This window comes from Hakea prostrata, chromosome 8, assembly GCF_041222555.1.
Source record: "Hakea prostrata isolate BN-2017 chromosome 8, UWA_Hpros_2, whole genome shotgun sequence".
NCBI lineage: Eukaryota > Viridiplantae > Streptophyta > Magnoliopsida > Proteales > Proteaceae > Hakea > Hakea prostrata.
In genome coordinates, this window is record NC_142607.1 from 18,992,876 (window position 1) to 19,137,054 (window position 144,179).

General features: G+C 37.1%; 2 protein-coding genes across 2 annotated transcripts; both read right to left on the reverse strand.

Annotated features, from left to right (window-relative positions):
- Positions 1-33,371: 33,371 nt before the first annotated feature.
- On the reverse strand, positions 33,372-98,203 carry LOC149007380 (uncharacterized). The gene is made up of 15 exons (XM_089166212.1): positions 97,812-98,203; positions 97,631-97,708; positions 96,504-96,553; positions 96,334-96,387; positions 91,085-91,137; positions 81,251-81,323; positions 64,702-64,763; positions 63,527-63,595; positions 63,058-63,163; positions 51,143-51,213; positions 40,331-40,431; positions 38,744-38,839; positions 37,900-37,967; positions 34,230-34,275; positions 33,372-33,713 (listed from the first exon to the last, which is right to left on the reverse strand). Exons 1-15 carry the CDS (start codon positions 98,013-98,015, stop codon positions 33,633-33,635), a joined length of 1,212 nt encoding a protein of 403 aa, XP_089022338.1. The 5' UTR covers positions 98,016-98,203; the 3' UTR covers positions 33,372-33,632.
- An 11,680-nt stretch (positions 98,204-109,883) lies between these two features.
- Positions 109,884-110,318, reverse strand: LOC149007381 (uncharacterized). Its single transcript, XM_089167045.1, has one exon. The coding sequence runs from the start codon at positions 110,316-110,318 to the stop codon at positions 109,884-109,886; it is 435 nt and encodes a 144-aa protein (XP_089023171.1).
- Between the last annotated feature and the right edge of the window lie 33,861 nt (positions 110,319-144,179).

A 144,179-nucleotide genomic window follows, 5' to 3' on the forward strand; every position in this document is an offset into this window, starting at 1 on the left:
CAGATACGGCCGATCACCTTATCTTCTTCTTTGCTGTTGTTCTCTCTAGCTAGCTACATGTTTAGAACTAATTACCCAACTCTAATCAAGCTTAACTAGTCGCTAACATGATCTAAATCCAATAACCACTTCATTTCCTTCTTCTTGTCTTCCGGGTTCGATTGTTTGAACCAGATATCTTCAGAACCGGCCGACCAGCAACCAGAAAGGTTCTTTCAGCTTTTTAGCATTTCTCGTCTTCACCAAATTGAATTCTACTTGATGCTCTTCATATTGATGCCAAGTTCCCTATGTGGGCTCACCTGCATATACAGAATTTGATTCTTGATCTATGTAGACCGAGCTTGAGCAATCTAGAATTAGTTCTTAATTAATGGCTTCTGCAATTGAAAATCTGTGTGGTGATCATCGAGTTCTCTCACTGAAGATGAAGATCAATCGTCGGAGAGAGAATGAGAACGCCAGCAGAGTAACATAGAGACGCAACGTTGGAGAATATAAACTCTGGTTCTCTGTTGCTTCACCATCTTTACACATCTCTTCCTGAAACTTGTTTTCCTGCAACAACTCTTACGCCGAGTATTCTGCGAAGTTGAATTACTTGATGAAGAAGCTGGAAAGCTGTATCTGTAAGCAACGGTTATGGCCATTCTAGAAATCTTGAAAGATATTCTTTTCTAGCCAAGAAGAAGAAGAAGGAGAATGGATAGAATTGAAGTGAGATGAACAGAAGAGAAAGAAAGACCCAGCCATCAGTCAATTGGAAAGGATTGGTTTATATAAGCTCAAGGAGCTTTGGGCAAGGTGGGTCCCATTTTTAAACAAATAATGTCTCGTCCCATGAAAGGGCATTTTGCGTAAATAACAAGTTTACTTCTTTTGTCGATAAATAATTTTGCAGGTGTTAATCAACATTTGTTCACCACACGTGGTATTTTTAAGATCCAACGTATGTAATTACTAGGGCGAGAAAGATCTCAATGGTTGGAACTAAAATGCTACATATAGCAACTTTAGAGCCTTGTGGGAAACACCCACGCAGTTGCAGCAAGAAAAAAATTTAATGTTAATTAATGGTGAGGTGGAGACCTATGCAAGCTTTAGCCTTGTGCACTACCAGCACAAACATTGGTCTCATCAGAAAAGCCTCATCGGAGGCATAGTATAGTCCACAGAAGTCGGTAGTACTCATGCCCAACCCAAAAAACACACAACTGATATGAAGTTTATCAAACCACTTGGGAGTGAGCTTGAAACCACTAAAACACCACCCCGATGGATAAATAAAACCAAGTCGAAGAATTAGAATAGAAACAAAATTTATTGGTATTTTACCTGAACGTAACAAAAAAAATTGTGAAGGGTAAGTTGGTAACTTAAATTTGAAAGATTTATAATAAATAATGAATAATGGAAGCCGTTGTGTCTTCTTAAAGTTTTTGTACGTATGGGGGTGGGTACATAGTCAAGGAAAGCCACGCGGCTGCCTTATCCCTTGGCTCTATTCCCACGTTTTTTTTTAATTGGCGCCGACCTTCTCGAAACTCATTCGTCTCTCGCAATAATTAATTCTCGGCGATAAATATATTCTACTTTTTCCCATTAATGCTGCACTACATGACCCACAACCAATACGAGATTCAACCAACGAGAAATTAATTTCATCTCGTGAGAAATCTCATACGTCACTAACCATAATATATCATGCAAACACAATTCTGCCTAATTGCGTTTATCTTATTGATAAAATGGGTTTTGTTTTATTTTATTCAATCTTCCACCATAGGAATGAACCGGATTCATATATTGGTTTTTTGGGTTTGACGGCTTATTGATTGAACCAAGACGAGCTCGGCTCAAGTTATGTACGAGCCTAGTTGGCTTATCGGGCGAAGAAAGCTAGACCTAGTACGACATGTTAAGTAAACAGGCCAAGCCAATCCTGGTTTAACTCAATCGTCCTCAGTCAGTTCTATCTAAGATTCATATCATCTCCTGTAGGAAGCCTAGTGTCCCCAAAGAGTGCATCCTGTTGTTGGAGTCAATCTAAGTTTAACTCAGTCGAGCTCTGTTAGTTCTATTTAGGATCAATCTCATATCCAGGAAGCCAAGTGTCCTTCGAGAATCCATCATTTGTTGAACTATGCTACACACATCTAGATAATAAATTAGACAGATACCAGCATATCAAGATATATACAATACAACCCAATGCAACAATATTCTCTAGATGTTGAAATCCTAAAAACGAACCAAATCCATTTGAGTGATCATTGATGTATGAAAACAATGCTAAGTTTGTCTAATGAGATTCTTCTTCTTCAAAGTCACAATCATCACTGCATCACAAAGCGTCATAGCTTTGCCTCCTAGTATTAAAAGTATCTAGATGGTGTGAGCTTGAGCTGACTCAGATCCAGATATCCATGACCAACCCAACTTATTTAAATAATCACACCTGTGGGTCTTCTAAATACCAATGCTTACTTATCAAATGTAATGGTGGTCCCTTGTATAGAGCAAGCAAAATATAAACTGAATACAATTAATAAAGAATAAAACCATTATTTTAAAAAATTATGACTAATAAATAATAACATGGGTGAATTCTACACATTGAAACCATTCAATTGTTTCTTTTACCAAAAAAATTAATTTCGGTTTTTTTATTTTTTTTATTTTTAGGTGGGGGGATATTGGATGATTTTTAGGGTGTTAGGGCTTGTTTGATAATGAGACAGTAAACTATTTTCAATATTTATCATTCTCTGAATAGGAAAAAAGACCAAAATTCATTTGGCAATTTGAGTCATTTTATTTTTTTCCAGAATCAAGCTGGTCTAATTTTCATGTTTTAGAAAATCTTTTGTAAAATAACTTTGAATTGTTTAGTTGTTTTTCAAAACAAAAAATAATTAAGTCTCAAAATCATAAAACAAAAAAGAAAAAGAAAAACATGACTCAACTCACGATCACGGGAAAAAAAACTCAAAGTAAACCTACCTCTCTCTCTCTCTCTCTCTCTCTCTCTCTCTAAGTGTGGGAACCACGCCAGGAGGCACACAACTAGTTAATGTTCTTTCTGCATAAAACGTATCGAAATTATAAAAATTATTTGAATTATGATTGGAGGATATTATTTTGGCCTCTCCACTGTCATACTCTCGTTGTCACAATAGTCTAATTATTTATTTATCCCTTTATTCTATTTTCACAATGATTTGTATATCAAGGAATGATTAAAACAATTATTTTGATTATGTTGCATATACTTAATTAACACAAAACTACATAAATTTCAATATAAACTATTCATTAGTGCTTTTTTTTTTGTGAATATAAAAATAAAAATTATTGTATATAACCAAACTAATAAATTATGTTGCCGCATATGACTTTTGACAATAAACAACAAAACTAGAATTCAAGTAGTACTCGAACTCAAAGAAGTAAAAACAAAACAATACTCTTTCATTTGAAAATGTCTTTGACCATTAGAGGTTTTTGGTGCTTTTCTTTTTCACAATATTAGTCGTGTTTTGAAAATCCGGGATCCTCTACTAACCCTTCGTGGCTTCTTCTTCACTATACATTTCGAAGGAAGGTTAACTTTTAAATATTGATAGTGAACTTTCTTTTAAATATATAATTACCTATTAGAATAAGATTAACCAACACTAACAAGATAGATCTCCCTTAAATATATGATGGTAAAAAGACAAAGAAAAGATTATTCTCTATCATCCAACCAAGAACTTGAGTAAAATAATCAATGTTAAGGAGTCAGTGTAGAGGGCAGTTTTGGTTTGTCTTGTAATAGTTTTAGAATGTTCTTTCTCTCTCTCTCAGCTAAGAGAATAAATTTAAGTTTAGACACTAGAGTGGAGATCAATAAGCCAATCTGTTAAGGTTAAGTTGCTCTTTTCAGTTTTTAAGTTAGAGATAAGAGAGATAAAGATGGCACAAGATGATTGAATATTGAGAGCAATGATAGACAATGACAAGAGTAGTTGATTTACACGAACGGTGGAACTGACTTTAAGGGTGTTTGGTTTGACTTAGCCAATCTTAATTCTCACTAATTAACTTCAATTGGGATTTAAGATATGACTAGCAGCTATAAGACTATAGCATGATGTCAGTGGAGTGCCACTGTCTCTTGGGTTATTGACAAATGGAGACTTTACCCCACACACAGTTCAATTTGGAGATTTAGGGTTTTCTTTTTGGTTTGATTTTTTTGATTGGATTGAATTTTTATTTTATTCAGTTTGGTTCTTATACATTGGATTTATGTAAGGATCAATTAACATAAATAGATTCATTGTGTGGCACAAGTAAGGATGTAGATGGATCGAATTCGGCTCGAAATATGGTAATGTCTGGAATCTGAATCGATAATTAAACATATTATCCGAATTCGAATCCAATATCTATCGGATATGTATATTTATAACCGAATTTGAATTTGTTTAGTTAATTGGATTTTCTGATAATGTCCTATCTGAATTCAAAGTAATCGGATGGATAAAAATATTCGAATGTAGTTTAAATATCCAACATCTGATAAGAGTAACTATTGGTAGTTTAATGTAATTAGTTACTATTGATGCGTCACAGTTATATCTCTGATCCCGACTAAACCTCCTCTCGTTCTCGGAACGATGAGCCCTGCAAGAAATGTTAGACGCGGGCCGGCTCGTACTCTGGGCAGCCGCCTCCAATGGCTTAGTCAGACAATGAACAGATTAAGATCTCGTGCAAGGGCTACACAAGGCTATGTTCAGAATGTATTGGATGCTTACTGAAGGGGCGTGTCCTTGCTTTTATATTGTAAGTATTACCTTTTCTGTATTTGGCAAGTTTACCCAATGAGGGCTGTTGTTTCTCTTAAGATTATGCTTCCTTGTCGTTGGTCCCACTCAATTGGCTGCTGAGTTGACCTTCCATCTTGAGAGTGGTTGCCATATAAGTCTAGCGTGCGTTACGCTTTAGCCCAACCGGTCGGCATAATTCCCAACCAGTTTATCTCGAGCAGCCTTACACTCTCCTTAAGCCAGTTGGGTATAAATCCTCCCGTGTCAACTATTAACGAATGTTAATGAAAGGATAATGATATATTCTCCAAAATTAAACTTCTAATCGGATACGGATAGTGTCTGGCAAATATCTAATAAAATCGGATAATATCCGACTTAAAATTGTTATATCCGAATTCGAAAAAATCGGATTTAGATGCTCTTAAACAGATACGACTATGAATCAAATTCGGATTTTCAACTATCCGTTTACATCCCTAGTCACAAGCAACACCAACTAGAATGCAACATTCTAGTAGGATTCGAAAAAACAATCTTCTCTTCCCCAAACTTGAACGAAATTAAACACATCTTTAAGCATGAATGCACAATGGAAAGCGATCAATTTGAAAGTTTGTTCATTCGCATAATTATTAATTGAAGAACAAGCTTGTTTTTGCTTATCAAACAGCTAGAGGTTCTTTAGCAAAAAGGTTTAGATTACACTGAAACTCAAAATTAAATGAGAGGACAACACTAGTATTATAACTCATTTAGCAACCAAATAGCAGGTTTACTTCATGCTTGGAGTTTGGGATTAGACAACATTATCATTGAATCAAATTGCCTGTAGTTCATCCATTAACAGAATTAAGGTTCTGCTGATCTGTTTGAGCTGGATTTTATCATATTTGATATTTTACAGTTGCAGTATGCCTTTTCTTCATACTCATTTCTTTCATATTCTAATCTGTAACTCCAATATATTTTTAGTGTCATTGCTTGTAATGCTTTTTTTAGGCAATAAATTTACTTTCCATTAATAAATTTCTACCTGCTGTGCATATGATGTTTCCATCTTTTTTGTTTTCTGTTTTGGGTGTGTGTGTTATCTTATTCATGAGAAAAATTATTACACTAATGATCTCTTTAAAGTTTATTTTTTTAATTCTTTTTAAGGATTGATTAATGCAAAAGTGTGTAAGTTCATTCATTATAATCTATTGTTAATTAGCGCATGCTTGCACATGATTAAACAAATCTTAATTTCTAGCTTGATTAGCAAATGGTTGCACATGATTAAGGAAATCTTAAATTCTTGTTTATATATAAGCAAAGCTTATAAAGCTGCGTTAGCCGCATGACCCTTCACAAATAAAGACAAAGTTGGCCGTAGGTAGCGGCTGAAGAAGTTAAAAGAAAAAAAAAAAATCAAAATCAAAATCAAAATCCAATCAAACTATTCTTTCTATTTGAACTTTTTTCATTATCATAAGAGAAAGGCTCTCCATAGAGAATTTTAGGGTAAAAATGCTTAGAAAAGTTATTCCCCAAATTTTCTTTGTATGAAATTTTCATCGGCTTTGCCCTTCTGTTATAAGGGAAAGGTTCTTACGAATGTCTATGTAAGCTAGACATGTACGAAAGCATAAATTTTGAGGCTTAATTCCAAAAAAAATAAAAAATAAAAATAAAAAAAATGTATTGAGCCTTTAAAGTAGATGTGGACTTTATATTTTTTTCTTTTCAAACTCTTGTATGATATGAAATGTTTATGGGTGAAGACCTTTATGGAATTTATTGATCTAAAAAAACTTTTGATAAAGTTCTTAGAGTATTAATTTGGCAAGTACTAGAGAAAAGAAGTGTTGCAAGTAAATATATAAACATAGTTAAGGATATTTATGATGGTTTGGTGACAAGTGTAAGAACAGTAGGGAGACAAAGTAATAAATTATAAATTACAGTTGAACTACATCAAGGATCAACTTTAAACCCATATCTATTTGCACTTGTAACGGATGAATTAATCAAAAACAGTCAAGATGAGGTCCCCTAGTGTATGTTTTTTGTTGATGATATTATTTTGATAGATGAAACTCAAATGAGGATTAATACTAAATTAGAATCATGGAGGGTAGCTTTGGAATCAAGAGGCTTTAAACTAAGTAGAACGAAGACAGAATATCTAGTTTGTAACTTTAGTCATAATCAGACAAACGATGAGGTGGTGATATTTGACGATAAAGGAATTCTTCAGAGTGATTATTTTAGGTACCTATGTTCAATTATAAATAAAAGAGATGATATAAAGGATGATGTTTCCTAAAGTATTAAAATGGGTAGATGAAGTGAGAGCTGCGTCCGGGATCTTATGTGATCGGTATATTCCAAATGAACCCATAACACTATCAAACTTTAAGTACAATTGTTTAAATCTTGCTTAAGATCACAAATAAACTTCTTCAGTGTACACACAAGGTGATCAAAAACACGAACCACAAAACCCTCAGACTAAACGATACAGACTTCCCTATCAAGGTTTTTATATTCAGAAAGATAGTCTTTACATCCATCCAGTATAACTTTGTAAAAGTACTTAAAAGAGACATGTGAGAAAATCTCATTAGTCAACTTCCTCTTTCTGAGTAAATTTCTTAGCTACAAGTTTTGCTTTAAATCTCTCAATATTTCCTTAGAAATCCTTGTTGGTTTTATACACCCACTAATGGGATTATAACCTTTGGGCAACTTAACAAGTTTTCCTAAAAATCATTGTCTCATCAATTATATAATAATACTCATTGCATCCAACTACAAATCTAATTAATGATTAAAGACAACTTCCTAATAAGTAACTGGGTTACCATAATGTCAACATTATAGTCATATTCACAAAAAATAGACCAAGTAGTTTGGGAATAACCTATTATTCTTGGCTACATCAAACTCCAGAAACCTAACTATCTAAGAATCCACAATCCTGGTGTCTCGATAAAGAAGGAAAAAATAGGAATTGGATAAGAAACATAATAGCAATAAATACCTCTAAGTTTCAACTTTTGCAATACTGGATTATATAACCTTAGCTTTGCAGAACAACTCCAAACTTTAAGATCTTTCAAGTTAGACTTATGAATAATTCGCAATGGAAAAGGATTTAAAGGAACAGATTTGAAAGGGACACGATCAATGATATAAATGGTTGTTATCAAAGCTCCACCCTATAAAGATTCAAGTAAATTAGTTCTATTAATCATACTCATCACCATATCCATAAGTGTCACATCCACCCAGCCGGTACCCTACCTAGCATACTCGGGTATGTGATCCACAGTCCCAAGGATCAAGTATCGAGCAACCATGCCTCCCACATACACGATAACACAATCATGAACAATAATAATCAAGGTTAAAGCATATAATAAAATGAAATCATGAATAAGATAAGAACAAGATAATCAAAGTGTGGAATAAAAGATACCAATGTAGCATATAATTCAAAAGAGAGAGAGTGAGTGGAAATCACTCCCTCGTAACAGCCAGAATGTAGATAATCAAAGTTAAGGTTTACAGATCCAAAATTTAAAAGAGTATAACAATATAAAAGTTTAAACTGAGATCTCCTCTATCTTATACAAGATGTCTTCATAATCATAAACATAGGAGACCAAACACGGCCTTTCCCACACTAAAGTTTAGCTAATCCGGGTACGGAGTGTAACCACCCTCGGGATCTTCACCGTGATCTTCATAGTAGCCAAGACCTTCAGAGTAATATCAGGTATCCGGGTCCATCTCGACGAAGGAGCCATCAGATTCTTCAGCACTTGTAGAGAAATCTAACAAAACAATTGCATAGAAAGGAATGAGTTCGAGAGAACTAAGCAAAGCAGTTATTCCATAAGTCATATGATATAAACATAACATGATGCAAGATGATATGAAACAGATGATGCAAATATGATTCTAACTCTATACATATGCTAGTCTCTATGGTAGACATGCTTTAAGTCATAGCACTATACTTCTCTGGGTGGGTCTCAAATCACTTTTCCCTTAACCATCTCGGTATCTTGGGTTCTCCGGTGATAATTGGGTCCTGCATCCCTCGGGGCAATCCATGGCTGGGGTTTAAGTCACCACTCTTCACATCATCATTGTTATAAGTATTGGCGCATGTCACGATAAAGCCTAGCCCAATGCAAGTCATCTACTCAGTCGTATCAAGTCAGATTTGAATACTTCCCCTATGGCTACAACCAACGTGGTTCAGTATCCTTCACACTAAAGTCTCATATTCTATGGCTACAACCAACTCGGACTATGGACTCATCAACCCTATTGGTCATCCACAAATAGTAAACGGGAAGCTCTTACGTCCACTCACGGGTTGGTTACCGATCTTGTGCGCCCGTGGGCCCAAGTCTAGCTATTTGCAACCCTACCATTAAATGGCCTCAACGAATATCTGTAATGTGATCCATGTCCTCTCACGGGTTGGTTACCGATCTTGAGCGCCCATAAACCCACATTACTACCACGAGTCGTTCGGTCTCAATACCCTTCCGATTCAGGTTTGATACAACAAGGATGTCCTAGTCAACACATCTAGACAAGTCCTATATATGACATCCAATAATCCAAGAAAGTGTCAATGGGCATCTTCGGATAACATCTCATACTATTCCCTCTAATGTCCAAGGACAGAAATGTCGGAAGGACATTCCCCAATCCCAAATCATACTTAATCAATCACATGCTCAATTCCATCATATCATACATGATTGATATTTCATCATATAAAAAGAGATATAATGTAACACGATCAATCAAATATGTTGTTATCAAAATAAGTAAGCATGGTAATCCAAAATGATATATAATATGATACTACTGTCATGCAGTGTATACAACAGTCACATGATGTTTAAAATACTTCAAGGAATGTAAATCTACCACATTTTCAACATAGCGGCAAGATTCACACAAATCATTTGATTATGACAATAACCGTCATTACCTTAATCAAATCAAAACTAATACCAAGGATCACTTAGAATAGTCCCCAAATCAGTGCTTGCACCCTAGACAACATATGTACAACATTAGAGAAAGAAACAATCAAATCGGAGGTCAAACGGATCAAATCGAGCAAATACAAGGTTGCTGTACACATCTGGTCGACTGACTGGTAGACTGACTCAGTCGACCAAGTGAATAGTAACAGGGCTGAATAGTGATTTTTTGTCGGAAACCCATCTTTCGGAGCTTGGATCACTCTGAAATATGGGGGGGGGGGGGATTCTTAGTAACAGTATAAGAACACTATCTAACAAGTAATTAACATAATTTAATGGTCTAATTAGGAATCCCCAAATTGAAACCCTAAGTTCTAAAGACAAGAATCGTAGCATCAATTGAAATCAAATGCAATTGCAATGGAAATTAGGGAATTAGCTAGGGGAATTGATATGCAATGGATTAGGATCATATGGTAGCATAGAAATCAGACTTAGCATGCTTCATACATCAATTTAGGACAACAATACAAGATGCTAAGAAGAAAATCATAGAAATGCGTATGCAAGGATCAAAATGAGAGCATAGCATAGGTAGAAATGGAATAAGCTTATGTATTAGCAAGGTATGAACACTTGAAGTGGTGGTTGCAAGGTTGCAGCTGTAAAATCCGGCCTTATCCTAACCCTGACCCGGCCCGAATTTTGTACTATTGTAGGTCCGAAGACCCGGAGTGGAGGTAGAAGAGACTTGTGGACCCTCATAGTTGAAGATTCGGTGCTTGATCCAGAGCCTATGGACATTGACAATGCTGTCCCTTACTTGAGCACATTGTCAGTGTTTAGTGAAAATTTGTGCATCGAAGAAGATTGAATTAGTTGAAGCACCTAATGAACTCCCGTGCTCAATCTGAAGGTATTTCCTGAAACTAGACTTGTTGATTGACTTGTAGGAGAAAACCCAACTCAATTCGAATCAGTCTGGCCTTCCAAATCCATACTCTAAGGTTCTGCTGTCAGCCTTGGTCGACTGACCAGTCGACCAGCAGTTGTTAACTTCGAAAAATAACAAAAATCTTGACCATTTTGACCCTACCTTTTTGGAACTCGTGAATGAAGGTCTACCCTAATCATTGGCACTCCAGAGACGAGGAGTGACATTCCCTAGGCCATCTATTGGTGTTTGTGAAGATTATTGGCTCTAATCATTGACATTCCATCTCAATCACTTCTTCAAGGTATGGATTCTCTTCTTTTCTTTCTAATCTACTCAATCCCCTATTAATTTCTACTCTTGGGACCATGGCTGAAGTGCTACCTTGCAAACACTTGGCCATGAGCTTCCCCTTTCATTTTCATCAATCTCACTTCATTCTTGCTATGATATACTTCCGTTATGATTACTTACATTGCAATTCCATGATTTCTTTCATTTCAACCTATTCTTTAATTCAAATTGATATGTAAATGTATGCTAGGTCTGAATTACTAGGGATTCATGATTCTAAGTTAGTTCTTATCTTTCCTTTAATTGACTCCCCATCATTTCTTACAATTACAATCAATTCCAATTCAATTCTTGATGTCTAACATATGGAACATAGGGTTTTAATTTGGGTATTCATATTTGGACTGTTGGATCATGATAAAATTTAGTGTGTAGTGTCCTCATATTGCCATGATCGTTCCCTCCAAGTTTCATATCGATCGGAGCACCGGAAGATCAGTTTCGGGCCAAATCTCCAATTCGCAGTTCTTGTTTGCTCTGGTCGGCCGCTTGGTCGTGACGATCGATCGACCAGCCCGTCGACCAAGATATGACAGCAACTCTGTCCTTGGCTGATTTGCTTCGTTTGACCTCCGATTTGATTGTTTTCTTCTCTAATGTTGCTTATGTATTGTCTAGGGTACAAACACTGACTTTTGGGCTATTCTTGGTGATCCTTGGTATTATTTCTGACTCGATTAAGGTAAGGATGGTTGTTACCCCAAGTACGCTGATTATGCGAATCTACTTCTACTTTGGAAACTTAGTAGATATACTTCATTAGTGTATTCCTTAGCCCTGTATGCACTTTATATCAGTAATACTATGTTACATGTCATTTGAAATATCATGCTTAATTATTCTTTATGATTACATATATGACTGATCATGTTATATTATGTCTTGGCTTATATAATGAATTATTGATCATGTATGATATGATGAGATTGAGCTTGTGAATGACTAAGTATGACTTGGGATTGGGAAGTGTCCTACGACAGTTCTGTCCTTGGACATCGGAGGGAAAAGTATGGGATGTTCTCTGAAGGTGTCCACCGACGCTTTCCCGGATCATTGGATGACATACATAGAATTGTCTAGATGTATGGCTAGGACTATCCTTGTTGTATCAGACCCGAATCGGAAGGGTATTGAGACTGAACAACCTGTGGTAATAGTGTGATTTGATGGGCGCTCAAGACTGGTAACCACCCCGTGAGAGGACATAGATCATGCTATGGATACCCGTTAGGGGCCATTTATTGGTAGGGTTGCAAATAGCTAGACTTGGGCTCACGGGTAGCCTGAGACCGGGAGTCATATCTGTGAGGGGACGTGAGAGCTTCCCGTTTACTATTTGTGGATGACCAATAGGGTTGATGAGTCCGTAGTCCGAGTTGGTTGTAGCCATAGGATATGCTGACTCTAGTGTGAAGGATACGAACCGAGTTGGTTGGTGCCATAGGGGAAGTATCCGGATCTGACTTGATACGACTGAGTAGATGACTTGCATTGGGCTAGGCTTTGCCGTGACATGCGCCAATACTTATACCAATGGTGATGTGAGAGAGTGGTGACCTAATCCCCAACCATGGTTTCTGATGAGGACTTTACCCAATTACCCCGGCAGATATCATGTATGATTGAAGGGGAGTGACAGACGACCTAAAGAAGTATGGTGCTATGACTTAAAGCATGTCTACCTTAGAGACTAGCATACTCAAAGTTAGAATCATATTGCATTATTGTTTCATATCATCTTGCATCATATTGTGACGTGTATCGTATGATTTGTGTATTATGGAACAACTCGCCTTGCTGAGTTCTTTGAACTCATTTCCTTTGTGCAATTGTTTTTGTTAGACTTATCTGCAGGTACTGAAGACCTTGATGGCTCCTACTTCGAGGCGGAGCAAGATCCCTCATACTACGGTGAAGATCCTAGCTATTACGAAGGTTACAGTGAAGGTGCCGAGGGTGATTACCCTCCGTACCAGGATTAGCCCGACCTTGTTATGGGAGAGGCCGTGCTTGGTTTCTTTTGTGTATACATACGAGGACACCTTATACAAGATGGAGGAGACCCTAGCTTAGGCCCTTTCTGTCATTCTTGAACTTGGTTATGTTATGCTAACTTTTATGGATTTACTCCTTGATACTGGGTTTGTAACTTAACTTAATTAACCACTTTCCACTGCTACTGAGGGAGTGACTTTTGATTGCTCTCTCTCTTTTGAGAATTATCTTTATATATACTTGATACCTTAAAATTTTTCGCACTCTGATTTGGTTATGTATTTCTTATCCATTTTGATCTAGTTATTACTTGCTTAAAACATTGATTATATTGCTCGTGATTATGTTATCATGTATGTGGGAGGCATGGCCGCTCGATCCTTGATCCTCGGGCTGTGGATCACATTCCCGGCTATGCCAAATAGGGTACCGGCTAGGTGGATGTGACAGTAGAACCAACTCCAAGGTTACAACAGCAAGAAGAAGAAGAGAATAGAGTAGAATAAAGGATGAGAGAGAGAAATCATACCTTAGAGAGGAATTTGAGAGAAGAGGCAAGGATTCTTGAAGAGGATCTTCACCAAACCCAAGAAAGTGCTTTGGGAAGCTCCTTCCTCGTTCTCTGGAGTCCAAATGATTAGGGTAGGGTTCTATTCATGAGGTCCCAATAAGGAGGCTTAAAATAATCAAGAAATTTGTAATTTCGTATTTAATAACCAGTTGGTCGACCAAGTAGTGACAGCAACTTCAAACAGGGAATTGGAAGGCCAGATGGGGTCAAATTCGATTGGGCTTTCTCCTACAAGTCAATCAAAAAGTCTAGATAAAAGAATTACCTTTGAATCGAGTCCGGAAGTGCATTAGATACTTCAAATAATTCACCCCTCTTCTAGGTGTAGTTTCTCACCGAACACTGACAGTGTATCCAAGTAAGGGGCATCATTGTCAATATCCATAGGCTCGGAATCATACACCAAGTCTTCAACTACGAGGGCCCACAAGTCTCTTCTTCCTCCACTCCGGGTCTTCGGACCTACAAACATCAAAGGTTCCGGGTCAGGGTCAGGGTTAGGATAGGGCTTGATTTCACAATAAGGGTGTGATAAAGTCTTTTGGCTATTTTGCTTAAGATTTTCAAGCAAGTAAACTGACCAACTATACTCGAATCCTCCAAGTATTTGGCAAATGGGCCCTTAAGCTGCCCAGCATCCTCTTGTCTACCATAATACTCTCCACCTCGGTCAAATTTAACAATTTCAATGACTTTTCCTAACTATTTCTTAACTTCAGCCTTAAAAATCTTGAATTTCGCAAGAGATTCAGACTCTTCATTAGTTGAATATATAAACCTTATATGGAGTAGTCTTTTATAAATATGATGGATTAATGATTTCTATACAATGTGATTGAATAGGAACCACTAATGTCTTTTGAATGACCTCCAAAAGGTCAAAACTACAAACTATAGATTTCTTTTGGTCTTGGTCAACTTACCCCTACAGTAGTTTACACAAGTATTTAGGTCACCTTCAAGGTAGGGAGGATGCTTGAATTTATCAACATTCCCACTCTTTCCTTAGATGTGTGGCCAAACTTTTTATGCCACAATGTGTAATCCTGTTTGTGAAATCCCCCATAATCCTAACCCGAAAGTCTATGTTGTAGGTCCAAGAACCCACAGTGCTAGTAGAAAGCAATTGTGAGTTATTCAGATAGAGACCATTGGGTCGGAGTTTGAACCAATGGAAGTGGATAGTAATGATGTGGGGATTGGAGTATTGTTGGATTTTGGAAGGAGATTTGACTTAGAAGTTAACAGATTTGGAAGTTGGATCAAGAGTTCATTAATGACATGTTTGGAAGGTCCCAAAGATCAGGTAAAACCCTACTCCAATGAAGTTTCAGGGGTGGGTTGATTGGCCTGGTCGTCCCAGTCGACCAGCCTAGGCGACCCACTTGGCACAATGAAAAAAGGGCATTTTTGGTATTTTGATTTTTGGACTCCTTTAAATATGTTTTTCAACACTAAACTTGTCATTATGCTCTGTAGCTATTAGAGGACGTCAGAAGGAGTTAGGGAGTGCTTTGTGAGGGTGAAGGGCAATGTGGAGATCATCAATAAGGCTTTTCGTGTAGCGTTTGCGATATTCTAAGGTTAGCACTCTTCCCTGTCGACCTAGTAATTGTTCGTGCTTGTTTTCTGCACTACTAATAGACCTTGTAAAGGGTTTCTTAGTACTTGTAAATTGATGAGCACATTTATGTGTCAAAGCTTAGGGCATAAAACATACATTTTACACACTTAGAGTGGAGCTACCTTGGGTTTTATGTTGATTTTGCAGATTTTAGAATTTTTCAAGATTTAAGCAAATATTTGGAGTTTTGGGTATGAAACATGCAATTTTACACGTTAAGAGGTCTGTTCAAATTCTCAAGTGCAAAAATGGGCTTGATCTGGAGCATGATGGGCTAGAGATGTGATTATAGGCCAACTCCAAAATATTTTAAAAATAAAGAAGAACATGGAGAAAAAAAGTCCTTGCATACTTCAATATTTTATTTTCTATTTGGGACTTGATCAAAGAAAGAAAAAGAGGAAAAAGAATCATATTCAGAGAAGGAAGAGGGAAAAATCCCATTTTTCAATATCTCTGTTCAGTTTTGATCAACCCTTCATCGAATGGTTATTCGGTGTCCAATAGAGCTGATTTTTGGAGGAGAGCTTCACGACTTTTTGATCCTCAAATCCAAAGGTGGAATTGTACATTTGATCTCTTTAAGTCAATCCGATTAGTTTGCCAAAACCCTCCTTGGTTGAGTCTGATAAGAACTCTGAGTTTGATTCAAACTCTGTCAAGAATCATATCCCATGTAAACTCTATAAAAGGAAAGCATACTCCAGCAAAGAAAAACATGTTTTAGAGCTTAGGAGAAGCACACTTTCTTTGCTCTTTAGTTTATTTAGGCTTTCTCTAGTTTTCTTTATTGATTGTGAGATTCTAATTTCTAGATTGAATGTTTAGATTTAATTTTTCTATGTAATGCAATTTCAAGTTCAAGTTTTAAGTTTGAGGATTTGTTTTTCTCTGGGTCTAGCAATTGTATAGATCTAGCTCATTCTAGATCTGGTTGTTAGGGTTGTTGAGATTTGAATTGTTCGTTCAAGTCTTTTGTATTATTTGAAGTTCAAAGATGCAAGTAAGTAACCTTCTTCAATAATCTTTTCTCCCCCCTCCATTCTCGCTTTTATCTACCCGTCCATATTCTTAATTTAGGATTTACTTTCAGCATTTATTTATTACTTTTCCTTCCCCTTGGGTCCTTGATCAAAGATGCCTATACTCATGCCTCTCTTTAGTTGATGTTTCTCTTTTCCTTTTATTACTTTGTTATTTATTTTTTGTAATTTATTTTTCTCGCATTTATCTATTATTCTCCCTTCCCCCTGGGTTCTTGATCAGAGATGCCTACAGTCGTGCCTCTCTTTAGTTAAGATTTCCATTTTCCTTTTATTGCTTTGTTATTTCCTTTCTGCAATTTTTTTTGCCTTTTATTTATGAGTTGGTTATATTTGTATTATATTTAGTCTCAATTTGATCGCATTAGATGTATGAATTAGGACCGCTCGTTTAGTTTAATTAATTAGTTAACAAATTTGAATCATTGCACTCTCGCATTATCATTAAGAAGTTAAATTCTAAAGTAGCATATCTCCTTGAGATCGACCCGTTAGCTACACGATACCGTACACTTGCGGTTATTTCTATTTTACAAACAAAAATCTTATTCCTTTGTTCCTAGTATTTTGAGTGAATCCCCACTCACTCTATGTCATCCATTTTCTTTCTTGATCGATTTTAGAAAAAACCTATTATCGATTTATTAGGTTTTTTGTTCCTCTTGAATTTTTGAATGCCTATTAAAGTTAGACCATGTTCTCTGTTGATTTTAACATTTTCTATATGCTTTAGAAGTAGTTTAGAACCCAATCCCACAACTATCTAATGATCGAGAATGATTCTGTCTGTACTTGAGCATGGGTTGATTGGCCTAATCTCCTGGGGCAACCCAAGCTAGGTATTGTTCAACCAACCACCCCCTGGTCGATTGGCTAGGTCTCCCCAAGAGACCCACCTTGTTACTATTCAATCATCCCACCTCCAACAGTGTTAGTTTTTTTTTTTATCCTAAATCCAACTTGGGACTTTTAGGGTTATTTCTAACTTTTTGCCAACATGTAAATAGGACTATTTTGGGAAGTGTGAAATTGTTCTACAACTCTCTTTGGAAGGTGCAAACTTAATCATAAGGTAAGGATGTTCACATGCATATAATCATCATTAAATTCTCGAAAAATGTAGAACTTGCGTATGGATTTGTATGTTACTCTCTAAGGACTTTATCTTTATCTTAATGCTATGAAATTACAGAATGCAATTGTTTGATTATAATGTACATGAGTTGGATAGTCTTATGTGAATTTGGACTTGAACTGGGGTTGTGGCTCTACTATTACCCTTGGAACAAGCTCACAAGCTCAAATGCCATTGAAGTATCATAAGTGCACTATAATTTGCATTCATGGTACAAACTAGGGATGTAATAGGATCGGATTATGGCGGGTTTCTAAAAACCTGACCCTAAATATGAATCCTAGCGTCACCCTAATCTTGTTAGGCTGAGCCAGGTTAAACACTTCTCCTTGGACCATAACCCTAACCACAAAATAGCAAGTAATCCATCTTCCAAATTGTTGCTCTATGTTTACCAAAAATATCCTACATGGCGATAATACTAGATCGAGACAAGGCTGGGATGACCTAGAAGGTCAAACATTCAACCTGGACTAGCTTGACTCTAGCCTAAGCTAAAGTCACTTTTAAGAGCAAAATTTTAAGCCCAAGACCTAAGAGTGTCAGTCCGGTACCAAAATTGATCGTATAAAATCATGTTGTACCAAACCGTCTCTAAGAATAGTACAACACGGTTTTACTAAAAGGGCTTCTAATTCGGTATGGTACGCTATTGGTTTTCGGAGCCATACCAACAGTATATATGAACATATAGTTTTCATACTGTTTTGGTACCGCTTACATATCAAAACATACCGTACCATATTCATGTCACTTTTGTATCATTTTCATACAAAAGCCGTATCGTTCCATTTTCATATGAAAACCTTACGGTATGGGTAAATGGTTTTGGTTTTAGGCGCCAAGTTTCTATATCGTACCAAATTATCAATACCCTACTGTTTTCCACCATTACCAAACCCTAAACTCAAGATGAACCGGTGGTCCAACCCAAACTTGCACTCCTAATAATCAAACTGTGCTTGGTGGTTGATTCATCATTATCTGGTGATCGGTCTGGTCTGGTTGGTTCACTACAGGTGATCTTCAAATCTGAAATGATGTCGCTTTTACAATGGTGGTTGCTAATGGGTCATCTTCATTATGTCTTCTGTTAAGAGAGCACACGTCGTGTGGGCTTGTCTTGCCGTCCTTCCATTATTTCTTATCTGTTTCACTTTAACAACCAAATTGGAGAGACAGTTAATGCAAAATGGATTAATTTGGAGAAACACAAAACAACTATAAAAAGAAGTCAATTTAAAAATTCTTTTGTGTTAGGCGACAAGAGTTGTTGATTAAGACAACGGTAGAACTGATTTTGAGGGCATTAGGTTTTGACTTTTTAAGGGAATTTAAGCTTTCAGATATGATTTGTAGTTTGTGCTTTATAATGATTCCTTCCACCACACGTTCTGATGAAATTATTAAGTTCAAATAGTGGGTTTGATGCCTTTGGTGCCATGGTGAAATGTCCTTTCTAAAGGTTTAAACAAATCTCGATTAGAATTTGAAATCATTGAAGATCTTGGAGTTGGCTTATGTGGAATTATTTCTTACAAAAGGTTAGATTAACTATATGGATTTGTTTTCCTCAAATTAAGCATGCTCCTAAGCATAGAAGTTAGTGCGATTAAGGATCTTGGAATTAGTGTATGTTACATCCGAAATTGATTCTCTAGATGAAGTAAGGATTGGCCCTGAAAATCGAACTTGCACCTGTTTGATGAGACAAGTGGCAAGAGAATTGCCCGTATTGATTGGGTAACAATCTCTAATAATCAAATCAATAAGTGAAAGCAGCACCTTCCTTTAGCAATAGGGTACAAAGGGTCCTGAAGTAGAGAATTGCAGATGTAAAGAAGACAGAAAAGTTGAACCGGTTTACCATACATGTTTTTACTGACTTCTGTGCCAAAATAGGCAAATGGCACATAATAAGTGTACCAGAATCATTACCATAAAACCCGTTAGTATATTTAAGTGGGTAGAATTCAGATATAATTAACTTGTGGATGGACATCAGTTGGATCTTCTACGATTCTCTACATGTTTACACACTCCTGTCCCAGTTGGAGTAAGTCTCGGCCTGATACTCAATTTCCTTAACCGGGTTGTACTCTTTTTAGTAGGTGCATAATCCATACTAGCTTGTCTCGAGAATCTTGCCTTCATGGACATGGTTCCCCAAACATTTCTTATTATGGCATTGGTGTTCTCAAGCTCTCATCTTTCATTCCTCTCCTGCTTGGGGGCATCGATTATTCATGCTGGTTAATTTCGAATCTCATACTTGCTATCCCTTCCCCAAGGACATAGAGTCAAGCCCCTTAGTCGATCGATTCAATTTATTTATTCTTAATTGATTCAATTTAGACCACCTGTTCAAGACCGAGCCAGTATTTTGCACAACACAGTAGAAATGTTGTCAATTAGCATTGAAAAGATGGATCTCTAGCTATGAGTCCTAAAATTTTGGTGTTTTAACATATTAGATTCAATTATTTATTTATTTATTTATTGGGTCGGGGTGTTGAGTTGGAATGATGTGGTGTATGAAAGAAATATGAATTTTTGTCTATTTCCGTTAGAATCTCCTGTGATTTTTTTTTGTTGGGGGGTAGGGTTAAAGGTTAAAACGCTTAGCTGAGGTACATATGCATATGCTGAAGAAATTCATCTCGTAGGATATTAACCCATGTTTTAGGGCAGCTAAATTTGACCCTACCTAGATTAGTACATAACCAAAATAGATCAGGAATGATAACAGGGCCAAGGTTCAGAAGGTGTTGGACACCATCTCTCCCAATCCACAGCAGAACACAGGTATGTAATTTGGAGGTTCAGCTGAGCAGCCATTTCTCATCCTTCCTAGTTATTGCTATCAGTAGCACCTCTAGTTGAGCATGCTTCTTATTAGTAACCCCAAAAGTGATATTGGTAAGATGTTGTTCATGAGTACAGAAACCAAACGCCCAAGCACCTAATCTGTCTTGTGCATGTTCACCTGCAACCACACAACATAACTTCATTTAAAAGAGAAGGAGAAACGGGGAAACGGGGAAATCCAAAAAGAAAGGAAAAAAGGAGTGGGTGGGGGGGGGGGGAGAAACAAAAAAAAAAAAAAATAAAAAAAAAAAAATTTTTGGTGGGGGGTGGGGGTTTCTTTATAAAAAAAAAAAAAAAAATAAAAAAAAAAAAAAAAAAAAAAAAAAAAAAAAAAAAAAAGAATTGATTGGGGGGGAAAGCCTCCTCAATCAAAGGGGAGGGGAGATTAAAAAAATTAAAAGGGGGTGGGTTGGGGTGTGGTTAGAGAAAAAGTTAAAAAAATTTAAAATTTTTTTTTTATAAAAATGTTTAAGAAAAAAAGGGTGTTTTTTTTTAAAAAAATTTAAAATTTTTTTGGCCCGCAACTCTATAAGGAGACTAGCAGAGAGGGGGAGTTAGAATTTGACTTATTGTAAAACTCTTACTCCTTTCTATTTAAAGATAATGAAACCTCACCCCATAAGTAAGTTGATTGGGGTTTTCCTGCCGTGGATGTAGGCTTCACAATGAATGCTGAACCACGTTAATTCTTGAGTTCTTGTGTAATTGTTTATGATAAATTCAACTTGGTATCAGAGCAAGGTTCGATAGATTGTTGTCGAGTTGTGTGGAGATCTATAATCATGAGAAAATATGTGGCAGGAGAACAATGAAGTTTTTTGATTGATTGGTCAAAGGTACGATTTTAAATACTAGAATCGTGCGTTTCTTTTATTTAGTTTCCTTTCTTTTCTTTTCTTTGTGCTTTGTTAGATCGGATAAAAAAAAAAACGATCTGGTTTAGGTCGTTGATCCAGTTTTTTATCGTTAAAAAAAAAAAAAAAAAAAAAAAAGATTCGTTGAAATCGTTGGAAAAAAAAAAAAAAAAAAAGGAAAAGAAGAAGGAGGCCGGAAGAAGAGACGCCCATTTTTTTTTTTTTTTATCTTTCTTTTTAGATTTTTTTTAAAAGAAGGTTGTGTGAGTGGAAGGAACGTGTGAAGAAGTGAAGAAAAAAAAAAAAAAAAAAAAAAAGAAAGAAAGATATTTTGTTTTATTCTGGTACCGTACAAGTTATTTCCACAGGATTTTGTGTGAAAGTGTTTTGTACGGGGTTAAGTGGTTTTAAGGTTTTTGGGCGTTCCAGACTCAGTGGAAGTATCGGATCAAGGAGATTTTGCTCTATTGGTATATGATATTATGGGTTCGTACGGAGATCTTCCCATGGCAAGTTCTTTAGCAATACAACACTCTCTTGGAAAAATTATATCTTTACTGCAGAACTTCAGTCAGTCTCATGGTACTCCTCTTGCTCTCTCTACTTTTCAGAATTCATTTATAGTAGATTCGGGTGCAACCGACAACATGTGTCGATCTACCACTTTTTTATCTGATTTGAGCACTGATAAGTTACAAACTTATCCTCCTATTACTGTTGCCAATGGTACTACTGTCCCAATCCAAGGTCAAGGGACATTGAACTTATTTTCAACCAAGACTGATTCATTATTTGTGCCATCGTTATCTGTGAATTTGTTATCGGTTAGTAAAATTACTCAGAGTTTAAATTGTAATGTGATTTTTTCAAAGGACAAAGTAGTGTTCCAAGACAATTTAACAGGGACAATGATTGGTGAAGGTAGACTGCAAAATGGACTCTATATGTTAGATCCTACAACTACTGCATTGACTTCTATGAGTAATCATGAGAAATCTCAACTTTGGCATTGGCGTATGGGTCACCCTTCTGATAGGATTTTACGATCTTTAAATCCTGATTTATTTTTTAATTCTACTTGGTTGTGATGCCCCGCCATTTTTCCAAGCAACACAGATTGCCGTTTCCACATAGTACTCATGTTTCAAATGCATTATTTGATCTAGTGCATTCTGATGTTTGGCATTCTCCTATAGACTCTAGAGATGGATTCAGATATTTTGTTTCATTTGTTGATGATAAATCTCGGGCTACATGGTTGTATTTATTGTCCTCCAAGAATGAAGTACTACAGATGTTTCAAGAATTTTGTCAGATGGTTTTGACTCAGTATCAGACTCGCATTAAAGTTTTGCGAACAGATAATGGGACAGAATACACCAATAGGCTCTTTCAATCATATCTCAAAAGTTTAGGAATCTTACATCAAACTTCATGCGCAGGCACTCCTCAACAAAATGGCATTGCTGAGCGCAAAAACAGGCATTTACTTGAGGTGACTCGATCTTTGTTATTTCATGGGAATCTTCCCAAGACTTATTGGTCGGACTTGTCGACAAGACGAGTTGTTATTTAATCAACCGTCTACCCAGTACAGTTTTGAACTTTAAGATACCTTTAGAGATTCTATATGATCGTCCTATCATGATGTCTCATCTTCGAGTTTTTGGTTGCATTGTTTATGTTCATGCCCAGGATGGTGGTAAACTTGATCATCGTGCTCGCAAATGTGTGTTTTTGGGATATTCATCTACTAAAAAGGGTTACAAGTGCTTTGACCCATCTACTGGTAAACTTTTTATTTCACGGGATGTGTCTTTTGATGAAACTCAAATGTTCTTCTCTAGCAGGAATCAAACTCAAGGGGAGCTAGATTACAGTGAATTTGTTCCTGTCCCATTACCAATTATTCCAGACAACATGTCTGTAAGGGGTGATGCTAATGAAGACAATGTTATGGGCGACACTACTGAAGATAACACTATTATAGGTGATGTCACTGAAGATACTGACGAGAATCAACATGGTGAAGCAACTACAAATGTACCTATTGTAGAAAATGATACAGTTGAAATTATTGCGCAACTACCAATTCGCAGATCTACTCGAGTCTCTCAGCCTTCAGTAAGATTGCGCGAGTTTACCACTTATCATACAGTTAAGTTTCCAATCCAATCTCATTTAAGTTATGATAATATCTCCCCTCAATATTTTGCATATCTTTCGGCCATTGAAGACTATAAGGAGCCGACCAATTTTATTGAAGCTAAAAATTCATCTAAATGGGTGAAAGCTATGAATGAGGAACTAGAAGCTCTTCATAAAAATAAAACATGGGATATAGTGCAACTCCCAAGTGGCAAACATCCAGTTGGATGTCGTTGGGTCTATAAGACCAAGTTCAAGAGTGATGGGACTCTAGAGAGATATAAGGCAAGGCTTGTTGCCAAAGGATATACTCAAACATATGGAGTTGATTATAGAGAGACATTTGCTCCTGTAGTTAAAATGAATACTGTAAGAGTGTTGATGTCAGTTGCCGTTAATTGTGGATGGCCACTTTTGCAAATGGATGTGAAAAATGCATTTTTACAGGGAGACTTACAAGAAGAAGTTTATATGGAAATTCCTCCAGGCCACCCATTAGAAAAACAAGATGGACTTGCTTGTAAATTAAAAAAAGCAATATATGGCCTAAAGCAATCACCACGAGCATGGTATGAAAAGTTAAGTACAGCTCTTATTAAATTTGGATTTACTAGAAGTGGATCAGATTCCTCCATGTTTGTGAAGAAAACCTCTACTGGCATAACAGTAATTTTGGTATACGTGGATGACATTGTAATCACTGGAGATGATCATGAAGGAATCAATACCCTCAAAGAATATTTGAAGAAGACCTTTGACATCAAGGACTTGGGACAACTACGGTACTTTCTTGGAATTGAAGTTGCTAGGTCTAGTAAAGGATTATTCATCTCTCAACGGAAATATGTTCTTGACTTGTTGAAGGAAACTGGCAAATTGGGTGTGAAACCAGCCAACACACCTATGGATTACACTTGTAAGGTTACTAATGATGATTCTCAATTGCAGGATAATAATTGTTTTCAAAGGTTGGTTGGAAAATTGATTTACTTGACCATTACTAGACCTGACATTGCATATGCAGTGAGCTATGTAAGTCAGTTTATGCATAATCCTACCAAATGGCACATGGAATTGGTTAATCATATATTACGTTATCTGAAGTCTTCTCCAGGAAGGGGCATTTGCATGAAGAATAATGGACACACAAACATTGAAGGATATGCCGATGCAGATTGGGCTGGCAATCCTACTGATCGAAGATCAACTACTGGCTTTTGTGTATTCGTAGGAGAAAATTTAGTTTCTTGGAGAAATAAAAAAACAAAATGTTGTCGCTCGTTCTAGTGCAGAAGCAGAGTATAGAGCAATGGCGTCTGCCACTAGTGAATTAGTCTGGATTGGTGCCCTACTTCAAGAATTGGGGGTGAGAGGTTCTAAAAAACCCATGAAGTTGTTCTGCGACAATCAAGCGGCTACACACATTGCCTCTAATCCGGTGTTTCATGAAAGAACTAAACACATTGAAGTTGATTGTCATTTTGTTCGTGAGAAGGTTCAGGATGGAACTATAGAAACCCCTTATGTAAGAAGTGAAAATCAGCTTGCAGATGTATTCACCAAAGCCTTGTCAAAGGGATTGTTTCAAATTGCATTGAGCAAGTTGACCTCAAATGATGTTTTCGATCCAACTTGAGGGGGAGTGTTATGAATGTAACTTGCTAGTCTCCCAACTCTATAAGGAGACTAGCAGAGAGGGGGAGTTAGAATTTGACTTATTGTAAAACTCTTACTCCTTTCTATTTAAAGATAATGAAACCTCACCCCAGAAGTAAGTTGATTGGGGTTTTCCTGCCGTGGATGTAGGCTTCACAATGAATGCTGAACCACGTTAATTCTTGAGTTCTTGTGTAATTGTTTATGATAAATTCAACAACATGGGGGCAAAAAGGAGGGAATAACTAAGGGGGGGGTTCGGGGGGGCCCCCAAAAAAAAGGGGCCACAGGAAAAGGGGGGGGGGGGGGGGGGCGGGCGGGGGGGGGGGGGGGGGGGGGGGGGGGGGGGGGGGTGGGACGACGCGTGGGGGGGGGGGGGGGGTATGGGGGGGGGGGGGGAAGCCCCCCCCAGGGAAGAAGGGGGGGGGGCGAGGGGGGGGGGGGGGGGGGGGGGAGGGGAAAGAAAAATATGGGGGGGGGGAGAGAAGAGAAAAAAATATCCTGCCACCATTCTTTATTAGTCCCGGTGAGATTTTTATGGGATTTAGAGCCAACCAATCCAAAGTTCATGCCAAAAACAAAGGGAAGAACCTTCTCTAATTTTGCACGAAACTCATCATAATTAAGGGTGTAAAATGGACAATCCAATCTGTTTTTAAATTTGCATCCGCATTCGTTTAGGGGTATTCGAATTCGTATGCAAATATGGTATGTTGCTTTCTTACAAATTATCAGATTTTTTTTATTTTTTATTTTTTATTTTACAATGGAGCTTTATTAAGCCGGGAGATGTCAGCAAGAGTTGAACCCACAACCTCTTCACTAAGAGGTATTAGTTTCACCACTAGAACAGCTTTATGTTGACTCTAATTAAGTTACTTATTTAGATTTTTTTTTTTTTTTACTTTTATAAATTTTTTACCTGTGATATGTGACTATTTTCTTAGATTTTTTACTAAAATAACTATCAAAGTTGTTAAATTTTTAAATTTCAAATCTACTACTCACAAATAAAATTACAAAGATGTAAACAGGTAGTCGAAAACTTGTATTCAATCTATATTCATGTCCATTTAGAATAATCTACTTAAGAAAATAATCATCCGATTATTATCTGAATCCGATTGAATCCATTCGAAAATCGATAGGCTATTATCCGATTACGTCTGAATATAATAGGATGTGGATATGGTATTACCACTATCCGATCCGAATCCGATCCATTTACACCCCTAATTATAACATATCTCAACAAAGTCAAACTCTAAAACATTGTCTAAGTTTGAGATGATTGTCAAAAGTAGAAGTTTCAGGGAAATACTTGGCGTTCAAAACTCGAGCCCATATAGAGACTGTGGTTAAGAGATAAGGCGCCATCAAGTTTTCATGAGAAGCACATTATTTTGAGTTTGAGCCGTTCGAAAACCTAAACCCCCTTCCGATTTCGGCTTACAAACCTTATCCCATCCAATTAAGTGTATAGCATGTTGTTGTCCAACCTTATCATTTCAGAATTGGCTATAAATAGATTATAGTTTAGAGCAGACCTGTTTAGGTAAGGATAAACAACCCAAACAAAAGTTAGGGATAGATAACAAAACAGATTGAATCAGAGTCCGAATCTGCTAGCCGTCAGGGGAGCACTCTGTGCTTCCCAACAGCTTTAAAACCACAAAATATAGTGGGGCTCACAAGCAAAGTTTAAAGTATCAGTATCGGTAAGGTGATTTTAAGAGATGTATCGTCCTGTATAAAGTATTGTATCACTTTGGCTAATGTATTTTAACGTAATTCAATAGAGAGACATTGAAATGTATCGTATCGCTTGGGTCAAATATGGATACGTATCGGCTAAAAATCGTATGGTATCGTGAGATATTTTAAACCTTGCCCACAGGTGGAAAAAAAGAAAAACATTTTGAAAAAAAAAGATCTCATTTTTTCACCAGTGGACCCCACTGTATTTTGTGGTTTTAAAACTGTTGGGGGCCCGGCGGGGAATTCATTGAAACAACACTTGTCACCTTGCAAAACTCAAACTCTTAGCTTTCCATTGGGCTAGCTTTGCTTGTAACTTGTCTATGAGAAAAGTAAAGTCTTTTACCTTTGATCTTGAAAACTTTAAATTTATTCCTAGATACTTACAATATTTCTCCCTCGTTTTCGAGATGCCAATCTTTTTCCGTAGCTCCTTGCAAGAGCTAAGACTAACGTTCCGGCTAGAGAAAATGCTACTCTTTTGAAAATTGATTTCTTATCTGAATAGAGCAGAGAAAATATCCAAAGTTGCTCTAATGATGGAAAAGTTTTCCTCTAAAATTTTGCAAAAAAATGAGTGCATAATCGGCAAAGAAAAGATGGGTAATTTCTAGGGAACCTCTCGCCACACGTATACTTTAAGAGCCTTGAAGTCATTATAGACACCCGGGATACACGAAAGTGTTCCATTACGCAAAGAAAGCTCAGGGGACACCCTTGCCTTAAACCTCTACTAGGCCTAAAGTAGCCAAAAAATAAGAGGTTGAAATCAAATTTGAAACACAAAAAATCCAACCAGGGGGAAGCCCACTAAGTTTCAAAATATATAAAAGAAAAAGTCATTCAATTTTATTACAAGCCTTAGATAAATCAAACTTTATTGCCACAAAACCAACCTTGCCTTTTCTTTTCTTTCAAAGAAAATGAAAATTTTCTTGTGCAATAATAACATTATCATGAATCTGTTTACCAAGAACAAAGGCTCCTTGAAGGGGAAAAATAAAATCATTTAACAAGGGTTTGATTCTACGAGCAAAAATCTTTGCAACAAGTTTATAACCCATATTGCAAAGGCTAATGGGGTGGAGGTTAGAAACCAAATTGTTACCCACTCCCAATCCCTTACCGGGCTCAGCCCAGCTTGGGTTGCTAGACTATTAAGCCATTGTGAGGTATGTTTGGCTTGAAATTAGTAATTTGCATGGTATTTAACAGTTCCAATATTAATGTTGAAGGAAGCGAAGTTCTCAAACAAGGGCCAATATGGAAAATTGGAATGGGAGACCATATTAATGTTTGGATAGATCCATGGATTCCTACACTTAGAAAGTTTAGAGTCTCTTCTACAAAGCCAAATGACTATGGGATATCAAGAGTGGCAAATTTAATAAATCAACAATCAAGAACTTGGAACACCACAGAAATCATTCGATGGTTTTCTCCTGAAGAGGCTAATGCAATTCTAAACATTAAGCTGGCGTTGTTCCCTACTGAAGATGCTCTAGTCTGGGGTTGTGGCAGAGATAGCAGATTCTCAGTGAAAAGTGCATATAAAGTATTGGCACTTCAGCAGGAGGAGGAAGAAAAGCATAGTCCATCTACATCTAAAACTCATAGCTGGAATGAGTTGAAGGAAGAGCACTGGAAAGAGATATGGAAATGCAAAACATGGCCAAAAATCAGGAATTTCCTATGGAGAGCGTGCAACGAATGTCGTGCAACGAATGTCTTGCAACCACATCTAACTTAATCTCCAAGAAGATTGGGGCCGATGCACTTTGTGGAGAATGTGGTTTGGAAGAGGAAACAACTCCCCATGTTTTATTACATTGCCAAGAGTGCATGTGTAACAACCCCCGTATTTCTAACCTGAGATCCGTATTGCAGGTCTGAAAACCTGAAGGTCTAGTCGGGTAAATTTGTTGAGTGTCCGGATAGAAGTCCATGATCCATACCCTGAACCCATGGATCTGGATTCTCTGTCTGAAGAGCCTGCCTTGCTTGGTAGTTGAACTTCTGGAAGTCAAGTGATGTCCGGAGATGTCCGGAATGAGGGTAAGATCTCCCCCATCTCTTCTTTAGGGCTAAGTTGTACTTGGACATCAACCCCCTAGCAAAAGCACCCTTGTATGGCAAAATACATGGGGGCGGTTGCTAGTGGCGGTCGATTAAACCCAGCGACCGCCTGGTTCTGTTTTCGAGGTTTTGCCCTATTTTGCCCCTGACTTCTATAAATAGGTAACCCTCGTCTAATTTACGAATATTTTATTCGTGGTTACCATTTTTGGAGGTTAGACAGCTACGGAGAAGTGCCGAAAGCAGATCTGAAGTGCTGGTAGTGATCTGGAGATCAATCTTTCCCTGTTTCGGTTATTCTGGAGTGAGGTAATGGATTCACCCTTCATCCTTTATCTCCCTTGTCTTTCAATTTCGTGTTAACCCATCCCCTCATCATGGTGGTTACCCTTTTGATCAATCGCAACTCTCTTTCCAATCTTCTTGATGCGATTCATCCGAAAACGAAACCCTGCTTACGTAAAAAGGATAGATCCAGTCAAGGGGAGAGTTCTAGGTAACCCAATTATGATGATTATTAGGTTTCCTTTCACCCATTGGCTATATGAGTGTAAGATTTGAGATTTAGACTATGATCACTCGAAATCCAGATTGAAAACGGATGATCAGAAGCCTGAGTTTCGGATCTGAAACTTATTGTTTTTGGGGCGATCACTAGTGGCGGTTGCTCAACCTAAGCGACCGGCTGGTACACAGTGACCAATTGGCTTTTGGTTTTGATCCAATTTGATTCAATTGACTTATACATTATTATAACCCTGTATATAGGTGTTCTCTATTTGAAGAGAAAGTCATATAATAGTTTACGGATTTCTTTTTACGGACGAATTACTTATATGCAGGTAAGGGCATACAACCCTATCTTTATGAATAGACTTAAACATGCTAGTCCAATGTATGTTAGTATTAGCCTTTCATTTTATATGCTACTGTAATAATGTTTTACATACTGATCTTGTTATATTACTGCTGTTTATCTTGTTTATATATATACTTTGTTGGTTATGAATGTGATATATTGATGATGGTTAGTATGTGGTTCTGATGGATGAGGTATTCATTTGGGATATCTTAACTTGGGATATCAGAAGGTTGTGGAATGGGACACATGCCTGCTAATGTCTCCAACACTGTCATAACTATTGGATGACATTGTTAGGTAGAGTCTAGAGATTGCATGGCTAGGTACCCCACATGCTACTACTATTTCGGTAGGGGGAGGATTGAAATCGGATGACCCGTGATGACAGTGATGTGATGTAGGTCCACTGTTAGTCATATAAATGGTATGGTTGCATATGTTAGGGTTGGGCTCATGGACGTCCAAGGAACTGACCGGGTGTCGTGAGGAGTCATGAGAGCATTCCGCCCCAACAATACGTGGATGACCATAGGGTTATGGAATGAAGTCCAATAGCGGTAGCCAGTCCGTGAGGATTCTCATTCCTAGGTTGCGAAGGATACTGAACCGAGTTGGTTGGTGCCATAGGGGATGTATCTGGACTTTATGTAGACATGTTACCTATATGACCTTGCATTGGATTAGAAACCCCAACATGCGCCAGTACTCATTACCAATGGTCGTGGTGAGAGAGTGTTGACTTAACCACAGCCATGGTTTGAGAGCCAGGTGTGGACCTTCCATTTTACCCAAGATCCCTACAGAGGTAACCAGTCCTTGCCGGATCAGAGTGACTAGACTTACCCAGAGGAGGGCTGGTGTATATCTTAAAGCATGTCAGCTGTTAGAGACTTGCATAGTTAGAATCATAGTATCATTCATACTTTGAACTCATTCATATCATTTATGCATTTCTGATTTGTTGGATATTTGGATGGGAGTTGTAATTGTTCTTACTGAGTTCTCTAGAACTCACCCATTTATTTATATATGTTGTATTAGTCTGTGCAGATGGAGGAAATGTGTCGGAAGATGGATTGGTTTCTTATGAAGGAACCTTCCCGTATGAAGAAGATGTGGCACCGACAATGGGAAATGGAGATAGCCTGTGCGGGAGCTCCTGCGAGTGCATGGAATGCGCTTATCGCACCCATTGATGGACAGAGACGACAAGTTGCCATACAGTTCGCTCAACGAATGGAGAAAAACTGGAGGACCCCTTTTCTAGAGATTCATGAAAAACATTACTTAGCCTTAGAAAAGGAAACTGGAAATAAAATAATTTAACTCTTTTGATTGCTTCCGCTAAACTCGTATTCATTTTGATTTATTATTCTTTCATTGATTATTTTTATTGGAGTATTTGGACTCCTGTAATCCTTTTATTCATTAATTGAACTATTATTGCTCTTGATTGTCTTTATTTGTATTTATTATTGTTGATAGACTAAAACCGTGAATCCTGTAACGGATCACTCCCACGGGTTGTCGGGCGGGTAACCGAGACCGGGGGGTGGGGTGTGACAGTATGGTTTGGGTCCCCTCTCTCTTGGAGAATCTCAGATGACAAATGTAGATCCCTCCAAGAATGGTTATCCATATGGAAGGAATTCAGCATGTTAACTCCACAAGACGCAGAACGGATGAAGAGCCTTTGTTCCTTTGTAGTGTGGTGGATCTGGAAAGCTAGGAATGATCGGCTGATGGGGGAATAGAACTGGAAACGTCAAAAAGTGGTGGAGAGGGTAGTCACCTCATTGCAAGAATTCTGGGACAATAAAAAACCAGCCAAGCAGATTATAGACAGGGGGGAGGAAAATGAAGCAAACATTCGGCTGATGTGGGAACCCCCTCCAAGAGGTTTTGTGAAAGTAAATACAGATGCATCATGGATTGCAAGGACAAAGAAGGGGGGGTGCCGGCATTGCTATTCGCGACGTCGAGGGTACACTTCTGAGTGCCTCATCATTACTTGGGACCTATAACTCTGTTGAAGAAGGAGAAATTCTTGCTTTCAGAGCAGGATTATTGGAAGCGCTTGCAAGTGGATACGAGTCAATCCTAATTGAGTCAGATTGCAAACAGATAATCATGTACTTGGAAGGTGACATGCAACCTCCGATGGTAGTGGAGCCAGTGATTCAAGATATCCATTATTTAATGGATAATTTCATACATTGTATCCCTGCCTTTATACCTAGGAGTTTTAATGTTATAGCATCTCCTAGCCAGGAAGGCCCTTTCGGTTTTGGGCCCGAAAGAATGGCCGTCTTCCACCCCTTGCCCGCTTTCAATAAATCAGTTGACTACCAAAAAAAAAAAAAAGTTCCAATATTTGGGTTAGCTTAGGTGTACCCTCTGGTGGCCAGGTAGTAATCTCTTGTGTGATTTTTGGAAGACGATACGTGGCATTTCCAAATTTAACTCTAGATCAAACCATTGTTCTTTTAATTGCAATCATTGGATCAAGAATTGTCATGTATCGTCTTTGAAGAATTTTCAGGGAGATACCCACGTGACAACAAACGAAAATTCAATTGAGAAATTATAAATTGATAGTTCACATATTTTTTACTCATTAAAATTTTACTTCTTAGTCTTAATTAGTGATTTGTAGTTTCTACATATTATGATTTAAGGAAATATTATTATTTTTTTTTGGTACAAAGGTGCTTTTTATATATGGGGATAGGAAATATTATTTTGATAGTACAATCGTTTGTTTTGTTTTGATTGCTTCTCCCCAATCTTTTCAGGTTGTTTTTTGTATTTTTATTATTTGTTCACCCACTTGGTACTAGTTGTATTTTCTTCTGATGTTACTTTGGAGGTTTTCAATTTGATTGTTATATGTTGATGATTTGTGTCAACTTTTATATTTCTTTCAATTTTTTTTTATAAAAATAATTTAAGTTAATGAAATATAAGGAGAATAAAATATAAACATCAATGCCAAAGGCATTCTTAGAAAATTATAACACCTTCAACCGCTGGAAAACATGGCAATTTGAAAACACTTAATATTGGATTAAAAAATTAAAACTAAAAATTTAAAATAAAAATAAAAAAACAAAATTACATTTGGTAATGAGAGTAAGAAAGTGAGATTTTCTCCTTATTAGTATATAAAATACAAAAACAGAATGTCACAATAATTCAACCATACACCAGTTAAAAGGAATGAATTCTTCGTCCATTGCCTTGAATCATGCTAGATAGAAGATCTAAGCTAAGTATTTCTTTTTTCACTATCTATAGGGAAGTCATTTCAGGTCCAATTCTAACTTTTGATTCAAAACTTGAATCAAATCACTCCTTTGTACTAAAGCAACAACAAGACCTCCATCGAACACAATCATACCATCTCAAAAAAATTTCTCAATATTATCATGAACTGACGATACCCTCCAATCAACTTTAATATTAATAATTAGCTACTTTTTTCTCACTAGTTTAAAAGAATACACAAATTAGACAATCCTTAGAATGCACAGCTCCATTTATTCATCCTATTTTAACTCTTTGTGAAAATAACCTTAAATTTTTTTCTTTTGAATAGAATGAAAACGATCTTATGTTTCTATTAACAGTTAGAACTCACTAGGAAAATAGTGAAATTCTAATGAATGTTAGCTGTAAATGTATGGAAAATATATTATCTGTGAAGTTCTGTACATTCATGTATATTTCTCCAACGATATACACAGTTTTATTACCCATGCATCCGATGAAATTTTCTTATTCTATAAAAAATAAAAAGGAGATGATGTTCATCTATGCAAGCAAAAAATATGATAACAATATGGTATAGAATTTTTCAAAGGTAAACCTTTTTAAACTTACAACTGAATGATTTTCCTCTTCTTTGTAACAGTACTAATCCCAAACAGCTTTCTCATGCTTTCAAGTGGTAATATTTGTCAAGAAGCTTCTCTGAATACTCTCCAAAGGTAAGACTTCCATTTGGGGGGATCATCTGTCAAACAACACACGCCAATCTTTAATTGAGCATTATAGGCACTAATACATTATCATTTTTACCATCAGGATATTGAGAACCCAAGAAACTCATTTTGAGTCTGGCCAGTAGTCCACTTGATTAAAATTATCCCACATTTTGCTTTTCTGCAGAACTGCTGGCAACTCAAAATTTTAACTAAGCATTGATGTTGTGATCTGGAAAGTGATATCACACAAATTCATGGGATGTGGTAGTGGATGCTACAACAACAAGAAGAAGAAGCAGCCTTGTCCCAACTAAAAAGGGCTACAAGGATTCTAGCCTTCCAATCCAATTTGTTTGAGATCATTACTAGATATGAGGCCTAAGCTATGCTATCCTTTCTCACCAGTTCTCTCAAGATTATCTTATGTCTGCCCCTAGTTCTTCTAATTCCTTCATCTGAATTGCATCGTTCCTCCATATGGGGGCACTTACAGGCCTCCATTGACAATGGCCGTGAAAAGAAATTTATGGTTCAGTAAATCATACCTCCTGATGTAGATGCACGTCCCTGGGAAACTTGAGATTTTCATCCCTGAAAAGTGGAACAACAGGCAACCATCAAATTATAAACCTACCACCACTCTTACACTGGTTCTGGTTCATTAAAAACAATTATGTATAAAGATGCATGCGGTAAATGACATTTTCTAAGTCTAGATTCAAGTTTTTATAAGAGTACTGTTTTACTTCAATAACACCAACTATACAACATCACGTGGCACTGGAAAGACCCAATCCATGGGCACACAAGTGACCTATCATCCCAACAAGCCCAACCGTGACAGTCGCCTACTAGTCAAATCAACATTCCTTCTATTGAAGTGAGTCAGCAGCCTAACACTACCACCAAGAAGAATCAAGCTATAAAAAGCCTATAATTGATTGATCTCATCACCATTAATGCTCATCTCATGCCATCATAAATGCTAATCCTATGCAACCAATGCTGGATACATCATCTCCAATACTGACCCTATCAACAATTCACTTAACGTCAACAAAAAGGTTAGTATCACACCATCACCTCACTTAGCACAAGGAGAGGTAACTATAAATACCTACAAATGAATAAAGAGTATCTAAGGATGATCTGTGATATAGTAAAAATTACACTAACCAATGAGGAACAGAGTGCCCTACCATGGGATGTGGAGAACCTCAGCAAGAGTCTTGCCTGATGATAGAATTTAGGTGGCTGCACCATCAGAGTGGCCGCACCCAAAGAGAGAGTAATTCCCTTAAGGAAGCAAGACCATGTCAAGAGAAAAGATCATCCACTTCTCCTAGTAAGCAGAGGTGGACTCGATAACAGCCTAATCCCACTAATGGGATAGAAACCAACTCTCAAGAAGACAGATAAAAGACCCCCACACCATCACAAAAACATCAAACAAAGCCCCTTCCACAACGCATATGACTTCAATGCTAGGACTCTCCAGCCGCCAACCAAAAGTAAGCATAATAAAATTAGGCAAGGGGCCCAGGTACGGATTCATTCAGTCTTTAAGTCAGTTATCTTGGTTTATTGCTCTCTCCATTCCCTCTCTACAAATTCAACTGTTAAGCAGATCTGACAGAGGCATGGCGTTCCTCCTAGGGTTCGGTCTGGCTCTTTTTTTTATGCATGTATTACCTATTTGCAGATGTTCACATCACCAACCCAAATTTCCTTTTTTTTTCTTTTTTTGGTAAACACCAACCCAAATTTCAGCACAAAGATCTAGCTGTTATGATTGGATTTACAATGACAACTCAGCTTTATCTCAATTAAATGGGGTCCACTACATGGATCCTTGCCTTCTCATTAGTTCTATTCAAGGTCATACTAGATACAAGGCCTAAGCCATGCATGTCTTTTTTCATCACTTCTCCTAAGGTTATTAGGCTTTCCTCTAGCTCTTTTAGTTCCTTCCATTTGGATTAAATCAATACTCCATACAAGGGATTTTAAAGGCCTCCGTTGAACATAGCCATGCCACATAAAACGACTTACTCGTAGCTTATCATGTACTGGAGCTACTCCAATACCAATTCTAATATGATCATTCCTCACCTTACCCTTCCCAATTTTGCAACTCATCCATCTCAACATCCTCATTTTTACTACACTAATTCCATCTATATGATGCCTCTTACATGCCCAACCCTCTCAATGCTTCCAGAAACTTAAAATTTTCCTTTAAGTTATAAAGGAATACAACAATCACACAAAACCCTAAATATACTTCTCCAATTCATATGTCCAATTTTAGTATAACAATTTCATCGCTATAGTGAACTCTACAAGCTAGATGCTCCAAACAAAAGTTGGGAATGAATGACGGGTAAGCTGGATATATTACTAACAAGCACAGGATGCTGGTGCAAAGCAGAATGTGGAGTAAACGGTGACAGTTATAATAATAGCCTGGACCAATCAAAAATTTGCTGAATATTGCTAACTGAAGTAACAATAAGCACAGAAACAGATAAGCTTGAAGAAAGATAATGTTTGTTATCTTCTTATTATATTAACTTCTACAAAAAAAAAAATTAAAAAAATAATAATCAAAGTTTCTAGAAGCACTTAGAGGTGGACCAGGTTATTGTCTGGCTGCATACACTGGGTCATTGGCCATGCCGACGATTGCCCCACCAGGAAAGAAGCAAAAGCATTCAGGAGGTGTGTGGTGCATGTGTGTAAAACATATGAGAGATTGTTCACACTTCTTCACAAAGGAGTGGAGATTCTTGGACTACAAACACAGGAAGCATCTAGGATCATTGGTGAGTCAGTAGCTTTAAAGCTAGACTGTGATTGGATTATGATCATTGAAGTCAGCAACATTCAGTATCTCTTGTAAGGGAGCTAGGACTCAGAATCCTCTTCAGGCAGAGGAACCTGACATCGAGGTATGCATCCACAGGACCAATGCACCAATGTTTATAAATGCTTATTGTCTCAAAGAGCACGGAAGACCTTGGCCAACAGCTTTCCTTTTAGCAGAGTCATCAGGATCTCCACTGAGATAACGTCAGAGGAAAACATATTGTTTGTTTTTCATATTGTTTTCCTATGTTTTACTCTCTAATTCACCAAGAGAAAATTAATAGGAAAACCAATAAGCAGAAAATGGCACAAGGAAGAACAAAGTAGAGATTTAAAAATGAATATCTAGTAAATTTTGGTACTTGATTTTTTAACAAGGTTTAAAGCGTCAGCACCATGTATCATATGGGACGGGTTGATTTCAAGAGAACCTGTTGTATTGCATTGGAGAGATGCAAGATATGTTACATCTACATCGAAATGGTCAGGAAACATATGGAAATGCTTAGATGTATGCAAGCTAAGCTTTGAAGCATAAAATAGTCTAAATATCTAATATGTAAAGGAGAACAAAGTATGAAGAGACAAGTACATTCAATCGGCTGCACACAGAGGAAGTGGTTTCTCACATGCAATTGCACAAATTTTCTTTTGGTACTGATTCAGTTCCTTAAAAATAAGACATGTATATATTAGCACTGGGTACACATAATGATACTTTAAACCTTCCTCACATTTAAATTGACTCCATTTTTAAAAACTTTCCTACAGATGAAAAGGTTTGAACACAAATCAAACAAACAAACTGAAATATTAAAATATTGAGTGTCAACCAATAACCACATCAGTAGCATTGATGTATACATTTTACTAGCCTTCCCTACAAGTCCGAGCTTTTAAGTGAAATCGTAGCAAACCATGGTATCAAAACAGAGAGAGATCTAGTGTTTGACTCTTGGGAAATACAAAATTGTAGTTTTCCCCACTTCTTTTCCCTCAATGTCATGTGGACACATGAATGTATCACGTACAAAGACCAAAAAGCCTACACCTTTGGGTGGGGGGAGGGGGGAGGGGAGTGTTGCTCATACATTTACGCAACAAGTTTCAGCTTTTAAGTGAAATATTAGTTAACAAGCAGAAATGACACTTTAATAACCATGCAGCCAGGCAAATCAAACATCAATTTATGTAGGATCTTGCAAGGAATTATTTCAGTCTAGAGCAGATTCTTTTTTGATTCATTTCAGTCTAGAAATGAGAAAATTCTATCAAAGTATTTCCATGCAAAGAATCTACTTACATAAAAAAGCAGAAAAGAAAGGGACCTTAAAAGGATAAGCTTACCAGTCAGGTTGCATGAATAATGCAAAAGTTGAACGGTCCACGCCAAAAGCATTCTCCCCTTTCGGTGCCTAATTAAAAGTGCAGTAATTTCAGGATAGATTTTCTAGGAAAGTATGGCCATAAGGAATTAAGGACAAACAACAAAGAAGAAATTCTAGTTGAAATTATCTAGCATCAGCAGACAGTCTATGGTCCAATGCGGAGCTAATTATCTTCTTTTGTTCTTTTACTCTCTTTTATTCTAATGAATAAAAATAGAAGTTCTGGATAAGACTTAAGCCATCAAGTCAAAACAATAAAGATGATTTGAATATGTCATGATATGATGAAAAGATTTCAAGAGAGCACAATTCCACATTGTAAATGATTTTGTATTGATCAATGAATTAAACTCACCACCTGTGACCTACGGATGGACATACGGATAAACATAGATAAGATTAAAAATTTCTTGAAAAATAGGATAAACAAGAATTCCTCAAGATAAAATTTCCAGCAACTACTTATGGTTACAGGAATATCAAAACCACAAGCCAACGTTAACAAGTAAGAGAATAAACAAAAATCTTGAGAAAGTGAAAATAACAACTTATTAAAGTGAAATGGACTTTATAACTATGTTAAGTTGCTCATAAGTCACGCCTGATGAAAAAGGCGTGACTCATGAGTAAACAAGTAAAAGAGTAAGCAAAATCTTGAGAAAGCAATAAATGGAACAACTTATTGAACTGAAATGGACTTTATAACTATGTTGAGTTATTCATGAGTCACGCCTAATGAAAAAGGCATGCTTTTAAGCATACTACACATTTGATTAATAATCAAAATGCAAAAATGTTCTTACCCTTACACAATGTGGAGTTGCACAAAGACAACCGCTTGAGAGTATTTCAGTTGTTTCCCCAATTTGGTATGCTATTTCATCTTCTCCAAAGACAACCTGAGGCGTCAAAAATTAGTCTGAGCAACACAAAGTTCAAGCATCCACGTGTCAGGTTAGAAACTTCAAAGCATCCAGTTTGCTATTATTCATATAGATGGTGGAGGTTTTATTATTCATGTCTACTACATAAGGACACAAAATGTGTTAAGAAACTTAAAAAACAATCAGAGGCAAAGGAAATAAGGTATAGTGCTTATAAAACTTAATAAAATACAAGAATACTATGGCACCAAAAGATAATGTAATAGATATGCATACATGTGTGATTTGGTCTGAACATTTGGGTACTCATTTTCCAACAGTGCTACCAAATCCAAAGAAGCATCGAACAGATATGGATGATCACTCCTTCGAAATAAATTGCCTCCTATTTGTTCATACCAGACACATTATCATCCTTTGATTAGTGTTTCTTCCCCAACCTAGCTTTCGTTGTAACATACTTATATTGATGTTTTGCCCCTACACAAATTTAGATGCAGGAAAAAAATTGACATGACATTAAAGATAGGATCATAAAGACCAAAAGCCACGGATGGCTTCTTATTTTCAACAAATCACAAGATCAAGCGAGCATGGCTGCATTAAATTTCTTTCAGCCAATATTCATAACAACTGCCAGACAAGGAAAGTTAATAACCCATTATATCTTTTCTTTCAGCCTTCAGCAATCAAAAGAGGCATCCATGATAAGGTCAATGGTTTCTTTTTCAAGTGAAGACAAGGAACCTAATGGACAAACATCATTACAAATTCTTAACACTGGAGAGAAGTTCTAGGTAAGATACCAAATCAAGGAATTTATATGCATCTCATAAAGACCATACTTGATTCAAACGAAGGTCATTAGTATTTATAACAGCCAGGAATCCCCTTATAACATTACTCCTCAAAACAATTACTATTTTAATTAATTCCCTTTTTTTATCAAGTCAAGGCAGGAGCACTTTTTATACAATCAATCTGACCATCATCTGCCACAATAACATCCTAGTAGTTAGGGGTTGCAATCATTATCAAGAAAAATTACATGGGACCAAATCAGAGATTCTAGTTTGATATATATATATAACATTTAAAATTTGGACCTCTCTAGGAATCCCTTGACTCTTGTTAAGACAAGCTGATTTGTGTTATCTAGGAAAAGTAAATATTACATATATTTTTAGGTTTCTAAATGCTTTCCCTTTTTGTATGTTCAAAGAATGCTAACTATCCTAGTTGAAGTAATGGAAAAACTTCTCAGAAAATTATTAGAATAAGTAGCATAAAGTTTCACCAATTGTTACCCATAATCAGAAAACATCTTCCAATGCACATCTGGAGAACTAAAAACTATCAAAACAGCCATTACAAGATGGCAAAAGCAACAAAACCTATATGAGGAAATTATTGAAACCATAATATTATTCATTCATATTCACTATGAAAAAAACCTAGTTCATCAGCAAATCCTGGCATGTAAGACTCAAGAACAAGAAGTTATACTTTAACAATCTTTTCAGTCCGTGTTTTAATGTAAAGGCCAGCAGCACTATCAGGGCAAGGTATTTCCATGGCATCTCTAGTAAACATGCCACAGGTGAGACCTACAAAAGGAATTCAACTTGGTATTAGAAGTACAAAAAAGGATCATATGATAATCACAAGTACAGAGATTCTACTAAGAAAAGGGAAAAAGATTACCTCGTGTTCATATGGCTTGCAACTGTCACTCAAGAAATTTAGGACCGAATGGACAACATATTTTTCTAGAAATCCATTTTCTATCCCCTTTTTTATTGTACGGTTACTCTAGAATAGAATTTTTCTTTTCCAGCCTGAGTTGACTGACATTTTCTTGATTGTCAAGTCTTGGGTAATTTTTTACTTCAGAACTTTTTCAAGGAAAGCAACAATAAGTGAAAGGCTTATAGGACATCCCCATCAATTTGAATGAATAAATACTTCAGTATTTCTGAACTTTGTGTGGTGGTTTCAGAACTACCGCTGTTGATTCAGTAGTGCTTATAAGTTAATTTTGTTGGTATTAGGTGGAATCCAGAAGTGGGTCCTCTTTGGTAGATTCCTATCTTTGGGTTTGGATTACCACCCTGGTTTATCTTTCTATGTGGTCCTCTATCTGTCCAGCTACATGCAATATCTGAACACTTACATCCCTGTAGTTATAGTGCAATACTGATGTCAATATTTCAGTTCTGTTTTCTTTTTACAGGTTTCCCCTGAGACTACCACCTGGATCTGAAATGTACATGCTGATGTTTGTGTTTCGATGATCATACCTGTAACAACCCCTGTAATTCTAACCCGGCATCTGTATTTCAGGTCTGATAACCCGAAGGTCAAGCCGGAATAAGTTGTGGAGTATCCGGATAGAAGTCCATGATCCATACCCTAAATCCATAGATCTAGATTCTCTTGATGAAGAACCTGCCTTGCTGGGAAACAAATCCCTAATGGAAGTCAAGAGGTGTTTGAAGATGTCCGGAATGAAGGTAAGATCTCCCCCATGTGTTGTTTAGGGTTAGGTTGATGTATTGCAAAATACTAGGGGGCGGTTGCGTAAGGCGGTTGATTGGGCCAATCAGCCACCCCAAGCGACTGCCATGGTCTGCTTGCAGGAAATTGCCCTAATTTGCCCTTTGTCCTCTATAAATAGCAAACCCTATCCTTTTAACTCATTATTATATTCAGGATTGCTGTTGTGGATAGTTAGGAGGCAGAAGACACGTGCTGGAAGGTGAGAGAAGCGTGGATTACAATCTGGATCCTTTCCCCCGTCTATTTTGCGAATTTGATTGAAGTAAGTGAATCCCCTTCACTCCATTCTCTTCCCTCAACTTTGGAACGGTGTAGATCCATCTCCTTTATGTTGGGGTGACCTAATTGTGATTAGTTCTATTCCCTAATCAATGATTTTGAGAAGGTCCTGTCCGAAAATGAATCCCTGCATTCGAATAAATGATGGATCTAATCAAGGGAGATGAATTGGGTTATGGATCTATGTTAATTTTAGGTTATTGATTTGCACCTTTGTTATAGACTAATTAAGATTGAAAATCGAATTAAGATCATCCCAAAACCGGATTGAAATTGGATGTTCAAAAGTCTTAATTTCGGATCTGAAAGACTGTCTATAACAAGGGCGGTCGCTTGTGTGCTGAGTAGAGGCTTCAGCATGAGGCTGATGCTTGGTGGAGTACTACCCAACGAATTTGGAAGCTTTGCACCTGAATCTTACCTGGGTTATCATCAAAGAAGCCTTCTGCAAGAACTATTTTCCTGAGTCTGTGCAAGATGCAAAGGAATCTGAAGTCATGTCTCTCATTCAAGGATCTAGTATAGTCCTTAAGTATTAACATAAATTTAAAGAGTTGTTCTTCTTTGCCCCGGAAGCATCAAGAGGTGATCGTGAGAAGGCGAAGAAATTCTTCAAGGGTTTGTGACTGTCGCTGAAGACTTATCTTGCTATTCAGCCAATTGAGGGTTACGCTCAAATGGTTCAGAATGCTAAGAAAGTGAAGGATAATGATAGAGAAAATTATTATCTCCAGAGATCTGTAGCTAATCGGAACAACCTAGTGGATCGTAACTGAAGATTCTCTAGGCCTGCTCCTTATCTTGCATTTACTTTTCAGCTTAAAGGTGTTAGTTCTAGTTTTAGCTCTGGCTCGAGCTATGGTTCTAGCAGTGGACCGGTACGTTCTATGGTGGGAAATCAAGATACTGGACTTGTGTATGCTAATCCTCGTCCAGTGGTGATTAATCAGAGACCTGCAGTTCCTACCTCAGCAGCTCCTGTTGGCATTAAGGATGTGACTTGCTTTAACTGTGGAAAGGTGGGATATTATTCCCGTAATTGTACTCAAAGGACTTGTTATTAGTACTCCTACCAGATCTGTTGTAAGATTAGATGAAGTGGTTGAGTCTTGTCTGGTAGTTATAGCTGGTAGAATCTTGGAAGCTCGGCTAGTGAAGCTGGATATAAAAGACTTTGATGTGATACTCGGAATGGATTGGATGACAAGTATGAAGCAGTCATTCTTTGTTCTGAAAGGAAAGTGTTGTTTCATCCTAATGATGCTTGTCCTTTTGAATATCAAGGCAATCAAGGGAAGTCAAGTAAGAAGATTGTTGCTGTGACTGTGAAAGTCAGAAAGTGGACTAAGGATGTTGGACTCCTCTCCTCTTCTATAGATGTTTCAGAAGGTGCGAAGCAGTTGTCTGATATTGGGGTAGTCAAGGATTTTTCCAATGTTTTCCCTGATGATTCATCTGGTTTGCCTCTAGAGAGGAATTAAAGTTTTCCATTGATCAAATTCCAAGAGCAGCCCCTGTTTCGAAAGCACCATACCGAATGGCTCCGACTGAGTTGAATGAAACTTTAGACCCTGTTGAATGAATTGTTAGACAACGGGTTTATTCAACCCAGTGTTTCACCTTGAGGAGCCCCAGTTTTGTTCGTGAAGAAGGACGGTAGTATGCAGATGTGCATAGATTACCGAGAATTGAACAAGTTGACGATTAAGAATAAGTATCCTCTTCCTAGGATCGATGACTTGTTTGATCAGTTGAAAGGTGCCGCTGTTTTCTCGAAGATCGATCTGAGGTCTGGATATCATCAGCTAAGAGTAAAGTCTAGTGATGTCTGCAGAACTGCATTAGGACCAGATATGGGCATTAAGAATTCAAAGTCATGCCATTTGGTCTTACTAATGCTCCAGCAGCATTCATGGATATGATCAAGTATTTCAGGATGTCTTGGACAAATTTGTTATAGTATTCATCGATGACATTTTGATATATTCAAAGAGCGAGGAAGAGCATGTTGAGCATTTGGGTTTTGCCTTGCAGCGATTGAGAGAGAAGAAGTTGTATGCCAAATTCAGCAAATGTGACTTTTGGTTGTCTAAGGTTATCTTTTTGGGTCACATTGTTTCTGTTGATGGTATTAAAGTTGATCTTGTGAAGGTTAAAGCTGTGGTAAATTGGGATAGACCCAAGTCAGTCACCGAGATTCGAAGTTTTCTTGGTATGGCTGTTATTATAGGCGTTTTATTGAGAATTTCTCTAAACTATCAGCCCCTATGACGAATCTTACAAGGAAGGGAATCGCGTTTGAGTGTAATGAAGCCTGCAAAGAGAGTTTTCAAAAACTCAAGAAGAGGTTGACTAACGCTCCGGTGTTGACAATACCAGGATGACTCGGAGGTTTGACAGTGTATATCGATGCCTCTAAAGTTGGTTTGGGTTGTGTGCTAATGCAGTATGGGAAGGTAGTAGCTTATGCGTCTAGACAGTTGAAGAACTATGAGCATAACTATCCTACTCACGATTTGGAACTTGTTGCTGTGGTTTTTGCTCTGAAGATCTGGCGTCACTATTTGTATGGTGAGAAGATAGCAATTTTCACTGACCATAAAAATCTTGAGTATTTCTTTACCCAGAAGGAGTTGAATATGAGACAGCGAAGATGGCTAGAACTGGTGAAGGATTACGACTGTGATATTCAATATCATCTAGGGAAAGCTAATGTGGTTGTTGATGCTTTGAGTAGAAAGAGCAATCGGGAAAGTGTAGATCTGGCATCTCCGAGTATGCCTTTGTTGTTTTCTATTATCAGATTTGGGCTTGAAATTGTGTCAGAAGATTCCGATGTTGTTTTGTCAGCTATATTAGTTCAACCGAGTCTGAGAGACAGAAGTCTTGCTTTGCAGTCGACTGATCCGGAATTAAAGAAGAAGATTGATTTGATTACCTCAAAGACTAAGGAAGTGGTGGATTTCTCCCTAGCCTTTGATGGTGCTCTTGTTTTCAGGGAAAGAATTTGTGTTCCAGCGGTGGAAGACCTCATAATGAAATTTTGACTGATGCCCATCAGTCCATCTTCATTATTCATCCAGGAAGTGTAAAGATGTATCAGGATATGAAAGGATATTTCTGGTGGCCTGGCATGAAGGATGATGTGGAAGATTTCATTGCTAAGTGTGGAACTTGTCAACGGGTGAAAGCTGTTACACAGCCTTCGTTTGGTCTTTTACAACCTCTTCCTGTATCTAGTTGGAAGTGGAAGGACATTGCTATGGATTTTGTTACAGGTCTACCCCAAACTAGCAAAGGGAATGACTCAGTGTGGACGGTAGTGGATCGACTAACTAAATCGGCTCACTTCATTCTGATGAAGATCACCTATACTATGGACAAGTTGGCCAGGCTATATGTGGATAATGTGGTGAGACTGCATGGTGTACCGGTTAGCATTGTGTCGAATAGAGATCCGAGGTTCACCTCTCGTTTCTGGAATAGTTTGCAAAAAGCCCTAGGTAATCAGTTGAATTTGAGTACTGCTCATCATCCGCAAACCGATGGACAATCGGAAAGGACTATATAGATTCTGGAAGATATGCTTCGAGCGTGTGTCATTGATATGAGTGGTAACTGAGATGACCACTTAGCCTTGCTGGAGTTTGCATATAATAACAATTATCAATCGATGATTGGAATGGCCCCGTTTAAAGCTTTGTATGGGAAGACGTGTAGAACTCCTATGTATTGGGATGAAATTGGGGAAAGGTGTGTTCTTGGCCCTGATCTAATTGAAACCACATGTACTATGGTGGATATGATTAAAGAAAGGATCAAAACTGCTCAATCTCGACAAAAGTCTTATGCGAATAAAAGAAGGTCAAATCTGGAATTTTAAGTTGGTGAGTGAGCATTCTTGAAGGTTTCGCCTATGAAGGGTGTCATACGATTCAATATTAAAGGGAAGCTTAGCCCTAGGTACATTGGACCCTTTGAGATTACTGAGAAGGTTGGACCAGTAGCTTATAGGTTGGCTCTTCCTTTATCTCTAACTAGTGTGCATGATGTATTCCATGTATCTATGCTAAGGCAGTGCTTAGCAAGCTTTGAGTAGTTGCTCCAACATGAACCAGACGGTTTGAGTGCGGATTTGACCTATGATGAAGAACCGGCTGAAATTTTGGACTGAAAGGATAAGAAGTTGAGGAATCAGACTATACCTTTGGTGAAGATCAGATAGAAGAATCATTCATTTGAGGAAGCATCTTGGGAAAAAGAAGATGAGATGCGGACCAAATATCCCCATCTTTTCGGACTTAAAGGTACGTTGTAATTTCGGGGACAAAATTTCTTTTACGAGGGGAGGGATGTAACAACCCGCATAATTCTAACCCGGATTTCATATTGCAGGTCCGATAACCCGAAGGTCAAGCTGAAATAAGTTGTGGAGTATCCAGATAGAATTCCATGATCCATACCCAAAATACATGGATCTGGATTCTCTTGATGAAGAACCTGCCTTGTTGGGAAATTGGATCCCTAATGAAAGTCAAGAGGTGTTTGAAGATGTTTGGATGAAGGTAAGATCTCCCCCATGTGTTGTTTAGGGTTAGGTGAGAATCAACCCTTTGAGCAAAGCACCGATGTACTAAAAGTACTAGGGGGCGGTTGCTTAAGGCGGTTGATTGGGCTAATCAACTGCCCCAAGCAACCGCCATGGTCTGCTTGCGGGAAATTGCCCTAATTTGCTCTATGTCCTCTATAAATAGCAAACCCCGTCCTTTTAACTCATTATTATATTCGAGATTGCTGTTGTGGATGGTTAGGAGGCAGAAGACATGTGCTGGAAGGTGAGAGAAGTGTGGATTGCGATCTGGATCCTTTCCCCCGTCTGTTTTGTGAATCTAATTGAGGTAAGTGAATCCCCTTCAATCCATTCTCTTCCCTCAGCTTTGGAATGGTGTAGATCCATCTCCTTTAAGTTGGGGTGACCTAATTGTGATTAGTTATATTCCATAATCAATGATATTGAGAAGGTCATGTTTGAAAACGAATCCCTGCATTCGAATAAAGGATGGATCTAATCAAGGGAGATGAATTGGGTTATGGATTTATGTTAATTTTAGGTTATTGATTTACACATTTGTTATAGACTAATTAAGATTGAAATTTGGATTAAGATCATCTCAAAACCGGATTGAAATTGGATGATCAAAAGTTTGAATTTCGGATCTGGAAGACTGCCTGTAATAGGCGGTCGCTTGGGGCAGTTGCTTAACCCAACTGACCGACCCAAACGACCGGCTGAGTCACAGTGGTTGTATGAGATTTATGTTCGCTTTTATTTGACTCATGTCCTTAATGTATTCTTGTAACCCTATGTTTAGGTGTTCCTAAGTCTACTAGAAGTCTTGTAATTGTGTTTTGATTGCACTCTAGTAAGCCCTTACATAATTACAGGTAAGGACACACTATATTGTTTATATGTAATAACATGCTATATGATGAATCAGTTTATTCTTACATTATTTATTGATCATGTACCTTGTTGTTGTATAATTTATTGTTGTTTGTGATGTTTTTATATACTTTATCACTTTATGATATTGAACAACTAATTATGTTATGATGGTAAATGATGTGGCATAGTTGTGATGGAAAGGTATCCAATTGGGTATCCTTGCTTGAGATATCAGAGGATTGTGATATGGGACACATACTCACTAATGCCTCCAGCACTATCATGACTGCAGGATGACATTCCTAGGGAGTCTAAAATTGCATAGCTAGGTACCCTACATGCTATTACCCTTTTGGTAGGGGAATTGAAGCCGAATGACCCGTGACAATGGTGACATGACTCTGTTTCATCCTACAATGGTAACTAGTCCATGCGAAGACTCAGTGGTCCACTGTTGATCATGCAATGGTAGGGTTGCATATGTTAGGGTTGGACTTATGGACGTCCAAGGAGCAGCCCAGGTGTCGTGAGGAGTCATAAGAGCATTCCGCCTCAATAATATGTGGATAACCATAGGGTTAGGAAGTGGAGTCCAACAGCGGTAGCCAATCCGTGAGGGTTCTCATTCCTAGATTGCAAAGGACGCAAAACCGAGTTGGTTGGTGTCATAGGGGAAGTATCGGGACTTCATATAGTATGTTACCAGTATGACCTTACATTGGATTAAAAACCCCAACATGCGCCAGTACTCATGCCAATGGTCATGGTAAGAGAGTGTTGACTTAAACCCCAGCCATGGATGCCTGCTGAGGACTTAACCCCTTCACCCGAGATCCCAATATAAGTAACCAGTCCGTGAGGGATCAGAGTGACTAGACCTACCGAGAGTAGGGCTGGTGTTATATCTTAAAGCATATCAACTGTTTAGAGACTTGCATAATTAGATATTAGTAGCATTTATATTATAGCATATCATTCATTTCATATATGCATTGCTAATTGTGTTGACAAATGTATGAGAAATGTGTTATCCTTACTGAGTTCATCAGAACTCATTCCTTTCTTTGTATGTTATATTAAACTATACAAATGGTAGCACGTCGTCAAAAACCAGAGAAGTTCTATATGGGTCCAGCTACTTATTTGAAGAGGATGTGGCACTGTCAGTGGGAGACGGAGATGTCGTCTACGAAGCCTCCTGCGGATGCTTGAAGTGAGCTTATAGCACCCATTGATGGACGAAGAAGGCATATCGTCCGACATTTTGAGAAGTCTTTGGAGAAGCACTGGAGGACTCCCATTCTTATTAAATTAGAAGAGAATACCATAGTTTAGAGAAAGAAACTGGAAAGAAGATTATTTAGTTTATTTTTGCTTTCGTTGAACTCCTTAACTTTGGATTCATGATTCATGATTTCTTTCATTTGATCCCTTTATTTGATTGTTTCCTGTTAAGCCTTTTCGGCAACAATTCGGAATCCAGGATAGGATGGATTGTCCGAACTTCGCCGCTCAGCCCTCTAAGAGATCGACCTCTAATAGGGCTGCTGCGAGTTCCACAAGTTTAGGGAGTCTTACAACGTTCGTTTTGGAATTGGGCGCTACAGCTTGTTTAAGTCTCTCCTCCTATCTTCCCTATTGGAGTATTTGGACTCCTGTAATCCCTTTGATTAATTATTTGAACTTACTCTTGCTCTTGATTATATATTTCTTGCATTATTATTATTGATGGGTAAGACCATGGATCTTGTGACAGATCGCACCCACGGGTCATCGGGCGGGTAACTGAGACGAGCGGGTGGGGTGTGACAATACCAGTGCTATATGCTTTGTGTTCTAATTTTCAGGTAACTCCACTAATTCCAGATATATTTACTGATTTTATTCTTAAAGGCTCAACTTGACTTCTGGTTTTACTAATCAATTACTCAATTCAGTCAATTTACAATTTCCTAGTAATGCTATTACTAGGAAAACTACTAGTTCAATACATACCCCAACATACCATCTCTTGTAATTTTACATAGTTCTTTCTGCTCTGATCTGCTGAATCTATGGAGTTATTCCTATTTCTGTTCTCACAATTCCATACCCACATAGTGGTCCTGTTTGAGCAACATTCCAACTATATTTCCATAGTTCAAGACTTCAAGTTCAGTATTCACCATTCAGCAACTCAATAGAACTTTTCTCAAGTAATACATAAACACCAAGAAGTTACTTTGGGTCTGGCTCAGATCACTCCTCGCAGGCATTCAACTAGAATATTTATGTAGAACTTGGGCTGGACTGAACCAGCATCTAACAGACCAACTGGACCAGGTCAAATCAGCTCATCTAGAAAGACCAAAAATAGGTCAAACACTGTTTGTGTGAACAGTAAAATGGCCCTTTTTTTGGGCCTAGAAGGAATATTATTTGAAGATCTCGTGGGGCCAAGAGTAGACCATGTGAAGATCTTTTATGAACACTGAAGACTGAATACTTGGGAAAAACTTTATTAGATTTTATTTAGCTTCTATTTAGAGCTTCCTAAGTTTATAGAAGTTAGTTTCTATAGTATTCATGCATGTGGCTGATTTATAAAACCCAGATCTGATTTCTAATTTTAGTAAATAAATTTTCGTTATTGCTGAGAATATTAGCTGGCTCAGCAAAATCTAGTAGTTTCTATATCCTACATAACTTGGAGAGCAAATATTAGCACTATAAAAATGTAATAGGCTGTTCCCAGCCCATAGATTTTATGAAATTGATTAAAGAAGCTTTCGTATGCATTATTCTCTTGTCTCTTGCTTGATTGATAAGACAGGTCAGGACCATGTTGTTGAGAGCTAAATACCTAGGGGGAACCTAGCTGAGAGAGTTGGACCACCTTTATCCCTTTACTTTCTATTTTCCTTTTTTTTCTCTTCTTCCCTTGTTCAAGCCTGTGTTGAAGTTGCTGCTGTGTTAACCTATTGTTGTCCTACATTCAAATCCTCATCTAGTTAGTCTCTATCATATTTGGCTGCTTAAACTTCCAATTATGTCTTAGTTCTGATTTTTCAGATTTGTGGTTTAATTGGGGTTGAGTCATCCTTGAACTTAGCATTACAATAGCCAATTAGCAACCTGAAAAAATATATTCTAAGAATTCCAAGGCTATTTTGGTTGATTCCAAAATTTTCTAGTCCTGCATTTTGTTTTTTGGATTGTGGGATATTCTGGCACTAGTATTTTAGACTTACATCAGAAACTGTGAAATTCAACCTTCTTAAACTAATAAAGACAAAAAATTGGAAGAAAAGAAAAATATATTATTAAACCATAGTAGGTGACCACTTGAAGCAAATTAATTTTAAGAAGACTGCTTTAAGATTCCTAACAGAAAGCATATTAATTCTGTAATAAAATTAATATTAGTAAAAATAGTTATGTTGACACTAACATGCCTATGCTGGTAAACAGGTACGAGTTTTCACTCATAGACATAGCCAATCAGCAACTACGAAAATATATTCCAAAAGAGGCTAGATGCTGGGATTCTCACTATATGAATAAATTAGAAGTCATTACATAATTTAGAAGAAGATTCTATAAGTACTCTAAAAGAGATCACTTTACTAACCTAGAATCAATTTTTGTAACTTTTCTGAAACAATTCCTACTTTACTGCCATACATGGAAGAATTGGGAAGAATATAATGTACATCTATGAGACTTGTAAATTTTTGAACAATGATGTAATACAGAGAAGAAGAAGAATGGAGAACAACTGGTGCAGCCAAAAATGACAGAGGATTCAATTATCAAAGAGAATACTAGTTACATAACCACAGATTGGAGGAGAAGCCAGAATACCGAAAAGGCGATCTCAGAATTAGTGCCAGGCAATAACCTTAAGATTGTCTTTGGGTCTCAAGACATAATTCTAACAACAATAATGGGACAGTCCACATATATAAGGTAAGAAGTTATCAAGAAAACCTTATTATATTATAGCAGAAAAGAATTAACAAAAACAACTGTAGGAATTAAAAAAATTTGATCACCTGTAAGCGAGCCATGGTCTGTATGCCATCCACACCACGACGACATGGAGCCACTATCCTGGGTACAGTTTCTGTAAGATGGGCATCTACTTGTTAAATTGCTTTCATATAAAAGCTCAAACCAAAATTTCTAATTGCTCGAAAAAGGATACCCAACTGCATAATATTGTCAAAACTTCCTGATTTCAAATATTTCAACTGAAAGGAGTTTATGCAAATCACAATCTTGCCTTGAAAAAATATTAGGTACCCTTAATGATCTCCTGAAAATAGCATTGCAGGATATACAGTTTCAGGTTAACTAAGGAGCCCCCAGCCCCAACTCATCCAAGAAAAACTCCTTTGAAGAACACTTTTTTAGACAGGAAAAAAAAGGTAAAAGACCAGACCTCAGAAGCCTCAAAAGGAACCTGATAAAACCCTACTAATGCTTCCCAAAATCAATACAAAAATTACAAGAAATAACACTGATAAACTGGTTTTAATGGTGCCAGTCACCCCCACACCCATAAGGTGTCCCTCAACCTACGGCTGCCCAAGAAAACTCTCAAAACATTCCCTACCTCTCAACTCACTTGTCCCTCTATTTATTACTCCCAACTAACCCTAATTCTTTCTCCTCCACAAGGCCTCATCCTAGGGTCCTAACAACTACCGGCCTCTCGAAAATCACCTTGTCCTCAAGGTGAAAGAAAATTGAGGTTTGGTCGTCACACTGCACATGCTTTCCACATAAACACACTAGGTCAGCTTCTTGAATGATAGCCGTCATTGGCATCACATTCTCTGGGTAACCCCACAAATTTAAGTAGCCCATATGAAGGAAAAACCTTGAAAATTGGAGCTGATGGAAAGAACACACGAGGAGTAGTCATTCGACTGGTAAAATCCACGAAACAGGGGTTGTTGAAGTATATGCAAGTCTGGACTATTTTACTGTTCACGTGAACAGTAAAAACTGCATAGTTTCTATTTCTAATGTAGGAGTCTTTCTACATAAGTTTTGATAGTTTCTAAAAAGCATAGTTTCTATTTGGGTGGTAGTTTCTATTTTTATAACTTTCTATTTTAGGAGCTAGGAAGTTACTAAAGCTGTAATTTTTTGTTTCTTTTTTTCTAGAGGACAATTACTTGTCTCTCAAGTTGTATTAGATTCATTAGAAGCTATAAATAAAAGGGCTCTATAATTCTAGACTCTTCAAGCAAGAATCATAGACCTCTTCTACTGGTTCTTCATCTCTCTTCTCTTATTCTTCTTCTTCTCTCTTTTCTCTGTTCAAGTTCAACTACTGTTTTGATTATGTTACTATTCACGTGAACAGTAACATGAATAGTAAAATAGTCCAAACTTGCATATACTTCAACAGGGGTCTTTCACTCAACCATCAGACTCAGGGGAAATGGACCTAGTCCGTCCATAAGCCTCCAGCAAACCCTTGCGAACTACCAAGTTGGCCCCATGAGCGTCGTCCACTGCAATGGTCTGAAGAGCAAAATCTGAAGAGGACGATGACAGAATACCCTCGATCCCAAATTTCAGAGTTTTTGGTTTAAAAGCTTCTGCTGTGAGTCTCAGAGAAGTTGTCCGAGAACAGTAGGGGAATGTTCGGTCGAGCATCGCGGTCCTAGTATCCTGTCCCTTTGTGAATGAAATTAACCCCGTGAGAAACATCAGATCCTTGCGCTTCTGCCGCACGAGCAACCTCTTCAGTACAACCGCCCCAAACGTGCGATCAGTCCTTTATGCGAGAGCCCCAAAACAGATCTGCGACAAGACTGGAGAAATAGCATCAAAGCTTGGAGTGATACACTCGGTCTTGAAGATTCTGTCGCTGGCAACGAAACCCACACCCATCGCAATGCTGCAACTCCAATTTCGCTGCCTGTTTTCCCTCTCAATTCTGCAAGGTTGAAGACGATCACTTCCTCCTCTTGTGGTTCGGTCAGACCCTGGTTCAAGAAGTGCTTGGTTCGGACTGGTATGAGTCTGGTTTGTTGATTGTTTTAGATTATTTAAGCCCATAATGGAAATGAGAGGAAATGGGTTTTGGTGTAACGAAATGGGCCAGGCCCATGATAGATATTGAAATGGGTGGGGTCCAAACAATTAAACCCATGGGTGAAGAGAAATGGGTTGATCGTTGGTTTGATTGAAGGGATTGGGTTTTAGGTTATGAAACTATAATGGGCCCAAAATAATTCTTTTGAATGGGCTAGGCATAAACACTTAAAATCGTGGGTTAAGAAATATGGGTTGGATATTGCGTTAATGAAATACGATGGGTTTGGAGTTAATTGAATGGGTTGGGTCCATAGTGTTGCTTTGGAATCGGTTAAGCTTAACCTCTTAAAACTATGGGCTAAGAAAAATGGACTGGAAATTGGGCTAATGAAATAGGCTGGGCTTGGGGCTAATAAAATAGGTTGGGCCCAACGAGGTTTCTTTGGGAACCAAGCGGCCCAATCTTTACATTTGGTTCGTTTGGGCCCTATGTGGGAGGATAAGTGTACCTGAGTTGGGCCCAATTTAGAAGAACCTGGGCTCGTAATTGGTGAACCAACCCCAAAAAACCTTAACCTACATCGTCTTCTTCCTTTCCTGTGAACATAATTCTTCGCCGCCTACAACTTGCCACCGACTGTACCTGGCCTCCTTCGTTGCTTCTTCACTTCACCACATCTCGATTTTATCATAGAATATTTCTCCTCCACTCTAATCCGGTAGGTATCCTCACTCAATCCTATCTTTGTCTTTCTGCTCCACATTTGGTTAGGCGTGACTTCAGTAGCCGGTGATAAGCATGCATTTACCATTATTTATTTGATTTAATTTCCCATACTTATTTAATTGAAGAGAGCTAATTGAGTATTTTTGTGTATTTTTCAAGAATAAGGTGATTTTGGATATTAGAGATAATATGAAGTAAATTTGGCAAATATATTAGATATTGGTGGATTTTAAACCATGGCATTCAATCTTGCTGCCCAAGAAATCATGAAAAGTGAGATCTTAGCCTAATTGGAAAAAGGTGGAGGTCTAAGGAACAAAATTGGTAAAATAAATCTGAAAATCGGGTAAACAGACCTACCTTCAGTATTTTGGGCATATCTCTCTCATACGAGCTTGGATTGCAGTGATTCAAGATGTTATGGAACGATATTGAAAATATCTACAACTTTATAGTTTTGAGTTTTTCCAAAATCCGAAAGAATAAAGGTCAAGTCGACGGGTAAAGAGAAGGGATTCATTGTGTGCGGGATACATAAAAGAGAAGCCAGCCACATAGAAGAAAAGAAGACGGCGAATGCGGCTCTCATTGCTAAAAAAGAAGACCACACCTCTCTCTCTCTCTCCCCCTATGTTTCATCTTTCTTTTTCTTATGAACTTTGTGATAATGAGTAGCTAGTTCCTTTTCTTTGGGATGTAGATGAACCATGCTTATTTCATTAATTTGATTGTTCTATATCTTTTAGTTGATTGTGTTTGAGTTTGGCCAAAGATGTTCTATAGCTCAGCAAACTAACCGTGCCAAGCTTCCGCGATGGACGATAGTCTTGCAAAAATAGGGAATACCTAGGAAGACCATCCATAATTTGCTTTGAAGTGTAGAGTTATATCGGTTAGGGAAAAGCATTGGGGATTCGAAATCCCAAAGATCTTCACATATTCATAGTTAACATTTTTGCATTAATTAGTAGATTTAGTTAAATTTAGTTTTGTTGAATTCAATCTTAGTGACTTAGCCTTTTAGTTCCCCATAGTTCGACCTCGTACTTTCTGCTTGCTAGATTAGTATAGGATTTTATTTTTGATTGGTTAGCGACACGATCAAATTTTGAAGTCACTAAGATTGAATTCAACAAAACTAAATTTAAACTAAATCTACTAACTAATGCAAAAACGTTAACTATAAATATGTAAAGATCTTTAGGATTTCGAATCCCCAATGTATTTTCCTAACCGATATAACTCTATACTTCAAAGCAAATTAGGGATGGTCTTCGTAGATATGCCCTATCTTCGCAAGACTATTGTCCTTCGCGGAAGCTTGGCATGCTTAGTTTGCTAAGCTATAGAACATCTTTGGCCAAACTCAAACACAATCGACTAGAAGATATAGAACAATCAAATTAATGAAAAAAGCATGGTTCATCTACATCCCAAAGAAAAGGAACTAGCTACTCATTATCACAAAGTTCATAAAAATAAAGATGAAACATAGGGAGAGAGAGAGAGAGAGAGAGAGAGAGAGGTGGTCTTCTTCTTCAGCAATGAGAGAGATGAGAGCCGCGTTCGCTGTCTTCTTTTTTCTCAGTGGCTGGCTTCTCTTTTATGTCTCCCACACACAATGAATCATTTCTCTTTACCCGTCGATTTGAACTTTATTCTTTTGGATTTTGGAAAAACTCAAAACTGGAAAGTTGTAGATATTTTCAATATTCTTCCATAGCATCTTGAATCACCGAAATCCAAGCTCGTACGAGAGAGATATGCCCAAAATACTGAAGGTAGGTCTGTTTACCCGATTTTCAGATTTATTACCAATTTTGTTTCTTAGACCTCCACACGTTTCCAATTTGACTAAGATCTCACTTTTCATGATTTCTTGGGCAGCAAGATTGAATGCCATGATTTAAAATCCACCAATATTTAATATATTTGCCAACTTTACTCCATATTATCTCTAATATTCAAAATCACCTTATTCCTGAAAAATACACAAAAATACTCAATTGGCTCTCTTCAATTAAAATAAGTATGGGGAATTAAATCAAATAAATAATGGTAAATGCATGCTTATCAAATACCCCCACACTTGAGTGTTTGCTAGTCCTCGAGCAAAACGAAACAATAAATGCAATACGGGAAATAAATAAAGAAAAACCTCACTCACTTTCGTAGGAATCACGGTTGCACTTAGCATGTACAACAAGCCTTTAAACCCCTAGGTTACCCTAGTGGACGAGTTGTATCTCATGAGTGTTTGCAGAGAATATACACACAAAATTCTTAAGTGCTCTTCTAATTATTCTGGCAGTAATAATAGTAAAAAGATAGATTCCAAGACAAAGACACTCCACTAAAGATTGAAAGGGAATATAGGCACCCCCACACTTAAGCTCTTTACACCCTCTCTTGAGTCTAGCTCTAGGCAAACAATTCAATCAAGAAGTCTCTTCTTATCTTCAGTCGACCAGTTCACCCTCAGATAAGACTAAACTAGGTACCAAATAATACCAAGAACTCAAGATCTAAGCAATATTGACCTTCTTAGACATTTCACCTTTATAAGCACATTAATTCACTTCTTTCTTTAATGGTCACAGTTCTAGTCCGTGCAATGTCTTGCCTCTTAAGCTTTCTAGATGGCCTATGTAACGAGTGTTGGGTCAGCCGCTCTCAAGCCAGATGGCCTTAAGGGACTAGGTGTAGAATACCCCTCGAATTTACTTACTCAAGCCAACTAGGCTACAGGCCAAGACTGGACCAAAGACACCCCAACTGTTTGACACGAAGCACGATGTTGGTGACACCGAGACCCGGTTACTAAGAAGGAGGTCTAACCTTTAAACTTCAGCATATTTTTTTCCTTTTTTTTTCTTCTTTTTTTTTCACATTATTCTTCAATTCACTTTATATTTAAATAGTCTAAAATCGGTCTCAACTTGTCACCATAAGCATAAGGCAATATAAGACAACTAGATGGTCAAACCTTTTGGATTACCTGGAGTTCCTATTTTCCAATTCAACCTTAGTCTCAAAATGTAAAACCCATTACTATTCTCTCAAGAGGGTGCTCATTACATCAGATGGGATTTCTAAAACACTTAAACTCTCATTTTGTATCTAAGCAAGGAATTAAAACATTTATCTTACCAAAGCCAGAAAAAATTGGGCACTTTTTATTTTTGTGACAATGCTCTACCAACTATCAACAAGTCTTACTCGAGTTGACACCCTCCACACTTAAATTATGAAATGACCTCAGTGCATGCAAGATATATAAAAAAAATGATAGAAGCAAATAGAGGAAAGAGTTTACCCGATGTTTGAAATCATGATAGAGCACGCAACAGTAAAATCTAACAACAAACAAAGAAAAGAGAAGAAAAAGAACAAGAAATAACATCTAAAAGAATGGGTTGCCTCCCATAAAGCGCCAAAATTTGATCGTATCGCTAACCAATCAAAAATAAAATCCTATACTAATCTAGCAAGCAGAAAGTACGGGGTCAAACTATGGGGAACTAAAAGGCTAAGTTACTAAGATTGAATTTAACACAACTAAATTTAAACTAAATCTACTAATTAATGCAAAAACTTAAACTATGAATATGTGAAGATCTTTGGGATTTCGAATCCCCAATGCTTTTCCCTTACCGATATAACTCTACACTTCAAATCAAATTAGGGATGGTCTTCCTAGATATGCCCCATCTTCGCAAGACTATCGTCCTTCGCAGAAGCTTGGCACGCTTAGTTTGCTGAGCTATAGAACATCTTTGGCCAAACTCAAACACAATCAACTAAAAGATATAAAACAATCAAATTAATGAAATAAACATGGTTCATCTACATCCTAAAGAAAAGGAACTAGCTACTCATTATCATAAAGTTCATAAGAAAAATAAAGATGAAACATAGGGAGAGAGAGAGATGTGGTCTTCTTCTTCAGCAATGAGAGAGATGAGAGCCGCATTCGCCGTCTTCCTTTCTTTTCTGTGGCTAGCTTCTCTTTTATGTATCCCGCACACAATGGATCCCTTCTCTTTACCCGTCGATTTGACCTTTATTCTTTCGGATTTTGGAAAAACTCAAAACTGGAAAGTTGTAGATATTTTCAATATCGTTCCATAGCATCTTGAATCACTGCAATCCAAGCTCGTACGAGAGAGATATGCCCAAAATACTGAAGGTCGGTCTGTTTACCCGATTTTCAGATTTATTACCAATTTTGTTCCTTAGACCTCCACCTGTTTCCAATTAGGCTAAGATCTCACTTTTCATGATTTCTTGGGCAGCAAGATTGAATGCCATGATTTAAAATCCACCAATATCTAATATATTTGCCAACTTTACTCCATATTATCTCTAATATCCAAAATCACCTTATTCCTGAAAAATACACAAAAATACTCAATTAGCTCTCTTCAATTAAATAAGTATGGGGAATTAAATCAAATAAATAATGGTAAATGCATGCTTATCAGCTGGCAGTACTTCATCCTCCGTTCGATACTCCTTTCCAACCTTCTCTACAGCCCGATTTGGCGATTCATTTGCATTGATACTATACTCTGATCCAACCTGGTTGGTGTCTATTTCCATATTTGATCTCGATTGTCTCCCATCGCTAAACTCACATCTCAAGGCTTCTTTGAATCATGTCCAAGTAAATGCCATCCAATTCTTGCAATAGATCCAGTCGAGTGCCTCTCCTTCCAGATGTTGGATCGCCACCCCCAACCACTGCTCTTCCTCAATCTGGTTCTCCCAGCAGCACAAAAGAAGCTCAAGAATCCATCTCTGAACTCCTCCTTCACCAGAAAACGAAGGCAGTGCCATCACCTCCCTAGATCATGAATGCTCTGATGCCAGTTGATAAAACCTTACTAATACTTCCCAAAATCAATACAAAAATTACAAGAAATAACACTGATAAATTGGTTTTAATGGTGCCAGTCACCCCCACACCCATAGGTGTCCCTCAGCCTACGGCTGCCAAAGAAAACTCTCAAAACATTCCCTACCTCTCTACTCACTTGTCCCTCTATTTATTACTCCCAACTAACCCTAATTCTCTCTCTCTCTCTCTCTCTCTCCTCTACATGGCCTCATCCTAGGGTCCTAACAAAACCAATAGGCAAATTGTCAGAACTAAACTTATGGCAATGACAGCAACATAAACAAACTCGTAGTCTATAATCAAGAGGTAAAACTGACATAGCAAACTGATCAAATCCGTTTTGAGGTGAGATAATAAACCAACAGATCCTAGACATCTGACAAGTCAAAATGTCATCATATGGTCCTCGGAATTGCAAGCATAGAGCTCAGCCCATAAGACGCAAGTGGAAGTAATTTTACAATGACTCTTTAAACCACTGGCCCTCTGGCAGATACAACAGCATGACCATATGGAAAGTATTTACGGATATCATCCATAGTTCATACTAGAAATCTAGGACTGAAAGCAATAATTAAGTTTCCCGAGTTTTCAGTTAGAAAGAAAAAAGGGCATATTACTGGCTAAAAAGAAGCCCTAAAATAAAAAAATTCAGTAGCTTGAATATGTTTCAAGCCAAAGACCATGAAGCGAAATGCAACTTCGTGACACCTTTACATTTCAAATACATTAAAGGGGAATTTTCACTCCCTAGAAGTTAAGAACAACACAGACAATTATTTATTAGAAAACTAGCCATTTTCTGTAAGTTTCAAACAAGGTAAGAAATATCGCTAAAATTGGTGCGTCGCTGGCTACCGAAAAGCGCAAAACCCTGAAATATCAGCAAACTATTGCCGAAATTTCAAGGTATTTTGGTCTGGTGTCTTGACTTTCGGTCTTCACGAGGCTTCTTCTCCTGAGGTGGGAGCATATGTATTTGGCCTTTTGTGGTAAATGCGGTTGAAAATTTTAAATTAATCAATCCAAACGTGATACCCAAGTTCTCCAATATGCTGTTGGTACTTGGTTACCGTGCTCAGCAAAGTCTGGATCATCGCTAACAAATGCAAAGAAGAAGTTCGCCGGTTGACGGTCGAGTTAGTCAAAGAAGAGTTCACTTAGTGAAACAAAGCAAGACAAGGGAGGAGAAGAAGATAACGGGAAGCCGACAATCAGAAGTAGCAGCGGTTTAGGGCTTTGGTGCAATCAAAGCCATTTTCTTCTTCTTCTCTTCTTCTTGATCAGAAAAATTGAGAAATGAAAAGGGGTTTCTTCCTGTAATCTGCTTCGATCTTCTCGATCGGTTTAGGGCTTTGGTGCGATCAACACCATTTTCTTCTTCTTCTTCTTGATCAGAAAACTTGAGAAACAAAAAGGGGTTCTTCTGTAATCTATTAGTTAACAGAAATTAGGAGTTTCTTCCTACAGATTTCAAAGATGGAGATGAAGGTTCGAATGAAAGAAAGAGATATTTGACGAAGTTTCCCAAGTTTTGCTTATATTTCTCCGATTCGCTGGAAAATCAATTTTTGGTAAATATCATTTTCGCCCTCAATTTTAGTTCGCTACCTTCTGAACCGGGCGAATTTAACCTACTTTGGGACAAAATTCGCGGAAACTTCTTACCATGGTTTCAAAGACCTGTCATAAGAGAAATTACTTATTTAATCACCAGCAAGTTTGTGGAGCACGGAGAGCAGAAAAGAAGTTATATAAAATTTAATGATCTAAACCAAATTTTACAGTTAAGGTTTCTAGAACGGATTCCCTAAGGGCCTGTTTGGTTACGTGAATCCAGAGGATTTCATGGTTATTCTTGATCCTTCTATTGCACTACCTACCTTTTTGTTAATCTTGGTCAGATCAGATCCGAAAACGAAACCCTGCTTTCGTAAAAAGGGTTGATCTAATCAAGAGGGAGGTTTCTGGATAACCAATTTGATGTCTTTGTTTAGGTTTAGTATCACGTTATGGGAGTAATAGATTCGAGATTCGGATTATGATCATTCAAAATTTGGATTGAAAACGGATGATCAGAAGCCTGAGTTTCGGATTGAAACTCTCTGTTTTTGGGGCGGTCACTAGTGGCGGTTGCTTAACTTAAGCGACCGCCCGAGCGAACTGGCTGGTTTCCAGTGACCAAATGGCTTTTGGTTTTGACCCGATTTGATTCATTTGACTTATACCTTATTGTAACCCGGTGTATAGGTGTCCTCTGTTTGAAGAGAAAGTTTTATAACTGTTTACGTATTACTTTTTACGGACGAATTACTTATATGCAGGTAAGGGCATACAATCCTGTCTTTAGGAATTGACTTGAACATGCTAATCCAGTGTCTGTTATTATTAATCTTTCATTTTATATGCTGTTGTAACCATGTTTAATCTGCTGATCTTGTTTTATGACTGTTGTTTGTATTGTTTATACATGCACTTTGTTGATTATGAATGTGATATGATGTTGGTTGATAGTACGTGGTTCTGATGGAAGAGATATTCTAATTGGATATCCTAGCTTGGGATATCAGAAGGATGTGGTATGGGACACATGTCTGCTGATGTCTCCAGCACTATCATAACTATTGGATGACATTCTTAGGTAGAGTCTAGAGTTGCATGGCTAGGTACCCCACATGCTACTACCCTTTCTGTAGGGGAATTAAAACCGGATGACCCGTGATGATAGTGATGTGACGATGGTCCACTGTTAGTCATATAAATGGTAGGGTTGCATATGTTAGGGTTGGGCTCATGGACGTCCAAGGAACGGACCGGGTGTCGTGAGGAGTCATGAGAGCATTCCGCCCCAACAATATGTGGATGACCACAGGGTTATGGAATGAAGTCCAATAGTGGTAGTCAGTCCGTGAGGGTTATCATTCCTAGGTTGCGAAGGATACTGAACCGAGTTGGTTGGTGCTATAAGGGATGTATCTGGACTTCATGTAGTATGTTACCTTTATGACCTTGCATTGGATTAGAAACCCCGACATGCGCCAGTACTCATGCCAATGGTTGTGGTGAGAGAGTGTTGACTTAACCCCAGCCATGGTTTGAGAGCCAGGTGTGGACTTTCCATTTTACCCAGGATCCCTACAGAGGTAACCAATCCTTGCCAAATCAGAGTGACTAGACCTACCCAAAGGAGGGCTGGTGTATATCTTAAAGCATGTCAACTGTTAGAGACTTGCATAGTTAGATTTAGCAGCATCCATACTTTGCACTCATACTTATCATATATGCATTTCTGATTTGTTGGACATATGGATGGGAATTGTTATTGTTCTTACTGAGTTCTCCAGAACTCATTCCTTTATTTGTATAAGTTTTATTAGTCTGCACATATGGAGGAAATGTGTCGGAAGATGGATTGGTTTCCTATGAAGAAACCTTCCTGTATGAAGAAGATGGGGCACCGGCAATGGGAAATGGAGATAGCCTGTGCGGGAGCTCCTGCGAGTGCATGAAATGCGGTTATCGCACCCATTGATGGGCAGAGGAGACAAGTTGCCAGACAGTTTGCTCAACGAATGGAGAAAAAACTGGAGGACTCCTTTTTAGAAATTCATGAAAAACATTACTTAGCTTTAGAAAAAGAAATTGGAAAGAAAATAATTTAACTCTTTTTGAATTGCTTCCTCTGAACTCGTATTTTTCTAATTATTATTCTTTCATTGATTATTTTATTGGAGTATGTGGACTCCTGTAATCCTTTAATTCATTAATTGAACTATTCTTGCTTTTGATTGTCTTTATTTGTATTTATTATTGTTGATAAACTAAAACCGTGGATCATGTGACGGATCACTCCCACGGGTTGTCGGGCAGGTAACCGAGACCGGCGGGTGGGGTGTGACAACCCACTTCAATTGTGTGTGACATCCATGTTAACAATACATTTTAGAATTTTTGGAAACCTTTATCTTTTATCAGGGATACAATCCTTCTTTTTGCATTTTTTCCCATATCTTCTGTAAAATTTTGACTAGTAAACTATAGGAAGTAATACATAATCAGATTGGAACAGATTTTAATCAGACATCAAAATCCTTATTGGATCCAATTATCACTTATATAGGGATCGGTCCAGTTAGGCAGTTATCGGATTGGATCTGCATATTTCAGTATTGATTTTGAATCAGATCACGGGTGATCCAATCAAAGTCTAAACTGATACAAGTCTAAGCCATTGGTGAACTATGGATCAAGTTATGATAATAAGTATGAAGGAAGTTAACAATCACCTCTCTTCGGCAGGAAAATAATATAGCAGACGACCTTTATGACACCGAGAATGCAGAAGTATTTCCTCTAGCCCTTTGCCATCATACACTGCCCTCCTTCTGGATACTGATAATTGAACGTTCTGGTCAGTTAATAACTCAGAACTCCATTTTGAACAAAAAGAAACAGAACCAACACTAAAGACATACTTGTGTTTGCACTAGGGAAAAAAAAAAGTAGCTTTGAACTCCATTTTGAATGAAAAGAAACAGAACCAACACTAAAGACATACTAGCGTTTGCACTTGGGAAGGAAAAAGGAAAAAGGTTAGCTTCAGATAAAAACTTAAAGAAAATAACGAACTTACTTATGAATGCCCAGAGGCTTATTATTTCAGAGATTTTATCTTACTACTTAATAAGGAGTTTCAAAATTGGGAATAGTAAGATGTAGACGATACAACTACAAAAGTTACAAAATAGTTCATACCATATTGATCGCAATGAAATGCCAGCATCAACCCTACATCGAGCATCAGCTTCCCCAGAGATTTGAACGCTGCATCAATAAAAAGGTTAAATAACCAATATACATATATAAATTGTTTATTTCAAAGTACAATATTTTCCATGTATAGAATATGGAACACTGACAAAACAGTACATCTGAAAGGTAGCCTGGTTGATCAAAACAGTCAACTATCATGCTTCTCTCTGAAATTGACAAAAGTAATAAGCTCTCTCAACAATTGAAGAAGGAGAAAGCCTTTCCTATGGGTGTGGAAATGTAACTAAATAAGAAATACAGAATAGGGCCAAAAGTGTATATCAAGGTGCCTCTAGCTCCTTGTCAGACCATTGGCTTTACAAGGGCCTGTGGTACCCACCATCTTTGCTTGAAGCTCAGATCTTCTTCCTTCGCCCAAAGTTTTCATATCAATTAACCATATTTCAGTTTATCCCTTGCGAGCAGTGGATGTTCTAAACTAGCTAGATTAAAACATAGGCACATGATAAGCAGCATGGTGACGCACATTCCTGTGCATATTCTGATGCACAGACCATATGATATGATCAAATAGGGTCAAAGATTTTAACAGTATGAAATTCCATGTGAATAACCAGTGGTAATAAAAAAAGACAAAATTAGATATGCCAAGAAAGCATGACTAGGGATTTCATAGTTGTCATGGCAACTAGGCAACCTGGGTTTGGAAGGGCCTAGGCAACAAGATGCTTTTGTAGGTGTCTGGGCATGTAGGGTATGACTATATAATATAGCACTGAAATTTATTACAAATAGTGATAATAGAACTCATATGGAAGTGAGATGATATGATTATGCTAGTAATCACCTAATATGAGAAGAATCAGCATATAATCAACAATATATTCAGGATATAAGTATACTGATCAAAACAAAACAGCAAATAGATTTCACCACAAACTAAAGAAAGTGTCAACAAGATGTCTCATCTCCTTAGATCCAAGATAGAGCCTTGATGTCTAGGTGAACCCTTGAGGGGTTTTCATGGTAGTTCCACACATTGACTGGCTTTTATGGTCCACTTAGATCAACAAGGCAACGAAAAATACATTCTTGACATTTTCAGAACAAGGAATAACACAAGTTGAAATAAAGATCACCATGAGATGTTCACATACCCACTTCAAGTTCTGGCAAAGCATTTCCAGGCCATATATTTGGTCGACAATATGATGCGTAACTACATAAATAGCAATAACACAATTAAGAGAATTGTGTGCTTGTATTAGTTGTATACAAAGACCATTACTTTTAGCAAGTAAGAATATATTTAAGAGAAAATAGTTTACTTATTTTCCAAAGAAAAGCATAACAAGATGCAGAAAAGAAATGAAGTTCTTAACTGTGCACAATTGATAGTAATACCATAAGAGAGGGTGAAGTTGGCACACCAAGTTTGCACATTAAGCTCAAAGCCTTGCAGTTGATGTTGCTACCATACAGCCATCATTGCTGTTGTTGGTACTTGATACCATAATCAGTTTGCGAGTTTGGAATATTCAGTTCTAACAACGTGAGCTGGCTTCAGGGGAAAAGATGCATTGTTCTTACAGTTAAGTAAGGGAGAGGGGGTAAATTTTCTTGTGGCACGGTTATGATGACAAGGGGAAGCTCTCTTCTTCTTTTCTACTTTTGCCTCTTTCGACTTTATCGTTTTCTTTGTGTATTTTGCTATGATACAAGGTGCATGCAACAATTTCAACAGTGATAATGCATATTTATTTTGTTTCCCCTAATGCTTACAGCCTTTGAGCAATGGAGAAGGACTAAGCACTGACAGGGTGAAAGATTTTTGGGGGGGTGTCAGATTAGCTCTAGAAGCCATTTCATAGGCCTGCTTCTTCATGATTATATTTATATCATATCACAAGGTCCTAAGTCAAAGCTCCCATGACAAAGAATGTTTTCATCGCATGCATTCCTAATAGAAATATCTTGATTCAGCATATTTTCTAATCTCCATTTTTGTCCCTTCATCATTTTTTCTCTAAGGGATGTATGTTTCATTTACATGTCTCCTGTTTAAGTAAAAGTGGACCTCAGGACACATTAAATTTACTGTTCTTAGTCTGAGTTTTACCCTCAATTTTACCCTTATTTATTATTCCTATTTTTCTTGAGTCTTCTCTTTTAAGCCAAATTGTTTTTACAACTTCTGGTCTATTGACTTTATTTGATTTGGAGAAATTTAATGAAGCTATTACTCTTCTGGTTATAACTGTTGCTAGAAGTGACCCCACAATTTGGTGCAGTTACATAAATAGAACTTTGGGCTACCTACTGATTGAGATTGACCTTGCAATGAATGAACATAATCATTTGCTTTAATTTGGCTTTGCACGATTATGTTACACATTCTGGGATTCCCTAGCAGATAGATACAGGTAGGTTATCCAGACGGTACACCATCTTTAACAATGTGGAAGTATAAAAATGGTTGATGAAGATTTGGATTTTGTTTTAATTGCCATTGTCCTTAACCTTATACCTACTCTGTATACCATAAAGAAGTTCTACAAAAGTTCAGGGTTGTAATAACTGACTTTTATATTTATGTTTTAGGTAATCTACCAGAACATTACACTATAAACCACAAAGATATTGCCTTTACAAGATCTCTAAATGGTGTCAAGGAACCTTGACACTGATTACAGCCATACACCCATATGATCAAGAACAAGTAATGTTTCAGCCATCTAACTTTAAAGCATAGTTATATTAGGCATTGTATGCTAAAACCTCTATTTCAGAAAGAAAAAAATAAAAAAAATTCAAAGATATTACTCTTAAATAGAGTAATAGTTTATTTCACAAACAAATTTTTTGCGCCGTTGCCGGGGAGGTATTAGTCCATTTTATTTTTCTCATTCTTAGGTAAATCGAAGTGTTTAAAAAAATAAAAAAAAATTCAAAGATATTACTCTTAAATAGAGTAGAAACAAAAATGTATAGTAGTCCCCACTCTACTGCAGAATCCCTATGATTTGATTGTAGGTGGCTCCAAAGATTATACGTATTCTCTTGTTGTCAAACCTATAAAGCGCTCAGCTATACGACAACCTTATGGCTTTGGAATCATTGTTTCAATCTTTGTGGTGGGGAAATTCACTACTTTCCTTTTTGTTTTTATTATTTTCTTTTCTTTTAATCTTTAGTTACTTTATTTTAAAAAATTTAAAAACTCATTTTTTCATAAGAGCCTTTAATTGCATTAGGTGGTTAGTGCATGCGTGTTTAGACTCATGATTCCACAAATAGAATTGTCCAAATGTCTACCTCCACCAAAGAGTCTTAGAGATAGATTTTATCCAACTCGATCTGCACAACCCTCCTGTATACGTTTACTTGATGTGAGGGGTAATAATTTTGAACTTAAATCTCATTATCTATCTATGTTACCCCAATTTCATGGGTTATCTGATCAAGATACATATTTGTTCCTTAGGGAGTTTTAGGAGGTTTGTGTCCTTATGAAGGTACAACTCTCTGATGATGCCATAAAACTACGGTTTATTACATTTGCATTAAAATACCAAGCCAAAAAGTGGTTTTACAACTTACCACGTGATAGCATTACCACATAGGAACAATTCGCTGTCCTATTCTTGAAAAAAATTATTTTCTTTTTCCAAGACGAATAAAATAAGAAATGACAATCTTCAATTCCGTCAGAAACCCAATGAGTCCTTTGCTAAGGTAATGGAGAGGTTCCAAAGCCTTCTCCAAAAATGCCCTCACCATGGTATAGAATTATGGCATTTATGAGGGCATCAATTATCAAACAAAGCAACTTTTGGAATCTATGTGCCCCAAAGGATTTACATCGTTCACTGATGATTCCAAAGCTTGAGAATTTCTTTTAGACCTACCAAATAAAACTAGAGAATAAGAGTCAACCCAAGAATCTGAAAGGACTAGTAGGGGATATTTTGTTGATAGTCAAGTTCATAAGGATGCACAAATAGATAGTCTTTTGAAAAAGTTGGAGACTTTGGTAGTTAAAGTTGCACCACCACCACCAAGTCAAGCACATTTTATTAACAAATCTATTGCTATGTGTGCATGGTGTCTGTCTCCTACACATGTAATTGAGGAATGCCCTAGCTATTCTGGAGGCCAACATGAAAATGTCAGTGCGATGTTTCCAAACCCGTACAATCCTGGGTGGAAGAATCATCCTAATTTTTTATGATCTCAAGGGCAAAACCAAAATGGATTAAGCAATTATTCCACACAAAATCACTTTGGTGCCCCTCAAAAAACAAAGTGCACAATGTTCTCATAATCAAAATTTCCAGTTCCCTCAAGACCTTAATTTTTAGAATGCCAATTTAGCTAGGCCTGCCAATTCACCTATTGTGCCTCGTATGCCTCATATTGCACAAAATCAATCACCACCTGGTTTCAATAGAGGTAATAATCCAAAGTTTTCTCGTCTTTCTACCTTAGAGAAGAATATGGAAGTACTTTCCAGCACCATCATGACTTCTATGCATAATATGGAAATACAAATTTCCACTCTTGCAAGTGCTTTGTCTGAGCGAGAAAAATGTAAAATGCCTAGCCAGCCTGAGTTAAATCCTAGGACTCAGATTCAACAAAGATCACAAAATTTACCAAATCAAATCAACCAACTTGAAACAACCTCTTCTTCTTAGAGCCAATTACTTTTGCGTAATGCATTGAGAAGTGGAAAAGGGTATTTAACAAGTAAATCTCCTATTACTGACTAGAGCAAAATTAGTGACCATCGTGATGCGGAGAATGTTCAAGTATCTCCTAATGAGGGTTTGTCTGAAGAACCCTTAGAAGTTGAGGAGGAACCAATTACTTTAGAGGTACCTAAGTCTAATGAACCATTATCTGAAACCCTGAGAAAAGAACAAACTTCGAATGAGAGATCTTATGTACTTAAGGCCCCTTTTCCTAGCCGATTAACAAATAATAAAAGGAATGAAAATGTTGACAAAATTTTAGAAGTTTTCAAAAATGTGAGTGTCAACATTCCACTTTTAGATGCTATTTCTCAAATCCCTTCTTATGCTAAGGTTCTTAAAAACTTGTGTACACAAAAGAGAACCACGAATGTCCCAAAGAAGGCATTTCTAAAGGAAACTGTGAGTTCAATCCTCTCAGAACAAGTCCCAATTAAGTATAGAGATCCAGAAAGTCCAACAATTCCATGTGTTATTGGTGACAAAAAAAATTAGAGCATGCTTTACTAGACTTGGGCGCTAGTGTTAATTTATTGCCATATATTGTTTATAAACAATTGGGTCTTGGGGAACTCAAACCAACCTCGGTTACTCTCCAGTTGGCTGATAGATCTGTTAAAATACCTAATGGAATAATTGAAGATGTGTTAATTCGAGTAGGAGAATTTGTTTTTCCTGTTGATTTCATTGTCTTAGACACACATCAGTTACAAATCTTAAGGACCATTTTTATGTGATATTAGGGAGACCGTTTTTAGCTACAAGCAATGCCCTTATTAATTGTCGAAATGGTCTTTTGAGGTTATCATTTGGGAATACATCTGTTGAGTTCAATGTCTTTAGGTTGGGGAAACAACCAAACTTTTTTGAGAATATTAGTATGTTGCAAAGCATTTTTGATGATATTGATTTTTCCATTGAAAAAGGTTTTGACGATGATTTTTACACTTGTTTGGAAGAACTAGAGGATATAGGGAGTGATTTTTTTTTTCTGATATGGTGAGCTTGCAACAATTTAATGAACCACTTGGTAAGTTTTCTAGAAATCTTCTTGTCCCATCTGTGGTTGAGGCCCCCCAACTCGATTTGAAACCTTTGCCTTTGACTCTTCGATATGCTTTTCTAGGCCCCAATGAAACTCTTCCTGTAATCATTGCCTCTGATTTTACCAAAGACGAAGAGGATGAGCTTCTTAGTTTGCTTAAAGACAATCAAGAAGCCATAGGTTGGCAAATGGCCGACATTAAAGGAATTAGTCCCTCCGTAGTTCAACATCATATAAATTTGCTTGATGGATCCAAACCCTCTAGGGAGCCCCAAAGAAGGGCTAATCCTGTGATGAAAGAAGCCATGCATTTCAACCTCTCCCATTATCCATGCATTTCAACACTTATTTGTGAATGGCTTCTTTCATCACAGGATTAGCCCCCTCTCCCATTATCCATGCATTTCAACACTTCTTTGTGAATGGCTTCTTTCATCACAGGATTAGCCCTTCTTTGGGGCTCCCGAGAGGGTTTGGATCCATCAATCAAATTTATATGATGTTGAACTACGGAGGGACTAATTCCTTTAATGTCGGCCATTTGCCAACCTATGGCTTCTTGATTGTCTTTAAGCAAACTAAGAAGCTCATCCTCTTGGTCTTTGGTAAGATCAAAGGCAATGATTACAGGAAGAGTTTCATTGGGGCCTAGAAAAGCATACTGAAGAGTCGAAGGCAAATGTTTCAATTCGAGTTGGGGGGCCTCAACCATAGATGGGACAGGAAGATTTCTAGACAACATTACCAAGTGATTTATTATATTGTTGCAAACTCATCATATCAAGAAAAAAAATCACTCCCTATATCCTCTAGTTCTTCCAAACAAGTGTAAAATTCATTGTCAAAACCTTTTTCAATTGAAAAATCAATATCATCAAAAATGCTTTGCAACATACTAATATTATCAAAAAAGTTTGGTTGTTTCCCTAACCTAAAGACATTGAACTCAACAGATGTATTCCCAAATGATAACCTCAAAAGACCATTTCGACAATTAATAAGGGCATTGCTTGTAGCTAAAAAGGGTCTCCCTAATATCACATGAGTTTGGTCCTTAAGATTTGTAACTGGATGTGTGTCTAAGACAATGAAATCAACAGGAAAAACAAATTCTCCTACTCGAATTAACACATCTTCAATTATTCCATTGGGTATTTTAACAAATCTATCAACCAACTGGAGAGTAACCGAGGTTGGTTTGAGTTCCCCAACACCCAATTGTTTATAAACAATATATGGCAATAAATTAACACTAGCGCAGAAGTCTAGTAAAGCATGCTCTATTTTTTTATCACCAATAACACATGGAATTGTTGGACTTTCTGGATCTTTATACTTAATTAGGACTTGTTCTGAGAGGATTAAACTCACATTTTCCGTTAGAAATGCCTTCTTTGGGACATTCGTGGTTCTCTTTTGAGTACACAAGTTTTTAAGAACCTTAGCATAAGAAGGGATTTGAGAAATAGCATTTAAAAGTGGAATGTTGACACTCACATTTTTGAAAACTTCTAAAATTTTGTCAACATTTTCATTCCTTTTATTATTTGTTAATCGGCTAGGAAAAGGGGCCTTGGGTACATAAGATCTCTCATTCGAAGTTTGTTCTTTTCTCAGGGTTTCAGATAATGATTCATCAAATTTAGGTACCTCTAAAGCAATTGGTTCGTCCTCAACTTCTAAGGGTTCTTCAGAACAAACCCTCGTTAGGAGATACTTGAACATTCTCCGCATCACGATGGTCACTAATTTTGCTCTAGTCAGTAATAGGAGATTCACTTGTTAAATACCCTTTTCCACTTCTCAGTGCATTACGCAAAAGTAATTGGCTCTAAAGAAGAAGAGGTTGTTTCAACTTGGTTGATTTGATTTGGTAAATTTGGTGATCTTTGTTAAATCTGAGTCCTAGGATTTAACTTAGGCTGGCTAGGCATTTTACCTTTTTCTCGCCAAACAAAACACTTACAAGAGTGGAAATTTGTATTTCCATATCATGCATAGAAGTCATGATGGTGCTGGAAAGTACTTCCATATTCTTCTCTAAGGTAGAAAGACGAGAAAACTTTGGATTATTACCTCTATTGAAACCAGGTGGTGATTGATTTTGTGCAATATAAGGCATATGAGGCACAATAGGTGGATTGGCAGGCCTAGCTAAATTGGCATTCTGAAAATTAAGGGTTTGAGGGAACTGGAAATTTTGATTATGAGAAAATTGTGCACTTTGTTTTTTTAGGGGCACCAAAGTGATTTTGTGTGGAATAATTGCTTAATCCAATTTGGTTTTGCCCTTGAGATCATAAAAAGTTAGGATGATTCTTCCACCCAGGATTGTACGGGTTTGGAAACATCGCACTGACATTTTCATGTTGGCCTCCAGAATAGCTAGGGCATTCCTCAATTACATGTGTAGGAGACAAACACCATGCACACATAGCAATAGATTTGTTAATAAAATGTGCTTGACTTGGTGGTGGTGGTGCAGCTTTAAATACCAAAGTCTCTAACTTTTTCAAAAGACTATCTATTTGTGCATCCTTATGAACTTGGCTATCAACAAAATATCCCCTACTAGTCCTTTCAGATTCTTGGGTTGACTCTTATAATCTCTAGTTTTATTTGGTAGGTCTAAAAGAAATTCTCAAGCTTTGGAATCATCAGTGAACGATGTAAATCCTGTGGGGCACATAGATTCCAAAAGTTGCTTTGTTTGATAATTGATGCCCTCATAAATGCCATAATTCTATACCATGGTGAGGGCATTCTTGGAGAAGGCTTTGAAACCTCTCCGTTACCTTAGCAAAGGACTCATTGGGTTTCTAACGAAATTGAAGAATGTCATTTCTTATTTTATTCGTCTTAGAAAAATGGAAGAATTTCTTCAAGAATAAGACAGTGAATTGTTCCCATGTGGTAATGCTATCACGTGGTAAGCTATAAAACCACTTTTTGGCTTGGTCCTTTAATGCAAATGTAATAAACCGTAGTCTTATGGCATCATCAGTGAGTTGTTGTACCTTCATAAGGACACAAACCTCCTCAAACTCCCTAAGGAACAAATATGCATCTTGATCAGATAACCCATGAAATTGGGGTAACATACACAGATAATGAGATTTAAGTTCAAAATTATTACCCTCACATCAGGTAAACGTATACAGGAGGGTTGTGCAGATCGTGTTGGATAAAATCTATCTCTAAGACTCTTAGGTGGAGGTAGGTCTTCCATGGTCAAGGTAGACACTCAGACAATTCTATTTGTGGAATCACGAGTCCAAACACGCATGCACTAACCACCTAATGCAATTAAAGGCTCTTATGAAAAATGAGTTTTTAATTTATTTATTTTTAAATAAAGTAACTAATGAATAAAAGAAAAGAAAATAACAAAAACAAAAGGGAAAGTAGTGAATTTCCCCACCACATAGATTGAAACAATGATTCAAAAGCCATAAGGTTGTCGTATAGCTGAGCGCTTTATAGGTTTGACAACAAGAGAATTCGTATAATCTTCAGAGCCACCTACAATCAAATCCTAGGGATTCTGCAGTAAAGTGGGGACTACTATACGTTTTTGTTTCTGCTCTATTTAAGAGTAATATCTTTGAATTTTTTTTATTTTTTTAAACACTTCGATTTACCTATGAATGAGAAAAATAAAATGGACTAATACCTCCCCGGCAACGGCGCCAAAAACTTGTTTTTGAAATTAAAAGTAATCACAAGCGCACGGTATCGTGTAGCTAATGGGTCAATCTCAAGGAGAAATGCTACTTAGAATTTAATCTCTTAATGGTAATGCGAAAGTGTAATGATTCAAAGATTTTAACTAATTAATTATATTAAATGAGCAATCATAATCCATACATTTAATGCAATCGAATTGAGACAAAAAATAAGGCAAACAGCCAAACATAACCAATGCATAATTAATAAAAGGCAGAAAAAATGCGAACAATAAATAAATAAAAATAAAAGGGAAGTGATTGGAGTGTCAGCTCTGGATCTATGGGAGTATAATTATAATGACTTTGATTGTGGACCCTTTTCCGTAGCTTATAGTCCACCGATCGAGGGAATTGATATTAAAGAAAAAAATTGCAGAAAATAAATAATCAAAGCAATAAAATGTAAAGGGAAACCTTAACCAAAGAGAGGTACGACTGTAGGCATCTCTGATCAAGGACCCAGGGGAAGGGAGAACAATAAATAAATGCTGAAAGTAAATTGCAGAAAGTAAATAACAAAGCAATAAAAGGAAAAGGGAATTGCTCAGAAACCGTCTCAATTCCTGAACTTCTGGAGTAATTTTTATACTGATAAATTTTGTATGGTAATCCTGGAAAAAAAAATGTTTATATTATTACAGGAAAAGGGAAAATGTACGGAATGCATCCCCATAAAAGTACTGGCCTTCACCTCATCTCCCCCTTACCTAAAAGGAAACCTTCAAATCTCACCCACGTGACCTTCACAGACAATCTCATGACTTTTAGCAAAGCGGATCCCTCTTCCATCTCCTTTATGCCTTCCCTCCAGCTTTTAAAAACCCTATCTGCCTCAAAGACCAACTTTTCAAATCCAGAATCTCTCTCTAGTGTCTGTGGAACCCTCTCTTGCACTCTCCTGCAGCTCTCTAGTTTCTCCCTTGGTTCCCTCCCTGTCAAGCATCTTAGCCTTCCTCTCATCCTACCCATCTCCATGCCCATTATTGCACTTCCATGCTTGACCTCATCCAAAACACACTACAACTTTGGAAACATAAGTTCTTCTCTTATGTTGGTACATTGGAACTGATCAAGTTGGTCCTCCAAGTCACCTATATCTACTGGAGTGGTGTTTTACCCTGTCCAAACCCACAATCCACTCTATTGAGTCCCCTTTTTGTAGCTTCCTCAGGAAAGGCCAAGAAAACCCAGATTCCTCGGCCCCATTAGCTGGTCCAAAGTTTATAAACCCAAGTTTGAACGTGGCCTTGGCATTTGTAGAATCAAAGACTTCAACATTGTTGGGCTCCTCAAACTCATTTGGAGAATCACCTCTAAAGAAAACTTCATTTGGGTTGAGTGGATCTACTCCTACCTTCTCAAAAACAATTCCTTTTAGAAAGCCCCCACCCCCTCCAACCCATCTTGGACTTGGCACAAGCTTATTTCTCATTGCCCTCTTGGCCTCTCCACTATTTCCTTCAAAACAGCAGACGGCTCCAAAATCTCCTTCTCGCTTGATCCTTGGCATCCTCTAGGCATTCTTTACCATGTGGTCAGAACTAGAGCTGCCAACTCCTCTGGCATCCCATTTCCTTAACCCAAATGGTTTGATCCCTACCATCCCCCTTCCTACCTGAGCTTGATCTTGTGTGGTCTCTCCTTCCCCCCATCTCGTCTCCTACCCCTCCTTGTGATCGATTTCTTTGGCTTCCTTACAAATCCTCTCTATTTTCCGCTGCCTCCGCCTAAAACCATATCCATAGCCCCCCTAGTGCCCTGGGCTAAGCTTGCTTGTTTAAAGGACATATCCCCCATCATGCCTTCACCGTTTGGAAACCCTTTCCTTTTTGCCTCCCAACCCAAGACTACCTCCTGCACAGATCCATCCCTACCCCTCCATCATGTATCCTTTGCATTGATGTTGAAACCACTCCCCACCTCTTCTTTGCCTGCCCTTTTTTCCAATCCATCTAGCTCCTTGCCCTCTCCTCTATTTGGCTCAGATCCAGACGCTCCTCTGATGTGAATCCAATTCTAGGGTTAGGGTTTCTTAGGAAGATTCCCTAGAATTTAGGATTTGCCCAAAATCTTCTAGCAAATAATGATAAAAATATTAATATATTATGGAATGCCTAGGATTGGTAGAAAGAAAGCTAAATAAGTATTGGATTGTGGAAAACATGGATATTGGTTGAAGCAAAAATTAGGGAATGGACAATATTGGAAAAATCTTGAACCTCTCTTGAATTCTTTTTCCCTGCTTCTTTTCTTTTCTGTTCTTCTTTTCTTCTTCTCTTATATTTGTTTCTTTCTATATTTTTCTTTCTTCTTCTCTTTCTTTTTTTCTTCTTTTCTGAATTTTTTTTGTTTCTGTTTTTCCGTCAGAAACAGAGAACCAAGAGCGTGGGGGTTAGGGGGTTCACAGGGGCTGGGATGATTCGGGGAAGGGCTGGGGAGAGTGCAGGTGGTAGGGAAAGGGAATAGGGGTTCCGTGGGGGATTGGGAAGGCTGCTTCTGGGTTGTGGCAGAGAGGAGGAGGGTTGTGCAAGATAGGGGAGGGGCAGGGGTGGACTTGTGGGGTTCTTGGGGAGGTGGGAGAAGGGTGGGATGCTGCTGTAACCACAGGGAAAACGAGAGGGAGTGGGCGCGTTGGGGGGGGAGGGACTCCTAGGGGTTGCGCAAGAGAGGAAAGGGGATGGGGAGGGGGATGGGGTTACAAACTTACTTGGTGAAGCAGCTGGATTGTGAAGATGGCCGCCGTAGAAGATGAATGATTGCAGGAATTGGTTGAAGACTGTATAGAATTGCTTGATCTTTGAATAGACTTGAAGGAAGGTGCTGAATATTGAAGAACTTTTCTAAATCCGTTGTGGCCCCCTCAAACAGGAACCCCCGTCCCTAAAAACTTTTTATTCAATCAAACTTGAGATTACAAAGAAACACCAGGCTTATTTATTGCCTACTAAAAGACTTTAACACCATGTGGGATTCCTTAACAAGCAAGGATCCCACCATATAATCTGGACTCTTGAATTGGAATCTAAACAATTAGACACATGCTGAAAATAAAAGACTAAATAACATTAAGACTCTAGCTAAGGAAGTTCACTTGAAAGAGAACTCCTTAGGACACTCAACCACCAATTACTTAAAAGACAACTTGTAATTAAAGGTAAACTCCTACAAGATAAGAACCCTCCTAAAAGATAGGAACCCTCTTTGTACAAGAGTCTTATCTTATCCACAACCTAACCAATTCAAGCACAACTCAAATTGAGAAGTAAAAACCAACTTAAACTCTAGAAATAAAGCTAGAAATAATTCCAACAATAAAAGAGGGCTGAAAATGCCCTAATTACGCATACTAGGGGGTCTGACAAGCTCAAGGGAGCTTCTTGGAGCCATCTAGTGGGCCCCGGTTTGGCCAAGGGTGGTCTCTATGTTCACATCACCCCAGCCTGTGGATATAGAGTGTTTTTGCTAGGGTTTTACTTTTGAGAGGCTCTACGATCCGATACTATTGGGAAGCTTACATTGGGGGCCGGGGTGGTTGAAGGCTTAAAGCCACCACACTTTTGAACGAGAGAGAGAGAGAGAGAGAGAGACTTTACTCCCTTGGCTAGAAAATCTGCTATAAGATTTTCAGGTCTAGAGATAAACTGGAAGGAAATAAAGGTGAAGACACTACCTAAGTCTAGTATGCTACACTATTGGAGGAAGTGGGTGGGGCTACTGGATAATAATCAGATAGTTATTTTTTAAAATAAAATCTTCTAAATGGATATGAATACAAATTGAATACAAGTTTTTGACTACCTATTGACATCTTTACTATTTTATTTGTGAGGGTTACGTTGAAATTTAAGAATTTAAAAAATTTGGTAATTATATTAGTAGAAAATCTAGAAAAATATTCACATATTTCAAGTAAAAAACTTATAAAAATAAAAAATAAAAACAAATCCAAATAAGTAACTTAATCGGATAATTTTATCCGACAGATAATAATTGGTTAGAAAGGGTATCACCAAAGCTGCATCCTATTAGTAATCGAACGAATTCGAAAACCGCATCTCGCACATTTGGATGGGAGTGTAACTTTCGTAGATGGACCACCAAATCTCGCTCTATAGATCAGATTTGGAAAGCCATCTACAATGACGTTAGTTCCAAAATTTCCCTTTTATATTATAGAACCCTAGACCCTTAGTAGATACAACTCCGCCAGTGTTTTGCTGCCGGTCCCAAGCCCGGGTAAAGGAGGAGGGTTGGTGCGTCAGGTCGGCAGCCGGCACCGGAAAAAATCTAGCCAAACATTTTTTCATGGATTCGACCTTATATGATAAAAGCTATGCTAGGGCGTTCCCCGACAAAAGAAGCGACGCGCTACACTATGGCCCGGGTGTAGTGATAAGTGGGCAAGGGTTAGCTAAGGCGTCCCCTGTAAGCGACGCGTCGCATCGGCGCCCGGATGCGGTGATAAGTAGGCAAGGGTTCCCGCGCCGTGGACGAGTGCGGGTAAAGAAGCTAGTCCATAAGCGTAGGATTAGATTGGCATCTTGGAACATAGGATCTTTAACTGGTAAGAGCTTAGAATTGATTGATGTTATGAGCAGAAAAAGGATTAATGTAGCTTGCATCCAAGAGACTAGATGGAGGGGTAAAAAAGCCAAAGAGTTGGATGACTTTCAACTTTGGTATACTGGGGATAAAACAAATAAAAATGGAGTGGGTATAATAGTGGATAAAGATTTAAAAAATGATGTGGTGGATGTTAAAAGAGTGGGTGATAGGATTATTGCTATCAAGCTGGTAATGGAGAAAGAATGCACAAATATAATTTGTGCATATGCACCTCAAGTAGGATTAGATGAAAGTCTAAAGCTAGAATTTTGGGAAAGTATGGATGGATTAATGCAAGGAATTCGTCAAGGAGAAAAGATTATCATAGGAGGTGATTTAAATGGACATATTGGAAAAGATCAAAGAGGATATGAGAGTGTTCATGGAGGATATGGTTTTGGAGAAAGGAATGAGGAGGGGATTTCAATTTTGGATTTTGCTACTGCTTTTGATCTATCTATATTAAATACTTACTTCAAAAAGAGAGATGAACATTTAATTACTTTCAAAAGTGGACAGCATAGAAGCCAAATAGATTTCTTCCTAACTAGAAGGACTGATAGATTGTTGTGCAAGGATTGCAAGGTGATACCGGGGAAAGCTTAACCGCACAACATAGACTTGTGGTCTTGGATATGTGCTTAGTCCCAAGAACACATAAAAGGTCCAAGGTAAACTATCCAGAATAAGATGGTGGAATTTGAAAGGAGAGTACTCTAAATCCTTCATTAATGAAGTAGTCAAACAAGAAAAATGGGATTTTAAAGGGGATACCAATGCAATGTGGAATGAGATGGCTATGTGTATTAAGAAGGTGGCTAAAGATGTTCTAGGTGAATCAAAAGGAAAGACTCATTCTTATAGAGAGACGTGGTGGTGAGATAGTGAGGTTCAAGTTGCCATTAGGAATAAAAAAGCTAGTTTTAAGGCATGGCAAAGAACTAAAGATGTTGAGGATCTTCATAGGTATAGGTTGGATAGAAATGAAGCTAAGAAAATTGGCAGGAAAAGCAAGGGAAAGGAAATATGAAGAGTTGTATAATAAATTGGGCACAAAGGAAGGGGAAAAATCTATTTATAAGATAGCTAAGATGAGGGATAGGAAGAGTAGAGATCTTGACCATGTTAGATGTATTAAAAATGGAGATGGTAAAGTATTAGTTTGTGAGGAGGATATTAAGAAAAGATGGGAAACCTATTTCTCTAGTTTACTAAATGAGCATTCTTCAAGCACTTATGTTTCGGACGATTACACTTTTCACCAAGGCACCAAGGTCCGAACTTATATACGTAGAATTTCGATGTCTGAAGTAAAAGAAGCTTTAAGGAGGATGAAACTTGGCAAGACACAAGATCCTGATGAAATCCCAATTGAAGTATGGAAGAGCTTAGGAACCCATGGACTAGTTTGGTTGACTAAGTGGTTTAATAAGATTATGAGCACAGGGAAAATGCCAGATGATTGGAGGAGAAGTGTTGTAATAACTATAGGGGCATTAAATTGATGAGCCATACGATGAAATTATGAGAGAGAATAATTGAAACCCGTTTGAGACACTTAACTACAGTTACGGAGAACCAATTTGGGTTTATGCCGGGAAGATCTACAACGGAGGCTATTTACTTAATTAGGAGACTTATGGAAAGGTATAGAGAATGTAGGAAAGATCTTCATATGGTATTTATTGACCTAGAAAAAGCTTATGATAGAGTCCCTAGAGCGTTAATTTAGCAAGTACTAGAGAAAAGAAGTGTTGCAAGTAAATATATAGATATCGTTAAGGATATGTATGATGGTTCAGTGACTAGTGTTAGAACAGTGGGGGGACAAAGTAATGAATTCCCGATAACAGTTGGGCTACATCAAGGGTCAACTTTAAGCCCATATCTATTTGCACTGGTAATGGATGAATTAACCAAAGACATTCAAGATGAGGTCCCCTGGTGTATGCTTTTTGCGGATGATATTGTGTTGATTGATGAGACCCAAGTGGGGATTAATACCAAATTAGAATCATGGAGATTAGCTTTGGAATCAAAAGGCTTTAAACTTAGTAGATCGAAGACAGAATATTTAGTTTGTAACTTTAGTCATGATCGGCCAGATGATGAGGTGGTGATACTTGACGATAAAGAGATTTCTCAGAGTGATTGTTTTAGGTACCTAGGTTCAATCATAAGTAAAAGAGGTGATTTGGAAGATGAGGTTTCCCAAAGAATTAAAATAGGGTGGATGAAGTGGAGAGGTGCGTCCGGGGTCTTATGTGATCGGCGTATTCCATTAAAGCTTAAAGGAAAATTTTATAGGACCGTTGTTCGACCAGCTATGATGTACGGTGCAAAGTGTTGGGCTGTTAAAAAGAATCATATAGATAAACTCAGTGTAGCAGAAATGAGGATGCTAAGATGGATGAGTGGCAAAACTAGGATGGATAAGATAAGAAACGATCATATTATAGTTGGGCTGGGAGTTGCTCCCATAAGTGATAAGCTTAGAGAAAGTCGTTTGAGGTGGCACGGCCACGTTCAATGGAGACCTATAAATGCTCCTGTACGGAGAAGTGATATAATCCATATTGAAGGAACTAGAAGAGCTAGGGGTGACCTAAGATAACCTTAGGAGAAGTGGTGAGAAAGGATATGTATAGCTTAGGCCTTGTATCTAGCATGGCCTCGAACAGAACTGATTGGAGGGCAAGAATCCATGTAGCCGACCCCATTTAGTTGGGACAAGGCTTATTGTTCTTGTTGTTGTTGTTGTAGACCCTTAGTAGATACCCTAAGGAACAGACACATTGTTGTTACATGGGGGTCTTTAGAGCTCATTACCTGTTTCTTCCAGGTGCTGTTAGTCTGGTTGCCCCCCCCCCCCTCCTTCCCCCTTGTACTTTCTTTTCCCTTCAGGGTGTTTGTATTATATTTATATATTCATCCAAAAAAAGTATATCTTCCGGTGGCAGTAGTGGAAGTGGAAATGGAAGTGGTAGTGGAAATGGAAGTGGTGGTGGCAATGCAATGAAGGTGGTGATGGTTAGTGCCTTAGTGGTGGTCGTTCCATGGGTACTTTGTGCCAGCTTTCCATTTCTGATTCAGTTTCTTTGGTTATGTTTCTGAACACTAAGCCAAAAAGTTTTTCTTAACACTCCAATCCAAAAATACACAAAAAGAAAAAAAGGGGGGACAGGACATACAAAGGTTTTGTTTCATTTCTTTCTCCCAAAAAAAACATAAGAACACCAGAAACAGTTTTTTTAGCATTACCATAAGAACCTAGTCAACCTACCAGTCAATTAGAATGTAAGGGAGAGATTTGACTGTGAAGCTTCAGCTCAAGAAATGTGCACTACAAAGGGGGGAGGGGCCAAAAGGGGAATTTTCAGCTCAAAAGTGGGACTCAAATTTCTTTACAAATTACCAATTTTATAGTCCATAAAACATCCAAATAATAGATCTTGAACATACTGAGAATTCAACACATAACAATCATTGATTGGAAGTTCGTACAGAAGATCACTTATAAAACAACAGCACTTGTAGGACAATCAAAATATACAAAGGGAAACATTTATTTTACCGTTGGATGAGAGAACCCTCAGTAGTGGGTGAATCTAACACTGGATTCGCATAAAAAGAACCTTTCAACATATCTGCCCAGAAGCAAAAGAACTTCAGAAAAATTCAAACTCGACTAATAAAAAGATTCAGTAGATAAAATATCCCCATCAAACTTTCTCCATGAAACGATAAACAAACAATCAGTAGCCAACTTTGTTCCTTGGTATTAGAGGAATGAAGTACAATTTTTCCGATTCCACCAATTTTTATCTCCATTTTCAGACTCTAATTCAACATTTTAAATCATATTCTGAACAGTTATATAATGCTCTCCCCACCAATTCATTACAAGATACTCCTTTTTAATAAATCCATTAACCAATAACCACCAAATCCCCAACATCAGAATCTATAGCGACCATTAGAGGGTTTACTATGAAATTACCAGACAGTATTACAGTTTTGTCCATAACTAAAGGATCAAATTGGAGAATAGTAAACAGGAACCAAATTTATGTTTAGTTACATATTCATATCGTATCAGCTAATACGCTAGTACTGGTCAGTAGAACAATTTCTATGTATAATTTTTAGAAAATAGCATGACTCAACTGGTATCATGTTGTATCAGTTGATACAGCTCGATTTGATAAGTATTGATATGATTCTTAGGGAAAATGTAGGTTTTAGAAAAACTTGATTTTTGTGTTTAAATCATAGTTTTATTTCTTTTTTCTTTTTTTTTTTTTTTTTTTTTTTTTTTTTTTGGGTTGGGGGGGGGGCTACATAGCAATTACTTTTAGATAAGTAATTTAGTTGATGCATCAACCCTTTTCATTTGCAAGGATTTGTTTTCAAATCAATGAAAGTCTTGTCTTGGTTACGATGTTCTCCATTTTAGTGTTCATGACTGTATGCATGTTATATATTGCTTGTTTATACTTTTTGCTCCAAAAGTTTGTTTCCATGTGTATCTTGACCATTCCCATGCATATCTACATACATACAACATGTATGTGTGATACAATACAATACATCTCCAAGATCACCCTTCTAATATGATTGCCCAATACCAATATTAAACCTAGGATAAGACAGCAACCAAAAAGGTACAACCTACCATCTAACAATGTCCACACTATGGAAAAAAGCAAACATTAGATGCATCCTCTTCATCACCTGCATCTCCTTTGATCTCAACTCTCAAGTACAAACACATTTAGGTCTTTGTAACAGTTTATCCACATTCTTCTAATTCATAGATCCATGTTGTTTATTCTGATTTAGACTATATGTTCCAACTTACAGTAGAAGTTCTGAGATTGGTGATATCTGAAGAAGCACTCAAAGTAAGGAAAGGCCTTCTCTTTTCTTTGACCAAAATCATTTTCCCTCTCTCTCTCATTTGACGTCATTCATCTGAAAATGGGGCTTATTAAGAGTGTGTTTGGTACATAATTAGACGGATTTTGAATCCATGGAATCATGAGTCCAATTTTTAATAACGCTTTGGTTACTTTTGTTAAGTAGTTCGCATCAGAACCAAGAATCATGTGGAGTTGTGAATTTTGCGTAAAAATTGGAGTCATTTGGATTTCATGGTTTGAGGTTAAATCCATAGATTCCCCCAAATTCTAGTATAAAAACCCTTGAACCAGTTGGCAGGATCAGGGTACCCAAACTGTTTTTCAAGATGAAACAATTTGCAGGATCAGGGTAACCAAACAGTTAATTTTAATGAACTATAATCCTATGGATGCTGATTCTGTGTAATTGAAATCGGAATCAGTGCAAACATCGGTGGAATTAAGTAACCAAATGCACAATTAAAAACTATTAGACAATGAAGCATTGCTTCTTGCTTAGATGATATTCCTTGATTTACCTGAGAGAAGAGGCGCCAGAAAATCTTTTGTCAAATATTGGACCAAGGATAATGTAAGCAAGCAGATCCAAAATTCAGTGTGTGCTGGGCAGGCTGTCTATGCTTATCACCATTCACCAGAACCATTGGAAGAGAATAAGATTTTCACCGCAAACTGCATCCCTATAGTTTCAGAACATATATGCTGTTGAATTATGATTTAAATTCCCACTAAAAAAAGCATAGCATCTACTAATTGTCTTGTTCTCGATTTGAGTTCATTTTCATTATTGCCATTGATGCAGATGCCAATCTGTTTGGCAAGTAGTATGAGAGAAGAGCCCATAGGAATGGGCTGGTTCACTTCTACACTGTTGAACCAGCCCCATGGGCCCAACCAACGATGGGTTGGGTCAGCCCAACAGAGCTGGGAGTTGCTAGGTCTCAAAATCCCAAAATCCTGGGGTAGTTCACTCAATTTTTATTTGCTGATTTAGGCCAAAACACTGCTCATGTGAACACAGTCACACCCATACTTTATCTTGGTGAGCCCTACATGGATTTCAACTGCATATTTGGAGAATGGAAATTGTGTTTAGTTTCCACATTTGGTTGTTTTATTTGTGTTAAAATTATCACTCATATTTCTCAGCAAAGTAGTTTCTACTTTTAATTTTCAAAAGTCTCTATTTTGATTTTGTGATAAAATTATCACTCATATTTCTCAAGTAGTTTCTTCTTTTAATTTTCAAAAGTCTCTATATTGATTCCCATGCGTCTGCCAAATAGATTATCTATGTTCCTCAACAAGAGTTATTATCTATATTCCTCAGAAGAGAAAGTTTCTATTTGAGGCAAGCCTTTGAGCCCTCGTCGTATGACACTATGACTATATATAACGGGCTATTTACGGACCCCCAAATATTAAAAAAAAAAGGGGGGGGGTTTTTTTTCTTTTTGGGATCCTGTTATTCTTTTACACGTTAAGGGGGAGAGAAGGCCGGGGGGGGGGGGGGGGGGGGGGGGGGGTGGGGGGGGTGGTAAAATAGTAAGGGGGGTGTTGGGGGTTTTTGGTTCTTGGTTCTTGATCTCTTTATTTATAATAAAAAAGGAAGTTAAGTAAAAAGTAAAGAAGATAGCATGAAAGAAATAAACAATCTAAAATCAAATATAAAAACACTCTTTTTACTGACTTTTATTGTCCCTCCTCTTGGTGGGTGGTTGGGGGGGGTATATTCATGCCCAACTTGCCTACAATAGGAAGGAAATCTTTTTCTTTCAAACCCTTAGTAAAAACATCTGCTACTTGGTCTCCAGATCTTACAAAAGGCATGCAGATAAGCACTTGTTCCAACTTTCCTTTGACAAAAAACCTGTCAATTTCAATGTGCTTAGTTCGATCATGTTGCACTGGATTATTAGCAATACTAATAGCAGACTTGTTGTCACAATATAACATCATAGGGTTTGGAACTTGGACTCCAATATATTGCAGCAAGCCTTTTAACCATAGTAGCTCACAAACTCCACGAACCATAGCTCTATATTCAACTTCGGTACTAGATAAAGCTACCACATTCTGTTTCTTACTTCTCCAAGTAACTAGATTACCTCCAACAAAGGTACAGTAACCTGAAATTGACTTCCTGTCTGGAGATCCAGCCCATCTGCATCAGTGTATGCTTCTACTTTTAGATTATCGGTGGGTGATAGAAGTATTCCTTTTCCAGGAGTTCCCTTCAAATCTTGTAGTATTGCAGTAATGACCTTCATATGAGCTAAATATGGATCATGCATGAATTGGCTCACTATCCCTACAGCATAAGCGATGTCTGGCCTGGTGTGGGACAAGTAAATAAGCTTCCCTACCAGCCTTTGGTATCTTCCTTTGTCCACTAGTTCTCCCTCTTTTTCTTTAAGTTTAGCTCCAGCTTCAATAGGGGTATCAATTGGTTTACACCCCAACATTCCCACTTCTGATAATAGATCTAGGACATACTTTCTTTGGGATAGGAATATACCTTTATTTGATCGAGCCACCTCAATCCCTAAGAAATACTGTAACTTCCCTAGATCTTTAATTTCAAACTCTTTGCCAAGAAAGTCTTTTAACTTTTGAATTTCTTCACCATCATTCCCTGTGATGACAATATCGTCTACATAAACAATGAGAAGTGTGATGTTAGTACCTGACTTCTTGACAAATAGTGTATGATCAGCATTGCTTTGCTTGTACCCAATAGAAGTCATTGCCTTCTGAAGGCGTCCAAACCAGCATCTAGGAGACTATTTTAACCCATATATTGACCTCTTCAACCGACAGACTTTCCCTGCAGTATTGTCATCGGAAAAACCATGTGGGATTTCCATATAGACCTCTTCTGCTAACTCCCCATGTAAGAAGGCATTTTTTACGTCTAGTTGGTGCAAGTTCCAGTGTTTGTTCACAGCTACGAGACAACGAGAACTACGACGGTATTTAGTTTCGCAACAGGGGCAAAGGTCTCCCGATAATCAATCCCATAGGTGCGGGTAAACCCCTTTGCAACTAGTCTAGCTTTCAACTTGTTGAGTCGATCCATCCATATTTTGTTTAACCACAAATACCCATTTGCAGCCCTTGGTTTTTTCTGGAGGAAGTGTAGTCGGTTCCCAAGTGTCATTTTTCTTCATTGCTGCATTTCCTCTACCATAGCTTCCTTCCATTTCTTATCAAGCATAGGCTTCCTGCCAACTTTTAGGAACAGATACGGATGATGAGAGAGGATATAAAAGCATGGTAGGAGTCGGACAAAGAGTTATAAGAAACATATTTAGCTATGGGATGTTGAGTACAAGATCGACCCCTTTTCTAACAGCAATAGGAAGATTGGAAGAAGATACCTCGGTAGAATCGATTACGGAGCGGGAGGCCCGAAGTGGTAACGTATCACCTTTCTCCACTTGCTTTAGCCGGTTGTATTTCTTCCTCCGATAAGTCTTCACCTCCTTATTCTGGTCAATTTGGTTTTGAAAGACCCCAACAGGTGTGTCTCACAGAGTGGTCTCCCCACAGCTAGGTTCTTCACATGGTTCGGAAAACGAAGGGGGTGGATTAGAGTCCTCGATTATACTGGCCGAAGTCTCCCCCCGGTCGGGAAACTCTTCCGGGACTCTAAAGTTGTGTTGTTGGTCTATGTTAGTCGGAAAGAACACCTCTCCTCTAGGACTCTCCCCCTGGAGAGGTGTATAGTAAGGGCAAAACTCATGAAAAATTACATCTATGGATACAATGATTTTCCTAGAGAGAGGATGATAACATTTGTACCCTTTTTGAGTAGCAGAATACCCCAAAAATAAGCAACGTCCACGGGGAGCCAGCTTACTCTGGTGGGCTGTGATTCTGGCATAGCACACGCATCCAAAAACCTTTGGGGGAATAACAAAAGAAGAGGCTCCCTGAAGAATCTCATTAGGACATTTAAAATCAAGTATCCTACTGGGCATCCTATTCAGAAGGTAAGAAGCAGTGAGTATAGCATCACTCCAGTACTGGTCAGGTACATTCGTAGCAATCATAATGGAACGGGCTATCTCTAAGAGATGCCGATTCTTCCTTTCGGCCACCCCATTTTGGGCAGCCGTATCAACGCAACTGGTCTGATGTATTATGCAGTGAGTCGAGAGATATCTTTGAAATTCACCATCAATATACTCGGTGCCATTGTCCTTTGCGAAGGATCTTTACGGTGGCATTGAACTGAGTTTTAATCATATTATGAAAATCACAAAAACATCGGAAAACCTCATTTTTTTTGTTTTAAAAGATAAATCCATGTAGAACGAGAGTGGCAATCAATAAAAGTAACAAAGTACCTATGGCCAGTAATAGATACACGTCGGCAGGGACCCCACACATCAGTATGAATTAGCATAAAAGGAATAGGTCTTCTGTTATGAAGAGAAGGTAAATAAGTAGAATGAGTCTGCTTTGCAAAAATGCAGGCTTCGCAAAAAAAATTATCCTCATTATAAGAAGAAACCAAATCAGGAAATATTTTCTGAAGAGTTCCTAGAGGGGGGTGACCTAGCCTACGGTGCCACTGATGAAGGTCTAATTTTACCGAATGGACTGGATTAGAAGATGTAGTCAAAAGCGGCGTGATTCTCCAATCGGCTCAAGCAAATAAAGTCCATTGTCTAGTTTACCACGTCCAATCTCCTTCCCTGTGACCAGATCCTGAAGGACACAATAAGATGGGAAAAAAGTCACTTTACAATTCAAGTCATGTGTAAGACTACTGATAGAGAGCAAGTTACTAGAGAAAGAGGGAACATGTAAAACTTTAGACAAAGAAAGTGATGGAGAATGCTGAATGGTTCCTTTTCCAGCAATAGAAGAATATGAGCCATCAGCGATTCGAACTTTATCCTTTCCAGAAGTTGGAGAATATTGTAAGAAAGAAGAGGATAAACCTGTCATATGATCTGTGGCTCCTGTATCAATGATCCAAGGAGTAGAAACTGAAGAAGCTTGAAAGCTTGTAAAAGTTTTACCTGATATAGCAAGGTAAGAGTTGGTATGGGTAGTAGAGGAAGCAGTGGTCGAGGTTGTACCGTCAATAGTTGTCATGTTGACAAAATTATCTGCAGTTCTTTAGTCTTCAACCTTTCGAAGTAACTGAAATGTCGCAGAATGCAATAGCCAAACAACCCAAACAGATCTACCTCTCTTTTTTTTTTTTTTTTTCAGTAATGACAAATATGTCCTTGAAAAAACGGAATTTGCAAATAAATCTCAGAACTTATACAAATTTACATATAAGTCCCTGTAAAGCAAATTTACCAAAATAACTCAAAACTTGAATTCAAAACTTAAATTCAAAAATTGAATTCAAAAACTTGAATTCCCCTGTAAAGCAGATTTACCAAAATAACCCTCAAAACTTGAATTCAAAACTTAAATTCAAAAATTGAATTCAAAAACTTGAATTCAAAAATCAAATTCAAACCATAACAGATCCGTTATGGTCTTTCACAGGCTTAAGGAGAACAGCCCCAGTCGAAGAACCTTAATAGCAGAACCCCAATCGAAGGTTTCAGATGACTAACCAAGCTTCAGAATCGCAGGCTTCAGATGAAGAATCAGACAGAAAAAATTGCAGGAGCTGAAGCCGAAGTTGTTGCAGAAGCAGCGGAAGTTGCTGATTTCTTCTTCTCTTCTTCTCTTCTTCTTTCCTCTGTTTTCTGTTCTTATTCATTGAATCGAGACGGAACAGAATCGTCTTCTTCTTTCTTTTTTCCTTTTCCTTTTTTTTTTTTCTGTTTCAATTGGCGACCAAGATGGTACTGAAAAACTGCCTAGAACTGAAGATTGGCGATGGGTTTGAAAAAAAAATCAGAAGAAGAAGAAGGTAGGTCGCTTCCCAAATCGAATTTAGGCTCTGATGCCATGTTGAAATACAATGTTTGGCAGAATGGCTTATTGATCCATGATCTCAAGCCCTTTATTTATAATAAAGTGGAAAGTAGACTATTACAAGGAATAGAAGTTTACATGAATGCAAACTCTAATTTAACTCCTATACAAACTCTTATTAGACTCCTAATAGAATCCAAAAGGAAGAAGCAAAAAAAAAAACAACATTCTGCTTTCTTTTTTTTTTTTTTTTTTTTTTTTTTTTTTTTTTTTTTTTTTTTCTTTTCTTCTTTTTTTTTTGTGTTTGAATGGGGGTAGTTGGGGGGGGGGGGGGGGGGCCCATAGGTTGTGATCACCATAGAAGAAAATTCGACCAAAATTGTCGAAATTTTGGTCGAAATGTCTACATTTTTAAAAAAACGAAACGAAATTCCAATTATTTCGGAAAAGTGTCAAATTTCGACCTAAATTTCGGAGATTTCAACCATTTCGGAGGTTTCGACCATTTCGACTATTTCGACCATTTTGACCGAAATTTCGAACATTTCAACTTTCCAATTTGTTTTTCCTTAGTTTTTGTTGATTTCTATCCCATTTTCATAACTCCTTTGCCTTCAAACACCTTTTTTGCTCATTTTTTTGCATCCAAACACCTCCTAAGCCAACAACTACAAAGGAAACTCCAGCAACAATAGAATGTGAAGCATAAACCATACCCAACAGTTCCAAACTTCCCTTTTTTTTATTTTTGTTTTGTTCATGCTTTAAATGATCTTGTATTGCCTTGAAATTAATATATGTTTAGCGTAGGACTATGATCTATGATTGTGTTTTGTTACTTATCTTTTTATTATTTGCTACCATTTTTTCATTTTCTGATTTTAATAATAATTTTCTAAAATTATGTATTTTTATTGTTTGTATATTTGATATATAGGCTTCAATTTAATATATGTCAGACACCATCACTTGATCTAGTCAACCATTTTATTGTTGACTTGTTGTATATGTAACCATTCTGCCAAACAATTAATGTATGCTGATGATTCTATGCCTGTATACAATAAAGTTTGCACTTATCGGAGCCAGTCATTTGTTAGTATACTTGAATGATAAATTTTCAATGATTTTTTTTGGCAAAATACTAGTTCTATTGTGTTTATTATGCTTGAAATAGGTAGTATGCAAGAATCTAAATCATTTTGAGTCTATATGAGGCCCGAAATTGAAATTTCAATTTCTAGAAAAGTGTCTAGTTTCGACCGAAATTTTGGCCTTTTGCAAGGTCGAAATTCCTATTTCGGTCGAATTTTCTTACTAGGTGATCACATACAAATCTCCAACTCTTGTGTTGAAGTTGATGCTGGTTCTCCAATTCGATCCAGATGCCGTTGCTGCCCAGTAAGTAATAACTTCTGTCAACCAACCTTCTGGGTTTCTAAAAATTCCATACCATCTCATTCCTCTTCAACTTTCTGTGCATCCCTTCATTTCACTGGGAAATCTTCAACCTTTTATTTCTATTTTGGCAACATCTTCATAACAGCATTTCTGACCATCAGAAATCAAGGCAAATCAAATCACCTCACCTATATAACTGTTCAATCAAGTTAGGAACTTAGGAGTCAAACGATCAACTAGAGTGTTATTTTGGCCTGAAGCAGATGAGTTAATCTGGTGTTTCGTGTCATGTCTTGCAAACCAACCATTGGAATTGGACCAAATTCACAGCAGTGCTTCTACCTAGCCGCAATATGCCAACAATATCTGATCAAATTTCTACAGACAGGTTTGGCTATAGATCCAATTCTTCTAAATTCTAATTATGTCTTTGTCGTACTCCACACTTTTGTGGGTTTTGGGATTAAATTACTCTTAAAATAGCTCAACATTATGATCTCTGATCAAATTTTTACTCCTCCTTCCGCATGTTGCACCACAGGGAGAAGAAGAGAAAAAGAAAAGGAAAAAAAGGCAAAATATTCCTGTTCACTTGAACTATTGGCACGTTTTCCCGCACATAGGCCAGCTTTCTAGTAACATGGACCAACAAGTTGATGAGCTAACAATTGGATGGCTTTAGGACCTCTCCAATATGCCTATCAAATTTGGTGGCCGATTTACCCCATATGACCTACAATCTATAAGTTTATCCAATTGGTTTTGAACCTCAAATCTAACCATATAGCTTTCCACAGCATATTCATGTTTATTCAGGCATTCTGTGGTAGTCACATTAGCCTGGAAATTTCAACCATATACAGATATCATGGTCTGAACAATTTATCCACAAATTTGGGCCCTCAACAAATTACAATGCGGCACCAACTTAAGGAGCATACAGGAACCCTTCCCCCCAACCAGGATAGAAAAATTGCTTCCAACATTATGTATGCCTATAATTTTCAGATTAATGAAATTCTGTGTTTTATTTTGTGTTATCACTACTCCCCCATAAATTGTTTGGATTTCCAGCTATGACTATTTTCTTTTTGATATTCAAGCAAAAGCATGCAACTTTATCATAGGACATGCACATTTGTCGATGGAGTATTGAAGTTCTTGAAGCTTGGAAAATGCAAAAATATTACCAGGTTTGCCAGATTCCAGTTTCTCCTTCCCATGACTCCACCCAAAGTTGTACCTATGAATTGGAAAAAAGAGGATAACAATATTACGACTCTAATGTTTGTCACCTTGCCGTACAAGTAAAATACACTTGAAGATAAAGGATATACATCAAACAAACACTAATAAGAAGTAAAACAATAACATCTGGTCGTAGGGGGCCCTGTGAAAGGAATAACTTATGGCAAGAACAGTTTTTACAAATCTATTGAAAATTGAAATTACAAGATACTCAGATGCAGATTAGACTGCATACAAAATGATAGATGTACTATTTCAGAATATTGCTCCTTTATTGGTGCACCTCTTGTCACTTAGAAAAGTAAGAAACAAGGCTCTGTCACTGAGTCAAGTGCAGAGTTGGTAAGGCTATGGCCCATACTTGTATTAAAAAAAAAAGGCACCCATACTGGTTGAAGAAATATTGGGCCATTGGGGTAAAAATCTCTTCTCAAGAAATGAGAAAAAAGAAAAGGAGATCAAAGAGAGTATCTATATCTGTCTTTGTGAAAGTGAAGCAGTAATCAACATAGCAAGTAGCCCAGCATTCCATGAAAGGACAAACTGTCTCAAAGCGAATTGTGATTTTTATCAAAAAATCAACTTTGAACAAAAAGGTGGTAACTCCATATGGCTTCATTAGAACCTTGAATAAATTAAAATTGATCTGAAGTATCCAGCCCCCAAGCCCCAAAAGAGTCTAGAAGGGGCCGAAGCCCATCTGAAACATGACCTAAACCAAAGGGGCCAAAATTCTATCCAGGGGTAGAGTGGTCATTTTCCTACCCCTGAATCAAGTCATATTTGGTTGACCAAGTCCAGTTTTATTTTGGGAAAATAATTCTGTTTTTATTTCCTGTTTTCGAGTCCTAATTGCTGAGTTAATGTTGGTTTTTGATTGTTGGTTAGAGTTGTTAGTAGGTGAGGATAGGGTTCCCTAATTTTAGGAACCCTATCTTTAAAGGAGTTCTATTTAGTTAAGTTCTATTCAAGTAGGTAATTGGAACCCAATTTAGTAGGAATTCATTAGTTAAGTCTATTAGTCTAAGAAGGTCAGTGGAGGCTATAAAGAGCCTAGTTATTTGATGTAATTTTTCAGTCTGGATTAATGAATTGAGTTAAAGTTGAGAAATAGGGTCGTGGGTTTCCCTTGAAACCTGCGGCTGGCTTCGTGTGAGTTTTCTGCAATTTTTCAAGTTCTCTTCTGCAGCTCCTGTAACAGCAATCAACTTCAAGTAAGTACAATCCCTTCCCCAACCTTCCCCTAGTACTCTAGACACAACCGTAGCCTTCCCCTCCCCTCTTCTTGTTTCCTGCAATATCAGCACCCCTTCCCCACTGTTAAACCTACATCCCCAGCCCCCTTAGACCCCAATCCACTTTCCCTTGAGTCACACCAAGCCTTGGAACATCCCCTTACAGCTCCCTTCCCAAATAAATCTTCTTGCCCTAAAAACCAGAAGTTCCTGCAACCCTTCTTCTTCCCCACATCCTCAGTCCTAACCCTAATAGGATTCATCTATTACCTTATCAAATCAGCCCCATTCAACCCTCAAAGGAGTCGCCTAGCCTATAGGATTGACTTCTAATTTCAGTTTACCCATTACAACCCTAGTTCTGGAGTTAAGGAAAACCTGCACTTCATCTCCTTTGTGAGGGAGTTGCAGAATTTTTTGAGATTTTCTGGATTTTCATATACCTCAAATTTCAACCCTTAAACCCTTAGGATAACTTCTGAAATTAAAGCCAGAGAAGTTTCCAGCTCAGTCTCCACCCACATTCAACCCTAGGCCCTTTTCCAGCCTTGACCAAAACATATTCCTATTCCTACCTGGTCTAGGATTTGACTTTTCAAATCTGGATTTTGAGCTCCAATACAAATTCAGGTCTGGAACTTCAATCCCAGCATATCCAAACAGTATTAGAACCTTTAAAAACCCTAAGCTAAACACCTAGAAACCCTAACCAGTGCTGGTTCTTATTAAAGAGGGTCCTGGTTAACAAACCCTAAACCTAGGTTTACATCACGATCTACAGGGCACTTGCATGTAATTGCATCTATGTCGCAAGTCAATAGGTGCATGGGAGGGGACGCCTCACAATTAGTGTAAACCCACACAATCAGGGAAGAGAAACTTCATAAGAGAGATTAAAATTTCATGGTAACTGTAACAAGCTAGGTATGCTTGAAATAAATGCTCCAATATGACCATGCTAGGAGTCTTGGAGAACTCAAGATGGAAAAGAGGGTTAAAGTAAAAAATGAGGGTTGGGATGATTAAATAAGATCAATTGTCTAAACACATCATCCATATGACGACAACAACAACAACAAAACTTTACCCAACTAAATGGGGTCGGCTACATGGATCCTTGCCTTTCGATCAACTCTATTTGAGGCCATACTAGATGCAAGACCCAAGCTAACATATGCTTTCTCACCACTTCTCTTAAGGTTATCTTAGGTCTGCCCCTAGTTCTTTAATTCCTTTGATATGGATTAAAATCGCTTCTCCGCAAGGGGCATTTAAAAGTCTCCTTTAAACGTGGCGATGCCAACTCAATCAACTTTCTCACAACTTATCATTTACCGGAGCTACTCCCAGTCCAGCTCAATATGATCATATCTTACCTTAACCTTCCTAGTTTTGCAACTCATCCATATTAGCATCCTCATTTCCACTACACTGAGTAATGATGCTTCTTAACAGCTGAACATTTTGCACCATACATCACAATTGGTTGTATGGCAATCCTATAGAATTTTCTTTTGACCCTTAAAGGAATACATCAATCACACAAGACCTTGGACCTTCCATCCACCCTATTTTAATTATGTGGAAACATCATCTTCTGTATCACCTTGTTTATTTATAATTGAGCCAAGTTACCTAAATTAATTGCTTTGTGGGGTCTCTTCATCAAGTCTCACCACCTAATCATCTATTTGATCACTACCAAAGTAACACATTGGATATTCTGTCTTTGTTCTACCTAGTTTAAAGCCTTTTGATTCCAAAGTTGTTCACCATGATCCTAACGTTATTAATCCCTAATAGAGTCTCATCTACGAAAACAATATCATCGGCAAAAAGCATACACCAACAAGCTTTATCTTAAACGTGTTTGGTTAAATCATCCGTTGTAAGTGCAAATAAATATGGGCTTAAAGCTGATCCTTAATGTAGCCAACTATAATCAAGAATTCACTACCTTCTCTCCTGTTGTTCTGACACTTCTCATTGAACCATCATACATATCTTTAATTATGTCCGCATAATAACTTGCAAACATTTCTAGTACTTCCCAAATTTATGCTCTAAGAACTCTATCATAAGCTTTTTCTAGGTCAGTAAAGACCATATGAAGACTTTTCTTAAAAAGTGTCCTAATAAGGTAAATAGCTCTTATTATAGATCTTCCCAGCATTAAACCAATTTGGTTCTCCAAAATAATGGAATCTTGACTCAGACGGGTTTCAATTACTCTCTCTCATAATTTCATAGTATGGCTCATCAATTTTATGCCTCTATAGTTATTGCAGCTTTGAATATCTCCTTATTTCTATAAATTGGGACCACAATGCTTCTACTCCATTCATCTGGTGCTTTCCTTGTGCTCATAATCTTATAAAACAACTTGGTCAACCAAGCTAGCCCATAGGTTCCTGAGCTCTTTCATATTTCTATTGGAATTTCATCAGCACCTTGTGCCTTGCCTACTTTCATCCTCCTTATAGCTCATTTACTCCTAAGTTTGAACATCGTACTTCTCTATATATGTTCGAGAAATGGTGCGATGGTCGACATAACATCCATCTTATCTTTACTGTTTGGCAAGGGTACTTGGATAACCAATCCTAATTAATAAAGCCTACTAAGTAGAAATATCATGTGAAGATTAAAGCACATTCCTCTTCTCCATCAACTGTATTTTCTTTACCTTTCTTCTCTACAGGTTATTTGGCAACAGATTTCCAAATAAAAGTACCCAAGCAAATGAATTGAAGTGAAAAGTTGATCGGTGAGGCAAATAAATCAAAGAATATATCGAAGACCTTGCCATGGGTTTTTTACTTTCATGCATCATGATTTGCAAATAAATCAAAGAACATATTGAAGACCTTCCATGGTTTTCCGACTTTCATGCATCGGTGATTAAGCCCCCAGTGAATTATCCTCATTTGTTTGATGAAGTCAGACAGCCATTAGAAACTCTTTTTCTTTTTTCTTTTTTGTTCCCTCCTTGAAGGATGGTCCTCACTTAACCTTCAGACGATACTATTCCTGATTATTTTAAATGCACAAAAGACGAGTAAGAACCTTAGAGGATCAAAGACCTGCAAGGCCTGCTGCTGATATTTTGTTGTTGATCACCTCAATTCCTCTTCACCTATGCCCCTCTCCCCCCCCCCCCCTTTTTCTCCTCTTGTGCAAGAAGTTTTTGGAGATTTCCTTCTCTCTCTCTTAACACAGGAGGTATTTGGACTATCTCTGTGAAAGGCAGATCTCTCTAACTAGCACCATTACAGGGTATGTGTCAATTTATCTTAGAGAGTCTGTATTTGATCTTTTCTCTGAGTTAGCCCATTGATATTGATACTAGCAAACTTGAAATTTGTGGAAGGAAATTTTGAACAAACATCAGCATAGATGAGGGATTGGGAAACTAATATAGCTCATAGTTACCAGACCAGACATGTTGTTTGTTGTTGGTATTATCTGTCAAGTAATGGGTAAGCCTTAACAGGTTCACCATAAAGCAGCATCTCGTAAAGACTTACTTGTAGACATCATAGTCATATTAATATTGTTGGTGATGCAGACTAGGATGGTGCTGGTGGTTACTGGAGAGATTTTAGGGTCCTATGAGTTTGTTTGTGGTAATCTTGTTACATGGAGGATCTGAAAAACAGACTATAGTGGCTCAATCTAGTGCAAAGGCTCAATGTGGTTTACAACTCCATTTACCTACAGAAAAATGTTGAAAAAAAGGGAGTAGTGATTGGGATGGAATTTATTTTTTCAGCTAAATAATTGTGGCTCTGTATTTGCACAGATCACAATATTGAAGGTCATCCTTTTTGCGATTTCCTGATCTGTTTCTTACGCAAGTTGGTTCTATTTCTATGAAAAAGATAAATAAGAGAGCAAGCAAAGTTGAAATAATCAATGTTTCTGAGTATAAAGTAAATGAAGAGCATTTGATGTACCTGCTATCAGGATCTTCAAGTTCCTTCTTAACCTCTTTAGGAAGTCTTGCTAACCTGGTCAATGAAAAGGGGCTAATGTTAACCTCAAACCTCTTTCCCCAGCGCTCTTCTATCAATATACCCTTAGATACATGTGGTAAATCAAGCGTTCCACTTGAATAGAATCATACCTTGGAGCAAGATGCAGAAGATTTTGACGTAATGAAGTAAAGCCAGGAACCTAATGAAAAGAAGCACCATGAAATAAATGAGAGATGGCAAACAGGAATACCCAGAAATTGTTTGTGAATGAATGAACCAAGAAACATCATATCCAATCGAAACAATATACAAATCTCTAAAGCTTAAAGCAAAGATTCTCTTTTTCAAGTCAGCAATGACAAAAGATTGTGATTGCATTAAATCAGTATATGCATCAGAGTATTGAATAAGACTGAATAAGATCATAACCCCAGGCCCTATACAAGATATACAAAAACTGTGCATCAAAAGACTACCAAATAAAACTAGATACATCAGTCATAAAGCACATCATCCCAGCTGGAAGAGAAAGAAATCCCAGCTAGCCAATTATTTCTTTACATGGCATAGCTCAATCAAATATTATCTGACAATAGCAGCAGAAACCTTAGGAGGGGAAAATTGGGTTAGATATTATTCATTAATATGTAGATTACTGTTTGTTATAGATAGTAGAGGAATAACTGTTATCAGAAGGGAGAGGATAACTGGCTTAAGAAACCCATAATTTTTATTATTGTTGTTGTTCTTTAGTCCAAAACCAGTTCATAAGTACTCACATCCATATTCTCTTTTCACATGCTATGCTAGAAAACTTTTTCACATCTTCCATATATTCCCCTCCATAGGCAGTCTATTCAGTCATTATTCTTGAGGTATTTTTAATTATTACAACTGAAGAAAAAAAACGAACTGATCAAAAACAGCCACCACAAAATTGTATATCAGCTTCAGAAGTCTTATTACCATATTCATCCAAGCACCTTCAAGTATAAAAACGAATAATCAACAAAAATTTCCAATGATGCTGGTTTTATATCATTAATGGTGAATGCAATTTAAAATTGTAACGCAAGTAGCTTGCATTACATAGTAGCTGGTCAATTCAAATTCAAAAGTCCAACAAAGATACGAAATTATATATTTTAAGTATTCATAATTTAGTCATCGAAAATTTGAAATGTCATATTATAATTGCTAAGAGACATAATTAATGATTTACAGGTTAAAAAAGTCAACAAATTTCAGAGGGTGTTCTGACTAATTCAGTTCATACTTGTGAAACAGATAGTATCCCCAATCCATTTGGACCAAAGCCATCTTCAATCTTCGTTGACAAGTTAGCATTCTTGTCCTATTTCCACCGAATTCAAATATAAACAGGAGTCACATAAGTTCAGGTGATCAAAAGAGTAAAAAAAAACTGATGGAGACAGAAATACGAAAACGAAACGCACTTTGAGCTCCGTATATGAGATTTTGACAGTTTGCAGTACCGGAGGCACGTCTTCCGAAGAGCAAGACATATACTGGCACGAAATCCGACGAGAAAAACTGCAGCAAGGCAAGAACGATGCAGGGAGACGCGCAGGAAGTGATGGAAATATACACGCAGAAGATTTATTGGAGAAGATCGGAGTTTTTGAAAGCTGGGAACTCATGAGTCCTTCGTTTACTGGCACTCCCAACAACGCATCTATGGATTATGGAAAGATGCCTAACATCAGAATTTAGGTTTTGAGAATCGAATATTTCTCTGATAAATATATTTGGAAGTTTGGATTTGCCACGGAACCACAGAAGAAGCAGTTGAGAGTCCTGAGACTAATGGACTCAAATTTTAGCGCTCCTTCTGTACGACTTCAATTTTTATTCCAGGGCATCTTTTGCCGCGAAACGCCAAAGATCCAGACCGTCCAAATTGAGCCACACTTTTTTTTTTTCCCCCTTGAAATTCTCAGAAGGATAAAGTGAAGAGTGAAGGCATTGTAACTGATTTGGGAGTTCCTTGATCAATGACAAGTTCTAAGAAAATCAATTTTTTTGGTGAGAAAAAAAAAAGGGTAATTTTCATATGGACCCCCTGAGGTTTGGTCTATGTCATTTTTAGTCCAAAAAAATTGAAACTTTGCATATGCCTCCCCTGTGCTATAGAAAAAGTCAATTTAAGGACAAATTATCGTTTGTATGACCAATTTGCCCTTATTCTTTTTTTTGTGAACAACTTTCATTTGGACCCCCTGAGGTTTGTTTTATGTCATTTTTAGTCCAAAAAAACTGAAATTTTGCATTTGCCTCCCCGTATTATAAAAAAGATCAATTTAAAGACAAATTATCACTTTTATGACCAATTTGCCCTTATTCTTTTTTTAATTAAATTTTTTTACATATACATCCTACCTGCCATTAAACTCATGACTCCCTTTTTAGTACAAAAATAAGGTTTAAGCTAAGGGGTACTTGAGTTATTTTAACATATAAAGGTATTTTGGTCATTTTAAAATTTATTTAAATTTTAAGATTTTTCTATAATTTTTGGACTAAGAGGGAGTTACGAGTTTCATGACAAGTAGGATGTATATGTAAATAAATAAATAAATAAATAAATAAAGACAAATTGGTCATAAAAGTGATAATTTGTCTTTAAATTGATCTTTTTTATAATACAGGGGAGGCAAATGCAAAATTTCAGTTTTTTTGGACTAAAAATGACATAAAACAAACTTCAGGGGGTCCAAATGAAAGTTGTCCACAAAAAAAAGAATAAGGGCAAATTGGTCATACAAACGATAATTTGTCCTTAAATTGACTTTTTCTATAGCACAGGGGAGGCATATGCAAAGTTTCAATTTTTTTGGACTAAAAATGACATAGACCAAACCTCAGGGGGTCCATATGAAAATTACCCCAAAAAAAATCATTTGAAGTGCTGTATGGTCATTGAATCTAGGGGGTACTGAATAACATTATTTGAGTTCCATCACCATCTATTTTGGAGTGTCCACTTATTCAGAGGTGACACTCTTGAATGTGGTGGAGGACCACACCCATTTATGTAAGTATAACATGCTCTCAATTGAATAAGGCAAGTAGACAATTAAAGGGGGCGGGGGGGAGGGGGGGGAAGTAGGTAACTAGAGAAAAAGAACGAGGATCAAGCAACCACAGAAGAATTGTGAGGGAAAACATGTATAACCTACATTTTTTTCCTTACTATGATCTCAAATCGAGCTTGTCGAATGGCATGGATTATGCATTGGAAACCTTTTAGGTGAGATTCTCTTGATTTGTTAGGTTATATTCCTCTTTCATCCTACTTGCATGTATTTTCTATTTGGCAAAAAAAAAATCCTACTTGCATTGATTTTATTTATTTTCGAGTTTTTTTATATTTGATAAACCAGAGTTTAAGTGAGACAAACTCTTTAATTTAAAATTTGAATTATATTTCACTTGGTTACTTAAGAGTTGGTATTCTGTTTAAGTTTGTTTCCTTGTATATCTCAACTTTCTATTTATGTAATTGATTACACTATAAATATAATACTCAAGCTAATGTAAAGTCTTGAGCATTCAAAACCAAATATCAAAATTCTTTCATGGTATCACAGCCACTGATCCTAAAACCCTGCAATTTTTTTTCTTCCCTTTCAAACTTCTCAATGGCAGTAGTTTCTCGTGGAAACCATAATGGCGTCGTATGAACAAAGCTAGACAATCTACTAGAGATGCCATAATAGACCATAATGAGTTATGGTTTGAATTTGATTTTTGAATTCAAGTTTTGAATTCAAATTTGAATATTGTAAACAAATCTTGTACAACAACTATATTTATTTATAAATACATAAGACTTACACATCAAGATAAGCAATCTACTTATCAAAATTAGAGTTTTTCTTTGCATTCTTTCATGGTATCAGATCACAACTAGTTTATGCAATAGACTATGCAGCAGCCACAACCACAGTAAACAATGCAGCCACAAACACTACATACCTCTGCAGCCACAACCACAACCACAATAGACAATTCAGCCACAACCACAATCGATTCTGCAGCCAAAACCACAGCACCACTGGCTACAACAACAACCGCAATCTTCTCTGCAGCAGCAGCACTACCAACAACAACGTGGGCATATCACATTTTTATTTTTTTTTATTTTTACCAAAGGTCTACCTACAACAACTTTTCTCCGGCTACACTCCAAACTATTGTGGGTACCACCCCATAGTTTGCGGGGGGATGATAAACCAGAGTTTGAGTGAGAGACAAACTCTTTAGTTTAAAATTTGAATTATATTTCACTTGGTTACTTAAGAGTTGGTATTCTGTTTAAGTTTGTTTCCCTGTATATCTCAACTTCCTATTCATGTAATTGATTACACTATAAATATAATACTCAAGCAAATGTGAAGTCTTGAGCATTCAAAACCAAATATCAGAATTCTTTCAATATCATTGTCACTCTCATCTTGCATTTCTCATCTCATTTTCAATCCCTGGCATCCACACATAGAGGTAAAGGAATAACTAGAGTCTTCTAGTCATTTTGGTACGAGGGAACTTTTACATATCAAGGGGGGAGACTAATTTATATATATCACTAGCAAAAGTCAAAACCATAACCCATTCACTAAGAGGTGTTGATCATTGCCAACTAAGTCAACCCTAGTCGTTTTGTCTATCTATAAGGTGTGACAGACATTCTACTTACACTTATATAACTACAATGGCATCATTCACCACACAAACTGGCAGCGTTCTTGTTAACAAATGTATCTCACATATGTTTATTAGATGGAGTATTAGTGTATTTATACAAACTAACATGTAACTAACTAGTAGTATATGTATCTAACTACTAGTAGATATACTACTCTCAACACACCCCCTCAAGCGAAGCGGAGTAGACACCGTAAGCTTGTCCCGAAGAGCAAGAAAGCGAAGCCGAGGCAATCCCTTGGTAAGAAGATCAGCAAGTTGATCAATAGTGGAAACGTATCGAACAACAAATTGACAAGAGGCAACAAGATCACGAACAAAATGAAAGTCAATCTCAACATGCTTTGTCCTAGCATGAAAAATAGGATTTGAAGTCATATAGGTAGCACCAATGTTATCACACCATATCACAGGAGCAGTGGGAAGAAAGGCACCAATTTCTCCTAATAATGATCGAATCCATAGAAGTTCTGTGGCAACAGATGCAACAGCACGGTACTCAGCTTCTGTGGAAGAACGAGAAATAGTTCTCTGCTTGCGAGAACTCCAAGAAATAAGGTGATTGCCAAGAAAAACACTAAAGCCAGTAGTAGAGCGGCGATCATCAGGACATCCGGCCCAGTTTGCATCAGAATAGCCAGTAAGAGTCATAGAAGATTGTCTGGAGAAGAAGATACCCATATCAATTGTGCCTCTTAAATAGCGCAAAATCTGCTTGACCGGACTCCAATGAGTATTTGTAGGAGAATGCATGAACTGAGCAACACGACTAACTGCATAACTGACATCAGGACGTGTGTTGGCTAAATATTGTAATGCACCAACTACATGACGATATTCGGTTCCATCAGATAAAGGTATGCCATCCAAAAGAGAAAGCGGTGCACCAGTAGCAAAAGGAGTAGCAATTGGCTTAGCATGATCTAATAGATCGGTGATGTACTTCCTTTGAGATAAAAAGATACCCTCATCAGAACGACTAGCTTCAATACCCAAGAAATAATGAAGATTTCCCAAATCTTTAATAGCAAAAGCAGTGGCAAGAGTTTTAATGAGGGCAGAAATAGCATCCAAGCTATTGCCAGTAATCAGAATATCATCCACATAGATCAACACATACAATGTGATGGAAGAATTTGTATAATAATACAAAGACGTATCAGTGCGAGAACCAATAAAACCAAGAGCCGTGATAAAGGTGGTAAGCTTAGTGTACCAAGCTCGAGGTGCCTGTTTTAATCCATATAAAGACTTCCGGAGATGACAAACATGAGTAGGGAAAGTAGGGTCAACAAAATCAGATGGTTGTTCCATAAAAACATTTTCCTCAAGATCTCCATATAAGAAGGCGTTGGAGACATCTAATTGTCTAATGGGCCAATTGTTGGAAAGAGCAATGGATAATATGATACAAATGGTAGTGTGTTTGACAACAAGACTATAAGTATCTCCAAAATCAAAACCAGGGCGTTGATGAAACCCTTTGGCTACCAAACGTGCTTTATAACTGTAACATCTAGCCCAAACCTAGCCCGGACACCCTATTTATTTTGGGATATAAAAAGACTTGTTCAATGTTAGACCTTAAAAGTTGGACTTTAATTTCAATATTATTATCTTTGAAAACCTTAGGAAACCATGTCAGACCTTTCCCTTAGGGTAGATTTGTAATGTTTGGCCTTATCCTACCTTGGCCCGGCCCGGGACCTATTATGTTTGTAGGTCCGAAAACCCAAAGTGGGAGGAAATGAGACTTGTGGACCCTTTTGGTTGATGATTTGGTGTCGGAACCCAAGCCCGTGAACATTGACGATGATGCCCCTCACTTGAGGGCATTGTCAGTGTTAGTTTTGAATCTGCGCACCGAAGAGGGGTGAATTAGTTGAAATACCAAATGAAATCCTGTGCTCAATCCGAATATATTTCTTGAAACTAGACTTCTTGATTGAATTGTGGAAGAAAACCTCACTCAATTTGACATTGTATAGCCTTTCAAATCCCTACTTGAAGTTGCTGTTCTAAACCTGAGTTTTCTGCTGAAATCATTTTGGTCGATCATTTTGGTCGATACCATCGACCAAAAGCATCGACCAAAATGTCCCAGTCTGCCAAGTTAATGATTCCATGGAATATTCCTTTTCTATTTAATATGACCTCGAGCCTTGAGCCTTTTGCAATCATTTTTCTCACCTGGGAACGTGGGGAGAGCTTCCCAAAGCAGCTCCTTGGTTAGTGTGAAGGGTATTTCATCAAAGACACTTAGTTTATCATTGATTCTTGCCTTCATCTTCTACACTAAGGTAAGACTCTTCATTCCACTCTCTACCCTACCATTTTCTACTCCTTTCTATTGTCATCTTGCTGATGGGACATTTGGAATGGTGCTGCAACCTTGCAACCACCACTCCAAGTGCCTACTCATGCTCAATCCATGATTCCCTTAGCCATTCATTGATGCTAATGCTTATATCTCATGCCTAGCATATGTATTCCATGCTTTACCTATTAACATCATACCATTTGATATCAAACTGAGCTATAAAGTGTATTATGTTCATGTTTAACATTGCCATATGATTCCAATCGAATTCCTATTAGTTCCTCTAGCTATTGCATGCTATTCCTCATCAATGCAATCAATTCCAACTCATGCCATGATGTTTATCACTTGAACTTGATAGCTCAAATTGGGGCTTTTTAATTAGACCATTGGATTGGGTTAATTCCTTGATTTATAGTGTCCTACTACTGTTGTTAAGTATGCCTCCAAGTTCCAGATTGATCCGAACACCGGAAGACCCATTTCGGACCGAAATCCCCAAAATCCACTATTTTGTCCCGAAGACAATTTTGGTCGATCCTTTTGGTCGATACCATCGACCAAGACCATCGACCAAACTTTTCTTGATGACAACCTTGGCCGATTTTGATCCAATTGACATCCAATCTTCCCGATTCCTTCTCTAACTTATTATTGATGTTTGTTTAGGGTCTTAACAATTCTTTTGGACTAATTCTTGGTATTCTCAATTCATCATCAACTCAACCTAAGGTAAGGATGGTTATCTCCATAAACATATAGATCATCAACTTATGATTTATGTTCTTATTTATGAATAGAATCTCTTGATTTCTTTTAATCTTTATAAGACTGTTATACATGTGTTAGAACAGTAGTATTGAAATCTTTATACTCTTGTCATGTTACATTACTATTCTTGTTTACTTATGTCTATGATGATTCATTTCAATATCATGATTTAACTTGTATTATGAAGATGTATTGGATGCATGAGAAGTGATGAACTTGAATATGTGATTGTCTAGGTATAACTTGGAATTGGGGAGTGTTCTATTGACACTTCTGTCCTTGGGCACCGGAGGGAATAGTATGGGATGTTCTCCGAAGGTGCCTATCGACTCTTTCCCGGGTTATTGGATGACATACATAGGACTGTCTAGTGGTTTGGCTAGGATGTCCCTGTCGTATCAGACCCGAATCGGAAGGGCATTGAGACCGAACGACCCGTGGTAGCAATGGGGATTTGTGGGCACTCAAGACCGGTAACCAATCCGTGAGAGGTCATAAATCTCATTGTGGGGGCCATTTATTGGTAGGGTTGCATATGGATAGACTTGGGCTCACGGGCGCTCAAGACCGGTAACCAACCCGTGAGAGGACGTGAGAGCTTCCCGTTTACTATATGTGGATGACCAATAGGGTTGATGAGTCCGTAATCCGGGATTACGCTGACTCTAGTGTGAAGGATACCGGAAAGGATCGCCAGGGGCGAGGAATGGACGTATCCGGATCTGAGTTGATATGATTGAGTAGATGACTTGCATTGGGCTAGGCTTTTTGTGACATGCGCCAATACTTATACCAAATGGTGATGTGAGAGAGTGGTGACTAAATCCCCAACCATGGTTTTTTGATGACTTTACCGATCTTCCCCGGGCATTCCCAAGATATGGAAATGGGAGAGTGATGACGACCCGGAGAAGTACGGTGCTATGACTTAAAGCATGTCTACCTTAGAGACCAGCATTCATAGAGTTAGAACCATACTTGCATCATGTGTTCCATATCATATTGCATCATGTTATGGCTTGTATCATATGGTTTATATTTTATGGGATGACTACCTTCGTTGAGTTCTTTTGAACTCACTCCTTTTTGCAACATATTTTGTTAGACTTTTCTCTGTGTACTACCACTTGATTGTAGCGATCAACCCTCCGGAGGCCGAGTTGAAGACTTGTATCATCTTGGTGGCGATGAACCAGTTGATAAAGACGAGTAGACCGAGATCGGGACTTGTTTGTAGCAGTTCAGTTTTATATTTCTGTGTTAGGGATGGGATGTCGCCTCATTCCCTTTTTAACCTTTTATTTGAATTGTCGGGACTATAGCTTAGTTGTTTCACTTGTTATTTGGTGAATCGGTTGTAACCTTTACTTTAGTCGTTTCATCTTCCGCTGATATTATAGGATGGGTTTCCTCCCTCCTTTTCACACTTGATTGTTTATACTAATGAAATCCTTTCCGCACTCTGATGTTATTTGTGAATCCTTCTGAGGTACTTTCTCGACTTTTATTATTGAATTATTTGGAAATAAGGAATTGTTCTTGCTTTTGATTATATTATTGTGCTAAGTGATTATGATCGTTCCTAAACTTGATCGGCGGGACAGTAATTCACTCCCCGGGTTATCCAGATAGGGTATCCCCTTGGTGGATTTAGGGCGGGATGTGACAATAACGCTCTATAGATCCATCAGGTTTCCTTTTAATTCGAAAGATCCATTTAGAGCCAATCACATTTTGATGTTGATGAGAGGGAACTGAGACCCAGGTGCCATTCTGAATTAAAGCATTAATTTCCTCTTGCATAGCTTTTCTCCAATGTTTAGAACGACAAGCTTCAGCATATGTAGTAGGCACACTTGTATCCTCACAAGAAGCTAGTAGATTTAATGGAAGGCGGGATTTTAAGGAGCCAGTTTTTGACCGTGTAACCGTATGATGATTGTTGGTAATAGTTGAAATCCTAGTATTGTCAAGTAAGGGTGCAGGGATTAGAGTAGATTGAGAAGCTCTAGAAGTATGATCCAATAAAGAATCCGGGGCTGAATGTAATGATGTATCCAAAGTGTTATGATGGGGCAGCTCAAGACATGTTGTTGGAAAAATATCTGATGAAGGTCCGGTAGGAAAGGAAGTTCCACATGAGGTAGAGATGGTTTGAGGCAAAACCAACAAACCCGCGTGTATCTCTTGTAGTAGAGGACCAGCTGGAAAGCCCAATTTAGGCCCATCAGCAAGAGCTAGTGATCCAAGAGGGGATGGGGTACTTTCATTAAGTGGTGATGAAGGCCCATCAGAGCCATTACAAGAATGCTTTACAACTGAATTTTCAACTAAAACTACAGATGGAGTTTCCACAGGGAATCATTGTGTACAAGAAGTTAGTGAAGATGAATTAACAAGACCTTCAAACGGAAATTGAGATTCCGAGAAAATAACATGCCGTGAGATGTAAGATTTCCCGGTGAGAGGATCATAGCACAAGTAGCCTTTGTACGATGCAGGATAGCCTAGAAATACACAAGGATGAGATCTCGGATGAAGCTTGGAACTAGCATATGGCCGCAACCAAGGATAGCAAAGGCAACCAAAAACTCTTAGCAAATCATAATCTGGTGACATCTGAAAAAGGACCTCAAAAGGTGATTTTGCACCAAAAACAGCAAGAGGAAGTCGATTCAACAAATAGACCGCAGTTCTCACAGGAGCAGTCCAAAATATTTGTGGTAAATGTGCTTGGAACATCATTGCAAGAGCTGACTCAAGTATGTGACGATGTTTTCTTTCGGCCATTCCATTTTGAGGTGGTGTATATGGACATGAAACTCTATGAGTAATACCACTATTTGCCAAAAACTTATTTAATTTGCTAAATTCTGTACCTCCATCAGTTTGCATCACACAAATCTTAGAAGAAAAATAAGATTCAACTAGACTTTTAAATCTCTTGAAAACATCAAACAAGTCAGACTTCAACTTCAGTGGATACACCTAGGTATATTTGGTGAATTGATCAACAAAAACCACATAGTAACGAAACCCATCATAAGACACAAATGGAGTAGGTCCCCACAAGTCAGAATGAATTACATCCAAGGGTCCTCTACTGGGTGTGGTGGAAGAAAAAAATGGAAGTCTATGACTTTTAGAACATTGACAAGCATTACACATAGAAACAGAATTAAAATTCTTCAAACCAAAAGAACGCATAACATCCATAGTTCTTTGAGAGGCAGGATGGCCAAGTCTCCTGTGCCAATCAACAGTTGAAACAGTCAAAGCAACAGAATCAGCTTTAGGAGGAAACTGGGAGTCTGCTAATGAAACCAAACCTTCAGATGAAGAAGATGTGCACAAAAATCAACAGAATACAATCCATTAGAATGCTGTCCCTTGACCAGCACCTGATGACTCTGCCGATCCTTTATCAGAAATTCATTGGCAAGAAACATGAAGTAAACATCATTGTCCTCAACAAAACGAGAAACAGAAAGAAGATTACAACGAATCTTCGGAACACATAGAACATTTGTTAAACGAAACACAGAGGAATTGGCTTGAACAATCAAAGAACCAACATGAGAAATTTGCATAGTAGATCCATTACCTATAACAAGACTCTGTGTACCCGTATAAGGTTCTTGCACACTAAGATGAGCCAAATCTGAGATAATATGACTGTTAGAACCTGAATCAAGCACCCACTGTGTAGTAGTACAAGATTGTAGAGAAGACATAGCAGAACAACAAACCAACATACCAACATAGGCATGGTTGAAGCGCTGAGGACATTGTGCACACAAGTGTCCTTCTGCCTTGCACAACTAACACCGAATGCGAGGTTCATTAAGAAAAGAATTCGATCCAGAAGAATTCGATCTAGAAGAAGTAACATCTTGCAGACCATGCTGATCAGTGGTAGATCCAAATGAACGAAACCGATTGAGATTTCCAGAAGTTGAGACACCACGACCATAGTAACGACTATTCCACGGTCGTCTGCCAGAACCAAAATTAGAAGACTGTCGACGCTCACGCAACTGATTTTCTGGATTAAACCTTGAGTTTCCAGAGAATTGCCGGCGATCTTGAGAACTTCGCAAGGCAACATTTGCCGTCAAAATTGAGGAAGCAGAATCAGAAGTAGAGACACGCATATGGCTTTCTTGAGTTATCAATAAGCCTTGGAGTTCGATAAACGAAACTAGATCTGCACGAACTAAGACTGAAGTTGAGAAATCACGAAATATCTCACCAAGACCCCTCAAAGTAGTCAGAACCAGATCTTCATCAGAAATCGGATTGTTTGCAGCGGCTAATTCATCAAAAATTGAAAGAATCTGAAGAAGATAATCAGAAATTGACGCAGATCCTCTTTGGACTTGAAAGAGACGATTCTTTAGGTCAAGAATTCGAGAACGAGAACTCGGTGCAAAGACTCTATTCAAAATCGTCCAAGCTTGAGCAGAGGTTCTTGCAGAAATTATATGCGGCAACGCACGCTCAGAAATAGAAGAGACGATCCAGCTAAGGATTAGCTGATCTTGACGATCCCAAGCAACCGTCGGTGAAATTGAAGGCACAAGATCATTAGATGATAAAGATCTTACCGAAGACACAAGTCGAGTACAAGATCCATCAACATATCCCATAAGATCGTATCCACGAAGCAGAGGAACAAATTGGGTTTTCCACAAAAGAAAATTGGCAGAGGTAAGCTTGATAGGAAGAACAGCAGCAACATTTAACGAGATCAGAGAAGTTGCCGGTGCCGATGAAGATGATGGAACATCTGTACTTGACGGTGGCGATGGCAGAGATTCCTCGGTAGCCATGACCAAACCAGAAACCCCTTTTTCAGAAACCCTTTTTTGTTGTTTTTAGAACTCGTGAGAGCAGAGAATAAGGCTCGATACCATGTTAACAAATGTATCTCACATATGTTTATTAGAAGGAGTATTAGTGTATTTATACAAACTAACATGTAACTAACTAGTAGTATATGTATCTACCTACTAGTAGATATACTACTCTCAACAGGACTCCTACCTACGCCTACTTATCCTGCTGCTGATTGGTACTCAGACACTGGTGCAACTCATCATGTGACACCCGATCTCTTCATAATTCAATCATAATTCATAAGATCTTCCCAGTCAGTGGTGATCGATGATGACAATCAAACTGGAAATGGTGATCATTCAAATGATCAGAGTTCTCCCAAAAAGAAGCCCGAATGCACCCATCGTAATACTACTTTGATTATCTCCGCAGAAAGTTCTATTGGACATATTGTTCTGTTGTGCATAGAGTTCTTTTGTTACACTTTTTCTTGTTTGTTCAGATTCTTTCATGAATCTTTTATTGCTGTAGATATTTAATTGCCTTGTACTAGTATAGCTGATGTAGATCATGACTCATGAGCCCATATACACCTGCAGAAACAATTCAAAGAATCAGCCTTCAATGATGTTTGAAGTTTTTGTTGGTTCAATGGACCATTAGACCATTACATAAGGTGGTCTTCCTCTGTATAGAAGCATTAATGAAGAAGATGATAAAACTAACAATGTCACAACCATCATATGCCTTATTTGTGAATTCTTTCTAAATCTTGTTATTCATCAAATAGAGAAAGATTCTATCTTCTTTTTTTTTTTTTTTTTGAAGAAGTAGCTGATAATATTAATAAAAGAAGAGACTATACATGAGATTACAGACGGTAATAAGTTTTGCCAGAGGCGTCACTATAAACAAGCTCAGCCAACCTTGGCGGAAGAAGGTTACAATCAAAGACCACCTCTCCCGACACGGAAAGAAATCCAGCCAAAAAATCAGCACAAGTATTGACCTCCCGAAAATTATGCTTGAATAAACACCCTTGAAATTGCGTCGCCATCCCTCTGATGTCTTCCACAATGTCTACCGCCTTCCACGGAACTGAGGACTTCCTTAACACCATCGCCACTGCTGTGGAAGAGTTTGAACAGATAATCACACGGGAAATGTGTAGCTGGATAGCTTGTAGAAGCCCCTTTCTGATAGCCTGCAGCTCCATTAGAAGAATATTGCCCTCCACCAAGCAACCGGAAATAGCAAAAATACATCGACCTTGCGAATCCCTGCCTATAGTACCATAGCCGCCCATCTCATTCCTCACGGAACCATCACAACAAATTGATATCCACCCAAGAGGCGGCTTCTTCCAAAACATTGCAAGAGCCTTTTTAAAAGTAAAACTAACCTTGATTTTCCATCGATGGAAGAAGCTTCTAGAGATGGCATCGTCAAGAATTGACCGTTGTGGAAAAGAGAATTTTTTCCTGGTATCAGCAACCACTTGATGCTGGGACTTTTTAGTTTCTATTCCCAGTTTTAGAAAGTGTATTTTAATTCAGTTAGGTAGCTCCTATTTTCAGTTAGTTAAGGCTGAATAGGAAAATTGGCCCCTCAGGTTCTTCTTGTGGAGAAAATCCTTCGGCCCTTTTTTTAGGTAGGTCTTACTTTCAAATTGTTACTATTTTGGAACTTCTATTTTAGTTGGTTAGCTTTGATTTAGAAATTTTTATTTTTTCAAAATTTTTTCTTGGAAAGCTTTGGCCAAGCTATACATCCAGTGGTTTTTTGGCAATTGCAATCTCTTGAGACTTTCTCCCCTTTGTTTACTCACACACTGTCAACTTTTTTCCTAGTTCACCATATCTGAAACTGAGTTCATAGGTTTTCAAATCCATTTGATTGGCTGATATTTAATGACAGTTTAATTATAAGCATTTTAGGCAGTTTGGTTGATCTGTGAATCCTTGCTCATTTGTGCAGTTACACATAATGCAACTAACATCAAGCTGGAAGTGCTAATTAGAAAAGATAAAATAATTAAAATTTTAAGGCACACTTACTTGACATTTGAAGCATCTGCATTAAACATAGGCAACACAATTGTAGGTTCATATGCTTGTGCCTCAAATGCAAACAGAGTTACCCTTTCAATGAATCATATCATTTACAAGTCATTTTTTTTTTAATTTAAACGATCATGGAATTTAATTTCTACTATCTTGCTCCAATTCTTCATGGTCTGTAGTGAATCAGGAAATTCTTTAGGATGGTATCATTATTCTCTAATCATTTGATATTTCTCCACAACAGAGGTCCAGTATCCACAGGAAAGAATGTTTGACAGCTCCAATATCAGAGGTACTTATTGAATTAGCACCACTGCCTCATACAAGTGGATATACAATCAAAACCATAAACCAACTTGTTCCTTTTATGTGTTGATTAGAATTAGATTATGCTCTTAAATGCCTTGAAGTTGAGAGAACGCTTTCTGTGATTGAAGCACGGGAGCGAAGGGAAAAGGCAAAATCACTATTATCCGAGTAAGACAATTTGAGCTTGTCCTGTGGAATTTCTTTGTTTGAGTTAGCACATCTATTTGATGAGGTTGCTTTGACTTCTAATACTGAGTTTTTCATCCTAGTGTTATGATTGCTGATTCTGTCATGGGAATGTTATTAAGTAACCAGTCTTTACAATGGAGCCAAGACAATAGCAATATTATAAGTTTATAACAAGTCCTCATGCTTTATATATAGACGTTTTCAACTACATTGCAATGCCCTGCCCAATCTATTATAAAAAAACTTCAATGTTTAGACTCTCAAATTTACCTATAGTCTTCATTTGTTTGTCTAAAAACTAGCAATGATGCCCATAATCTTCTTTACTGATTTGCTTCAAAATCTCAAAGGGTAGCACAGCATTGATCAACTATGATAATTTTATTTAATATGCTCAAGTTTTACCTATCAGCTGATTTAACTGAGCTGATGTAGGGAATAAAGATAATTGATTTAGAAGTCAATCAGGTTTGAGTGGTATTTCTACTTTCTTTTGCATTTTGAAATTCTGTTGGGCTTGCTACTGATCTACTTCTGTTAACAGGGCTGTTAGAAAGATATATGCCATTGAATCACGGGAGAAAAGCAAGAAAGCAGAACTGAAAGCTGAGCTGGAAAAGATTGAGGTAAACAAGTTTCTATTTCTTGAATTTCATGCAATGAATGCGAAGACCTCCTTATGCCTACCATGCTAGTGCAATCATGGTATGGAACCTATATGCTATCAATGGTCTTCACCTAGACACTGGGTTCAAGTCTGGAAAGTCTTCAGCAAAACCATTGGTAACGCTGAGTACATTATGACCCTCCCCTGACCCTACGGTGTTGGGAACCTTGCGCACTGGGAACTCCATTTTGATCTCGGCTTTGAGTTAGGCTTTATTCAACAAGTAAGCATGGGTCTATCCCAATCCATTGAGCTACTCGGAGGCACGGTTTTGAATTCGTTTCTCTCTTAATCCTTTGGGAGCTAGTTGAATCTGATTGCACTTAAGTTTGCCTTGTTAAATCCCAAAGCCTACCCAGACTATGTACTCCTTTACCCCTTAATCATCAGCATATCACACACTAATGTAATTGAATAAGTCTTTGAGCGAAGATTCATACTGCACTTTGGCAGTTAAATATTCTTGAGTATTTAACCACACAAGCTAAAAGGATAGTAGACAAGTACCTTCTTGTAAAGTCCTCCTCATTAATGGAGGGATCACCTTTGTTGACAAACATATGGGAAAGGATTTCCTCTCAGCCACTATATTTGACTCAGTGAGAGAGGAAATCTCTCCTTCTCTCTCTCTCCTAATCTCTAAATCCTTTGGAGACAACTCCATTAATATGGACGGTAAGTCCTTTGACAAAATGGCAAGGGAGATAAGGCAACGTCCATTCTTCCTTCTCCTCTCCAACTATAAATAGGGGTGGGGAGGTTTGCTTGATTGCAGAGAAGGGTAGAGAGAAGCAAGAGAGTGAAGCCAAGTGAGAGAGGCTAAGCCAAGTGAGAGGCAAGCCAAGTGAAGGTAAGGCAAGTGTGGGAACACTCCTCTAGAGTTGAGAGTGTGAGTTGAGAGAGGGTGTACAGGGGTATCCGGTTTTGGATACAGGGTTGGGTTGGGTTGTAAATCCAAGCACTGTACAAGTGTTGTATTTCAACTTTCTCATAGTGAAGGTCCCATTACGCCCGTGGATGTAGGCAAAGCCAAACCACGTATATTGTTGTGTTGGTGCTTCCTTTGTGATTATTTCCTTCGTTATATTTCACGTGGGTCCCATACAAGTACTATTCACGTGGGCCCCACACCGACACTATTCACAACACTATTCACACAGGCACTATTCACAAATACATTTTTGTATTGTTTTTCTCTGTCGATCTTTTACACAGGAGGGAAAATAGTGAACCGTCTATTGGTATTTTTTCCCAACACTTCTTGCTCAAGGTTCAATTGGGAAAGCCAATCAAGACTAATTAAATTAGGTCATTTGATTGAAGTTATTTCTTATGTTTCTGAAGTCTTTGACCCTTTAAAGGCTTTTATTTGTATAGCAACATTTGTACCCATATGTATGTAGATATGTATAGATGTACTGCAGATAACATACTCTTATGTCTGATTCTTAAAGTAATAAGCCTACCATGTGTTCTCCTGCTTTACCAATCCTGCAAACTAGCTATGCATATACCTGAACAAGTTATAACAGAATTAGGAAAGTAGAAATTCTGAAGATTAATAAAATGCTGCAAATCAGTCTAGGAGATGATTCAGGTTTTCCCACGACTGATTGTACAATGCTTTCTATAATGCCCCTCAAATTTCAGAAACTGCTTTTTCTCTTTCAATCACACCAAGAACTTTTCTCAGAATTTTGAATAATACATACTCTTTCTTTGCCTTGAATCATTTCAATCATACACAAGTTGTAGTATTAAAAGTGTTATGAATCATTTCGATTAGTTCATATTGCCTTGACGAAGACTTTGGTGCACACAGGAACAACAGGAAAAGAAGAAGGCAGAGTATGTGGAGAAAATGAAAAACGAGGTGACTCTAGTCAACAAGAAAACAGAAGAAAAGCCGGCAAATATTGAAACCAAGCGTGAAGAGATTCTCAAAGCATATGAGATTGAAGGAAAGTATCAAGCATCTGGGACTGCACCTACTGCACCAATGAGAGTACCAATTTATTCGTTGTTTGCATTAGGTGCAGGTTTTCTGATTTCTTCAATTCTACTTCTAAGGTTGTTTGTAGCGAATAGACTTTTTTGTAACTCGTGGACAGGAAAAATGTTGGCCATTGGATTTGAGAAAACATAGTTTGAAACCGGTTTTTTTTCATTCATTTCGTATTGCCTAGTCAAAGCTGATCAGACCCAATCATGTTTTTCTCCTTTATTGAATTATTTCTTCAATCATAAGACCTGATTTGCTTCCTTTTGTGATCATCACAAAGACCTGATTTGCTATGTTTTACATTTCTATTTAACATAGGTGATTTTTAATTCAGAAATTTTTTGATTTAAGTTTGGTACCTCATTTCATAATTAATTGTGCAGAGGAATGAAGCCTCCCACAAAACAACTTGTGCTCCTCTTCCACTGTGAGAAAAGCCTACAAAGGGCTTACCAGAAAAAGAAAAAGTAAAAGTAAGAAAAAAACATACAACTACGAAGAAAAGGTATTCATTGGATTTGTTGAAGAACTGGAGTTGAAAAATCCATCTTAAAGTATTTATTTTTTCCTTAAGGAAGGTGTCAAGGTGGGTTGCCTTCCAATCATAAACAGAACCGATAAATTCTTTCAATTTCTTTCCGCTTTCCATCTTTTCTGAGTTGTTAGAGTATTTTTCAGTAAGATGCCATTAGAGTCATTTGACTTAATGTTCACTGATTCACCATTATTGAACGAATTGCATGACAAATTTTAATTAATTGATTTCTTGTTGCTTCTTTATAAGTTAAAAGTGAAAGAGACCATAAATTAAAGAGTAAATTGTACTGACACCCCATTTTATGTTTAAAAAACAAAAACCTTAAAATTAAATTTTCATTGGACATATTTGTCCAATTTATCATTGAAAACAGTAGTAATACTGTTTATTATAGGGATATTTTTTAAATTGAAACAAAATAAACACAGATTTAACTGGGAAAAACATCCTCTGCTGTGCACACAGCTCTGCTGTGCACAACAGTGCACTTAAATACCAAATAATAGGCTGAAAAACAAAAAAAAAAAAAATACAAGTCTATTTTGGACTTTTTAAATGTGAAATCATGCTTTAGATTTCAGCCTATTGTTTGGCATTTAGTGCACTGCTGTGCACAGCAGAGGATTTTTTTCCATTTAATTGTTTTCAGTGATAAAATTGGATAAATATATCTAATAAAAATTCAAATTTGGGTCTTTGTGTTTTTTAAACATAAAGTGGGGTGTCAGTGCTTTAAGGCTTCCATTTTGGGGTGCCAGTGTAATTTGCTCAAAAAAATCTGGCATATCATCTATTTGAATTTACTGGAAAAAAAAAATATGACGCGCCCAGTTATCATTGATAAGCCCTTGATCATCTACTGGATAAGGCTCTTGCAAAAGAAAATCTATTGGATTAGGCCCATATGGAATTAACTCCTAGCTTCTCCTGGGTTGCACATACATATATATTGCATATATGAAAATTTTGGTCGATTCAGAATTAAGTGGATCATGAAATTATTCAAGTTGAATTTTACATGAGATAATCTAAATTTATATGAAAAAATTCTTACGAGAACTTTGACTAACTTTTTTTTTTTTTGTACATTGAATAATTTTCTTTATAAATGTAATTTAATTATTTTTTTATTAGCTTAATTTTCTTTTTCTGAGAAAATTTTATGCCATTTCCACGATATTTTTGAAAATAAACAATGATTTAACTGTTTTCAATGATAAATTTAACAAATATATCCAATGAAAATCCAATTTTGGAGTCTCTATGCTTTTTAAACATAAAGTGGGATGTCAGTGCTTTAAGGCCTCCATTTTGGGGCGCCAGTGCAATTTGCTATTAATTAATTGTTAATATTTTATTTAATAGAATTTTTTATATTATTTTTTATTTGTTATAAATAATATTTATTTATGAATGTTCATTACCCCCAAAGAGATTGTATTTCTAATTGAAGATCTCAATTATCTCAGGATGCAATCTTGGTGATTCATATTCTCATCTTAATAGAAGATTACAGTTATTTTAACACACAATGTTAGCTATCAATATTTCCATTCTATGCACCTTCTATCTTGGGCGACAATCTATCATTCCATATCAATGTTATCTTATTGTGTGTGAGAATTATATATTGTATTTCTTTGTATATTCTAATATTATCATATTAGAAAAGATTCTAGATTCATTATAAATATGTAATGACTAATTCAATGGAAAAGTTGAACACATCTTGTATTTCTTCTTTGTATTCAATATGTTTTTTATTTTATAACACGTTAGCAGCACTATTGCGCTCAGAGTATTATGTTTTGAGAAGAAAGATAGCAGACTATGTATCGTTATGTTTTTTATTTTAAAGTGAAAGCAATGATCAACCTCCTCACGCGTTTTTGTAAATAATGGATTTTACTTTATCCATCTTGTAATATAAGTGCATCGTGATAAAAATATATGTATTTTATTGAATCTAAAAATCAAATAAGATATTAGGTTGCATTAACAATTGTGGTTTGTCATTAACCAATCTAAACATAATGATTTTATTTATTGTATATAATGATTGTTAGTTTTGCAGCACAAATATTATTAATGCACTTGAGGTTGCAAGATTTGAAACTGTAAATGAGGACAATTTTGCAGATGTAGTTGAAGTTGCAATATTTGAAACTGTAAGTGAATACAATTCTGCAGATGTACTTGAAGTTGTAAGATTTGAAATTGTAAATGAATACAGTTCTGCAGATGCATATGAAGTTATAAGATTTAAAACTGTATCTGAATACAGTTCTGGAGATGCACATGAAGTTGCATGATTTGAAATTGTGAATAAGTACAGTTCTACAGTTTTTAAGAATTAATTTTCAATTGAAATTGTGTGAAGAAAATATTATTGATGAGGACTTACTGGAAATAAAAACATTTTTCAACTTTTGATACTTCATATGTGCTATTATAACAACAATATTATTAAAAAGAGTTTTTAAAAAATAATCTGAATGATATAATGTCTTTTTGTGGTTGAATACAATATTGAACTATTAATGAAAAGTCATGAAGCTTGTCTTATTGGTTTGGTTCAATTTCTTGAAGTGAATACAACAATTCATGATATGTCTAAAATAAGGCAAAATTATAATTATGAGCATGACTATGGAAGTGGACAAGAAAAAAGACGGAATAATTACCGTCTTTATGATGGATATAAATAAGATAATAATAAGGATTCTCAATATAACTCTTCAATAAGTAAAGATAATATACGTCATCGATGTGGTATGAAATGTTATTGGGCACGTATCTGTCGTACTTCACAATATTTTGTTAAGCTTTTTCAAGTTTCAATTAAAGGAATGAAGATAACGTGGAAATGAATATGACTTTTCAAAATAATGACACTGAAACAAATTTTGTCCATAACGCGGATGATTTTGATGATCTTACAACACATCTAGATGCTACAGACTCCTTTGAATATAATAATTGAAGATTTGGTTATATTACTGGAGTTCAAATAAAAATAAAATTAATATTATGTTATTTTGTAATTCTTTTCCCCTGAAATCTCATCTTATATGTTAGTTTATTTTAAATTTAATCTTTTCCTTTTCTAATTTTTTTATTTGATTTCTATATATCTTTTGATGTATTTTGTTTCATTTTTATGAATAATGTGAATATTTTTTTAATATGCTACGATGCTTATGATATGAAAAGATGAATAAATAGCATATTCAGAAATAGAAAAAAAAATTATTCATCTTATCTGATGACACAGAAGCCAATGTTCATACAAGAATTAATAGCACAATATTGATTAAAGGCTCTGGAAGGATTAATCTATTATTACATTGGAGATCAATTAACAATATATAATGCATTATTTTGTAGTAAGTTTCAAAGAAACTTATTAAGTTTTGAAGATATATGTCAAAATGATTAAGACTTTAAATGATGGTAAAGTGAATATTTATGTATTACTCCAAAAGTGTTAGACATTTTCTCCCAGTTTGTACTACACGAATATTTGCATGGTTAAAACACATGCTTAAGTAAATCAAAAGAAGATTGATTCTAATAGTTTTATTATTTGGTATGACCGGTTGGATCATCCTGGATCAAGTATAACAACAACAACAACAATAAGCATTGTCCCAACTAAATGGGGTCAGCTACATGGATTCTTGCCCTCCAATCAGTTCTGTTCGAGGCCATGCTAGATACAAGGCCTAAGCTATACAAAAAATTATTAAAAATTCATTTGTCATCCATTGAAGACCAGAAGATTCTTCAATTAAGTGGATTTTTCTCGTGCTATTTGTTCTCAAGGAAGATTTATTATTAGATATTTACCAACTAAAGTTGAGATTGAACATTCTGCATTTTTAAAACGTATACATGGTGAAATATATGAGCTCATTCACCCATTATGTGGACCATTCAGATAATATTTGATTTTAGTAGATGTATTTATAAAATGGTCATATGTATGTTCATTATAAATTCGCAACTTGGTATTTGCGAGATTGTTTATTCAAATAATTAGATTAAGAGCACAATTTATAGATTATAAGATAAAGATAATTTGTCTTGATATTACTGGTGAATTTACATCTCAGGCTTTATGATCTTTGTATAACAGTTGAGATTACAATTGAATAGCCTGTTACTCATGTTTATATTTAAAATGATTTGATAAAGTCATTTATTAAATGTCTCAAATTAATAGTTAAACCATTGTTTATGAGAACAAAACTTCATTTGTACGCATTAGGCCAAAAGATTGTCATAAATTCTCTCTATTACAATTGGCTTATGGTCATAACCCAAATATTTCTCATCTTAAAAATTTTGGATGTGTGGCTTATGTTCCAATTGCTCCACCATAGCGCACAAAGATAAATCCCCAAAAAGTTGGGAATATATGTTAGATATGAATTTCCTTATGTAATTCAATATCTTGCCAATAGTAGGAGATTTATTTAAAGCAAGACTTGATGATTATTATTTTGATGAATTAATTTTTCCAACATGAGGGAGGGAAGGGTAAACAATTAGAAAAAGAGATTGATTAGAATACATTATCATTATCTCATTTAGATCATCGCATTGAGCAATGTGAACTTGAAGTTCAAAAGATAATGCATTTACAAAATATTATGAATCAACTGTCAGATTTATTGACCTAATAAGATTTACTAAATCTCATATTTCAGCTACAAATGCTCCAATTAGGATTGATGTCCCAGCAGGACAATATATCAGTGCAAATAAAATTAAACCACGTTTAAAACGTGGAAGATCAATTGGTTCCAAGGATAAAATACTATTAAATAGGAAATGAGCAAATGATCAAGATGATCATAATATGGAGATAATTGACTATGGAAATCCTGAAGACATAACTTTTTAACAAACTCTAGAAGAAGTTCAGGTACTTGAAAATAATGTAGAGATCTCGATTAGTTAAGTCATTGCAAGAAAAATATGGAATCGTAAATATAAAGTTATCGACAATATTTTTGTATATTATGTTATGGTTGAAATAATGCAACAAGATGAGATCTTGAATATAAATTTGTTGATGAATATAAATGAATAAATGATTGGTCAAATGTAAAAACGCAATTCAAACAGAATTGAATTCGCTTGAAAAAATAAAGTTTTTGGACCTGCAGTCCAACATCAGAAGGTATAAAGTCAGTGGGGGGTACAAATGAGATTTCGTGCGAAAAATGAAATGAAAAAAATAATGAAATCGTGATAGATAAAGCATGAATTATGGCACAAGAATTTTCGCAAAGCCTCGTATTGATTATATGGAAATATGTTCTCTTATGCTGGATGCGACCTTTAGATATTATTAGTCTGGCAGTATATGAAGATTTTGACATGCGTCTAATGGATATTATTATAGTCTATGTATATGGCTCACTCGAGTATGAAATTTATATGAAAATCCCTGAAGGATTCAAAATGTCTGAAGCACATAAAAATTCCTAGGAAGTTTGTTCAATAAGACTTCAATGATGATCAGGGCATATATGGTACAATCTCCTTAGTGGATATTTACCAAATAAAAATGTATAAAAATAATCAAATTTATTATTGTGCCTTTATTAAATGATATGGATCTAACTTTGTTATAATAAGTGTATATGTTGATATCATTAAAACTCTAGAAGAGTTTTCAAAAGTAGTAGATTATTTGAAGAAAGTTGAAATGAAAAATTTTGAAAATACAATGTATTGTCTTGACTTGTAAATTGAACATTTGAATAATGAAATATTCGTTCATTAATCAATTTATACAGAGAATATTTTGAAGTAATTTTACATAGATAAATCACATTCGTTGAGTACCCCAATGGTTATGAGATCACTCAATATAAAGAAATATTCATTTCGACCCCAAGGAAACAATGAAGAATTCTTGGTTTTGAAGTATCATATCTTAGTGCAATCGAGAAATTATTGACATTATGTCTATATTTCAGTATCTTCGAGGAATTATTGATATGATATCATTTTATGAATATGGATATTAACTTGTTATGCAGATGTAAAATATTTATCAGATTTACATAAAACAAGATTTCATTATTCACAAGTGAAGGTTAGTTATTTAATGATGTTCAATTAAATAAACTATAACTGTTATTTCTTCAAATCATACAGAGATAACAGTGATTTATGAAGTAAATTAACAAATATATTTGGTTAAGATCAATGACACAACACATTCAAAAAGCATGTAGTCTTCTATTAGAAGAAAGTGTTTCAACAATATTATATGAAAATAATGCTACATGTATAGCTCAATTGAAAGGATGATACCTCAAAGGAGATAGAACGAAACATATTTTATCGAAATTCTTCTTTACTCATGATCTTCAACAAAATGGTGAAATCAATGTTTATTGAATTTGTGCAATTGATAATTTGACAGATTTATTTACTGAGGTATTGCTTACTTCAAATTTTTGAGAATCTGGTATATGATATTAGAATGTGTATATTCAAAGATACTCAATGATGTTGTCATCAGGGAGAGTAAAATACGTGCTGCACTCTTTTTCCCTTTATCAAGGTTTTGTCATACTGGGTTTTCCTGGTAAGGTTTTTAATGAGGCAGCAACTACCAATATGTATTATTTAGATATATATACTCTTTCCTTCACTAAGATTTTTTTCCCACAGGGTTTTTTCTTAGTAAGGTTTTAACGAGGTACATTACCTATTAATGGACATCCAAGGGGGAGTGTTATAAATGATATTTATTTATGGATGTTCATTACCCCCAAAAATATTGTACTTCCAATTGAAGATATCAACTATCTCAGGATACAACATTGGTGGTTTACATTCCCATCTTAATTGAAGATCACAGTTATCGCAACACACAATGTTGGCAGTCAATATTTCCATTCTATGCACCTTCTATCTTGGGCGACAATTAATCCTTCCATATCAAGGTTATCTTATTATGTGTGAAAATCATATATTATATTTCTTTGTAGACTCTGATATTACTATATCAGAAAAGATGTTAGTTCCATTATAAATATGTAATGACTAACTCAATAGAAGAGTTGAACTCATCTTGTCTTTCTTCTTTGTATTCAATATCTTTTTCATTTTATAATATTATTATCATTTTTTAATTATTTTTCATTTTGACATATCAAACTTATAATTTATTCTCGACAAAAATTTTCAAATCACTTTTCATTTTTAACAAAGAATAAATTATTGTACTCCTTTCTTTTAAATATGCATCATAGAAAATGAGAATTAATACTAAGAAAACCTAAGTAGATAGGTAATCTTCCTTTTCTCTGATAATGGAATGTTCGTAGAAGACTTTTCATAAAATTGATAATGCGATGGATTAGCTCTTTCGATTTTTTGAGGGAGAATGAGGAAGATGTATTTTGCTGGAGAATGAATGAGGCAACTTTCGCTGGAGAGGGAGAAAAAGCTTGAGGATTAGGGTTTCATCTAAGTTTTTACGAAATCAATCGTTAACGAGGGTTATGCAAGTGAATCAAAAAAGTTGAGTGTGAGAGGTAGAAGTTGTGAATTTGATATAATTTCTAAAAATATAATGTAAATTTACGTGAATAACCCCTTTTCTTAACCATTAGATTTAACAAACAGGTGTTGATATTTTAGCATTGCATGGAGCCCTTGACATTTTTTCACCACTCATATTGTATGGGACTCACGTCTGAATATTGATAAAAAAAAACAATTTAGAGGTAGAAACTTAGTGGTTCCCACATGTGCCCCCACACACTATGTGTGGTGAAAAATATGTAAGTGCTCTCCCAGTGAGGAGGTGAATTTGAAATGTCCATGACATGTCTGCCGATGACAACATCTCCTTTTGTGTGGTACAAGAACGACCTCTTCACTAAGTGATGTTGGTTACTACAAATCAAGTTTGATGAAAGCATTTCACTTCCCGAGGTGACTAGGGAAGCAGCGAGCTGTACAATTCCACTCCCGTTTGAGTAACCTTGACCAATTGGGGGGGGGGGTTGTTCTTCCGTACTAATCTAATTTCTAAACATTCTCCTTGTAACTCTGTCCGTTTGTATCTTCCACCTGGTTCAACTCAATCCAAACCGTGTTTGTTCTCCCAAAGGTGAATTAGCTATTGTATTATATCATGTACATATACATGCGAAATGGTGGGCTAGTAAAGTAATAATCCCCTAACCAAAAGAAGAAAAAAAATCCCGTCAATGCAGGGTTGGTAGAGTGGTAAGATCTGTACTTCTTAGTGGAAAGGTCATGAGTTCAACTCTTGCGGACGAAAAAGCTCCCCTAAGAATGTAATCGAGGTGCAAACAAGATGGCTCGGATGAACTTCAGGTACACACAAAAAAAAAAACCCCTCAGATACCAAAAGAAAAAAAAAAAATCCCCTAATCATTACTAAGTACGTTTTTTCTTCGTAAATATCATTATTAACTACTTACTTGGCTGGGGTCTGGAGTTTAAATCTGTGTTCTTCTCAAGCCTTTGGAGTTGACTTTTGTGACCCCTTTTTATACTTTTTTGTATGAAACTACTAAATGAGATGGCAAGTTATGGTAAATACAGAGAAGCTCATACGTGATAATCTTCCATCCAAAACTTGTTACAGAATTGGAAAAAGACACATAGTCTGGGAGGGATAAAAATAGTATTTTAACCCTCAAACTCAGGGCCTACTGCCAAGATATGGTCACATAAGAAAAAGAGAAACCAAATTGATTTAAATAAATCCATCTGGAAAGAGTAACTTGGTTGGAATTCTTGTGTTAAAAATGCACTAAAACAAGAATTCCAACCAAGGATAAAATATTGATTGATGGAGAAATACGAGGATACACATAAAACTAGGACAAGTAGCACTAGCATGTGAGGATACACAAATTCAAAATTGGAATTTTTTCATGGGCTTTGTTTGGTTGCAAAGCAAAGTAAAGCGAAGGAAAGTGAAATTTCACTAAGGAGGGAGGAAGGTAGCGATTTTCAGTGGCGATGGACTCTTTTCAACGAGATGCAGAAAGAAAATTTCTCTTCACCCACCTAAAGGTTTGGTATGAGAGAATAATTTGATTATTATACTACCTCTAAGTGCATTATAGTTATTTTATTTTCAAAATTTGAATAATTTAATAAAACCAAACACAAATTGTTAATTGTGGGTAATCTGTAATTTTAGAATCACTAGTAATATTTGGCACTTAATTAGGGTGTCTAGAATTTTATCCTTAGTAAAATAAACCATCTGTAAAAAAAATCTAATTTTTATAAATGGACTCCATTCCTAATTGAGTTCGTGTGGTTCAATGTGCTCCCTGATGGTGAGGTGATCTGGGGTTCATGTACGTGATATATGTAATGTAGAAAATAATTTTATTATGTGGTCGATCCGTTATTATTTCTACTCTAGACCCACCTCAATAAAACTGTCTGATCAATATCATCACGTTAAGATGCATCTGCTGACCCACAATGAAAATTCACTAAGCAGCATTAAATCCACATGGTTGCGCAGCTTTTAGAACTACCTGCAACGCTGCAAGCTTGTAACCACGGATTTTTATTTGCAGTAGCCATTGTTACATGCAGCCAATGGTGTAGATTATGCTACGTAATCAAAATAAAATCGAACAGTGCAAAATCAAGTGGCGGGATTTAGTTGTTAATATTAATTTTTATTTTTACATTCTAAGGGTTTATTAATGTACTAATTTACAAAATCAAACCCCTCCATTTAACAGACTCTTAAATCTCCATTTTGTTTTTTCCTTAACTTGAAGAAGATGAATCTCCAAGGTCTAACATTTGACTAAGTTATGGGAGAATCGTCGATTAGCTGATAATTCCCATTCGTAGGGTCAATACCCGAACCACCACCGTCGTCTTGTGTTAAGATCACAAAGGAAATTTGTATATTTGGCCTATATTCTCACCACCCAGCAAGGATTTTTCACGTCGAGCTTCATGCATGACTCGAAACCCTGATTTTGTAAATAGTGCAAAAAGGCAGCAGTAACAACAGCCATGATTATCAATAGCTTTTCCTTCTTCTAACCTGGCTTTCACAATAAAGGTCAGCTTTGATCTTCTAAACAGTGCAAGATATGAGATTGTTAACTGTCTCTACAGACTCCATCATGAGTTTAGTAGTTGGGATTATTAACGAGTATCTAGAACACCACTGTAAGCAAATAACCACTTGCAATTCTTCCTAAGCAATAAAGGTGAATTAATTTTTCTAGTATTGATTTACTCCAATATCTTTGTCTTATCATTTGAAATTTCACTATCGTAGTTATCTCTTCCTTGATGAGAAAGAAACAGAGAGAACTAATGTCATGTAGAAATTTAGGGCCACTAAGAATTAAAGCATGTATTACACCAATAACGCATGACACTTTCAAGTAAGAATTTGTTCATAACAAATACATTTCCTTAATAACTACCTACTAATATTTCACAAGCATTTTTGGGTAAAATGGAGCATGCATGTTATAAAGTTAATGAAATCATAATAAAATACTGAGTGATTGCATTGGTACCTTCATGGATTAGTACACCATCAAACTTTTGTACATGAATGTGCCACTCGAACCCATCAAAAATTAAAATATTTGACCCAATCCGCTTTTGAAACCTTGTATAGAAAGATAGGCATAACTAGTCAAGAATTTTTCTTATTTTCTCAAATGGTATCTAATTTTCTATGAGAAATTCCTAAGCAAAGTTTAAAGAATGACTACTGAAATTTGTGAACTATCAATGTCGATTGGGATGGAATCAGCATTTAGTATGGTACTAAATATATTTACCTCTCTCACAAAAACAAAACGATATATATATATATATATATATATATATATATATATATATATATATATATATATATATATATATATATATTTTTTTTTTTCGCTAAAAGGATCATTATATTAAGCGAAGAAGAAATATTAAAAATACATCAATTAATACCGTATAAAGAACCAACCTCTTTTACCCACAACAACTGTTGCCCCCAATACACCCTTCCTCACTGGTTCCTGCTCAGATTAGAAAACCACTAACTTATAAAACGAAATCTAGGACGTCTAGAAGCATCCACATCAAGTTCATTGAGGATTGAAGCTGACCAAGGAATGTTAATATCAGAAGTTCTTGTTCTAGCTGTCGAATTTGCCAAAAAATCTGCCACTGTATTAGTTTCACGATAGCAATGTGAAATCTTTCAATCTATAGTCAACAAATATTCTTGTAACTCTTTCCACATATGAAAGATATAGCAGGAGGACACCAAAAAATTCCTTGTGGAGGAGCAGCACTAAAACATAAAAGTGAAGGCCCAATCTTCTTGCATCCGAAAAAATGGAAGGAATTACTTTTCTTCCATCCATTTTAAAGCCAAACTGTACTAAGTCTGAAAAAATTAAACCCAACACCTCATCAGACCTGAAATTTAAATTTTCAAACCGGATTTGATTGCGGACCATCCAAAGAAAGTATAAAAGGAAACAACATCCATTAATCCAAGCAGTCTGTAAAGGAGATTGTGAAGCCTGGTGTTTCCAAGCCTTGAACAACTCTGCACTCGGATCTTTTACTGTCCAACTATAACCAAACTTTGCTGCAAAAGCTTCTCCACATCCACGTGAAAATGAGCAGTGAAGAAAGAGATGTCCTATGTCCTCTGAAGCTTTACCACATAGATTACAACGAGAGGCCATCATAATCCCTTTCCGAGTCAACAAGGCATCCACAGGTAGCCTATCATGAAAAAGTCTCCAACAGAAAACTTGTTGTCTAGGCTGCAAAGAAGTCTTCCAAATACTTTTAGCCCATTCCAGTTGTTCTCCTTTTCTACGATAGAGATCCCATGCCGATCGAAAACTAAGCTCTCCCCCCACCGAACCTTGCCAATGACAAACATCAACAAAACCAGCACAAGGTACAGGATATAACATAATAAGAGAGATTACCTCTTGAAATTTGGCATTGTCCACTGACGGAAATCTCACTCCCCTTGCTGTAAACAATCTGCAACAGTCAATTTCAAATGACCCTCTAAATCTAGAGGAATACCAACATAGTCTGCAATGGTAAAATTCCCCAACCATCTGTCAAACCAGAAATTTATATTCTGACCATCTCCAACTGACCACCGTTCATTAGCTTGAACAAAACCCCAAACCTTCCTCAATCCCAACATCAAAGATGACTGCTGCCCATAAATCTTTAAATTTCCCCTTTTGTCTACCATCTTCCCCTTTAAAAAATGACCAAAAACAGAGTGTTTATGTTTAATTGTCCAAGCCAACTTGCATAAGGAAGCAAAATTGACATCTCTTAATCTCCGAATACCCAAACCACCCTCACATTTTGGAGTACATACTTTTTCCCAAGACACTGTAACCTTCTTCACAGCCTCTATACTCCCTGTCCAAATGAAGTTACGCATCCAAGCCTCTGCTTGAGAAATAATAGAGCTAGGCCACCAGTACACTGAAAAATTATGAATTGGCATGCTAGAAATAACTGAACGTACCAACTCCACTCTACCTGCCAAAGATAACAGCTTTCCACACCACCCTTGTAGCCGATTCTTAATCTTGTCTAAAACTGACAGCAATCTGACACGAGTAACTCTTCCTTTAAAAATATCTATCCCCAGATATCGAGTAGGAAAGAGAGCAATTGGGATATTTAATATGTCCACAATTTTCTGTTTTCGACTAGGAGGCACACGTCCAGGAAAAAGCTTACTCTTCTCCAAACTAATATGTTGACCCGAAAATTCTTGATACTTCGATAAGAAATTTTTCAAAGCTTTAACATAATATAAAGAAGCATTTGAAAAAATAAAAATATCATCAGCATACATCAGAACGGAAGGAACTTCTACTCCCCTGGGACCTGGCAAAGCTCTTAATCTACCAGCAGCTATCAAAGAATGAATGCCCCTGCATACTTTTAGTAAAAAATAGTTTTGATACTCAGCATGGTATGGTTCATTTATGTCATCTTGTCCATATCATATACCAGAGGATATAGGTATGGCACACCCAAGGTTCGACATGTCGCCGACTTTTGGCAAGGTGTTGATAAAAATTTGACCCCTAGTTTCTGGGGTATTTAAGATCGTTTTGGCTTGAATTTGGTGTGTAGCCTAATTTGAGGCTAATAAACACATTGAGAGCATTATATTGGCCTAAAACATCACTTATTCTAAAGTTCTTGATTGGAACATGCCCGACTGTATGCTGGCAAAACTGGAAGTCTGTAAAATTCATATAAACTAATGTAAACATGCAAAGAGAACAGAAGTACACAATTAGTGAAGAGAAGTACTAAAGTCTACAGTTCATTATACAATTAAGTTGAGTATGGTTCATGCTTCACATTCTATTGCCGACAGACATGGAGGTTCAGGGAGGCCCCCCTAGTAGGGGTGTGGGAGCAGCGCCCCTCGGAGCCTGTAGAGGTCCTACATCACTTTGGCAAAAATCAAATGAAAAATCAAATGGATTCTGCTATATATTGTGAATTTGGCAATGTATCGCCGAAAAATCGACTTTTCACGATATATGGTCGATTTTTTGGAGATTCATGGACGAGTTTTGGAAAAATCAATGTTGCTCATCGTTTCATGTCGCTTACCATCGACACGGCAATATATAGCCGACACCTTGTACCTTGGACATACCAACACCATTCCATATTGTTTGGTATGATATGATTTAACATAAATGGCATGATTTGGTGAATTGATTCCCTTAGTGATATCAATGTGGTTCCCAACAAATTCTTGTTATAGCATCATGATTATGCTATATGAATAACCATAAAATAAAATTTAAACATCAAAGAAAGATTTGATAACAGAACAAAGATAAACGGATTGAGAGAAGAAAGATGCAATAGTGAAATCAAGATGACTTAAACCTTTCTCCATCACCAAAGATGACACATAACTATTGGGATACATAGGAGTGAAAGAAAAATGATTAATCTTGTGAAAATATTAACATTGAAATAAAATTTGACAGTTCTAATGTAGGCTTTGGAGTTTATGTGAAAGGCAGGAATCAATTTCCTACAAAATGAAGACATTAATAATGTTTGGAACAACAGAGGGATCAGTTCAAACAAATTACTAATGTTGTCTATTCGGTAACGTGTTAGTCCTTACCAAGCAGTTCCATTTTGTTCCCTCAAAAGGTAGTCAGTTTTGAGGGATGGATCTTCTAATACAATTCTTAAAGAAGATAATACGGGAACCATCATACTTCAAGAAACAAATTGCAATTGTTTATCGAATTGATCTATAAGTTATAATCAAATATAATTCTCAAGACATTCTTTGAAGATTATACAAAGCTATGAATAATTAGTTAGAAAATACCAAAAATTAATGCAACAAACTTACAAAAACTAAAACCAAAGTTATGTAGCATCCTCGAGTTGTAGGAAGAGGAAGAGAAACTTGTAACCAATGGCAGAGAGCTACAGAGTAATTTGACAATGGAACAAAGTTGGAGAGTTGTGGCAATTGGGAGTCATATATAACTTTCCCCACTTTCGTTTTTCTTCACTTTGAGTTTCATACAACAAACCGGTTTTAAATCTAGCAGACCATCAGTTCCAATTATTCATACATATATTGTTGGGTAAATATCACTTACCTCCCCTCTTAGCTGGACAAATAACACTTACACCCCCTCTTAGTTGGATAATATCATTTACCTTCCCTCTTACCTAGCAAATATATCAAACACCTCCCCTCTGTTAACTTTCTTGGTTAAATTTAACTTTTACCATTAAATTTTTTCTAAAACCCCAAACTACTATTGTCTAGAGATTTTTTTTTATCATTTATTTTAAACCCTAAATTACCGTAATCACCCTAACAGTTAAAATTCTAAATTACCTTAATTAAAATAATGGTTACGGACCAAAACACCTTAATTAAAACCCAAATTATCTTTAATTATTAAAACCCCAACATACCCTTTTTTTTTAAAATAAGTATCAAACAATTAAAAAACAAAACCAAAATAGTAGTACGTGTTTAATTTTATCAACATACCCTTTTTTTTTTAATTGCATTTTTAATTTTACTTGATAGTAGTACGTGTTTTTTTTAATTGTTTGATAAAAAAAATTTAAAAGGGTATGTTGAGTTTTTAAAAATTAAAAATAATTTAGGTTTTAACTATGGTGTTTTGGTTTTTAATAATTATTTTAATTGAGGGCAATTTAGTAGTTTAACTACTGATAGGGTGATTACGGTAACTCAGGGTTTTAAATAAATAAATAAAAATATTTTTAGCCCAGGGTAGTTTGGGGTTTTAGAAAAATATTTAACAATAAAAGTTAAATTTAACCGAAAAAGTTAACAGAGGGGAGGTGTTTGATATATTTGCTAGGTAAGAGGGGAGGTAAGTGATATTATCCAACTAAGAGGGGGTGTAAGAGCTATTTGTCCAGCTAAGAGGGGAGGTAAGTGATATTTACCCTATATTGTTTCATATGAGGTTTACTTCATTGATGTGATTTACGAATCTGATGCTTATGTCAACTACAATTATCTGATATGGATGCATGGTGCCATCTTGACAATATCAAGCACAAGAAGCACCAGTGTTTATGCAATACAGGATTTGGATCCACCATGTGACTTCAAATGGTCTCTCTAACTCTTTGAAGAATATTAACTCTAGATGATTTAGCTAAGGCAAGCTTGATGATATGCTAATTTATCTAGAAATTCTAGCATTTTAACGTTACCTTCTTCTTTTTACTCTTCCTTTTATGCAACAGCCTGAAATGCCTTGTAACACAAACACCACTCATTTCTGAAGATGAAAGTGAATCGAATGGTTGTAGAAAATATTATCTAAAAGTTTGTTACATATATACACTTCACAATTGATTTACTCTAATGCCTAAATCTTATTATTTTATCATTGTCATTATCATAATTGTTACTTGCTCTTATGAAAAAAGGAAAAATAAAACAAAAAATGGACTGCAAATATTAAAGGTCAATGAGTAATTAAACAAAATATCATGCTGATAATGTATGATGATTCTTATTTCAAAATAATTTGTTCATATTAATCGTGTGTCTTTTAGTAATAACTTTTTAATATTTCACATTTCTTTTACATGCATCTCGTTAGTGTCGTATCTCTTTAAACACTTTAAAGAAAAAAGAACATCTTTGCAGACCTCGTAATGGCATGGTAGGGTCTAAAGTAAGTTGCTACATACGGGTTTGATCCAATCACTTAACATTGCCCATCATTGACCGTATGATATCATGACAATTAGAATTGATTTGGATGGTTAAAGATGTAACTGTTTCTCATTTTAGCTTAACAACTTCTCAACTATGAAAGATAGGGTTGGTTTGGGTTATGAAAGATGCAATTATTTTTCATTTATTTTGCTTTGTGAAGATATTGCAAGTACTTTGGGAGAGTTGAACTCAAATATGATAGGCCAACGACATCCTCCAACTATGATGCAAGACACTTCATGAATGTTATCTATGTTTGTGACACCCAGCCCAAATCTAGCCCGGAAACCCGATGTGTTTTGGGTGAAGTCGGGTTTTGTTTAATGTTGACTTTGAAGTTTGACCGTGATTTCAGTTTTACTATCTTTGAAAATCTTAGGAAGATGTCTTTGTGGGCCATCTCAGTAGAAGATATGGTGTTTGACCCAAAACCCATGGATATTGATGATGGTGTTTCCTTATGGAAACCTTATTTGATTTGGTGTTGAACTATTTATTTGTGATGAAAAACTTGGTTGATGGACCTAAAGCTTAGTTGGACCTGGTTTGAAGACTTCCCTCCATACTAGGTAAGTAGTATGATGCGTTGAAAGAAGCCCATCCAAAAATATTGAAGTTAGGCCCATTAAATCCTTTGTTTTGAACAAGCTGTCAGGGCAATGGCATTTTGGTAAATATCTATTTTGAAGGTTTTCAAAAGCTTTATTTCTTTTAATTTCGTGGTAAACTATTCCCACCATGTTTCTAAACCTCTTGATAGTGTGGGATCGACCTTTGAACTTCCTCTTTGGCAACCAATCAACCACCGGGGTCAATTTGGTCAGTTTGGTGAAACCCTAGTAACTCTTGAACTCTTTGTGCTATTTAAAAGGGGGAACTCCATGTGTTTCACTCTCAATCTGTTTCTAAGCCTTGGAGAACGTGGGAAGATCTCTAGATCCTCTCCTTCGAAGCCAAGGAAGATTCTCAAGTATCTGTTCAGATTTCTTCAACGGTATCTCTTCTAAAAGGTTGGTATTCAATTCGCTTCTTCTTTAATTCGTTCTTTCTTCTCTACTTCTGATTTTCTGATCATGAGAAGGGTATTACACTACTGTAATGACCTCTTCTTTAATTCTTTTAACCCTAGAGTGAATCCCCCAATTCACTCTATGATCTTGAAGCCATATGGCGATGATCCTTGAATTTGATTCCACCAAAGCTCTTAATGATACTTTCCCTAATTTCCTACCTATCTTTATTATTGTGGGGAAGGTCTCATATTATTACCATGACCTTCCCTTGTGTCCTCATGATTGAGGAGTTGATCCTTGTTTTTCCTTGGAACAATTGGCAACCCTTTTATTTTCTATTAATTCATTGGACCCTCCCCAAAACCTTTCTTGATTGTAAATTCTTTGCCCTAAGGGTGAATCTTTATTCTCCTTAGTCTTTTCGTGGGATACACGGATTCTTGTTAGTAATCCCTAATTGTATGATTTGAATTTATTTCCTTTCACTTTAATTGAGAACCTTATTTTTCTCTCATTAGTAGACCCTTCCTAATTCCATTCTTTATTTTGAAATACTAATGAGATATTCCTTTATCTATCTTGGGTTGTTTTTGTGAGAATTAATTATTGGTAACTCTCATGGGAGGTAACCAACTCTCATGAGAGGTAACCATATCTGAAACCCTAATGTTCTTTTATCTGTTGGAAACTTTCCAACACTTTTTCAGATTGTGCATTCTTTGTTTCTCTTTCCCATGGGTGAATCTTGATTCGTTGTTTCTCTTTCCCTTGGGTGATATTTGTGTTAACCTAAACTTGATCACTATATTTTCTTCATGATCCATGTTTAACCTAATTAGGATTTCTAATTATTCTTTCTTCGTTCTTGTTCTTGTTTGAGATCAGGAAGAAGATGATGCATTCTTGCAACCATCTATTCCATGATCTCATCCTATTCTTTGAGATCTATGATCATCATCATGATCTTAACCCTAGCCAAATAAATTCCTTGAAACCCTAACTCTTGAATGATCTTTCTGGAAACCTCTTGTAACCTTCCATGTGAGGGAAACCTCATGGGTAATGTTTCTATTAACCTAAACTATATTTCCTATGATTTCTTGTTATTTCTTGATAACAATCATTCCCTCTCTTTCCGTGATCATAACCTTTTCATGAGCCATATGTTATGATGAAACCCTAACCCCTTTATTATTGACCTATTGAGATTGATTTTTCGGACTATGATCTCCCCCATGTCTTCTTTTGGGTTAGGTTGTACTTGGTCTTCAACCCCATGAGCAAAGCACCCTTGTATAGCAATATACATGGGGGTGGTTGCTAGTGGTGGTCGATTGAACCAAGCGACCGCCTGGAGCGACCACCCGGTTCTGTTTTCGGGGTTTTGCCCTATTTTGCCCCCTGTTCGTTATAAATAGCATCCCTCGCCCTATTAACGCATTATTATGTTCGGGATTGCTATTTTGGGCGATTAGGCGGCTGTGGAAACGTACGGGATTCAAGTCTGAAGTGTTGTTAATGATATGAAACCTTTTCTCTTCTATTCTTGGTGATTCTGATTAAGGTAATGAATCTCCATCTGCAATTCTCTTCTGTTTAACCTCTAATTGATATGAACCCATCTCCTTTTTGTTAGTGGTTACCCAATTGATTTGTTGTACTCCCTTTCCAATGTTCTTGATGAGATCATGTCCAGAAACGAATCCCTGCATTTGTTAATGGATAGATCCAGTCAAGGGAAGAGTTCTTGGGTAATCCATTTATGATGTTTGTTAGTTTTCCCGTCAGCTATTGTCTCTAGGAGTGTTAGATTTGAGACTTTGGCCATGATCACTCGAAATCCGGATTGAAAATGGATGATCAGAAGCCTGAGTTTCGGATATGAAACTCTCTGTTTTTGGGGCGATCACTAGTGGCGGTCGCTCAACCTAAGCGACCGGCTCAAGCGACCGGCCGGTTTCCAGTGTCTGTGTAAGTTTGATTTTGGATTTGTTTTGACTCTTGACTCTTATACATTCTTGTAACCCTATGCCTAGGTGTTCTCTATTTCAAGTAAAAGTCTTATAATAGTTTTTGGATTGCAAGTTAGGGGACTTCTACTAAATTACAGGTAAGGACATGCATTCTTATTTATATGCAATTACATATACATGATGATTCTGTTGTTCTATTTACTATTCTTTGATCATGTAACTTGCTGTAATTGTATAAAGCATGTGAATCTTATTGTACACTTGCTGTTTGTGGTATTCATTGATGTACTTCATCTTTTATGATATTGCACAACTGTTCATGGTATGATAAAGAGTGATTGTAGTGTAGTTGTGATGGAAGGGGTATTCCTTTGGGATATCTTAGCTTGGGATATCATAAGGCTGTGGAATGGGACACATGCCTGCTGATGTCTCCAGCACTATCATGATTACTGGATGACATACTTAGGAGTGTCTAGAATTGCATGGCTAGGTACCCCACATGCTATTACCCTTTCGGCAGGGGAATTGAAGCCGGGTGACCTGTGACAATGGTGACGTGACTATGTTTCATCCAATAGCGGTAACCAGTCCGTGCGGAGACTCAGTGGTCCACTATTGGTCATGTAATGGTAGGGTTGCATATGTTAGGGTTGGGCTCATGGATGTCCAAGGAGCGGACCGGGTGTCGCGAGGAGTCATGAGAGCATCCGCCCCAATAATATGTGGATGACCATAGGGTTAAGGAGTGGAGTCCAACAGAGGTATCCAGTCCGTGAGGATTCTCACTCCTAGGTTGCGAAGGATACTGAACCGAGTTGGTTGGTGCCATAGGGGAAGTATCTGGACTTCATATAGTATGTTACCATTATGACCTTGCATTGGATTAGAAACCCCGACATGCGCTAGTACTCATTGCCAATGGTCGTGGTGAGAGAGTGTTGACTTAACCCCAGCCACGGTTTTTGAGCAGCGGTGTGGACTTACCCCTTTGCCCAGGATCCCTACAGAGGTAACCAGTCCTTGCCGGATCAGAGTGATGAGACTTACCCAAAGGAGGGCTGGTGTATATCTTAAAGCATGTCAGCCATTAGAGACTTGCATAGTTAGATCTTAGTAGCATTCATATTTCTGCATATCATCCATATCATTTCATATGTGCATTCGTGGATTGTATTGACATATATATGAGAATTGCTTGTTCCTTACTGAGTTCGTTGGAACTCATTCCTTTCATTGTATGTATTATATAAACTGTACAGATGGTTGCACAACGTCAGAAGTTGGAGATGATTCGTATGAAAGAGCCTTCTCGTTTGAAGCTGATGTGGCACAAACAGTGATACATGAACTTGCAGAGCATGAAGCCTCCTGAAGATGAAGATTATTTAGTTATTTATTTTGCTTCCGCTGAACTCGATATTACTTTTGATTCTTGATTTTCCCTCTTTCGTTCGTTCTTGGATTTTTATTGGAGTATTTGGACTCCTGTAACCTGTTTATTAATTATTGCACTATTCTTGCTCTTGATTATCTGTATTTGTATTTATTATTATTGATAGACTAAAACCATGGATCCTGTGACGGTTCACATCCGCGGGTTGTCGGGCGGTTAACCGGGCCTGGCGGGCGGGGTGTGACAATGTTAGCTTCAATAATGGCTTTCGGCACTAATTTCCATGTTCTCAAAGATCCACTTGAAGACAACAAAGATGATTCTTTGAGTTCTAATACCATCCAATTGCAACATGTGGATCCACGAAGTGTTTGGGTAATTAAATAGTTGCCATGATTCTATGGTAAGCTTGACCTTGAACTCTACAATATTTCGATTGCTTCCATTGAATTTTTATTATTTTTATGAAAAAAAATCACTGCATAAAAGAAATGTCTTATGTTGTGATCACAAAACTAAATGTCATATCTTAATTTGGTGGTGGCGATTTAGACTCTTAACAAAGATATAGTTCTCCACAGGCAACCCTTATATTGGAGTGCACCAATGAAGAGTGTCACAACGGTAATCCAAAGGAGAAGAAAGGGAGGCCATATTTTCATGGAGAAAGATAGAGATCCAATCATTCATCCCTAGTGAGAATCATTTTTCAGACTAGAAAGGATATTAATTAACAAGATAGAAAATGTTTGAACTTTCTTTCATTGATGGAAAATGTTTGAATTAGACATGGCATTTCAGGTCCACATCATTGGATGATTCATCGGGACTCTTGGTTCTTAGGTTTTAATAGCTTTCATTATTTCAATACTTCCAAAGAAGAAAAAGGAAGTATAACTTTAATTATATTGTCCATGCTAAAATACGAAACTTGACTGAGAAATAAGCTTCTAAGAACAATCACGTAATTTCATACATACATGTTCATCAACGGCTTGGTGAGGGGGTGGATTCAACCTTTGGCCTTCTCAAATTATGATCTTCACTTATTCTCCTGTTTTACGCAAAAAATTAGTCTCTATAGTCGTCTTTATTCTGTACATGCCTCACGACTGATGGCCTTCTTTGGATCTGCAGAGAGCATGGACACATTAGTATATAAAAACAAAAAATAACACAAAAAAGGAGTGGAGCAAGGGACTCACCATCCATGATTTTCCAAAGGAACAAAGAAGCATCAAAGTCCATCTCCTTGGCATGGACAGGAAACCCCCGTCTTTGTACAAAGCTTAACATATACTCTCTTCCAGATGCTCCTAGTGATATACTCAACAATGGCACACTCTTGAGGTGGGAGAAGAGAAATGTACATATCTCTCCACCCTTTATTGCTGGTGGGTATGGTTTCATCTTCTAGGACAAGGAACTTAATACTAGAGGTCCCCCGTGTCACACCCCACCTACCGGTATCGGTCCCGCTAGACAACCCATGGGTGCGATCCGTCACAGGATTCACGATTTTATTATCAATAATAGTAAATGCAAGTAATAATAATCAAGAGCAAGAGTAAGTTCAATTAGTTAAATAAAAAAGAATTGCAAGAGTCCAAATACTCCAAAGGAATGAATCAAAGAAAAAAATAAAGTAATCATGTCCAAAATTTATTGAGTTCAGCGGAGCAAAAATAAACTAGTTCAGTTTTATTCTTCTAGTTCTCTCCTGAGCGAGGCTCTTCTCTTCTAATTTAGCAACGAGGGAGCCATCCAGCTCTCCTCCACTGACTTCTTGAAGTGTTGAGCTATCTGTCTCCTTCTGTCGTCAATGGGTGCTATAAGCACACTCCAAACATCTGCAATGGGCTATGAAATACATCTCTATCTCCCACTAACGCCGCCACAACCTCTTCACAGGAGTTGCTCCAATCATACGGAACTTCTCCTGGTTCAGTATACCCATCTGTACAATATAACTTAACATACAAAGAAAGGAATGAGTCCTGACAAACTCAGTAAGGAAACACATCTCACATACACATCGACAGTATATAAAGGTAAGTACATGTATAAAGAATGATATGCAAATATATGAATGCAGCTAGAATCTAACTATGCAAGTCTCTATATGGCAGACATGCTATAAGATGTAACACCAGCCCTCCTCTGGGTAGGTCTAGTCACTCAGATCCCTCATGGACTGGATACCTCTATTGGGATCCCGGGCAAAGGGGTCCAGTCCTCATCAATCAATACCGTGTATAGGGTTTAGGTCAGCACTCTCTCACCACGATCTTTGGTATGAGTACTAACGCATGTCAGGGTTTCTAATCCAATGATAGGTCATACAGTAACACACTACACGTAGTCCAAATACTTCCCCTATTGGCACCAACCAACTCAATTCAGTATCCTTCTCTACCTAGGAATGTGCATGAGCCCAAATCCTAACATATGCAACCCTACCAATGCATGATCAACAGTGGACCACTAAATTTCCGCATAGACTGGCTACCATTGTAGGATGAAACAGAGTCAGGCCACCATTATCATGGGTCATCTGGATTCAATTCCCCTACCGAAAGGGTAGTAGCATGTGAGGTTACCTAGCTATGCAATCTAGGCTCCCTAGGCATGTCATCCAACAGCTATGATAGTGTTGGGGGGCATCAGTAGGTAGTGACACATACCACATCCCTTGATGTCCCACAATGGATACCTAGTATGGATACCCTTCCATCACATTACCAACCATTATTACATAACCATTAATTCTATATCCCAGTAATGAAAATACATATAAACATTAATCACAATATATATATATATATATATATATATATATATATATATATATATATATATATATATATATATATATATATATATATATATATATATATATATATATATATATATATATATATATATATATATATATATATTCGACTATTAATCATTCAATCATACTATTACAACAAGTTATAAGAGCAACGATATATGTACAAAATCAAATAGTTCATTATAGAACATATCATTGCATAAACATAAGAGTGTGTCCTTACCTGTAGAATTGTAAAAAGCTTATTAAAATGCAGTTAGACTTCACCCACAACAGTCTCAGTAAAACCTCGAGTTCACCTAATTATAGATTACAAAGTTACATTAAGTACAGAAGTCAAATTAGAGCAACAACCAACTTCATAGGGCTACTGTGACCCAACCGGTCACTTGGGGCAGTTGGTTGGCCAAGTGACCGCTCCTATTCTAGACTACTTCCAAGTCTGAAATTCTTACTTTTGATCTCCCAATTTTAATTTGATTTTGGATGATCTAAATCCAAATTTTGTCCTTAAGGAGCCTACAACACAAGCACGAAACAAAACCCTAGAATTCTAATGATTCAATATTCACATCATCTCCTTCGATCAGATTTATCCTTTATTTAGATGCAAGGGTCCGTTTTCGGACATGATCTAACCAATATCACTAATTGGGAATAGAACCAGCACAATTAATTCGCTATGAATCCAAGGAGGATGGATCCACACCATTCAAAGAGATGAGGAAATAATAGAAAGGTTGTGGGATCGACTTACCTCCAATTGATACGCAAAACTGACAAATGAGAATATCTTCTTCACCCATCACACTTCTCTCACCTTCCAGCACGTGTTCTCTGCCTCCTAACTAACCTCAGCCAAAATCCCGAATATAATAATGAGTAAAAAGGTTGAGATTGGCTATATATGGAAGACTTAGGCAAAATAGAGTTTAAAATCCCGCAAGCAAACCTGACGGTTGCTTGGGGCGGTTGATTGATCAATCAATCGCCTTAAGCAACCTCCCCCTAGTACTTTTCAGTACTTGGATGCTTTGCTCAATGGGTTGATCCCCAACTCAAACCTAACCCTAAACAACATGTGGGGGTGTTCTTACCTTGATTCCGAACATCTTCAAATACATCCTGACTTCGACTAATGACCCACTTTCCGAGTCCATCAGGTTTTCTACAGGTTCTTCTTTGGATTCCCAGTAAGGCAGGTTCTTCATCAGTAGAATCTAGATACATACACTCAGGGTATGGATTATGGACCTCAATACGGATACACCACAACTTATTCCAGCAGGACCTTTGGGTAATCGGACCTGCAATACGAATTCTGAGTTAGAATTATGGGGGTTGCTACACCTCGCCTATTGAAGTTGAACCACCCCTCTCTTTCTATGGTTCTTAGTGCAAAAATGCACCTAAAGACATTCAGATTGCAATCATCGTCTATGCTGTGGCAGTAACTTATAAAACCTACGAAGCATCTGCACCCATTTGGAGTTAGCATCCCAGGGGTTAGGTTGAAATGGTATAGGACTTGCATAACGAAAGGGTGAAAAGGAACTCTCATTCCCCCAAACATTGAATTAAAGTACAGTGGGAACTCCCCCTCTCTCAACAAACTTGCTCTCTTATAGGGACTAGGGAGCCTAAGCTTGAAGTCAATAGGGATTCTGAAGGCTATCCTCGTCAGTTGAAGGTGCTGAGGACGAAGTAGACTAAGGAAGTATAGAGGGCTAGATTTTGAACAGAAGGAAGAATGCCTACTGTCCAAAAGTATTTCAAAACCTGCATCAAGGGATACCTCCCCCTCAACAGAATTCCCAGGAGTAGTGCCTTCATGTAGGGAAGACTTTTGTCCACTACTAGAACCAGAAGCCAGGTCAAGAGAAGGAGAAGGGAACCTACCTTCAAAAGGGTCTCCACTGATTCCTACATCCTTTCAGGGTTCTAGAGGAACTCTAGGGCTTGGGTTTCTATAGGAATCGTAAAATTTCTTCATTAACTTCCTACCCATGGTGATAGCTACTGAAGAAAACTTACAAGGATTGGAAAAGGCAGAAAGTTATGTAAGACACTTTGTTTGAACGAAGAGTTGCAAAGTTCATAGTTGCAGTAAGCAGAGAAAAGGAATAAAGTACGAAGTTGTTCAATTTATAGCCATTAAAAATTTGAAACCAACGGCTCAGATTTCATCAAATCTACAGTCCATAAGCTTCAACGTTTCCATTTCTATGATGGTACATTGTTTAAGAAACGTGGCATCATTGTGGGCGCTTCGAGCATCATGCACATCATTGTAGGAAACATGATTAACTGATGCACCCGTCAAAGTAATTAATACTTTAAACACATGTTTATCAAAACTCACTCACTTCTCGGAGGACTCTTCCACTTCTCAGCCAAACTTTTGAACTTCCTTAGAGTTAACTCTCACCAAGTTAGTCTTTGCACCAAGATTTGCCATGAAGACTAGGGGGCTAATGTTAAGAGTGTTATGGTTCGAACCATTGAACTGGAATAAATCGCACAAACTAGAACATCTGGCTCAAGCCCAGTACAACAAGGTTCATATGGCACTTCTCGCTAGAATACTTGCAGAAGAACGCCTCATATTGACGGCCAGCTGTCGCAATGGACTTCTTGGATGACCCTTCATTAAGTGCCCGACAAGTGACTTTCTGACTAAAGTAATGTTGCGAGGAGATTCTGCGTATCTTCGTCCAAACGTCAATATGTGCATTAATTTCCACATTGAATGCACTAAGATCCATTAAATGCTATCTACCTGCATGGAAGTTTCTCATTCGCTTAAGCCTCCCTCAAGTGCTACGCCTCACATTTTGTCTACCAAAATTGGGGATTGATGTCACATCAATGTCAACATGAGGTTGATCACTTGATCCGGTAAGATAGCATAGCTGTCTTCAATATCAGGCTCTTGGCTTGCTAATCAAGCTACCCTCCAAAGGTCATCTCCACCCTCCATTTTGGGCAGGAAAATCGGAAGGTTGTGATATGTTCCTCCACCTCAGAGGTATGAACGTGATATATATACCGACACTCTTCACCAAGAAAAGTAAGTTCAAAACACTATCTCTAGCCATTACTCTCCTCCAACTACCCCAAGAAGACATTCTTTTCTTCACCTTTGGGCATTTTAATCCTCTTTATGAGGATTGGTGTTCTTCCAATTTCTGACTTAATCATTGGAGGTGGTTTCCCATCCCTAGAGGCGGCCGACTCTCACATTTCTTTGTTCTTAGAAACCAGGTTTGGTCTAGCTACGAAACCATCAGCCCTGAATCAGATTTTGGAGCAACAATGTTGTTTTTGAATTTTATTCTGTCTACTAATTTTCTTCTCTGCAAGTTCTGTTTGCCTCTTTTTAGGTACGTTATCAAGATGATATTTCTTTTTTTACTTGGCTTGAATTTCATCTTTTGTTTTTTTCTTTGCGGTTGATTTCACATATCACACTCCCTATGTCATTCTTTTCATGTTTTTCCGTTTAATCCCGCATCCATCAATGGAAATGTTTACTTCTATATCTCTGCTTACAGTTTCCTCTTCTCTTTTTTTTTTTTCTTTTTTTGTTGGATACTTGTAGTCTTGATGTCTCATTTGATGCTTTCATTGAACGATTACTTGATTCGAACTTACAGGTCAACATGGGAACTAAATGGAAAATCTTCTCGGTTCCTCTATTGCTATCGTTTGCTCTCTTTGGCCTTCTCTACTTCTTGTTCACGAGTTCCTTTTTCTCTTTTTTTTCTTCTTTCGTTTCTGTTTTTATTTGGTTTTGTTTTGATTTTCCCCCCTTAGGAAGCAATAATATAATTCTAACTGTTTTTACTCTTTGATTTCTGTTGTCTCTTTGCTTCATATTCTTTTATTATGGTGTTTGGTTGTTTTTATTTTAAGGCAATGTGTTCATGGTAAGCCTTTTACTTACATCAGTTGCAAAAGCAAACCTATGGTTGTGAAGGGTATCTTATATTTACTCAACCTAAAAGGCTTGCCTTGTTGGTTTAAGCCTTGGGTGGGGTTACGTATTTGGCTTTTGATCCCAAGTATTTTCTTTGTAATTAACCATTTTAGAGCCTAAAATATGGGTATAATGCAGGAGAACGTGATTGAGATTGAGTTCATTAGTTTAGCAAGAGTCATGGATACTATTAAGAAAGCGAAATTAGTGTTGAAAGCACTTACAACTGTTAGAATATTAATTGAATATTCCACATAAGGTGGGCTTCATTGATTGTGTTACACTTTGATTTGGTTTCTTATTGGTCTGATATGGGTAATATACGGTTACTAGAACTCTTATATGGACTGGCTAGTGTGGGCTAATAGGAACCGTTAGATCTTGATGGACGATCTAACGGATTTGCATATATAAAGGATGCTAGGTCCCTCCTCTAAACCCTAATCATAATCACAATCACATCTGCTTAGTCAGAAAGGATATACCATCAAGCCAGTGAATAGGGAGGAGTCTAGAGGAGAAGATCCAACATCAAGTTGATCATAGAATCAACTTCCACCTCAAGTTTGTTCCTAGTGGGAGACATAAAGAAGATATTCCGCTGCGCTTCGTCTCAAATAGAACCATAGAAAGGTATGCTCATCATCATCTTGTGTCATTATCATACTAAGGTGTTTTAAATCGATCTATGCGATCTTGGATAGAAATATTCTTACATGTGGTATCAGAGCCTGTATAGAATCGATTAAAGACCCATAGGATTGTTGAATGATGAACTTAGGGTTCTAGAATGGAACCTATGAAACTTGTGAATTTTTTTTCTCCTAATTTTTTCAATGAAACCGTGGGGTTTTTTATCAATAACTTTTTTTCTAGAAATAATTTTGAAAATCTAAAACTACCACTGTGTAGATCTCGGAAAAACGAAGAAATTGATATATTATGGGTCTCCATCGGACTTCGGACGCGCCGGCAATCGCTGCCGGAATCCGGCAGCATCTTTTTGATTTTTTTTAATTTGTGCAATGCTGACGTGGCAGTTTGACCGACTCAACGGGTCGGGTCAACCCGACCCATGACCCGCCAAGGCGACCCGATTTTGAACCCGTCAGGTCAAACGGGTCGACCCGGTTGGCCGGTCATCGGTCCAACCGAATGGATTAACTTGGGCGAACCGGATTTATTGTTTGAACCATTTTGGACCAAACTCGTTTTTTGACTCAGCGAGTCAACTCGCTGATTTCGGTTTAGTTTATGATTTAGATTCGATTTCTGATTTCGATTCCGGTTCAATTTTGATTCAATTCGATTTCTGATTTCGATTTTTCGGTTCAATTTAGATTCGATTTCTAATTTAGATTCTTGGTTCAATTTTGATTCGATTCAATTGCTGATTTCGATTCGGTTCAATTTAGATTTGATTCAATTGCTTATTTCGGTTCGGTCCGGTTCGGCCTAATAAGATTCTGATTTATTAGACCGTTTTTATTTGCTGGTTGAACCAGTTTAATAAATAAATAAAAAACCAGAATACTATATGTTTAGTATTTGTTTATTTCTGACCAAACCGTAAGGAATTTTAAAGCGTTCTTCTGGGGTTTTATATTTTGGATCATTTCGAACGCAATGGAACCATTTTCAAGACCCAATTCTACCCCTATATATGTGAAATATTATATATCATGTTTTGGTTGAGCCGATAATTGGAATGCTATTTATTTAGTATTTTTTTATTTCTGGCTAAACCGTAAGGAACTTTAAAGCGTTCTTCTGGGGTTTTATATTTTGGATCATTTCGAACGCAATGGAACCATTTTCAAGACCCAATTCTACCCCTATATATGTGAAATATTATATATCATGTTTTGGTTG

Excerpts from the sequence above, each read along its gene's own strand:
- LOC149007380 (XM_089166212.1), bottom strand. The coding sequence starts at position 98,015 with ATGAGTTCCCAGCTTTCAAAAACTCCGATCTTCTCCAATAAATCTTCT. Across the intron at positions 37,968-38,743 it reads CAACTCCACATTGTGTAAGG|GCACCGAAAGGGGAGAATGC; the intron begins GTAAGAACATTT and ends ACTTTTAATTAG. Across the intron at positions 34,276-37,899 it reads TTATTCATGCAACCTGACTG|GGATGAAAATCTCAAGTTTC; the intron begins GTAAGCTTATCC and ends TCCACTTTTCAG.
- LOC149007381 (XM_089167045.1), bottom strand. The coding sequence starts at position 110,318 with ATGGGCGGCTATGGTACTATAGGCAGGGATTCGCAAGGTCGATGTATT.